Source organism: Dryas octopetala, chromosome 7, assembly GCF_963921425.1.
Source record: "Dryas octopetala chromosome 7, drDryOcto1.1, whole genome shotgun sequence".
Taxonomy (NCBI): domain Eukaryota; kingdom Viridiplantae; phylum Streptophyta; class Magnoliopsida; order Rosales; family Rosaceae; genus Dryas; species Dryas octopetala.
This window is the reverse complement of record NC_141372.1, coordinates 8,752,772-8,889,039: the sequence shown is the minus strand read 5'-3', so window position 1 is coordinate 8,889,039 and position 136,268 is coordinate 8,752,772. Positions and strand designations below refer to the sequence as shown.

The following is a 136,268-nucleotide window of genomic DNA, read 5'->3' as shown; positions in this document are numbered from 1 at the left end:
AAACTTCCTAGTAGATACATACAAATTACAATACCACAACCGGTTCAAATTAAAATTTTAAGAAAATTGTAACCGAACAAGCAAAAACAAAAAAATTGAGCAAAAATTATTCAGTAAGTTTAATACATTGCATCAGACTCTAATATAATATTATAGATAAAATGCACTATTGTATGATAGATTTTATATTAATATATTAGAGTCCGACCGATCCAATGCTATTATTCCATATATATCAAAATTGTTCATCAATATAAGGCATTTAATATGTGCTTATTTGAAAATTAAAAAGAAAATTGAATCTAATATCTACCTTTATCCTACCCTACTCATGCTAGTTGAATTGAAGTTTATGGACATGGTTCCGTAAATTCCATTCGCTACTTTGATTTGACTTATAGCTATTTATTCTTTGGAATGTCAAACTTTAGCCTAACCTTGCTTGGCCTTATAGCTATATATTTTTTTGGTTTGTCAAACTTTAGCCTAACCGTGTTGGTCATCCACTTATTCCTGTCAATTGGAAAACATGGAAGTTTGGGTTCCCATGCTTCTGGGTGTGAGCCTTTGAATGGATCAATGGAATAAGTAGACTTCAAAGAACCTTCTCTTTTGGTCAAAGACTCAAAGCATTTGCTTGTGTTGTACAATTTAATTACAATTAAGTCGCTATCATAATTAGAAAATAAGTGGTTGTTTTCAGTCAAAGGATGTGCATATGCTAAATTTTTTGGGATTAGCTCAAATAGTTAAGGTAGCTATCCAATTTCGATTCCCTCGTATGTAACAAAAGTGAATGAATATACACTACCCAACAATTTTTTATTTATTAAAATTTGGATTGGTTGTGAATTTTATTTATTTTTTGCAAGTAAAGATTAGAGGTATGAAATGAATTATGATTACACAAACACATTATGAAAACAATACGATTAAAACAAATAAAATATAATATGGATACAAAATGACAAAAATATAATACAAATAAATAAGTTAGGCGGAGTTATGAAAACTTTAGTCCTTTAAACATGACAAGACATGCCATTTAACATTAATTTTCTTTTTTAAACAACTTTTAAACAAACAAATTCAAACATTTAAAGAACATGTTAATGCGATTCCAACTAAGGGCCACTAGGCCTTGTTTGAGAACTTCAACGAGCAAATCCCCATCCATCTGTCTAAAGCTGTTGGCATCACAATGTACAAGTTGAAAATAACATGTTATTTATGTCTTAATAGAAAATAGCCCAGATGACGATATAGAATACAAAGTTAGTTACAAACTATATGACAAAATTACTAGCATAATGTTGAAGGGAAAAGCTAGAGTTGTTAATTTGACTGGGCACATGCTTCGTACCTCTGCATTTTGGCCTCAAAAAATTCCATGCTTCAAAATTTGTGATGGAACATGAAAACTTGAAATGTTCTGTCGTGAAGGCCACACAATATGCATTATAGAGTCATAGCCATAAAATCACACTAATAATTGTGTCATACTATTTACTAAATGACTTTCCAAGAACCAGGTATATTTGAAAATATGCTCATTGTAAATTTGTAATTATAATTAAATTAAATAATAATCAAATCCACACTCGATGACCTAAAACTACTAAACTATTTTAAAAATTAGTTCATAAGAAAATACTATTATAATAAGATAATAGTCCCATGTAAGCATGAGTTGGTTGAATTATTACAATTAACTTGGACAATAGGCCAATCTAATACTACACCCAAGTACCCAACACAAGACAGTATTTTAACAAGAAATTCTTCCATGGAGTATGCTTTATCTTTATGGGGTTCTTATGAGTTGGATTCACAAATATAAGTCTCATATCACTGTGAGAAAAACCTAGAGTCATGCCTCATACAAGAGTTAGACCTCTATCTAAAAACAATGAGAGTTTGAACCCTCGTTTTAGAGAGTCAACTAGTTGTGGATGACTCGCTATTGTTTAAACTTTTTAATCATAAAATAATTTTTTTTGAAAAATATAGATTTATATATTCTTGAACATATTTAAAAGATTTAAACATGAAACTTTTTTAATATTGTGAAGATAAATATCATTATATCAATAATTTATAAGCTCCCCATCGGTGTAGTTTAGCATAGGGATGACAACATTTTTCATTCTCGCCCTGGTCGATAACTAATTCAATTTTTTAAAGAAAAATAAATATAGTGTACATATACTTTTTGGGCCAATTACAAAAAAATCAATAAATATTTTCAATATTAAAAATTAGTCAATGAACTTTTTTAAAATACCATGATAGTCACTATTGACCAAAATGAAATTATGTGAATTAACAACCGGACAAAAAACAAAAAGGAATTTATGGATCTTGCCACTATACTGACATGTTGATGACATTATCAATGTCCAAGTTTTAAAATTACATATAAGTTAATAATAACCACATAATTTTTTTAAATGGTAATTGTGTGACAGTTACTGTTTTTTAATTGATAACTGTGTGACATTTACCGTTTTTATGTTTTTTAATTGGTAACTGTCACACAATTACTATTTTTTTAATTAGAAACTGTCACACAATTACTGTTTTTTAATTGAAAACTGTCACACAGTTACCGTTTGTAGACTTGGTAATTGTGTGACAGTCATCATTTTTAAAGTTAAGTCAAAATTTGTTTGAATGACATGATAGTAATTTAACACTAGAAATAGTATAGGGTCACCCAAATTGGGTTAGACTCATTGACTATTATGTAATTAACAAATATATGCATGTGACCATTACGAGAACCCAAATTATATTTTGACTATTATGAAATTTTTAAATGTTTTATTGATTTATTTGTAATTTTCTATATATTTTTTCACTACACTAATCAAATTTGAAGGGTAAATTAAACAAATATTTAGTTTATGAGACATTTGACACCCAAGTCATAATTGGGAGAGCAAAATGGCTATCAAGCTTTAAGGATATGTATTCAATTGAGATTTTAATGGATTTTGAAAGAATTTAAAAGTCCATATAAATTTAGGTGTATTTAATTCAGAATTTTAAAGATTTCATTAAAATTTAGGTGTATTTAATTTCTCATAAATTTTATAGAATTTCATTTAGATACAAACATGACCATACATAAGCATGAAAAATAAGGTGCCGTGCAATTCATGGACTCACATTATTCATGTTTACAAGAAAATTATCATTAAAAGTTGCAATTATTTTAACATTTCATCAATATATTTCAACTTCTCAAACAAGGCCTCGATGGCATGGTCCATTCAATTAAAGTTGTCTTTAATAAGCCAAAACATGGGTCGGGTTTTCACCTGGAGGCATCGCATCCGAATCCAAAAAAACGGATCTTGACAAGTGGCGTAACTGGCGGGATGACGACGGCTCGAAAAGGACGCCATGACCAGCCAACAAGACGTTAAAAAGTCGCGCGTAGACTCCATGCCTAACATTATTACATACATTTTGACGGTCCAAGCTTCAAGTGTCCAATAATCCAACGGACCAAAAACGCCTAAAACCAAAAGAATATTCAAATCCCATACTCTCTCGTTTCATACTTATAAAATCACACCGGTCCTCTCATTCACATCAGCTTCGTTACCAACATCAGCTTCGTTACCACTTCTGTCTCTCTCTCCCTCTCTCTCTCGCTTTCTCTCTCAGAATCGCAGAGAGGATGAAGAACCGGAGCTCCAAGAAGATCTCTGCAAAATGGATACCCATTTTCTGCGTCCCTTCCTTCCTTCTCGGCATGCTCATCACAAGCAGGTCACGCGTTTTTTACTTTCTAATTTCGTTTTAATTTGCATATTAGCGTATTAGGGGTCTCTTTCTCTTTAATACTGAAATTTTGTTTTTTTTTTTTGTCTTCATTTTTTTTATTGCAGAATGTGGGCAGCACCTGAATCCAATAGTCAGCTCATTTCGACTCGTCGCCAGGAGCAAGAGCTTCAAATCGTCTCCGAAGATTGCGCTACTAAGAAGGTAATAATAATTAATTGCACTTCAATTCCAAAACCTGTTTTTTAAATTTGAATGTTTCCTTTTTATTTGGTTAAAACAATCAATTTTTGCAGTTTAATCAGAAGCCTGGACAAGAAAAGGATGTAATGGACGAAATTTACAAAACCCATGAATCAATTCAGTGAGTGCAACCACTTGAGCTCTTGTTGTGATTTTGTTGGACTTGGGTTGCTTTGTTTTTGTTGCAATTGCATAAATTTGTATTGTGTACTGATAATTTGACTGCTTATTGTGATTTTCGCGGAGGCGTACCAGATCTCTAGACAAGCAAATGGCGTCAATTCAGATGGAGTTGGCGGCAGCTCGGAGTTCTCAGGAGATGGGGATCTCCGGTGGCTCCACCGCCACCTCGCTGCCGCATAAGGACAGCCCAACGAGAAAGAAAGCATTTATTGTTATTGGAATTAACACTGCTTTTAGTAGTAGGAAGCGGCGAGATTCAGTTAGAGAGACTTGGATGCCTCAAGGTATTATAGCTATGCTATTCTTCTTTCTTTGTGTACTTAAGATCCTATTGTTTCTATGGGCCTGCTTGCTGAGAATGCCTGAATTGTTTGACCAGGGGAAAAGCTACAACAATTGGAGCGCGAGAAGGGAATTGTTATCCGTTTTATGATTGGCCACAGGTATTTGACTTCCCTGGTTCTTTTCAGAAAGAATTAGCCATGATATTTGTGGAACAGTTACATCTGAATTGTATAACTGCAGCCTATGCATGTTACTTATACTGGATATGCCCCCTGACATTTGTAATATAGTCATTGCTTTAAGTGAAAGCATCTAACATCAGTTACGTAATTAAGTCAATGTATTAGTACAGTCATTATGCGGTAAAGTGTTCCAGCAAGTTGCTTATTTTGTGGGAACATGTTCTGCATCACATGCTCCCCTTACTTTAGTTTTAAGTCAACATTTTAGATATTGAGACTTAGAATTTAGTTCTGACTTTTCTTTTGCTAATGTAAAAGCTTATACTACATGCTGTATGATCTACTGGTAGCTCATTTGGTGGGAAAACGTTATGCATCACATACTCCCCTTACTTTAGTTCTAAGTCTACATTTTAGATATCAAGACTTGCAATTTAGTCCTAACTTTTCTTTGGCTATGTAAAACTTTATACTACATGCAGTATGATGTACTGGTAAAGTTGGGCCTCATGATGTCACTGACCATTCTGATGTAACTATGACCTGCCATTTTTCTTTTTCTGTGAAAAGATTAAGAACGTGGAGAATAGGAAGATATATGTAAATATAAAGGCCACAGCATGGTTATCATTCTGAAACTGACCTGGGTGGTCTCTGCTTCATTTATACAGTGCAACATCCAACAGCATTTTAGATCGAGCCATTGATTCAGAAGATTCGCAACACAATGATTTCCTCAGGCTGGTAAGAGAGAAGACAAAGACATAAAACTTTGTATCTGTGGAACTACTGCTAAGAAAATTCTGTCATGACTTTGGTTTTAATCTTGTTTTACACTGTAGGAACATGTTGAAGGTTATCATGAGTTGTCTGCCAAAACGAAAATATTCTTCACCACTGCAGTTGCAAAATGGGATGCTGATTTCTATGTCAAGGTGGATGATGATGTACATGTCAATTTGGGTATGACCTGCTGCTGCATTGCTCTTATCTTACTTTTGAATAGTAGAAAGAAAAAAAACATAAATATTGTCACCAAGGATGAGTTTTTCACATGTCTTGCTTGCGTAGGTATGCTAGCTACAACTCTTTCCCGCCATCGTTCAAAGCCTAGAGTGTACATCGGGTGTATGAAATCTGGACCTGTTCTTGCTCAAAAGTAATTATCCGAAAGCATTATTATTGATGAGAGATAATTTTGCTCTTCAATTTGCATGTGCCTTCAGGGAGGAGCTATTAATTTTCTAATATTTCTTTATTCTCTAGGAATGTGAAGTACCATGAACCAGAGTACTGGAAATTTGGAGAGGAGGGAAACAAATACTTCCGACATGCAACCGGACAGATTTATGCAATCTCAAAGGATCTAGCTACATACATCTCCATCAACCAGTAAGAATATATTATATTATCTTATCTAACCGCTTTCATTATAGATTTTGAAATTTGGCGTATTTGTGTTGGAGATAAGAAATATATAGTAAGACGTCGAAGTTTTTTTATGTAACTTTTCAAATTATTGTTTTTTCATTGGTTTGAAATTTGCAAAATTATGTGGATTATAGAACTCCGATATGGATCTGAATGAAAATTAATGGCCTGAAATACTGGTATTTTGCCCACCTTGGCCTATACGTCTAAAAGTATTAATTTATGGGTCCATATGTAATAAAATCTGCAACAGTGTTTAACGGTGGTAAGCTTTTATTGCAGGCCCATATTGCATAAGTATGCCAATGAAGATGTGTCCCTTGGTTCGTGGTTTATTGGTCTTGAAGTTGAACACATTGATGAGCGGAATATGTGCTGTGGGACTCCACCAGGTACTTATTTTGGAACAAATATGTGATTGGTGAATGTCTTGCTTCCAAACCTAAAAGAAAAATAAAATTTATTTCAAGTATTAATCTTGGCTGAGGCACTTGAAAATGGATCAAACTCAAGAGTTTATTCCGATAAATTCTTTAAGCAACTTTGCTTTCCTTTCAAAATAATACCTCTTTTTTCGGCCATTACCTATGTGGGTTTTGAATCTTTGATCTCTACTTGCAAGGAACCTCCTTGTCAGGAATACAATGTTTGACTACTCATATGTGAAACTTATAAATTTGATAAATCTGTCTATTGCTGGGTTCTTTTAATCTAATTGAATCCTCTGCAGATTGTGAGTGGAAGGCACAGGCTGGTAATGTGTGCATTGCATCATTTGATTGGAGCTGCAGTGGTATCTGCAAGTCAGTGGAGAAGATTAAATTTGTTCATGAAAAGTGTGGTGAAGGGGATGCAGCTGTTTGGAGTTCGTTATTCTAAATCATTTCCTGTTGTAGGGTCCTTCTTGTAAAAACAAGTGTATACAAATTGTTCAATTGTGATTCACATATATCGAGCTCAGCAAGACTTGAGAGTATAGACAGAGATAGCATTGCATATGGAATACATGAGAGCTGGTGAGCTGGTGTCTCAGATATGTGGAAGCTGTTCGTTCCCAGTGTTGGCAATTGCATGGATGCGAATCTGAAAGTACCGTTTGTGTTCAAGAGATCTTTGGATTGTAATAGGGTGTGGTGGGAGGATACAAGGGTATTTATATAAAATCATTGTTCTAGATATAGTTTTACATAGAATCGGAATGTTTTATTCTGATGTGTGTCACTGGCATTAGGCTCAGTGTGTAACCCCAGCAGCAGGAGTAACTCAATTCCTTGTCATAATATATTCCAGCAAGAATCCATGGTCATATCATTGATTCATTGATGAGTTTCACATTGATTTAATTTCCATGGCCATATCATTGATGAGTTTCACACTTTCACATTGATTTAAAAGACAATTAATAATCCAAAACGATCTATTGTCTTACCAATGCAATTTTCACAACCAAAAACATAAAGAGAAAAGAAAACCATCCTCTCACGCCAGCGAAGTCACTGTTTTTTTTTCATTTTTTCTTTCTGTCCCCATTCTCAATTTCATAGAGATAGAAGATATACGGATCCCAATTCTCTACATTTACTTAGTGTGCAGTTCCGTGCATTTTGGCAAATAATGAGCATTCATTTAATCCATTTACTTAGTCTTTTTTATGGTTTTTTCTTCCTAATTAAACTAAAAGTAACTTTGTTACTCTCCTGTCTTAGGCTCTTAGCGGTTCTTCCTTCTTTCCTAGCTGATGTGGTGCTTCATCTATCATTGGATTAAATGGATGCTCATTATTTGCCAAAATGCACACTAAGTAAACACAAAGAATCGGGATCCAAGATTGTACAGCCTATTTCACACCCGCGTTTTTCCATTCCCCCTTATACAAGGAATACCAAGTTTCTATATATATAAAAACACACTCACAAGTCACAAGTCACAAGTCACAATCACACTCTCAGTCTCTCACTCACACTCCCACACAAATCTTTCCACAGAAATCTTAATTTCCAATATAATGGCTCTAATTCGAGAGCGCCGCCACCTCAATCTGCACCTCCCCTTGCCGGACCTCTCTGTGCGCCGCCCATGTTTCTCTCTGCCCGCTGCCCTCACCACCACCACCACCACCACCAACGCTGTCAAGACTGCCAACAATTCAATCTCCTCCGCGGACCTTGAGAAACTCCAAGTCCTAGGCCACGGCAACGGCGGCACTGTCTACAAAGTCCGCCACAAGCTTACTTCCGCAACTTACGCTCTCAAGCTCGTCCGCGGCGGCGACTCCGACCCCACCGTCCGCCGCCAGATCTTCCGCGAGATGCAAATCCTCCGCCGCACGGACTCCCCCTACGTAGTCCGCTGCCATGCAATATTTGAGAATCAGCCCTCGGGAGACGTGGAAATTCTCATGGAGTACATGGACTCGGGAACCCTAGACAGCTTGCTTAGAGAGCACGGCACTTCTTTTTTCTCCGAACAAAAGCTTGCCCACGTGGCCCGCCAAGTTCTTAACGGCCTCAACTACCTCCACTCCAACAAGATTGTCCACCGTGACATCAAGCCGGCGAATCTTCTGGTCAACAGCAACATGGAAGTGAAGATTGCCGACTTCGGGGTGAGCAAGATTATGTGCCCTACGTTAGACACATGCAACTCCTACGTTGGCACTTGTGCTTACATGAGCCCCGAAAGATTCGACCCGGAAGCCTACGGTGGCAGTTACAACGCTTATGCGGGTGATGTGTGGAGCTTGGGGCTGACCCTCATGGAGCTGTACGTGGGCCACTTCCCTTTGTTGCCTCCGGGTCAGCGACCCGACTGGGCAACCCTTATGTGCGCGATATGCTTTGGAGATCCGCCGAGCTTGCCGGAGGAGGCATCGGTGGAGTTCCGGGGTTTTGTGGATTGCTGCTTGCTGAAGGACTCGGGCAAGAGATGGACGGTCACCCAGCTTTTGACCCACCCATTTGTCTCTGAAGATCTAAGATCCGTTCAGTGAAGCCATATTTTTTTGTAGCTTCATTTTATGTAGCTAGCTAGGTTTCTGAGTTGAACTATTTTGTGTATACTTGGCCGGATTCTTTCTTTTGATTAGTTTATTTGGTTATCAATATATTTATCATCCAAATTAAAAGGTGCTGTAAGCCAATGATTTATCAGAATAAATAAATATAGTTTCCTAAGTACTGCTCAAGGAAAGGGATTTACATATATATATATATATACCACACTCCTAGATTACTCTTGTTTTTGAGGAATTAGTTTGCTTATATATATGCATGAAATCTGGCACCTCTAGTGGTGGTGCCACCATGTCATATGGCATTGGCCACCGCGGTTTTTAAAAATTATTTTCAAGTTCTTAAAACAAAAAATAATTGTGTGGAAATTAAAAAACTAAGGAGAATATTGTAATTTCAGTAAAAAAAATGATGGTATTTACCTTTTCAATTAAATATATATATTTTTTCCAACATGCATAAGTCTTTTAAGCATTGATTGAAGGTTTTTATTCTAACTACATTAATTAAGTTAGAGAGATTTTTTCAAGAGGCATGTCTTTTAAGATACACCACTGCTATTTGCACACCTTTTTTTTTTTTTTTGCACACATTTTTCTCTTACACACCCCTCTCATTACCAAAATACCCCAACCTCATTAATCTCACCAAAATTTCTCACTACACACCCACCTAATCCAAACACTACACACCTCACCCCAAATATGAATTTTTAAATTAAAAAAAAAAAAACAAAGAACAAAAAAAAAATGTTGAAACCAGCCCAACCCCTCCTTCAGCCTATGCCATCCCAGCCCTTCCCCCTCCCTCACCCACCCCGACAACCTCTCTCCCTTCCCCTCCCTCACCGACCACCTTCCTCTCACTCTCATTCCCTCACCCGACCACCTCCATCTCTCACTCACTCACTTTCTCTCTCTCTCTCTCTCTCTCTCTCTCTCTCTCTCTCTCTCTCTCTCTCTCTCTCCTCCCCGCAATGCCGACCCTCGTATTTCTCTCTCCTCCTCGCAGCACCTCCTCCTCCCCCGCAACACCAACTTAAAAAAAAAAAAAATTGCAAGTTCGACAGACCAGTGCCGAACCCGTCGGTTTCGTTCGACAGGTACCCACCGAACGAACCAGGTTTGTTTGGCGGTTACCTGTCGAACGAAACCGACGGGTTTTTGGCACTGGTCTGCCGAACCACCTGCCACCCTTTTTTTTTTTTGCTATTTGCTTGGGCGAAGAGAGAGAGAGAGAGAGAGAGAAGAATGTGGTAGTGGTGGTGGCTGTTTTGGCTTAGGTAGGGGGAAGAAGAAGGTGGTGGTGGTGGCTGTTTTGGTGGTACAGGGGCTGGGGAGGTCGGTGCATGGGCTGATTTGGTGGTGCAGGGGCTGGGGGGTCGGTGCAGGGGCTGAGGGGCTACGTGGGTTGGGTGGAGGGGGGAGACCGGAGGGGGAGGGAGGGAGGGGTGGGTCGGGTGAGGGGGTTGAGGGGCTAGGTGGGTTGGGTGAAGAGGCTGGCTGGGGGAGGGTTGGAGAAGAAGAAGAAGAAGAAAAAAAAAAAAAAACAGGAGAAGGGGGGTGTGAACTAGAGAAAAAAGAGAGGGAAAGAAGGGGGCTGTATAGTCTTTTTTTTTTCTTAGTAGGGGTGTGCAAAAAGAAAAAAGAGGGTGTGCAAATAGCAGCACTCTTAAGATATCATCTCACAATGAGGTGAGACTAATATATGTAAACCTACCTCATGGTGAGATGATACCTCAGTCAGCTTACTTGGGAAATTACACTAAATAACCTTTTTTGAGGCTGGGGTTGAGTGGTTGACTAACTTGCTTAGCCCATGTGGAAAAATTGTAACTTAGAAACCCTTTTGGCATGTAAAATTCCTACAATACTCTTAATATAAAAACTTCACTAACAACTGAAAATCCATGCAACTCCTACATTGGTACTTGCGCTTGCATAAGCCCTGAAAGATTCGACCAGGAAGCCTACGACGACAGTACAACGTTTACGCGGGTGATGTGTGGAGCTTAATTAGGGGTGACCCTTATGGAGCTGTACGTAAGGGTGGAATCGGTTCGGTAACCGACCCAAAACACCTAAGCCGACTACCAAACCGATCGATTCGGAATGCAACAAAAAAGACCCGTCGCCAAACCGATTGATGTCGGTTACTAACTTTTTGGGATTGGTCGACAGTATTGGAGGTGCGGTTCGATGGTTTTGGTGTTCTAAGGAGGATGATTTCCATATTACTTCCAACCCCCGACATAGGCGGTGCAATTTGGTTATGCTACTGAAATTGACGGAGGAAGAACAACCACCGAACGATCGGTTCGGATCGATGGTCGATAAAAATAGTCGATCGAGAAAAAATACCAGCCCTAACTGTACGTGGGGCACTTCCCTTTGTTGCCTCTGAGTCAGCGACTTGATTGGGCGACCCTTATGTGTGCCATCTGTTTTGGAGAGTTGTCGAACTTGCTAGAGGAGGCGTTCGTAAAGTTTTGGAGTTTCGTGGACTATTGCTTGCAGAAAGACTTCGTCAAGAGATGGACGATGGCCCAGCTTTTGACCCACCCTAGCTTTCGTCTTTGAAGATCCAACATCCGTAGCATCTTGATATAGTTTTGTACAAAATATATATTTATACAAAATCATAGTTCTCAATATAGGTTTACATTGGATCTTCTCATGTGCAGAGGCATAACTTAGAAGGGACTACGAGGGGCCATAACCCTTGCCCAAAAAAAAAAAAAAAAAACCTCAATATATATATGTTACAGAATACCAATGTGTTGAACATATTTGTTGCTTGTAGGTACATTTTTTGTTCTATTCTATTTTATTATTCTCATGAATATTACTGTTAAATCAAATACCACCTAACTCTAATCTCACAAATATGTTATATTTGGCCAATTAACAACATAAATATGTTATATGTTATATTGACAAATTATAAATTTAGACTATTGATTAAATAGATTGCTAACTAAGTATCTTATATATGTTGCCTGTCTTACAAGAAAACATTATCTTAGGTCATCTTTACATTTTTTTTTTCTAGGGTCATCTTTAGATATTTATAGTTGTATAATATAATTGTGGAAGAGTTGCATTATTAATTATCCTTGATTTTAGTGTACTTGTTGGATTGAAATTAATATAGCTGTGCATAAATTTACTTGGATTAATATATACTGGACCCAAACGTGGGCCAGCCACATCATTCGAGCCTGCCAAGTGCCTAGTCACAGGGCCCAAAAATAAACAGGCCCTGAAACATCAATAATTACATTTGTTTTTTACTTCAATAGTTACGTTAATTAGTTTCGATGTTTCTGTTGTGTTCTATGTCATAAATTAATCATAATCGTACAAACATCATCGGCTCCATCGCAATTAGCAACTGGGTTTTGAAACTGGTCTGCTCTCTACCTGATCGCCGTTGAGCGGAGCTCAGACTCTGGACGGTGGCGGCGGAGAATGGAGAACGCCGACGTGTTCTTGGGGCTGCACGACTTTCTGGAGCGCATGCGTCAACCGTCGGCCGGCGATTTCGTCAAGTCCATAAAAAGGTGGGTGAAACGAAAACCAAACCAAATTGAATTGAAGATTATTTGGATTGCTTTTGAGAATTTGAGTGTGTGCCTGCCTGATATGTTTTCCATTGTGTCGTTTTGCAGTTTCATAGTGTCGTTTTCGAACAATGCTCCTGATCCAGAGAGGGACAGTGCTACGGTGCAGGACTTCTTTGCCCAAATGGAGATGGATTTCAGGGCTCATCCACTTTGGGCTGGTTGTTCAGAGGAGGAGCTCGACAGTGCTGGCGAAGTGAGTTTGAGTTACCTTTTCATTTTTGTACAAATTCAAGTCTTGGCATTCTAGTTTTGATTGCATTTATGAATGAATATGAATCAGCTATGATGAATGATAAGTGAAAGCACCATTACTTAAGTGGGTTTTGTTGTAAGAGACTCATCTTCTTCTGCTGCCTTCTAAGTTATATTGAGAAAGAAGAAAGATATACTAATGTTCACATTACATATGAATAGAGCATGGAAAGCTAAACATACCCTTCAACCCAAAAAAATACTGCTCCAGTGTAGAATGGAGAATAAGATTAATGGAACACTAAAAGATATTGTACTTCGGACCTTATATAATGTAAGGAGGAGCTCTATTGTTTTCTTCTATCCTCTAGGTACCTATGTTACTTTAACATCTCTCCCTTTCTCGGTTTTTGTTATACTTGCTGTTAATACATGATATTTCTTATTGATGTTGTTGGCTTCTTTTTCTTTTCTTTTTTCTGGGCTTTCTTTTAAATACAGGGACTGGAGAAGTATGTCATGACAAAGTTATTTACTCGTGTATTTGCTTCACTTCCAGATGATGTAAAACTTGATGACCAACTACATGAGAAGATGGCTTTAGTACAACAATTCATTCGACCAGAACATTTGGATATTAAGCCCCCCTTTCAAAATGAAACATCATGGCTGGTGAGTAGAAGAATAACCATATCAAATGTGTGTTTGTGTGTGTGTGTAGAAAGAGAGAGATTTTCTATAAGATGGTAAAATAAAAATATGTTTTCAACTGAGAGGCACTGATATGCTTATGAGCCGTCTATATTTGTTAACAGGTCCTTGTTTAAGCCTTACTACTTACTAGAGAATAGTACACACTCGCACACACACGTTGAGTACTTCTGAACATGGAAGGCTAAATTCAAGGAATCTTGTTGACAATTGAGGAATTTTTATATTTTAAGAGTCCAGTGGATGTTCTGATGCCTAAAATATCTCTTACGAAAAATAGGGGAGAAAAGGATTAAGAATTGTGAATGTTTTAATTGGATTGTGTAGAATCTTTGTTGGATGGATTTTTAGTGTGGGACTCGTCATAAATAATTTGACATAGATAAATGAGGGGAAAAAAAAAGGTTCAATAATAATAACATGCATGGGAATTTACTTCTATATGTTTGAAACCTCTCAAACACTAGATTGAAAGAAGAAAATACACATTATATTTTCTGAGCTTTACTCATTAAAATGAAAATAGCGATCAGGATAGTGCATGATTTCCCAACTTCGGCAGGACTTTTTATATCTCAGACAAAATTCCTAGTTGAATAATTCTAAAATAGAAATCATTTCTCCTTTTCGCTTCCTCCTTGGTGTGTGTGAACTCATTGTCATTTCATATTCGTGGTAATTAATGTGTCTTAATTTCTCTAAAATGTGATTGAACTTTTTTTTCTTGGGTCTTTATTTTTGATGCACACATGAGAATGCACATGGGACATCGTTTGAGTCATAAAATATTTTCTCACTTTTATCTACTTAGACTTAATTATTTGTTGGGTACCCCTCATTAAATCAATATCCTTGCGTTTTTTTGGTTTTATCTTTGCAGCTTGCACAGAAAGAACTGCAAAAGATTAATATGTACAAGGCACCAAGGGACAAGCTTGTGTGTATCCTCAATTGTTGCAAGGTTATCAATAACTTGCTGCTCAATGCTTCTATTGCTTCAAATGAGAATCCCCCTGGAGCTGATGAATTTCTTCCTGTCCTAATTTATGTTACTTTAAAGGTATGACCAACTTTATATCATGGCCTGATTTGTTTGGTTAAAAATATATAGCTGATGCATAACATATGATTTTCTATTCTGCATAAATTATCCAATTATTGTCCCACTGGAGGTGAGTTGTGTTCTTCAGTTGTAGAATGCAACATTTTGATTAAATTATTCAGAATATTCTCATACTAGAGGTGGGTTGTGTTTTGTTTATTATTATGTGGCTACTGCTGGAAAATAATAAACTCAAACAGTCTCCATATATTGTTTTAGATAGACTCTTAGTTGACACCCCCCTTCCCCCCTTTTCCCCCAAAATGAAGAAATATAGTATTTCATGTTTACAAAGTTACTTTATATAATTGATGTGATGCAGGCAAACCCTCCACAACTGCACTCAAATTTGTTGTATATACAGAGGTACAGGCGACAATCTCGATTAGTTGCAGAAGCTGCCTATTTTTTCACAAACATGCTTTCTGTCGAATCCTTCATCTCAAATATTGATGCGAAAGCCCTTTCAATGGATGAAACTGAGTTTGAAAAGAACATGGAATCTGCTCGAGCACTGCTATCAGGACTTTCAACTGATTTGGACAGTCAGTCTAATCAAAGCAGTCAATTTGCAGGGTATGCACAGAGAGCAGAATCTATTGAATCCAGACATCAACCTTTGAATGTCAACAAGGACCCTGCAGCACATTCCAAATCTTCTGAAAGAAAATCCCTAGCTAAGAAGATACCCTATGCAAAAGATGGTTTATCCTTTTCAAAAATTCCATCCCTTTCAGATTTGGAGGATAAGGGTGCGGAAATCCTTGTAAATGATGGTCAGGTGAACCAGGTTTTCCGGGAGTATCCATACTTGTTTGCGCATGTTGGTGAGCTAACAATCAATGATGTAGAAGACCTTCTTAATAATTACAAGCAGCTTGTTTTCAAATATGTTTGTCTTTCCAAAGGGTTAGGCATTTCTGCTCCATCTCTTCCGTCAAGTAGTTCACAAACAGAGTTCCACCAGCATGCTGAAATGGCAAAGCAACAGGACCATACTAGAGATATAGAGCCTAATGATGAGTCATCAAAGGATACTGATGGGAAGGATGATGGTTCAAATACAGAGTCTCTTTTTCATGGGGAAAACTTTGAATCCAAATTGTCACAGGATGAAGCAGTTGAAGCAGTTGCATCTCAGGGTGGTAAACATGAGGAATTCTCTCAATGACAGCTCTCCTAGGACATGTATTTTGCAGGACTATGTTGAATTTCCAATGCAATGGTCACTATCAGGGCCCTTTTTTCTCCTTTTGCCTGGTGTGGATGGAATCTCATAATGACAACTTTTCGTTGGCAATGAGCACTATCATTTATCTGGTCTCTCCACATATTGGTGAAAATTCTGGACAGAAGTGAGGAGTTTATCATTTGATGTGGCAATGCATCAAATAGCATTTGTATGAGATGCCAAAATATACAACTCTCAGCAAACCAGCATGCAACAGTGTATGCTTGTGGGCAGTTGTAATCTCATATGTATAGCAATATAATGATCCTGAGACACGTGCATATTGAGCCTTGAATGGAATGTAATTTGCACCACAGTTGCCACCTTTCTATCCTTCATTAAGGGGCAGAAACATGTCTTCCAAATTTCTTTCCTGTGTTCTTTTCTCTATAATGTATCTCCTGATGTTGATAGTATGCAGTTTCTTTCGTTTTTGTGTTTGACTGCTTTCCTCTTCTAAATTGGCTGCTCTGACAGTTAGTGTATGATGTATCTAACTATGGTTTGAGATTGTAGATTGTTCACATTCCACAATGAGAAGGCAAAAACCAACCATGTTTGTCTATATCAGGCTAGGCTAGCACCCGGTAGTGGGTTTTAAGTGAAACTTTCTTACACCCAATGCTGGTGAAAATAATTGTAATCATGTAGCAGATGCAATCAATATTGCATTTTTTTTTTTCCATGACAGATGTCACTTTAATCTCTGCTTGGCAAGGCTTGATACAATATTATAGTGTGACTGTCTGATATTTTTATATTTGTGGGGCATGAAGTGCCATAGATTGAGGGTCAAGATAACCACTCAAGGACTCTTGCTTAGTACCATTTTTATATCCTCGTGGTTGTGTATGTGGGTCTGGCTTGCTTCTGATCCATCACTGTAGCCCAAAAGTCAAAAATCAAAACTAACACTTTGAAAATTTATACCAAACTGTTATTGTATGCCACATGCTTCCCCCCCTTAAAACTAAACCAACGGCATGAGGAAGTTCAGAACAAATGCTGTGATTTTCTGATGTAATGTATTCATATTTTTCACGTGCTGGGGTACTGGTGTTTGTAAGCTTTGTCAATAAAAGGACAAATTATCACATTGACCTACCACAGGAAATTCCAAGGATTGTGATAATTGGAAAAGAGGTGTGGCATGTGAAGTGAGTATGAATCCTTCTTATATATGTTTTTTATGCTGATATGTATTGTGGCCATGTTTAAAATTGTATCGTTTCAAGCTTCATGTAATTACTTTTCCTATACCTTAAATACGAAACTTTGAATCCAAAGTGTTGCACTCTATATCCCAAAGCAACATCGTTTTGGATACAAGTAAAATATTAACCCAAACGAAACACATCTAAAATGGGTTATTTCATTTTAACAGCCTTTAACATCTAGTATATCAATAAGGTTGATTTAAACACAAACTGTTTAGTTTGGATTAAGGTCTCAATTCCAAACTATTACTTTTGCACATTTAAAATGGATTTGGGTTACTGTTAATTACATATTTGTGAAGAAGCATTTGGTGGGAGTTATGATATTGTGGAATTCATGTTGGAGGGTTGTGAAACCATTGGAAAAAAAAAATGTTGGAAAAGAAATTGAATTCTTTGACATCTTCCTATAAAGAAATATGTGTCATTTCATCATCTATTTTCTCCTTGGGCATTATTGGGGATAACGTACACCATTACTTTGTTGTGGCTTTGTTACTTTCCTCTTGTGTATATGTGCCATGGGCCTCATATATGCCATTCCTTCAATAATGTGAAAAATCATTCAATAGAATGATACTTGGTGGCGATGTTTATAAAGAAATAAATACAAACAAGTTAGTGAAATGTAGGACAAGCTGCAAACACAACAAAACAAAACAAAAGCTTGAGATTTTGGGATCTAGTTCATCATCTCATATCTTTGACTTGTCGTCTGACCTCTCTCTATATTAGCCAGGCAAGGCTAGGCAGGCCAACTGGAGGCAGATCACCCTCTCTTCTTGTGCTTCACACCCACCATATAAATATACATATTTTCAGACAATCTTCAATTATACTGAATATATCAAATAAAGAACACATAGTTTTAGAGATCCACATAATATATCATATATATCATATATCATTATATCTGGGGTCACAGATAAGGTGGTCCAGTGTGGCAACACTTCTCTCAACTTTTATCAATGTGTTACAAGTCTTGCTATGCTATGCCAGTGCACTTGGTCATTAACCTTTTTTTTCTTCTTTATATATTTATACATAGAGAAATGACTCTTTTTGTCAAATTATGAATTTGGATAATTGGTCACATAGATTCTTTCAACATGTGCAACTGCAAAATGTGGAATCCTTGCTAACTAATTTTGTTATTATTATACAAATTTTGAGAAATTTAAGTCTCGATCTGTATATATGATCACATAAAAATGATTAATTGTGTTCTTCATAAATCTATCAAATAGGGAAGGAGAGTTGCATATTGATGGAGTTCTATGACACAATGCTAGATACATGTGTAAACAAATTTGTACCCAAAGTTTCAAGATTTTGCACTGATCTCACATAGAAAAAATTATCTTGAAATCTTTTAATTTTATGATACTTTGGGACACACACAAGTAATGCATGTAATTATTATCTTTTTATGACCAGAAGTTGTTATGACAATTATTATTCGATTGTACTTCAAGTAAACATAATTTTTAATCTCATGGTGGAACGAAAAACATAATTTGGTTAATATTTTTCAAATACGTGTTTTAAAATAACAGATCTCCTAATCAATAGATAAAAAATATTTACTTAACTATAGGAAAATGTTCTCTTACCACAATAGGATATATGTTTTGTTTAGATGTGTAATGATTGATATTAAAGATTGAATTGTTAGACTGTGTGGTTCAATACAAGTTATAAGTTTGGATGAAGTTAATCTCACAACAGAAAGGTGACTCAACGATTTATAATAAGTATGTTAGACGATCAATCCACTACTAATAATACTGAGACATTTTAGATAAAACTTCACACATGGATGGACTTATTAAGATTGCATTCACCATATATGTTGGATATGTTGGATTTGAGTGGATAAGTTGGAAATAATATTTGTGTTACATCAAATTTATAAGTGGATCCATATTGGTTTGTTTTCCAACATGAATAATATAACATGTTAGAGAGTTTGGTATATGAGTATGAGTTCGTGTTATTCCTTAAACCGACCTAAATCTTAGTTGAATATATAACATAAATCAATGTTGCTTTTTCTAAGAAGAAAGTCATTGGTGATAGAAAAACATGATTGATAATTGATGAGATCTTCCCCTTTTAACAAAATTGATGGTCCTACTCCAACACTCCAACACTCATATACTCATACACACCAAACACATTAATTTGATCTTAAGCCAAGTGCCAACCAAAGGCTCTTGTTTGTTAAAAGATATGAAAGGATTAATAGAGTACCAAGTGCACCTTTCATGTGCCTCCCATGTTCTGTAGTACATGCTCTGTCGGCTGAGATGTAAACATCTCTACGTCAATTGCATCTTTCCCCGCACGTGATCTGCATGTGCTTCATTTTTAAATCAAATTTTCAGCCAGCCCAACCAAACTTATACAATTAACACAAGATGAACAAAGGAAAAAAAAAAAAAAAAACAAAGAATATTTTCTTTATGCAATGCCAGTTAAACGAGTTTAGCATTCAATCCAGAAAATAATTGACAATGGGTGAAAAGCAATGTAACGCAAGATTTAACATTTTTAATGTGTTCTATTTTTTCAACATATATGCCGCTTCACTTTTAGCTTAACACGTGAATTTTCTATTTTGATATGATATAAAATTAGAAAATTAAACTCAAAACTAACGGATAGAAAGACCCAAAATATTATATATTTTAATGCAATGTTTAACATTTTCAATATAAGATATTTTTTCAACATTAAGTTACTCATGTTTAATACTAATTCAACTTATTTATCATTTGGACTACTAAGTTGTTTCATTTTCAAATTCGTGTCAAATAATAATCAATAAGAACTCACTAATTTATCCGGTGTTAAAACTATTACACTTTAGTTTAATTTATTTGTTTTTTGTATTTCAGTTAGTTTTATTCTCATTGATCTGGTAGCTAGATTTCTCACAAGTTTTCAATTTAAGTTGAAAGCTCTAAACTTTTGTCGATAACTGTATTTTCTTCAGAAAAATAGATTCTATATATCTATTGTTTATTGTTACTTACTTCATCGATGCTGTTAATGGTTTCTTGAGCTTAACAATAACAGCTATAAAATTAGAAAATAATGCGCCCGAAGATTCCTCCCAAGTCTTGCAGACCAAGTAAAACAAAAACAATATTAAGAGAAAAATTATATTCTTCTATATTTGACATTTGATTTCAAACTATGTCTTTTGACAAGGTAAAAATTGCTTGCTATAAAGAAAGCAGCACATCATATTATTGAACTCATTTCATGAAAAGACATAAATATTATTTAACTCATGAACAAGACCATATAGATGGTTTTTTTTTTTTTTTTTTGGGTTGAAACCCATTAAAGTATTTGATCTTCCAAATGTTAATTTGGTCAAATATGCACCCAAAGAGAAACTAGGATGCAAATCATGCAAGGAGAGGATAGAGTAGACTCGCTTAGTAGGAACCAGGAAGACTGAATTAACATACTTGCTGCCACTAATTGTTGTAAGTTTTACTTTAATTATTTTATTTTTAAAATTTTTTAATAAATATGCATATATTATAGTAAATTGCCTGTGAATTAATTGGTTCTGGCCTTCTGGGTACATGTGGTTCCACCTAATATTATGTGCTGGACATTATTTACTATGAATTTTTTTTTTTTTTTTTTTTTTGAGAATCAAATTTAATTACTATGAAAGTTTGACTCTTTGACTGGCTACAGATTAATATCTCCCATTCAAGTACTGTCCTAAATTTATGCATCAGATTTGATAAGCAACAACATTTGCATGCCTTAGCTGAAGAACAAGCTCAAAAGCAGAAACATAGACAATGATGATCTATATATACAATGATGTGAGAAGAGAAGAATGAGGGAAAAATTGGGCATCAAAACAAGTTCAAAATGTAGCTCTCTTTGAAATTTGAAAATGCTTCAGTTAAACAAGATTAGATGCAGAGCTTATATCCCAAACCCTATGACCGCAGTAGCGTAATTGGATCCTTGAGTTGTCTTGAGTAAATACCCTTTTCTTCAAATATAAGTTATGTGCGATCCAATACTGTATATATATTTGCTAAATTTATTCACTAGAAACTATCAGATTTTGTTTATTAAATAAATTTAATGGTCTTAACATTATTGACATGAAAAATATTTTTTAATCGACAATCAAATATGTTCGTGTTGTCATTTTCAATATATACTTTAAAATTAGACTCAAATAACATAATATGTCAAACTATCTAAAATACAACAACTTTTTCCTTGTAAATTGTAATGAATGTTGCCGAAGAATAACCCATTAATCAAAAGGAGACAAGAAGGAGGTCAGCCTATGGTTTACCAACAATAGCGTGTGGACTAGGCAATTTGGCATGGATTGGTTGCGTAGGAAGGTTTAACTTTAAAGCCGAACCCTTAATAATTAAAGAAAAAGAGCTTTCCTTACACACTTCACAATTACACATACTACCATTTTACCCACAAAAGAGGGCAACATAATGGTCCTCACATACTCCTGTCTTGGTCTCTATTTTCTCCATGTCGTTGTTAATAGGAATGAGTAAACAGAAAAAAACACAATAAGAAAATAAATAAAAATAAAAGGGTAGTCTTGTTTGCAAAAATACACATCACTTTGTTGGGGTTTGATAAACTCAACACCCCTTTTCCTCTTCCCATCACTTAGAACACCAAAAAGACCATGACAAACTTATACTATATATTGCTCTCTTCTTATTAACCCCCCAACCCATTTACCTGCAGATCTCTCTTTCTCTCTCTCTCTCTCTCTCTCTCTCTCTCTCTCTCTCTCTCTCTCTCTCTCTCTCTCTCTCTCTCTCTCTCTCTCTCTCTCTCTCTAAGAATTTGTGTGTGCTGGAAACACCAAGAAGCTAGCCAGGCACAAATAGTACTGAAATGGGGAAGGAATACAATCGCTTCAATCACCATCATCATCAACATCACAATCTTCATATGCATAACAGAAGCACATACTTGCCCATGTTGTGTTCAAGGCCATCCATCAAAGATGTCCATCTTCCAAATGCTAACTCCTTCTCATCATCAGAAGACGACCCTCTGTCCCCAAGAATCAGTTGCATGGGCCAAGTTAAGCGAAACAACAAAGTCAGTGGCTTCCCAACCCCTCACAGACTCCTCACCATCACCAACAACAACAACACCACCACCAGCACCAACCACAACACCAGCAACGTCAAGTACTTCAAGCTCAAAAAACTCTTCTCTAGCAAGAACCTCACTCCCACCACCACTAGTACTGCCGCCACGGCGACAACCACTGGTGCCGCCACCGGAGGCGGCTGTAGAAGAAAAAGACTAGTGAATGTGAATGGTGCAAGTGGGAGACCCAGAATTAATATTGGTCACAACAATGATCAAGATCATGATAATTGTGTTGCAATGATCAACATCCTTGAGTTGGATCCTCCATTGCCAGTGATCAAGAAGGTGCATAAGCCAGCAGCCCAGGAAGAGGAGGTGGGTAGTCTTTGGAAGAGGAGATCTGGTGGGGTTGCATTGCAAGGTTTGCAGCTCAAACAGATTCACCATCCTAAACATCATCTTCAACCCACTACTGTTTGATGCATAGCCAAAAGGAAAGGGGAAAGAAATTAATACTTGTAAATGTTTTTTTTTTTTTGGATCCCAATTTTGGATACTGTTAATTAATTTGATTCCTCTTCCTTTCAATAACAAAATGGATTAAGACTTCTATTTTTATTATTGTGTAATTAATTTAATTATAGTTCATAGATCTATTCTTCAGTACTTATTTGAAATTTTGAATTAATATTGACAAGTCGCACCATTTGATCTTTCTTTCTACTGAATATATATATATAGGTAGCAATTGACTTCCTAGAAATGAATCAACTGAAAGTGACCATGTATTGTAATGAATATATATATATATATAAATGATTACTCGCTCATTATAAAGCGGGAAATTTTCCGCTCACCTAACCACTAAGAAACGAATTTCAATGATCGGAATCGTCTATAATTTAGAACATTATTCAAAGATCACTCTTGCAAACAATCAATCAAAGATTTTGTTATACTATAGAAAATAATTCAAAGATTGACACTATTTTCCAAAAGATTTTGTTGAGTGGCAACTCAACACTATTTTTCAACCGCCAAAGATTTTGTTATACTATTGAAAATAATTCAAAAGATTTTCAATAGTAAAAATCAGCCAAAAAATCATTCAAAGATTCATTATTGTGAGCGAGTGATCATTTATATATATATATATATATATAGTTTCATTAGCTTTAGATTTTCTTATTTTCAAAGACAAAATTGAAGGCCTGAATTGGCCTATTTGAATTTTCTAAAATTAGTGGGGAAGTGTGGTTTGCAACTACACCAGCGACCAAGAAATCAGTGAAATTGATAAGACTTAAGAGTTGCCACTTGATTACTTCTACTATTGAAAATAATTTACAGTGGATTTAAATATGAGTAAATAAAATATTTAGAATTTTGTTGGATATGAGAAAGTTAGATTCAAACTTAGTATCTCTCCAATGTTGTACGAAGAGAAATATCTCTAAATCAATAACTGATCGATAAATATTACTTTTTATTTTTTTTAAGCAAGTGAAACTGCAAATGAGCAACGCTATTACCATCCACCAAAATACTCAGTTCATTCTTTAAAGAAAACATGTTATCTACATTTCACTCTAATATGAAATCACCTTAAAGGGAAAATTTAGAATCTAAGAAAAAAAAAAAAAAAAAAACTAAATTGTCATGCAGCTTCATCTTCCACGGTTGGCAGTGCCCTTAGGTAAGGGGTACTACACATGCACTACTTTCGAAACCCATTTATGCATTGTATGCATCAAATCGAACAATGGTGACTACAGTGTCATTAGCCAGCTTAAAAAGACTCGGTTAGTTCCTTAATCTTTTGTTAACCTTTCAGGTTGGCAGTGCCCTTAGGTAAGGGGTACTACACATGCACTACTTTCGAAACTCATTTATGCATTGTATGCATCAAATTGAACAATGGTGACTACAGTGTCATTAGCCGGCTTAAAAAGACTTAGTTTCTTAATCTTTTGTTAACCTTTCAGGACTCATTTGGTTCACAGAATTGAGTTTTTTAAAAAATCAATTTCTAGGTCTTTTTCTAAGGGGAAGGGAGGGGAAGGAAATGTAAGATTTTAATTACTGTGTTTGGTAATATTAGGAAAGTAAAGAGTTTGGACATGAATAGGAAATAAAAATTATCTAATTTTCCAATTATACCATCATCTATTAAACAAAGAATAAAAAAATTTGAAGAGTTGTTTTAGATAAAATTTGACATTTTCAAATATTAGTAAGGGCATATTTGCCAAAAAAAAGTGCAATAAATGTTTTCCCAAAAGGGAGAAAACAAAACCCAAGCTGCAAGGAGAGATTCATTTTCTCCCTTTGGGTGCAGATTCTCATGGGTCAGGAAACCATTTCCCTTCTCTACACTTACTAACGTGAAAATAAAATTAATTTCTCATTCATAAGCCTCCAAAGCTTGAACCAAACAGACCTTTAATTCTTTGTTAATGAAACTAACCTCCAAAACTTGAACCAAATGAACCTTTAATCCTTTGTTAATGGAACTAATTCTTGGTTCTCTCGTCAATTATCCATTTTTCTTTTCCTCAAACTTAATTTTAAAAATAAAAAACAAATGACCAATGCTCATACCCCTCACAACATTGGCAGGCAGGAAAAGAGTAAAAGAACGATAAGAGGGAACGAGGAATTCAAGATTCTTATTTCTTTGAGGTATATTTTAATTTTCTTAAATAAAATAAATTAGAATTTAGGAATTAAAAAATAATAATATTTAAAGAAAACCATCTTATAATATATTAAAAAGAAGGTGTCCCCTGTCAGACTCGTAGCTTTCCAAAAGAGAGCCAGACTTTTGTTCAATCACCTCCAACAGTCTAAATAAATTAGGCAATCTAACTATCTGAAGTCCCGGTGAGTGAGAAAGCGAATACATAACCAGCAAAAAAAATTGCTTTTCAATCACAACAAGATCTTGGTGGTCTATACCCACCGGCAAAAATCAAAAAATTACAACCACTCTTGCATGTGCACGAAAGTGAAACAAAGTAGAAGCTTCGGAAAATTAAATAAGAAAAACAATAATCAGTAGGTGGCTCCATCCATTACTATACTAGACTACTAGTCAATTTTGTTAATACACATTGTTACAAGTGCCAATGGACAACAGTTCAACTCCTTTTTTGATGATGCCTAGGCCTCTCTATATATTTATACAAGCAGAAGCAAATTTACAAGATTGATTGACCTGGAGTCTGGTCTAGTTATCAATCATCACCCTTGTTCTTTGTATGGCGTCCAGATCAATTTGCTCACATCAACCTCCAGACCCCCGCGACCGGCTGCTTTCAGGTGACGATCTAGGACCTTGGGATCTGCACAGATGACATGCTGCCCTTTCCTGTACTGAATTAATTCTAGACTCTGAAGGGTGGTCAATATGTCTTCTGCCTTGATGGCTGTCATGTCACTAAGCTCCTGCAAGGCCAAACATTATCGAATATGATTAATTTACACATCACCTGAATATGTTCAAAGATACTGAGAAAAAGAACCATATGGCATTCAGATAAATAAAATGATAAGCTTTTTTGTCTCTTTTTACTTTCTTCTCATGAGATGGCATACAGATTTTGTAAGCACCAATGCTCATAAATGCAGGGGGGCACAGAGCAGCACTATTAGGGATCTATAATAGAGGAAAGAACTTTTACAAGCAGAGAAGGGAAAGAATAATGGAAATACACACACACACAATAAAGGGTGTTGAACTGTCCTAAGACAAATCCAGCACATAATTGGGTTTACTTCCTACTGTGTAAATTCCATTTTCAGAAAGTGGATAGTTGGCTCAGTCTCAATACTTTATTACCTATTCATGGAAATAAAACCATTCTAACAGCTTGTAACTGCTATGCCACAAAACATTTGTAGCAACCCCCATAAAATGTCCAAAACACTTCAAACACGCTCAGCTATATTGAAGCAGTTCTACCACGGGTGGATGGTCTATATTTTTGAAGAGTTAAAAACGCTCACCTTGATGGAAATATTTCCCTTGTGCTTCTTCAAGATGTCTAGAAGCACGCGGGTCCAGTATCCTCTGTAGCTCAACAGTCCTAGGTCAGATAGGGGTCTTTCAGGCGTGCCAACTTTGCCTTCTTTCTTTGAAAGCTCATATGCTGCTCGATATCAAATAAAACATTAGCAATCTTTACTGGCAAGAAATATATAATTAAGGAAAAATGACATCATGGCCCAAAAAAAAAAAAGGAAAAATGACACAACCAAAGCATAAAACTAGAGAATAATCAACTTTAATAAATGACAAAAGGTAAAACATTGTCTTTGTAAGGCCTATTACACAACAGAGTCAGCTCCAGTCCATCATAAACATGTGACAATAGGAAGACTATTCAGCAATCAAGGTATGCCTTCAGAGAAGTATCAAGAACGGTCTCTCATATGCCGAACATTTTTCTTCTCGCACTCTTGTCTCAGTGATATTTGAGAATAGATAGTTCTTAGGGAAGTGAAGAGACAGAGCTGACCACATCATGTGGGAATGAGCCTGGGTTTATACCTTGGCACGACCACAGTGACCAAAGTGATCCAATGTCATATAGATGGAGGGTTTGGAGATAAAGTATTGGGTACAGCTGGATAGCATAGCAGGCATTCATAGAGCCCACCAATATAACTAGGGCCCTTTCACAACCAGGTTTATATGGAAAAGTTACCTCAAATATACTAGATATGAAGGGATTCCGAGGTTGGCAGTTCTCATAAGCAATCAATTTCTTATTACATTTACAGGAACAGTTAAGTAATCAGAGAGCTTTGAATAATGATATTCCAATTTTGTTCATATTTATGTATAATGAATTTTGGCTCAATATGGTCTTCTACAATCTGCAACCGCAACATATTGTTGGACTAGAGAAGGATATTTTAAAAAACATAGTATATATCACGCATTAATAAATTCATATTTATGTATAACGAATTTTGGCTCAATATGGTCCTCCGCAATTTCCAAATATTGCAAGGACTAACAATAGTAAAGCCAGAACTCAATCATCGAGAGAGATGGCAATAATGCTTCCATCCAATTCATAATGATCCGAAAGAAAATAAGAAATTAAGTGTGAGAGCTTACAGAAGGCAATCAAAAATTTGCCATAGCCCTTTCTTTGATATGGAGGAAGGGTGAGGATGCACGCCAAGTTATAGGATTCCTCAGAATGCTTTTCCTGCATCATGAGAAATCACATAATTAGCTATATTGAAGTTCAAAATTACCACAAACGGTATCTGATAAGTCGCGTTAAAATCAGAACAAGGGGATATAATCTAACCAAAAATTTCACACGAAAAGTTGATAATTCGTGAAAGGAGATCGGCAATGACAATGAAAATATTACCTTGGAAAAATATCCAACCATATGGCATCCTCGATCATCACATTCACATAAAATGTAAAACAGAAAGAGGTCAACATCATAATACAGGGTCTTGTGATCAAGAAACAACTTCGCCAAATAACAAAGATTCTGCCCATAAACCTTGTTCTTTTTGCCATCAACCTGATTCAAAACATTTAGGCAAAGAAAAGTTATATCAAAAACTCATCTGAAAATAAATCACACAAAATCCCACAACTTGTGGGAAAAAATGAATGAAATCAGGAGTATAGGGGAAGATTAGAGTGAATGAAAGAAAGATTCAAGTTTTCAAAACAAAGTCAATTACATATTCCAATTTTAAACCCACATCAATCTGCCCAGAGTAACTAAGGAAATTAACATTTGGTTTTTTTTCAAAACAATCACCGAGATGTTGTGCAGAAACAATGCAACTAACCTCAAACATAGAAAGTGTACCACTTCGGTATATCTCATCACCAGGGGGATGCTTGAGGTCACATTTCCTCTACATATACAGACAGGAAAAAATTATTATGTCAATAACAAAAACTGTCCACTACAGCATTTGAACTTAATCATGAATTAAATTAACGGCAGGCTCACTACTGCATAAATCTCTAATCACAATCAAGCTATTCTAAGCAAGTAAAGATAATAAAATTGAGGCACAGCTCACCATATGCCTTTGGAGCTGTTCTTTGCGCTTCATGAAATTGAGGCAAAACTCACAAAAGTACAGCTGCAAAGAGTCATTATATTCTGGTGGGAAGGGGGAGAAGTACCATGTCTCAATTTCGTATCTTCCAAGTTCTATAGTTGCTATATTTTTCACTTTTGTAAATTCTTCATGTTCACGCAAGCTGGCAGCATCAAGTTCCTCATGGCCCTATAAAAGTGGAAGGACATCTTCAGATCATAAAATTTACAATATCCGAAACAAATTCAAATGAAGGCATGAATATTTGGGAATCTCACTAATGCCGTTCCTTGCATAAAATCCCGCTGTCACCACCTAGTAATGTAAATAATTTTTACACAAAAATGTATGGAACGTTGTTATGTTTTGTGTGTGTGTGAGTGTGTGTGTGTGTGTGTGTGTGTGAGAGAGAGAGAGAGAGAGAGAGAGAGAGAGAGAGAGAGAGGCATGAGAAACATGAATGGTCTAGATTATTGAATTTAGTTGTTAATCAAAACTGATGCATATAGGTGAATGATTTTTCAACCAAAGAACAACAGAAAAATAATAATAATAATTCTGAATTGTGCATACCTCTACATGTGTCTCGTCAATCTTCCGCTTCTGATGGCGAGTCATTTTCAAGCTTGTAACCTAAGAACACAGATGCGTTAAACATAACCAATGAATATTTTAAGAATAAGAAACTATGGTAAAAGCAACTGACAGGGAAAAAAGAGGTCATCTTCATTAACATAATGATTTTCTTTGAACAAACCCAAACATTATAACAAATAAAACCCTTTAGAAAAACTCTGTCCGTCTTTGGCACAATGCAGGCCAAAATGACTACTACCGACAAGACTCAAGACGAGGAATTCAGAAAGGGGTAAAATGAACATGACAGCGTTACCTTGTCCTCCACTTTCTCATCAACAACAGCCTCTACTGAATCAAGATCAAGTTGATCAAGTTTCACCCACTCATCAAGCCTCCTATTAACTGTCAAAAGGAACAAACAAAACCATATCAGAACCAACACGTCGAAATATGATTATATCACCACCAGTATAGAATGCTAACAACTAAATAAATAGTCATATGAGGGGCACGTGGAAAAAGAATTTTAGTAACAGTTCTGTAATCAGTATGACTCGGCCTATTCTATTACCTATATGATACAAAAGGAAAGATTTCCAATGAAAAATCGACATTCATATTACCCATCAATCTTCTCACTAACACACTATGCTCATCATTGCACATGGCAGTCTACAATGTCTGAATCACTATTATATTGTCTAGTAACCAAGAGAGAATTTAAAAAAATATGGCTCCCTTCAATCAGTATTCTACTCCTTATATTTGCTGCATAAGTTTTCATCCCAAATCCTAGCGGCAAGTTATCAATTTCACCTAAACCTCTACTCTACGTTAATCCCAAATTCGAGTGTTGGCTCAAGTATAACTATTTTTTTTTTCAAACTATCCAGCTGAAAATATTCAATAAGTTCCCAAATTTCAAACAAATAAACCAACAAAACCAGCCAACCAAAACCACATACCAGCAAAACAAACGACTAAACCCAAAACAACATTACGGAATAGCAGTAACTTCAAAACCGAAAACCCTAACCCTAATTTGCAAAATTGAGCAAGCAACGAGGAAATGGATCTTACACTCAGTGTAGTGGACGTAATACTCGTAGTCGTTGGGACCGCCGCAATGCATACGCCGGCGTTCGATGACCTTGACCGGGTGGTACTTCGAGTCCCTCCAACGGCACATGACGCGCGTGCCGACCTCCAGAGGAAGCAAGGACGCCTTCCGCTTCTTCGACGCCTCGGACTCCGGCGTCGTTTCATTGGCCGACAAAGGATATCCATCGACGGCCGGAGGCTTCTTCTCGCCGTCGCACGTGGCAGTGACGGGGATGGGGGTAGCAGAGCCGTTCTCGGCACTCGGCGGTGTTCCTATCGAACCCATTGTCGGTTAGCTAAAGGGCCTATGAAAATGTCGTACCAGATTATTACAACGTGAATTAAGAGAGAGAGCCACTGGGCCGGGTCAAAAGTCATTGGGCTTGGATACAAATAATTATATATATTCGCACCCAAATTTAAAATGAAATAATTAATTACAATTTTTCTTTTTTATTCACACACAAGTACACAACTAGTTATTGGACTACTGATTTTGTAAGTTTTTCTATTATTCTTAAGAGTGTTAAAATGTTACACTTCTTCCCGATTTTGTGCCTAGAATTGGATTGAACTTAGTAAATGACAGAATTCAATTTGTATTCAAAGAAAAAGCTTCTGAGTTGAAAAAAGAAGATTGATTAATTATAAAGATTTAAAATCTAAAACTTATTCCCTACAATTCCACAAAAAATTCACATTGAATATAATTAGTTTACATATTCAATTATAGGAAAAATTATAAGTATAACTGATATACCGCCACATGGTATAACCAATCCAATGTGTAATAATATTATTAGACAATGTGTTTATATTAGTAGGGTATAGTATTAATAACATTCACTCATATTATAACAAATAAATTGGTTATACCACGTGTCAATATATTGGTTATACAGAATAATTTCCCCAATTATAGTATGCATATCAAACTTTTGGGTGTGTTTCTATCCACTTCATATTTTGGTGGCTGGAACATTTGGAAGAGCTTTAATGATTAGAACATTACTTTCAATAAAGGCTTATGATGAAAAAGATGAACCCCAAAACACCGTATGAGTGTATAAACGTTAAAGAGTATAAAGTAGTGTATCAAAATGCAATAGGAGTTAAAAAAGAACATTGAGTTTGTTTGAGAGTAATTTATTGAATTAGGATAAATATGAAATTACCATGTTATCCATAATTTTATTACAATTGTTAAAAGACTTGAGCATTACAGAAACTTAAATGTCACGGCTACACTGCTGAAGTTAAAAAATAGGGACCAAAGAACAATCTGCACAAGCAGCACCACCACCCAAACCCAACAGAGTTAAGTTTTGGAATTCAACCTATACAAACTTGAGTCAATCTGAGAAAACTTGCAGAGAACAAAAATCAGATATTAAACGCTCCATCAATCTGATGCATTTGAGGATTGATATATTGTAAAGATATATACACTAACTTTACAGAGCAGGCACAGTAGGTGATAACGCTTTAATTTTCTTGTACAAGGTTTACAAGCAGAGCTTCTCTTTACTCTAGAACTAGGACAAGCATCACGATATAAAATTCATGCCTTCTTCTGATACATGCGAAAGGAATATAACCCTCACCCACTGTACAGTTAACTCTCACAAGAATATACAACAATGGCGCCAAAACTTCACATCCCAAACCAGAATGTGACTTATTTATGAAGAATACAATGGCGAGAACCTATCCTGCTTTCATTCGGCCATTTCCCCTTTCGACAGATAAAAATGATGGTTTCCAGGGAGAGACATGATGTCCGGGATAATGGGCACAGAATACTTGTCAGTGGTACTTTTCGGGTACACAAGAGGGCAGATAAAAAACACAGCACTAGTTGGCCCACACTACCCATCTCCTTCCAGCGGTTCACCAGAACAAGCATCCTGGTTGATCTGCTTATCATTCGGAATGACACTAGCAGGAACATAAAAATATCCTTTGGGTAATCGCATATTTTTCATAGATGCTTGATCTGAAGTCATCACCATTTCATTTGAAGCGGGCTGTGAGTTGAATATTTAAATTTACAATTAGTCTGGACTACTGTGCTACATTTTCAGAATAAAAAATAAATAAATAAATGAGAATAATGGAAGGGAAAAAAGACATCAGAGTCCAAAGAGCAAATACCTTCCTAGATTTTGACCTACATCCTCCATCGTCCGAAAGATTACATGTTGCAACAGTGGAAGGCCTACAAGGAATCTGTTTCTCAGAAACTTGCATCCTCTCCATAAGCTTTTGAGTAAAATGGTTTTGGGATGTGGAGCTGTCGTCATCTGTCCTTTGGTCGTTGTCAATAGTTATAGGGACTCTGGTCCGCTGCTTAACAGAATTTGTACTATCTACGGTCACATCATCTGATCTTTGAAATGCCTCACTGCATGATCTGTAATCATCCATGTGTCCTTTAAGTGATGTTGTAGCTGATTCGGAACTAACATCAGGTAGCAAGAAAGGACTATGAACAAGCACAGAACGAGCAACATGATCTCTTTTCACAGCAAGAAGGTCATGTGAACAAAGGAGCAATTCCCGCTGCATTCACAACAAAACTTATTCAGCATAAATTACTTAAACAGATTAGAAGAGCACCTTAGAAGTATATGCGAGGGAAATCTATGCATCTGAAGACAAGGAGAGGCATTGGCATCAACAAAACCACCTAAAATATCCTTTTCTATTTTATATCAACCAGCGTAAGATATAAAGTGAGAGGACAAATAATAACCGCATAAACATTGGTAAAGAAAATCTCTGTGCAGGAAAATATGAAACATAAAAAATAAAGAATAAAAACATGAAAACACAACTTGATCCAACATAAATGTATCACGAGAGGAAATTGAACCAAAGCTATTACCAGTTTGCAGTAGAAATCATAAAAATAATCCAGCTCCGTTGGCATTACATATGTTTAGTGTAGATAATGTCTCGCACCCAATGGCACATACAACAGAATCACACAAAACCAATCAAGAATCTAGAATGGAAGAGTTTACAACCTCATTCAGAAAATCTGGTGAAAAAGAATGATGAAACACATTATACAGAGAAGAGGAGAAGTATATCTCCATGAGACACCACCATTCCAAATGAGAAACATTGTCTTACAGTGATTTTCCTAAATCTATTTCAAAAATTCCTTCTACTTCTATAATTGTCCAATGATAATTCTCAAAAAGTGATGCAGGTCCCAAGTTCTAATCCAAAGTCAACGTTTTTAAGATGCACCAGATAGCAAATTAAGAACTTAAATGGGTTATCCTGGTCCATATGTAGGTCAAGGAAGTAATTGCTACAACCTAGCAAAGAGTGAAGAAAGGCCAACAAGGCATGCAATCCTCATACCTAACCAGAAAGTTGCAGCCACATGATAACAGAACAGGGCACTAAATTGAAAACATGAGAAACGGCATACATATATAGCATACACACAACACATGTGCATCACTATCATGTACACAACTCTGAAAATGACTCACCTTTACTTTTTCACGTTTGATGATTCTTTCACAAAGAAGCCGTAACTTCTCTAGTTCAACCTGCAAAAGATAATTCATGTAAGAACTCGATCAGACAATTGAATTCAACAATCAAATCGACAAAACAGAAGAGTTTAAAGATGTTATCGGAAAGAAGAATAAACATGTATCACACGCAGTCTCCTGCATGAACACTATGCATATCTAAATAAAACCAGCCACTTAGCCACTTTACAGAGCCTATTTTAGATGGTACCTCCACTTATAGGTATGATATAAATATCAAAAAGCAAATTGAAAAATTTGATATCACTTTGGTACAAAATGCACTACCTTTCCCTAGATTAGAAAGGGTGGACTTAGCCACAACTAATTTCCAAAAAATTACATGCCTTATGAACCAAATAATTATACACCAAAAATTCAAAACACCTTATTCTTTATTTAGAACGATATAGTAAACTTCAGAAACTTCCTACAAATATATGCAAAGTGTGAACTATACACTATACAACACACTAAAACGTCCAACTAATCTAATCTTATCATCTTTAGCATTCAAGATTTTGGACCGTAGGCTATCTTTCAACCTAAAGGTTTGCATTATGTCAACACGCAGAACAAATTCGTGTTAAAATCCTGGCCACTGGTCACTCAAAACAAAGGGCATTACGGATGCAATGACAGTCAGTTGACTAATTAAAAGATATGATTCCAATCTCTCTCCTACAAGGATATATCAAGAGTAAAATAGCACCAAAGAAATTCAGATCACTCTAACAAATCTCTCTCCTACAAGGATTTCTCAGAGTTGATTCTTACAATAATTTTCTGGACAGACAACTGCATCACTTAGGTAAACAAATTATGCCAAAAGCCAATAGCTGGGACGCAAAGGGTGAAAAAACAGTCTCTAATCAATGGGAAAAAATCCAAAAGTTTTTACTTAACAGGATATATCAAATACAAAAATTCTCATACAAATCACTATATCTGACCCAAAAAAATGTGAAAGGCAGAAAAAGCAGTAATCATGACTGTACAGTAAGCTGAAACATAACAAGGCAGCTTAACAAGAGAATAACCCCTACCCTAACATCCCTGAGGTGCTTTAACTCCTCAATTCCATGTTTTTGTGTTTCAGCCTGCAGAAGTTCAGAAATCCAGGAAATTAAACATAATAAATCATACAGGCCACCAAAAGGATGGACACCACAAAAAGATAAAGAAATAGACCTTCGCCCTCTGCTCAACGCTATGCTTTTCACAGTATGCCTTATGTTGCAGCTTACCACCAAAAGTTTTTACATGAATGTATAAACCAGCACTTCTAGCACAGGAGAGATGAAATGTTGCTTGGCAATGGCCATAGTTACACTGCAGACCAAAAATAAAGTTGCCTGGAAATCAGTGATCCTAATTATAAGAAAAAATAAAGTGAATAGATAAACACCTTACGAGTCAATATGAGATCATAAGAAAAAGATGTCCAACTCTCACCTTGATGCAGACACCACATTTGCGGCGGCAGATATAACAAACATCAAGCCCCTTTGTAACTGTCTCCTGCCATTCCATCACATATGAGGTAAGTGTCATACTTACTGAAATATTAGGTTCAATCCTCATGATAAAGTAAAAAATCTTCGGTAACAAACATGCAAACATTAGTAATGTAAATTAATGAAAATTTTGATTGCCACAGCATTCGATATTACACATACCATTCCTTCAATGGGAGATACCTGTCCCCTTCTGAATGTTTGTTCAAAGAACCACTACATAATGAAACAGTAAAAAAAACATCAATTTCAACTCACAATAACATTTAAAACTATTACAACAAGTGACATAATTTATGTGTAGAACACAAGAAGATTTTACCTCAGCACAGAAGGCATGGACCCATTGAGCATCACAAGATTTCCTGAAAGCACCAGTAGTGCCACCACATAAACCACATTCTGCAGGAAAATGCTGTTTCTCCCAAAAATTGACAGGAGCTCCAGAGCTTCTAGATGACGAAAGTTGTTGCTCTTCACATAACTCACAGTACCATGGACCTGGAGATTCTTTAACGCTACGATAGCAATCCAAGTGGACAGCAACCTGTAAAAAAGGGCCTGATTATAACCCAAGCAGATTAACAAGTTTAATGAAAGTAACCCAAAGGAAAGGAAGAAAACCTTGCAACTGTAACAGACAAAGATCGGGTTTAACAATGTCTCAGAACGTCTGCAGATATCACATGATCTAGGATGTTCTTTAGAGATATCTGAAAACGAATGAACAAAACCAGAGTGCTTTTCTACAGAAATCCTAGGGACAGCCACCCTGGGAAATGTCTCCTTCGCCCGTGGCATCATCTGTGAGGAAAAGTTGGACCTCCCACTAGAAGTATTCAACTTCACATTCTGCAGAGAAAGAAAGATTACATAAATAAATGACAACCATAAAGGGAGAAAATATTAACGAAAAAATAAGAAATCATTAACCTCCTGATGGGCAGATTCATCAAGGACATCTTTCCTAAATGAAGAAGTCCTAGAAGAGGCAGCAGCAGCAGCAGTTGCAGCTGCTAGCACAGCCTGTGCTTCCTTATGTCGTCTTTCCTTCCTACCCTGCTTCTTTGCCTCTCTAAGCTCACAAAGATACTGGTTAACAAGCACAGAATCCCATTTTTGTCTCCGTGTGGCATCAAGCTCCCATGGCAGACTCTTAGCAATATTAGATATTAAAATGTCTGCAAGTGAATGTACAATGCAAGTGAATAGTTAAATTAATGTAACACATCAAAATATGAAGTTTTCCATGCCCCTGGATGAGGCAGGGGACGCTGAAAACAAAACTCCACAGAAGATTGGAGAGTAACGCATATACCAGTAAAATGCTTTCTCACAATTGCATTGTTGAGCAACCTATGCTGGTAATAAATGAGTTGTCCTTCCACTTCATCTTCTGGAGACAGTTCTAGAACTCCCATTTTTCGAGCCTTGGCCAACTGTTCCAAATTTACCTCATCAGATTTACAAATCATATCACAGCATTTTGGATGCTTACTTTGGTGATTACAGCAAACACTGGCATGGGAAGATGCTTCCAAACGAGAAATTTCTCCCACACTTGAACCTGCCAAATAAACTACCTGTCAAACTCACTCATAACAGCATAAAGGAAACAAAAATATAATTACCATCCATACCATATATTGGGTTACTTAATGACACCCCATTCTGCATCTGCAACAATTTCTTTTGGATATATGGGTGGACATAACAACTAGGAACTCCTTCTGTACTGGATTTTCTGCATAACACACATTCACAAGATTCAGAACAGCTCTCATCAGATCACAATACAGAAATGCAAAAGAGTTTCCCGGAGCTTGAGCAAGAACCAAAAACATTTCACATTTTTCCAATTAGAAGGAAAATATAGAAAAAAAAGCTTACCTGAATTCAGGAACAACTGGTTTTGCAACTGAAGAAGATGGACCTACATTAGCAAGCAACGAGGTACTCTGCAAAGGAATAGAAGCCAACTGTTCTTGGCCCCTCTGCAAAAGGCTGAGATCTGAGAGTTTAGCAGAACAACCTGTCCATCATACATTCGTTTATGTCAAAAGAGACAACGAGAACTGTTTTCAGCACGGCAAAGATCATTTATAAATGACACACAGCAGACATAATGAGACCAAAGACAACAAATTTAAACCACTACAAAGACAATTGAATCACTTCAACTTTAATACTTAATTTAGAGGCACTTCGGCAATACAAATTACATGATGTAGGACAATAGTGAAGACTGAAGAGTAAGGAAGATAGAGATCCGGAATAACTTCGGCCTTTGGCATCGCACCAAAAGTGTATTGGAATCACTCCGAAAGAAAATATAAAATTCCAGTTTCACACCGGCCTTTGGCATCTCACCAAAGGTGGCTTGGAATCACTCCAAGTCAACTCGTGCTTCAAACACAAGCAGAAATCTGATTTCTTTCACCATTAACTTAGTTTCAAAGATTCCAAAGTAGCACTTTTATAGAGCCATTGGTACATGGATAATATGACCCACATTAATGCACTTAAGAATTCTAAAAGACACAACTCATAACACTTAATAAATTGATTATAGGACATAAAGAGATTCAAGACACTAAATATACAACTCTAGAAAAATCAAAAATAAATGCATAAATTGCAGGTGTTGCTTGGACTTGGATGGTCTTATTTATTATACTTTGAACTTGGCTCCTGCATTATTACATTTATGAAATATAAGCATAAATCAAAGAACGCTGGTTCGTTTTCTCATGCCCACCCTCCATTACCAAGAAGGTTTTGAGTTTCATAGTTGTGTGAGACAAAACTGAAGGAGCACCACCTCATTACCAAGAAGGTTTTGAGTTTCAGAGTTGTTTGTGACAAAACTGAAGAAGCTCAACCTCATTGCATTCTGACTGCACCTTTTCCAACAGTGGTCCAATGAGCAAAACACATAATTTATGCATAAACTATTCCTACATGAGAAAATGCAGAACCCCAAGCACAAATTGAAAAATCGCAGTCAAAACAGTTACACTGACAATGCCCTATCCAAATTCTTGTACTGGAATACAACTATAGTTTCCAGCACACAACTCCGACAAAATTGAGAGATGGAGCAACTCTCTTTAGCTCAAAGCTGCAACTACAACCTGCCTAAGCGTCACCACCTTCTAACTCCTATTCGAATACAGTCGGAGCCCTCCACATATTATTGAAGCTATATTTTAAGACTTGTAGGACACTTTGATGAAAAAAAATTGGCATGTTGGACACCTAACATGAATTCTCACCAGAAACAGAAATTAATAGCATGCCCAAGTCAATCAACATGCACACAAACAACCACCATCTTCAGTCTTCACAAACTACTGAAAAAGATGGACTGACAACATCTAAACCACAGAAACAACCAAGAGTACCTTCCAATTTAGGGGAGAGTGTCAGCAAAGAATCTTGAAACCCATCAGGCTCCATCAAATTCTGCAAAAACAAGCAGAAACCTTAGAAACAAATACTTGGGTGACTTAGGCATAACACACGAGAGATGAAGGGGGAAGGGGAGGGGGAGAGAGATAGAGAGAGAGAGAGAGAGAGAGAGAGAGAGAGAGACAGCATGCTCCATTTAGTGTTTTCTTCAGAGCCCCACTCAAGCAAATCAGAGTTCCATAATCAGTGAGAAAATCCATTAAAAAAACAAATTTGATAATCCTAATTACTGCAGTAAGCCTACTATAACATCTATAACAGTTGATCCCCAAGTTACCTGAAGCATACTCACTCCAACTAAACCAATAAGCAAACTAAACTGAAGTAATATGCCTAACCATTTGAAAAATAAATCCCAGTCCATATTACAACAGAGAAAGCCCATCATTGCATATGCCTTGGAGTTTGGGCCATTCCTTAACTAAAGTACAAAATTCCTGACACTGTAAATGACAAACTAAAACTAAACTAAATTTAGTGAATCACATAACAACAGAACCGATATTTACACATAAAGCACTTCCATCAAAATTCCTGACAATGTAAATGACAAACTAAAATTAAACTGAATTTAGTGAATCACATAATGACAATGGAACCGATATTTACACATAATGCACTTTCATCATCCAGCAATAAAGAGATTAAAGACACAGGTACTAAAGACCAATAAATCAGCTTATGCACTTACAGACAACTAGTAGTATGTAATCAGAAGGATCACATATCCAACTTCCCTCAAATAATCGAAATTACCTTCTCAACAGCCTCAGGGATGGACGCTTTACTTGAATTTTCTGGTTCATCACTGTTGACTTGATCTACCTTAATCTTGTCCAATACTATCCCATTGTCACCAAATATGTCCTCGGATGAGCTGATTACTTTGTTGTCCTTAAAAATCCTGATACTACTTTTGGTTCTTCTCCGGGGGGGCACTGACTTAACAGCTACAGGATCTGCAGTATCAGACTCGGACAATGATGCAGTATCACAACCATCAGAACCTCCAAACTCAGCCCTTGATGAAATTGTTGATCTTAATTTCATTTTCACATTTTTCTGCATTAAATCCAAATAAGTGTGGTCTTTAACCCATTTAACTATTCTGCATTTCACATCAGGGACCATGCTATCATCCTGCAGGAAGATGGTCAACATGTCACCAGGAGGGAAAAAAAATTTGGGAAAACAATGAATATCTGCTAAAACTATTTCAGAAACTAATTATGAACATAAAAATTAATTATTTAGGTCGCATTACAGCAAGTGATGCAGACAAAGAATCAGGTGAGAGGCCAATCTCCAATGCCACATCCTTCACATTAACTTTTCCACAATCAATCAGCTGCAGAGGAAGAAAATATAAGACTTACAACAAGCTGATGAAGTTCCAAAAATTGTTATGGAATACCATAGACTACAAGTATACATTACCTTCTTTAAAATCAGTGAAAAATTAATGGAGTCAGATGTATTAACTTCCTTGCTGCTTCTCTCTAATGCCCCCGCATCAATCTCTAATGCCCCCGCATCAATCATTGGTTGTGCATCACCACCCTCAGACATAAGTCGAGCATTTAATCTGGAACTAGGAAACACTATCTCCTGTGATTCACTATCACCCGATTTGTCAGAATTGGTTTCTGCAGCCTCAATGGGGACTCCAATATTATCACCATTTCTACAGCCAATCCTTAACTTGTTTAATTTGTTTATTGAAAATGCCACAGGAAGATGGTTGGAGGCATTTGAGTTCCTATCAACAGAGATAGAAGGATCTACTAATTGGATGTTGCTGTTATCTTGCACTTCTGAGTGCTTTGAGCAAAAAGCCCTCAATTCAACCTACAAATTTATCAAAAGTAAGTGGGATTTTTAAGTCAGAAAGCCTAGTCATAATCAGAAGTCTGCTCTTGGAGACTAAAAAACTTAGAAACGCTTGACAGCAGTAACAGCAATCAACATAAGAATTACAATTGTCAAAAACATATAGGGGACTCTTACATTATCGCACCCATATTTTGCCCAAATTTCCATTCTCTGTCTTCCCTCCCTCGCACATAATGGATGGAAAGAAGTTCTGCAAGCTCCTGAGCCACAACCCCCAAAAAAAACATCATCAGAGGAAATGTAATCCCAAAATCAAGAAAACTAATATCCCACTGGTTCAAGAGCAAAATGGTTATTTTATGCTAGACAACTGATATAGCAGCAGTTCTCTGTCATCCCTATATTTATGCTAGAGTTAAAAAGAATAAATGATGGAAGTGAATAAAATTGGAACCTATAATGGCAAAACATGCAAAATGCAGATATGAAGATCAATAAGTACATGAAAACCAACAAATCCACAGAATCATTTTCATGATGAAGTCATTAGCTAACAACATTTTAAATATATTTAAATAAATAAAAATTACTTCCCACTTTATGTGGAAGTTACAAAATCAGTTTGAATTTAAAGATAAACTTCCCACATTCTGTGAATTTATCATATGTGGGGATCAATCTCACAGGCTCGAAGAGTGTGTGTGACTGCTAGACTATGATAACAGCACAATGTTAAGCACATAATATACTAATTACCAGAATAATCCACTGGCAAACCAATCAAAACGGAAATGAATAATTGTATAAGACAGTATAGCAACAAAGAATACCATGGCTGCATCGAACACAAGCACCCCACTTCACCTTGCATATGTTACATATTAACTTTCTGCGTGTTTCCTTTATACCTACAACATTTATGATGGGCTCCATCTTCGCTAAGTCCTCTATATAAACCTCGGGCATCCACTGACAACAAAACAAGTGAGCAAACTCCATAGATCCGCCATTTTCACCACCCTTAAGAACTGGCTTTAAAGCACCACCCTGCTTTGAGCAAAGCACGCAAGGATTTACAGAATTACTAGTATCAGTCTTAATCTTACACCAAGAGCATAACCATGATGCACCTACATCCTCTAGCACTCCATAGCACTTCTGATGAACTCCAACCTTACAAGAACTACAAACAATCAATCGGTTTGATACTTTGCCTGCATCACCCATGCAGCAAAAATGGCATAAAGATGAATTCCCATCACATGGAGATGCAATTAACACTTTCTCCAACCCAGCATCAGCACCCAGAACCTTCCGCTTCTTTGAAGGGCGCTCTGATGTTAAAGAAATCTTATTCCTATAACCTAAAAGCCACTCGAGACCACTAGCTGAATCTGAAGAAAAACAACCCTTTTCGCCCTGAGGCAAACAATCAGCTCCCACGCTATCAATTTCCATGGACTGCTCATCCTCCTCCGTCTTCACCTCATCTTCAACAACAACCCCATTTTCATTTCCACCATTCTCATTGACATTTTTAACAGCAACCGAATTGGCGTTCCCATCATTTGCATTCTCATCCTTGACAACAACCTCATTAGCATTCTCACCGTTTACACTCTCATCCTTGACGACAACCCTATTTGAATTACCACCACTTTCATCCTCCTCATTTCCAACAACCCTATTTGACTTACCACCACTTGCATCCTCCTCATTGCCAACAACCCTAGTTGAATTACCACCACTTGCATCCTCCTCACTGACAACAACCCCATTCGCACTCCCTCCTCCATTTACGTTTTCATTTGCATTCACCCAAGGAACATTTCCCAAAGCCGGAATCAAGAAACACTTATGAGCAGCTAATTTACTGAGCTCAGATACCTTAGACAAGGTGTCAATATCGGGCAATGTCAAAGGTCTAAAGTAGTCCTCAGTCTCAGCCCAAATGCTATACCCCCGAGACCTCTCGCCCTGCCGAGAAGACTTCTTTTCCGCTCCGGAATGCGACTTCTTGTGGCGTTTCCGACTATCCGACTGCCTCAACAAGAAACTAGCCAAAGCCCTGGGCAAGGTGGGCACACTGGAAGCCGAAGCATCCTCAGCACCATCAAACGGAGAGCGCTCGCACAAAGCCTTCGTGGCCTGCGAGTAAAAATCAATGCCTAAAGAATCCAACTTCTTCGGACTTTCAGGTTGGGCCGCCGGAATTTTGGGCGCCGGAACCCTAGAAATCGGGCACGGCCTCTCCTCGGTGCCGCAACCTCCGTCCGCACCCCTACCCATCATCTTCTTCTTCCCGTGACATCGGCCTCCGGTCATCACCAAGAATAACCACCACGCCAACAACCGACACAACAATCCATTAGCCAAATCCTAACCCTAATTTTATGTCCAATCCTAATCGAACCTTGGGTCTCGAAGCCCTCGGATGCACCTAAACGAGAACCGTAACCCTAATTCGAACACTCCTCGTGTTCAGTGAAATTTCACGTGCAGAGTGAGAGAGAGAGAGAGAGAAGGGGGTAAGTCGCGGCTGGGCTAGGGCTAGGGTTTACGGTTATATTCTGGTTCGTATTCTTTTGGATCCGTTTTTGAGTGGTTTCCTTCTTTTTTTGTTTTTTTTCTTCGCAACCAAAAAAAAAAGTTTGATGGAGAGAGAGAGAGATTCGCGTTTTTTGCAGGCAGTGAGTGAGGACGGTACGTTTTGGGAGATATTTTTTATACGTGGGCGCTTTCTAGCATGGAGTGACGCAACACATTTGAACTCGTACAGCGGCAGTCCTTTACACGTGGCTTTCGCTGATAGGAGCCAGTGATGTACATCGTTCACCAAGTCAATTATCTAATTTGGCAAATTATCAGCTTCTAAAAACTCTTTTTCTCAGTGCTTAAGCACTCTTTTAAGTTTCCTAAAACCAAAAACTTTTTTTTTAACTTTCCTTTTTAATATTATTTCTAAAGATGAATAATCTATAAACTCAGAATTGGAAGTATATTGTGAAAAATATCATTCTTCTATAATCTATAATGTAATTTTCGATGTTCAATTCTCTTCATATGAAAAAAAAAATTAGATACACTTTCTTCCGTGATTCATTTCATGTCGACTGTGATTAATTATCAAAATTCCTACTTTACAAAGAGAATGTTGTTTCACGAAAACCTTGAAACCTGTAATCTTCGTCATTGTTAATTTCTGCAATCGAACATTTATTATGATGACTTGTCATTTATTGATTAGTCCAAATAAAAAAATATGAGAACAAATATGGTCACACAATGAAAAAAATCGAAAGCCGATTATTAAGTGTTTGTGTGAAATGCTCAATTGCTTGATTTTAGAGTTTAAACTCAATCATAACCCATGATTATATTAAAAAATAGTCATTTATGTGATTAGTTTCTACATGCTAATATATTACTTCAACAAACTAATACATCAAAATTTCAAATATTCAAAAATTTAAAAATGCAATTGTAATTGTTAGATATAGGAGAGACAGGTCCAAATTGATACATATTTAAGCTTAGTTTGAAATTATAGTGAGAAAAAACAGTTGTGAAGTAAAGCAGCTGTGAAGTAAAGTCAGCTGTGAAGTAAAGCAGTTGAGTGTTTGGTAAACTATATTTTTCAAAAGTGTTGTGATTACAAAAAGCAGTATGAAGGTGTTTGGTAGATTGTAATGTAAAACTGCTGTGGCTATTTATAATTACTAAAATAAGGATATTATGGGTAAAATAAAATTTTCATCGTTGCTGTGATTCACTGCAGCTTTCAAAAGCACTAACAAACTTATTTTCTATTTTTGTTGTAGGGAGTTGAGAATTGTGGGGCAAATAACTTTTTCATTTTTTTACCAAACACGAAAACTGTTGTGGGTGATTGAGGGCCAGTTTGGTATTGCTGTGTGAAAAAACAGCTGTGAGGTAAAACAGCTGTGAAGTAAAATCAGCTGTAAAGTAAAGCAGCTGAGTGTTTGGTAAAGTATGTTTTCAAAAGTGCTGTGAGTGCAAAAAACAGTATCAAAGTGTTTGGTAAATGTTAATGTAAAAGTGATGTGACTGTGTATAATTACTAAAATAGACATGATGCTAAAAGTGTTTTTCACTTATTTGTTTGGTAAAAATAAAATGTTTTTTACTTGTTTTTTAAATTTTTGGCTACAAATTGTTATTAGCATTAATCTTTCTAAGAACAACATTATTAAATAAGCATATGTATTATTTTTTTAGGTATATTATAATTTTAATCGTGTAAATAAAATATCATAATTAATTATTACAATATAAAATATAACTAATAATGGACATATTTTTTAATTTAAAATAAACAAATTAAAAAATATAGAAATCAATGAGGATATTATGGGTAAAATAAAATATTCCATTGTTGCTGTGATTCACTGCAGCTTTCAAAAGCACCTAGAAACCTGCTTTCTGTTTTTATTGTGAGGAGTTGAGAATTGTAGGAAAAAACAGTTTTTAATTTTTTTACCAAACACCAAAACTGCTGTAGGTGATTGAAAATTGTCATCCACAGCAGCTTTTGGGTCTTCCACCGCAATCCCAAACAGGGCCTGAAAATTGTCATCCACAGCAGCTTTTGGGTCCTCCACAACAATTTCAAACGGGGCCTTAAAACAAAAGTTTATTAAACATTGAAATGTTATAACGGACTTTTCAACATTAACTATTAATTTAACTATTGCAAGTGTAAATAATAGCAATATCTCTAACTTTGCCAACAACTATAAAATTGGCAATAAATAAAGGCAGATGAAACAAAAATAATCATTGCATATAAAATTGGAAGTGTTAATGTCTAGCATGACTCGACCAAAAGAGGTTTCAATAGTTTTATCGTGACTCCGTTATATGACGTTCTAACTATTCGTGATAATTTTTGACATGACACAATAACATAAGTTGAATCTAACAAAAAATTCGAGTTTGGGTTACATGATTTGGATTGACATAAATACGAATTGTAGGTTTGGCTTGACACGAATACAAATTGCAAGTTTGGCTTAACACGAACACAAACTGCTAAACACAATTAATAAACGAGTTAAATTAGTATACAATATATGTAACTCAATTATGATACAATAAACACATTTAACTAGTATTAAGAAAATTAGTAATTTTTATTATGTGTCATACATATATATTTCATGTGTCATTGTATAATTATTGATTTTTTTAATGATTTTGTTATTAAAATGATTAAAAATATTTTTGTTTATAAGTTATGATATATTTGTTTTATAAATTATATTTAATTTTTCAATTCACAAGATATATGGGTCAATTCGAGCAAGACATAATTATAAACATATTGAATTAAGATTGAGTCATTCAATATAATTAATTAAACAAATTGTGCTAAATTTAACAAATAGTTAACACGAATACGAAATAACATAACCCACTAATACAAATTACAACCCCACTTCCAACAAGCTCCATTGTGGCTAGGATTGGCCATTTGACCCATGGGTGTGGTACCCGCAACACCTATTCCATTAGCGATGGGTTTGGGCTAGGTATGAGGATTTTTATAAAACTCATATAGAGATAAAGTGGGTTTGGGTAATACCCATGGGTATTCAAATATACAAAACAAAAAATCTTAACACAGAGCCACATAGGTATGCTATATTTCAAATGGAGATTACAAAGTAGGGATTATTTGTGAGCTCTCTCTCTCTCTCTCGCTTGCTCAACATTGGTATTCATGTTCTACTGGTGGCAGTGGCACATTCACATTGGATGGGTATATAGGTGTCTTTGTGGTTTGCAGCGTTTTGGGTGCTTGGTGATTGCTTTTGGGGTAATTTTTAATTATGAGAATCATTTTTCATTCTTGTTGATGTGGATTAATACTGAATTGGGTTTGTTAGAGCTCATTGATTAACTTTTGATTCTTTAGGATTTGATAAATTTAAAATCTAATAGTTGAAAGCCATGGAGTTATGTATAATTATAATTTGATTCATTGAACTCTGAGTTTAGGATGAGTTAGTTATTGTTTGAGATGACAACAAAGATGGCAATTAAGTTTGATAAGTATTGGAACACAATTCATGGGATAATGGCAATTGATACTGTTTCGGATCCAAGGTTCAAGATGAAATTGATTGAGTTTTATTTCCCTATAATTTATGTACATAATGCTTCATTGGAAATTGAGAGGATTCGAAAACTAACTTATGATTTGGTCAAACAATATCAATTAAGGGCTCGATCCAATAATGAATCTTCTTCGGTTCTTTCATCTTCATCAAGTTCACATCATTTTGGAGTTGTACTTACAAATTTTTAGTTGATTGGATATATGAACACAAAATTGCTAATGACCTTGATTAGGTTCATCGTGACTTTGACCAAATGAGGTTCTACCAAGCTCCATCGTGACTTTGACCAAATGAGGTTCAAGCATCTGCATTGTGGTTTGACAAATAGCTTCACTTGGTATAAATGACGGGCGAAACTGCACTAGTTGTAGTGTTGTACATGATTTGCATTTAATCAAAAAATGTTAGAGGCATACATTTCCAGCGAGGCTGGACTTAAAAGAAGGTCCAATAGGCTCCAAATGAGGTTTTTTTTGTTACTTCAGAGAAAAATCGAATCATAATTATAACTTTTTTTTTACCTAATTGGCTAACTCTTTTACAGTTTTACCTAATCTAAAACATTTAGTATAATTTTATTTTAAGTGGCCAAAAAAAAAAAAAAGTATAATTTTATTTTATTTTATTTGTTTTAAAGGAGAAAACAAAAGAAAAAAAAAGAGGGACAGAAAGGAAGTATCCGGCAGGAAGAGTGTGGAGCAAATAACAGTTGACAAAAGCAGAGATAACAGTTCAAAACACTCCGGTGGCTCGGAATCGGCATCGGCTTCGTCTTCGTCTTCGCGAACAACAACCATTAAAAGTATCGAAGTCGCTGAATCCGAGGCACCCACATATGGATTTGCACGAGCTTTGGGCAATCTTCGGGCCAGGCGTGGCCGGCGCTATCTTCGGCGCCGGATGGTGGTTCTGGGTCGACGCCGTCGTTTGCAGCGCCGTGAAGGTCTCCTTCGTCCACTACCTCCCTGGTCCGACCCGACCCAACTCAACCCCTCACACTCTCTGTGTAATTCTTAGGTTTTTAGGGTTTTTGATTTGGGGTCCGTGATTGGTGGTTTTGCAGGCATATTTGCGTCTCTGGCGGCGGTGATGTTCAATTGCGTTAAGAAGGAAGACATTGATTACTCTCCATACGAAGAGGGCGAGTGGAGGTGAGCAATTTATCACTTTTTGTGCAACAGCTTAAAATAATGGCCAAATTGAACTTATTAGCTGCTTCATGTAGAAGCATTTGTTCAATGTTTCAACAAAAATCATGCTCTTTATTATTTTTTTTATTTTTTATAGTTTGATTTGTGTGTTTGATTGGTGTTCTTAATGTTATAGTTCAATATACTTGTTAGATGATTTAACCTTTGTAAATCAAGCAATTAGCCACAGATATGAAAAATTAGATGATTCAATATTTGACCAATCGAATAGTGATGCAAACATATTCTTATGCCTATCTGTGACCTTGAATTTCTTGAGTACCCATTTGATAATTTCGTGCTCTAGCTTATTAGAGTTAGATGTTTTTGCTGTTTGCTTGTTCCCGAAATTGGTTCTAATGCTTCTCTGAATTGCAACAGGTTGAAGCTTTGGCTGTTCATTGCTTATGTTGTATCCTTTGTATCTCTAGCGGCATCAGTGGGTTTGCTAATACAGGATTCACTTGAGACAACTGGCCCTTCAGTATGGACAGGAACTGCTGGTGTCTTGCAATCTGTTTTGGTGTTGATCAGGTAAAGCTGTCTTTCATGAAGCCCCACCTCATCTTTCTTTGAGATCTGTATACAAGGGCACACCTTGTTGATAAGCATGCAGTTCTATATTTGCTCTATGTGTTTGTCCAAAAGAAATATTTACTCCTATGTATGTGTATATGTCTCATGAATATTTCTAAGTCATGCAGTCAAATATTTTGCCAAAAGCAGTCATTTCCCCTTGAAATTTATTTGCTGTTATGCATCTCAATAACTTTAATTTAAGCTATTGACTAACTAGGGTTGCTGGGTTGTTTTTTAGAACAAAATAAATTGATGTAAGATGTATGCTATGTTCCGGTCTTAAACATGTTCAAAAAATGCTATTTTCTGCCACATTACTTACTCCTGGCCGTCTGAGGTGAACCCTAGACCTATGAACAACATCCCTCTAATGGAATGCATAACCAGACATGAACATGCTTGTGCACATATACAATTCTTTTGATACTTAAAAATACATTACATACTGTTACCAGCTAGCTTAACCAAAATTTGGCTTTGCAGTGGGCTTATTTATTGGACTGCTCACCCGGAGTAAGGTGGAATGTACCAGCAGTACTTTTCCTTTGGAAACTGCATTTCACAAGTGAGGGAATCGCCTGTGCATGTGCGCGTGTATCAATTTACTTCTTCAAGTTGGACCAGTGAGATGGAAAAAATGAATCATAAATAGTCCTCCAATTTGAATTCCATGGATAACATGGAAGGTATTGTTAACCTTTTGTAAATGATTATATTGTGCCAACAGTCTTGCTTAATTTGCTAAAACTAAGGCAATGCCTTTTCAGAACTTGAGTTTAGTTCGTGTTATGTCTTTTTCACATTAGTTCACAATCTGTCGAAACGAGAATTATATGTATCCAATGACTTGGTCATGGCACCAATTTTTTTCTTTTTTCTGCAACCATTGTCCATGTATTGGAATGAGTTCATTTTGTTGGGCAAGTAATGACATGCCCGAATGACATCAAAGAAAGTAAAGTATTGTTTGCTAGATCCTGTAGGTCGAAATTCGGGCAACAATCTCTATGAATTTGATGTGTTAATTCCTGGTAGGCTAGGGATAAAACACCAAAACTTGTCGTATGAGAGCTGCATGAATGATTCTCGCTGGAGGAAGCCATATACCGCACGTTTCTAGTGCAGCAAGTGCATGGACATTCCTGATGATGATGACCCAGATCCAACTTTTGATGATGTGATTGTTAGAGAACCCACATTCAGTAAGAAGACAATTTTCCATCTGCAATGTCCTATAACTAAAGAAATTAAGATACTCATTATACCCCTTATTATCCCCCAAACTATGCTTTTCCGTTCCCCTAGTTCTAGCCCTAAGCTGTGCATCACTTACTAATGACTAAAGGCGTTTTTGCCAATTCTAAAAACAGTGTCAAACGAGCCCTTAATCATTTATTAAGAGATCAAGCATAAACAAACAACTTTATTAAATAATTAATGGTAAAATATAATGTTATATTATCTGACGTTGTCTGACATATTATATTTTTTACCATGAGCAATCGCAAACATTACAAGTGTTTCTCTAATTCTAAAAAAAAAAAAAAAAAACCACATTTGATTATTTGAAGATTTCGAATATAATTGCAAAAGGACAGTACAAAAGCAATTGATGCTTATACTATATGACATTTATAGTAACAACTATTAGATTAAGGCCCCGTTTTGGATTGCGGTGAAAGATCCAAAAGCTGCTGTGGATGACAATTCTCAATCACGTACAGCAGTTTTGGTGTTTGGTAAAAAAATTTAAAACTGTTTTTTCCTACAATTCTCAACTCCCTACAACAAAAACAGAAAGCAGGTTTCTAGGTGCTTTTGAAAGCTGCAGTGAATCACAGCAACAATGAATATTTTATTTTACCCATAATATCCTCATTTATTTCTATATTTTTTAATTTGTTTATTTTAAATTAAAAAAATATGTCCATTGTTAGTTATATTTTATATTGTGATAATTAATTATGATATTTTATTTGCACGATTAAAATTATAATATACCTAAAAAAATAATACACATACTTATTTAATAATGTTGTTCTTAGAAAAATTAATGCTAATAAAAATTTGTAGCCAAAAATTTAAAAAACAAGTAAAAAACATTTTATTTTTAACAAACAAATAACTGAAAAATACTTTTAGCATCATATCTATTTTAGTAATTATACACAGTCACAGCACTTTTACATTAACATTTACCAAACACTTTGATACTGTTTTTTGCACTCACAGCACTTTTGAAAACATACTTTACCAAACACTCAGCTGTTTTACTTTACAGCTGACTTTACTTCACAGTTGTTTTACCTCACAGCTGTTTTTTCACACAGCAATACCAAACTGGCCCTAAGAGATCAAGTACAAGGAAACAACTTTATTAATTAGTTATCAGTACATGATAGTATAAGCATATTATATTAGTTAACGGTCATAAAATCTAACATATTATATTTTTTATAATGCTCAAGCATTACAAGTGGCAGAAGCCTTTAATTATTTGAAACCAGCATTGTTCTAAGAGTATGTACAAAAGCAATATTTTCCACTACATATAGTAAAAAATATAGCAAATATTATTGTGAATGCCAAGAAACTTGTGGTCTTACATAAAAAAAAACATGTGAGGAAAGCTTGGTGGGAGCTGATTGGTTAGGAGGAAAGAGAAGAGAGAGATTGTTGAAGATGCGGTCCCATAAGAGAGAAATAATGCTTCATGTGGGTGTTGAAATCAATGTTTTATACACTGGCTTGTCGATATAGTTTTTGTACCATGGAAGTAAAAACCACAAAACCTGTAACAAAAAATTAAAAATCATGCTAAATATTGCATTTAGCATAGTTTTGAGCTCCTCCATAGCATAGTTTTTTTAGCTTTTTACCATTGTACATGATCTAAACAAACCCTAATTCTTCTAGGCTTGAGAATTCTTGGTACTTATAAAATTCAACCTCAGCACGCAAAACCTAATTGTTTGCAGTTTTTTTTCCAATAGTGTATCAAATTGTGATTTGTGATTCAAGTAAATTAGAAGTCATTGGGGTAAATGTTGGTACTTGAGACTTGGAGTGTTTGTTTTGCAGTCAATTGTTGGAGTTGGCCAATCTTGATTCTCAACAGAGATTGCGTTGGCAAGTGCAAGACTTGATCATTGCTCGAACACATATGCTCACTTTTATAATTAAACCTCAGATGGTGTGGAACAGGAAAAACAAATTCTGGATTCAATTCTTCTATTTCATTATTCATACGTGATTAGGGCCATCAAATATAACAAGAACTCATCTAACCAAAATATTAATGAATGATTGCAAGAACATTCATACTAATATGAACTAAGCTAAAAATAAACCCCTTTTGATTTCTTCTTTTCCGTAAAATTGACCAAAAACATCATAAGCTTTTTCTTGTAGAATTGAAACCCTCCTGAAAGAGAAAAAAAAGAAAAAAAAAAAAAAGGAAGAAAAAGGACCAAAATACACCAAAATATCAATTTCTCATCATCTTCCACTGCAGACAAAATAGCCCCTAGCCTACCCCCTCTCCCAATAAAATTTAAAACCTAAACAAAAACCATTTTAGGCAGACAGGATTGGGGCACCTGTAACTTATTGCACTATTTGCAGAATGCAGGATTGGGACCCGGAACCCATTCTCTTGTTTCATACCAAACTCATCAGTTTTCCCATTTTCTTTTTTCCAAAACAAAAGAGAAAAGAGACTAACCATCTGCCATCAAAAAATTGAAAATTCTTGGATCTATGTGTGAGGAAAACGTAAATCAAGCTTCAGACCCAGAGTCAGACGAGCTCAATTCAGACGAAGCTCCACCCAAATTAGTTGCACGAGATTCAGACAGCATTGAAAGCTTTGGCTGCATGCCTCGGCACAGTTTCAAAGATGGTCTTGATTTCATCAACTGCAAAAGAAAGAGCATAAACACATAGTTTAGTAACAGACTAGGTTCAACTGCAGAACCCTATTTGGCATACCAAATAGAGACATTTACTTTAATAACTACAAACTGGCATAGATAAATATATACATATCTACAATTAGAATTCAAACAAGGTTAAATAGCAAAATAATAATAAAATATTTTATCAAGAAATTTAATATAAAAAATAATAATACAATACAAAAATCCAATTAGTTTCTTGAAAACAATGAGTTAAACAAATATTTAAATTTAGTTCTGCTGCCAATTCAATTCATAGTTAGTTCTCAACAAAGTAATTTGAAATGTGACTGATCCAAATCTTGGAGCCATCTAGATCAAAACTCTACTGGAGCAAAGAAGAGTTCTTTACCTGGTCATAAAATGCATTAATCTCTTCTTCTGTAAGACCATCATCATCACCAGAATTTTCCTCCCATCCAAGAGATCGAAGGAAACGAGCCTCTTCCTCATCCGGATAAACTGCTGCACTGGGACCAGTATCAGAAAACCTCTGAACCTCGTCACAGCTATCACCATTGGCAGTCACCTCTGCACCATTTTCAATAGTGTGAGGGCTTGCAGGATCACTGAATACTTCCCTAGTTATTTCACCAGATTTCTCCATAGCGGGAGATGAAATAATAGTGCCTGCATCTGGGAGAGTAATTGAACTGTTCATTGAGGTTTTCTTCTTTATGAGATTGAAGAAATCATTCCGGCTCTGGACTTGAGACAAAGAAGGTCTCTTTTCCAAACTGGAACCCGATTTCAGATCCAAGGCAGCTACCTTACGCTCCAGAGATGAAAGCTTCGGGTTATTGGGGCTCCTTAAAGGAGCAGCTGCAACTGGAGGAGCAACAGCAAGTGAGCTATTTGCTGCTCTGCTGCTGGCATTATTTGTTGGGCTAGTAACATCCTTTGAAGAAGAGGAGACACCATTTTCCCATACCGGTTTGAGAACAAGGAACTTCCCATGAGATGTTTTAGGTGTATCAGGCTTGACAGGCCCACCACGAAGAGATTGATTGGCAAGGTGCAATTGAGAGGGCTGCTGCTGCCCACTCTTGACAGCTACATTCATTTCACCAGGTCTGGCTGTAGTTTTGGGCTTTGATTTATCAGAAGAATTGAGAACCTGAAAAGATATTAGAAGATTGTTACAAGTAAATAAAAGATAAGGCTTCTAAAAAATGGTAAGTTAGAAAATAAGAAGTGTTTTGTGTGCATGTATTTGTCTGTATGCAAGTACATATACATTTCTCATGTGTGTATTGTATCACAGAGAGTTTGGGTTACATTCCTTTGAAGCAGGTACTGCATTAGCCAATTCCTTTCAAACTAGACAATTTCTTTTTTTACTACTTCTCAAACTTGACCATTTAAAAATGAGCATGGGATAGTGATAACTGATACTCAATCACCAGTGTAAATCACAAAACTTGACATAATTACCAAACAATGTTCATTAATTTCAAACCAATATGGTGCACAATCAGCAACATAGCATAAGTAAGAAGTATGTTTCTACCGAAGATACAAACACTACGATCATCTTCATTGTATGAAAAAGTTGTAGGTTTTGTTATTAGAAAAATTGATAATCCTCAGATGGAAGAATTTTCATTACTTTCCCTTTTTGGGAGGAAACATCCAAGGAGCAGTATGCTGTTCATGTACCATCTCTTACCAGGAAAATTAAACAAGTATCCCATCTTTCATTCAATTCCTAATTTATCAGGAGTAAATGGTATACTGTAACAAATAGATGGAAACAGGCACAATCTCCAATCGCCCTAGTCAAGTAATCTCTCTCTCTCTCTCTCTCTCTCTCTCTCTCTCTCTAGATGATCAAACATATTGTGCTCCACCACCTACTCCAAAAGAAGCCCCTTCATACATGGACCAATGACGAGAGAGGAAGGGAGAAAAGCAGAGGGAGCAAGAAGGGGAGTAGAAAATCTTAAAAAATAAAAAAAAATTAATACTAAAAACCAAAGACTGTCTCTTATTTATAGACAACTGATTATCTTTCACTTCTCTGAACCATCTATCTATCACTCCTTATGAAAGGCATTGTATTTATCGATCAACAATTAAGTAAACCAACCAAAACAAACACCAAATAAAAAGGTGGAGATTATATTACAAGAAGTAATTATGGATAGCAAAAATCAAGTGATAAAGTAAGGTCTTCCTCCCATATATAGATCTATGCAATACCAAGTAAGACCCCTTTCTTTCGTGTATTCCTTCTGTACAAAAAGTTTGAATCTATACCCATTGTCGGCCAAGCTGACCTGGCATGCAAGGTAAATGCCAGCTTCCAGAATATAAGTAGATCCCACCCAAACTAAGCTACAAGATCACTTAATTGCTTAATCTGTATCAGCGAGTTTCCTTCCTATATAAATTTACAATGTAAGTAACTGAAAAGTTACATTGTTTTAAAATAAAATTAGACCGCTCAACTAGTCATTGTCAACAAATCTGAAATATCTGTCCATTACTTTAGTTCAGACTAAGAAGAGTAGCCCAAGTAAAAAGTTAGCTGAATCTGCTACTAGGCCAAACATACACCTCTAAACATATATGACTAGCAAGGTTGGTTCCATGATCACAAGTTACTCGTCTTAAATAGAGCATCAATCCAACAAATTTCAGTCTTGACCTCTTCCATACACCTCTGTGCAAAAGTTGAGATCATGAAGTTTGATGTCAACAATGGTGAAAGCAACAATAGTTACAACCACTAACCTATATTATTGAAATAAGATTAAAAACCTACAAGAATAAAAGGATCCAAAAATCTCATACAACCTCCTACAAAGACATGCACTTTAGCTCACTTGAAATATCGTTAATTGAATTTGTTTGTTGATCTCACAATTTGGTTATTTAACTAAACTATATATATACTAAAGAAGAGTAAGCAAATAATCTTTGGTTATAAAAATGACACACTAAATATTTATTGCTAACACCTGCCTAATAAGTTACAAGTCATAAGTTTAACTGCCATCAAACAAGCTCACGCAATTATCAGCAGAATTTCCACTTACTGAAGCTTTGGGCATTGAAGGTGTCACCGGTATTAATTGCCTTGATTGCTTGATAGCCAATTCCTCAAGCCTTTGTGTCTTGATAGACAACTACACAAGAAAATGTTTCGTTAGATCAGCCACAGGTACACATTGTTCAAATACCATGAGGCAAAAACAACCTCTCAGTTACCTGGGGAGCAGTGCGAGCTCGTGCTGGAGCTTGAGCTAATGCTTCAGCCATGTTAAGACCAGCCGTTGCAACTGAGGCCCCAGAAGATGAAGTAGCAGCAGGAGCTGATTGAACAGAAATAGATCCTGAGCTACTGTTTCCAATTACAGAAGGCACCTCTACCAGCGCGGATGTCCATCCTTCCCCACCAATTAAAGCTGAATTGCCAACAGGCAGGCTCTGAACAGCTGTGCTAAATCCAGGAGATGGAACTCTTCCAATATCAGGCACAACTTGCCTTTCTTCAGTCCCAAGTGAGGGAAAATCCTTATCAAACCCAACCTTCTGAATACCAACTCCAACTCCAACCCCAGAAAGGACACCATTGCCATTGTTATGATTGCTGTTGCTACAACTTTTTGAGTCAATAGCAGATCTTCGGGTCAAAAGCTCACTCTGCTTCCTGGACACCAAAGACTGAGAACGTCGCAAAGTATCCTTCTCAACCCTACTGGTAAAAATGTTTCCCAGAGGGTCAGAACAATCACGGTCCCAATGGTCTCCAAAATTTAATCTCTCTTTTTCCTTTTCACGGTCCTTATCACGGTGGCTTCTGTTAAAACTACTGTAAGCATGCTTTGCAGAACCATTACTAGAACTCCTCCGGGAATTGGAGGACGAAGACCGGTCTAGAAAAGCAGAACGAGGTGTATCAAAATCAGTTAAGCCCTTTGATGGTCTATTTCTCATAGCCAAGGAAGGAACATCTACATAAGAATTACAAAGCAGTCATGACACTTGCGTAACATTAAAACATAATCTAAATCAATGGATATACCCACAAATTTCATTGCAATAGGTGCCTCCACAATATGTATGTGTGTGCATGTATGCATGTGTTAAAATCAATGGAAAATATTGCGTATATAAAACTTAAAAAGCAAGAGGTACCTGAGTGAGAAGAAGGTGATGCAAAATGGTGGGCAGAACTGCCACCCCCAGTAACACTTCCTGTACTTCTCAACCATTCTGGAACTAAGGTGGGCTCACTTCTTTCCATAAGGAGCACTGAACATGATCAGCTATAATAACAGAAACACTTCTCACCTTCTTCACCGCCTCTGCCCTTTCACCAAAATTTATTATACTTCGACAAAGAGAAACTAAGTTTCAGCTATAATAGTCCTACCTTTCTCCTAAACAATCAATCTTGCTTCGCAATCAACCCCGATAAGAAACTCACTGCCACTACTCCAAATGCAATCACCAATACAATTACAGCTAGATGGGTTATCCTATATATCAGAACTATGGTTTGCCTCTGCCAAAATTATCAAAGAAAATATCCACACAGTTGCGTACCCGTAGTCGTCTATATAGAATCTCCAAAGTCCGATTCAGGTCCAAGTTTTCTTCCCCTTAAACAACCAATCTTGCTTCACAATCACTGCCAATTAATCAAGTAAACACTCTCCGATATTATTACGAACCAAATGGGTTATTCTCTATCTACCAGAACTACCACTTAGAAACAGAAACAGATTTTCACCAAAGTGTGAACCCAGAGCACGAAGACAAGGCTAATGGCAAGGACAAGGTGCATGACTTTGATTACAACACAATGGTATTGAGAAAAAAGAAAAAGAGAAAATAAAAGGAAAATCTGTCTACGCCTCCATCTCCAATTAAAAGATGGATTTGCAGAAGAAAATTTGCACACTCAGAAGACCCTCATCTTCAAGCCCAACATACGAAGAAGCAATAGGGGTGTGTAACTATGGCAACAATGAAAAATGACCCACGATTCTCGCACAAGAATTCACACCCATCAAACAGTTCAATCAGAACAGAAAAAACCCTAGGCGACGGCAAAAATCAGGGAGTGAACGCCGAGTAAATGCGCTAAAATAGAAACCCTAGCACATGTGTCTATGTAACTCCCAAGACCTAGGATTTGCAGAGAGGCCAAAATTATCAGACCACAACGATAAGAGAGAGAAAGAAAACGAGGGAGGGAGAGAGAGAGAACTAACCCTAGCCCGCAGTGATTGTGACGATTAAGCCAAAACGTAACCGTTTTGATAACCGCCGCCCCAGTATATTCTCTTGTATCGAAAACAATGCGTTTCAGAGACAGAGAGAGTTTTCAAAGTCTCTCACAGAGAGAGAGAGAGAGAGCGAAACACAGAGAGAGAGAGAGACACACACAGAGACAAGGGATTGGAAACGAAGAATGGGGTTAGACTCTCAGAGTCTGAGTCTGAAATAGGGTTTTGTTTGTGTTTGTGCGAGGAGACGAGACTGCAAGACGAGAGAGATAGAATTTGGGTTTGGGTGTGAGAGGAAGAGAGGGTGTGTGTAATTTGTTTTAGTTTTAGACACTGGGGAATGAAACGTATGAAGAACAAGCTCTTCTTCTTTAGGTAAAATCAAAATTATATTTCATAAATTTATATTTTCATTATCAAAATCAAAATTAATATTTTATTTAATATTCTTGGCCTCCCAAAATTGAAACTATATATATATATATTTTTTTTTTCATATTATATATGGTATGTCATTTGTGTTGCATCTATGGACTATAATCCTGACCTGTATAAGTCTCTGGTATAGTGGTATGCTGTGTGGAAGCTACCTGGTACTACTGGTAAATTGGTAATAGTACCTATCCTTATAATCTAGATGGATGTGTGGGTCTATGAACGTCTTTAATAATAAATTAATGACCTTGTGTTAATCCAATTAACCTTACCATTAGGGAATGAAATTAAAAGATAACAAATTGCAATTGCCATAATTCCATTTCTAGACAAAAATAACAAGTTTCTATACATCCTTTTAAGTCATTTTATTTTATTTTTCATATATATATATATATATGTATATATATATCTATAACAATATAAATAAATAACTTTCATGTTTCGTGATATTTTTGTTAATTCAAAAATGTTTTATTTATAATTTATAATAATGTGATACTTATATTAAATAAAGATAAAACGGTAAAGTAAAAAATATGTAAACTTTTTTAGCGAAAAAAATACATTTGTACTTCATTAACTAAGCCGTTATCATTAACTCCAACTACTATTTATGTCCACATGTTTACTGCTAATTACCTTCTCCCTTCGTATTATAACTTTATAAGTGTATAACTTTTATTATATTACACGTGCATGCGTGTGTCTGTGTGAAAGAGAATAATCTCTTCTTGTGTATCTTCACCATATGTTGTTGTTACGCTTTGAACAAGAACAACACATCTTTGTACCAAAAATAAATATATATATATATATAATTTGCATCTAGATGTGAATATGTGATTCTACTTATTACAAAAATAAATTTGCAATTTAGAATTGTCCTTGCAAGTTCCTCAGCTGTTAATTTTCATATGAGGGTACAATTCTACTTTTCACGACTTCATGTAACCCACATATGCATTTTATTCAACAATCATTTAATATAATTATGATTTTTGAACAATATTAAAACATTTTAAACCACGATGATATTTAACCTTAAAATTAAAACATGAGGCAAATCATAAGAACTATTTGTGACATTTGACCTTAAAATCAGTTATCTCTTTGATTTTGCCCCCCTTTTCTTTTTTGTGAGAAAGGATCTTGCGCCTCTTGGCCTCCCAAAATTGGAATTATATTGTTTTTAATTTTTTTTGTCGTATGTATGGTCTATTATCTACTTTATATTAACAGTAGTACTAGATATTTCATATTTTTTTCCAAATTTTTCTTTCTCAACTTACATGATATTCATACATTAAATACTACAAAATAAAACCTAAAAAAGAAAAGAAAATACTTTATCTAGTAAAGTAATAACACATAAGATGAGATGCAAATGTTGAGAAAAAAAGTTGGGACAATTTTAAACAAGTATACAATAGTTAAAAAAAAAAAAACTTTATACATTTCCTTAACGAGAAAAAATATATTTCCACTCATTACCTTTTTTTTGGGCAAAATTTCCACTCATTACCTAAACAGTTAGTATTAATTACAACTTTTGTTTCTTTCTATCCGTTACCTGAAGTGTCTCTTGTATATCCGACATGATATGGTATTTTATCGTAAAACACATCTTAATACCAAAAGAAAAAATTTCACATATTAAATAAGGGAATTTTGAAAAATTAGCCACAATGTTATATTTAGAGATTTTTTGCTCTTTGTTCTAGAATTTATAAATTTAACTCTTGAATAGTATTCGAGCTCTCATCGGATAAGTGCTCGAAACCATCGAGTAATGCTCGTAGGGGGTTCAAACTAGAACTTTTAAATAGGAGCTTGAGCACCACTCGAGATCAGTTAGATTTCTAAATTCTTTAAATTTTCGATTAAAAAACGATTATGATTCATTGCTTAAGAACAGAGCATGGTAACTTGATTTATAAGAGAGCATGGTAACTTGGTTATAATTATATGGTTGTATATGCTTTTCTGCCTTCTTCTCTCCATCTTTGGGATTAATAATTTGTTTACATTGTTTTTAACACTAATACAATGACATTTCAACCATTTTTTTCTAAACAGTTTTCTCTATCTACTTGCCATTATTTAGTTTTCCATATCAAATACACAATTGAATTTGTTAATTTTTTTATTAAGTGACAAAGTTACAGAAAATTAGGTATTTGCTATTATAAACTAAATAATAATATATGTTAAGGATGCCAAATTTGTATGGTTGAGCAACTCGAATCTGTCAGCTACATTCTAATCACTTATGGCATAAATAGTTTTGTTTCCAATGATGGGATTATGAAGTTTTTTTTTTTGGTCGAAATGGGATTATGAAGTTTATGCAGAGTCATGTCAGTCTCTTCTTCTAAGGAAAAGGTAACAAAGTCATAGCACGTTCGCTTTTTGTTGTTATATTTCATGATGAGAAGGTACGTGGAAGGCCATTTCGTAAAGGATATTATGTTGATAAAGAATTTATTTTCAGTAACCTCTTCATCAAGATTATTCAAGTAAACGTTTTGGTCTTGAAATGTTGTCCCCTCTACCTCCCAACTTCCCTTTTAGTAGTTGATCCTTGAGAAAAGTGTGGTTTAAAAGACAAAGGCCATGGATGTATGATGGTACTCCTCATATATATTAATGTGATAAACCACCTTCACAGCAGGTATTAGATCCTTCTTTGTGACCTCTATGTCAACATCACATATATATATATATTGTAAATTTCTCTAATCTTTGGCTTGCTTCAATTTATGGGTAGTGACAGAGTGAGCGATTGGTTCGGTCTAAATTTGATTGAGAAAACATAAGCTCAATTCATGCATGTTTCCCTAACCAGTCCATATACGTTCAAATTTTGAGTTAGATTGTTTATGTATAAAATGCTCCCCTTCACTGTTGTTGGCAATTTTCCATGTAATATTTTTATCCAATTTTAATTTACAAGTATCTATTCGGTTGTTGCTGATATATATTGGTTTTATCATTAGCTTACGTAAATATCTTATTCAAAATATAAGATAGCAATCTCTGTGACCAATCCAGCTAGCGGCTATTAATTACACACGTGTTGAATAATAAAAAAATAATAATTAGGTTTGGTTTTTTTTTAAAAATAATTTTTAGATGGAGACTGAGAGTGTTTTAAAATTTATAAGAAAATCATTTTAATTCATAATAAAGTCCTCCTCCAATTTGAAGGCTATTTCTCCCGATTTGAAGAGTATGTCTTTTTCTAGGGTGTAGAGTGGGTTTTGTAGAGGCTGCATATTACGTTTTAGTTAAAATCTAACATAAATCCATCAAGGAAGAAAAATAAAAAAACTTAATTAAAAATCCTAAATTATTACCGGTCTTAATCTAAGAAAGATTCATAAAATAGACTAAACTCTAAGTCTCTTTAAGAAAAATTTATTTCCCTAATGGCGTTGAGGATCTGTTGGTGGTATACATTAGCAATAAAGAGAGAATTGGAGTTATCTTTGTACCGTTCTCTTTCCTATATATTAAAGTAATAAATGTTTCAATGGCAAAAAGAGTTGCAGAAAGTCTAACATTAAAAATAAATAAAATATATATACAAATAATAAGAGAAGTGCGTAAAACCAAAATTGGAGTGCGAATATCAGCTTCCTATATAATTCTTAACTAATAGTAGGAGAGGAGCGTTGTTATGAATCATGAATGCAATCGACTCCGAAGCCTTATTATTTAATATTTTAGATATTCGATAGTATTGCGAACAATAAAAATAGTTCATTACTCAATGTTAGTTTCTTCCTATATCTCACTTTCTTATAGTTGATAAATTGTTGGAGCATCTTTTGAGTTTAGTCTCCCATTATACTTAAAAAAGAGAAAATTGCTAAAGAATAGTAGTATTATTCAAACAATTCATCACATATTTAATGTGTTTAAGTGTTGGTACTTTTAGATATTTTATTCTTATTTTCATCCTAAAGATGTGCTAATGATCATTCAATTCTTATCTATATATGGCCATGATGTAAATGTGACAACAAAACGATGTAGTTGAATGATGTAGTTGAATGATTCAAATCGTAAATTATTTATACTTACACCCTTTGAGGTTTACCGTCTTTTCACATACACCTCTTGAGGTTTTGAAAATTACACATATACCCCCTGAGGTTTTAAAACTATTGCATATAACCCCCTACAAGAGAAAACAATAAATAAACAAAGAAAATGATATTTGTATTGAGGTTGGACCTTATACCTTGAGTAATCTTATTAGGTCATTTCACCCCTTAGCATGTATTTTTCATCATTTTTCATCTCACTGTATGAGGTTATATGCAATAGTTTTAAAATTTCAAGGGTGTATATGTAATTTTTGAAACCCTAGGAGTGTATGTGAAAAGACGATAAACCTCAAGGGGTGTAAGTGTAAATAACTCTTCAAATTGTCTATTTTCTAATTTTCAATTCAAGGATCTTTCAAATTTGAAATTTTTGAAGTTATAAAATCTTACGTCGTATATTTCAAGCCTCTTTCAAATCTCATAATGTATATTAGTGTAGTAATATTTATCTTCACAATGTTACTTTTATCTAATTGCCACACTTACTCAGTATTCATTCATAGTGTGTGCCCAAATTCATGTGCCAATTGTCAACCCTTGCTATTTACAAAAAAAAGTCAAATAATAAGGCTTAATAGCCATTTGGCCCTCACAACTATAACATGGTGTCAAATTACCTCACAAATTAAAAAATTGGTTAGTTTACCCCTTAAACTTTTAAAATTAGGTCAATGTGGCAAATTTCGTCAATTTCTTAAGATTTCATCCATATTTTAGTCCAAATACATGTCACGTGACATGCGCGTGAAGGTAAATGAACAAGCCTACACTCAGGGTAAAATGGCTATTATACCTAAAACAAAAATAAAATAAAATATGTATTAGATTTTTTAGTGTCTTATTTTATATATATTAGGTATAAGGAAAAAACTTATATATCCTCATATTGTAGTGATGTGACATCTCTTGAAGAGAGAGAGATAGAGACAAAAGATGAGAGAAAGAGAGTGAGAAAAGAGATAAAGCCAATGAGAGAGAGGGGAGGATATCATGTGGTATCACATGAGGGGATAGATAAGTTATTCTCTAGATATAATAGTCATTTTACCCCAAGTTTAGAATGAATTGCCCATTTTACTCTCACTTGCTTGGTAAGTAACATGTGTTTGGACAGAAATATGGATGAATGCTTAAGAAATTGATATTATGAGCTACATAGATTTATTTTTAAAAGCTCGTGGGATAAATTAATCAAATTTTTACTTTAGAAGACAATTTGACACTCGAATCATTGTTAAGGGGGTCAAATCAAGAGTGGAACCGGGTTAGGGCTACCATGGGCAGTAGCCTAGGTAGCTTTTTCAGAAAAAACATCTTATTATGTATGTTTGTAGCCTAAAAGTACATATATAGCCCACCCAATTAAAAGTTTGTTAGCCTAATGTACGGATTCTTAGCCCAATTTTTAGTCCTTTACTTCTTAAAATTAATATTTCATTGAAAAATGGGCTAAAACTCAATAGGTAGGCTATATATATACTTTTGGGCCGCAACATAAATAAAAAATAATCAAATGGTTTGCGTGATTTTTTTTTTAAGTTAACCGGTAATTATGATGTTTTTTAAAAAAAGAAAAACTACCAACATAATAGTTAACCGGTAATTATGATGTTTTGTGTAAGAAAAGTTAATACTACAAGACTAATAGTTAATCGAAAATTAAGAAATTTCCCTCCGAATCTATCCCCAAAAACACAAAGCCAGCTGACAAATATAGCAATATTGAAAGCTAAATATAGATGAAGCATCTCCTTGACCTCTATTTTGTTTTGACAGCATCAATATCTCTTCTAGAAATGTAGTGTACATATGTAGCAGACATTAATATTTATGGTCGGGAAAGGGGAGCCCCTCAGCTTTCATCATGATGTTTTCTTTCAAACAATGTACAAGATTTAATCCACCATTGCCCACAACTTAATCCAACTAATGGTTCAATTGCCGGCTATAGCTAGATCTTCCACTTATATATGGACTCTAAATGCGAACGAATTAGTAAATTAATAAGTAATTAATTCAAATGATGTGGTTGTGAGTAGAATTTACATTGATAACAATATAACATAGTGAGAGCATTTTTGCTCACCTTCTTTAACTCAGATGTAGACTCACTTTCCATCTAAAATGTTGTCATGTGTTTAAAAAAATTAACTATGAGTTAATCTATTGTATTAATTATTTCTGATGTTATAATGATGAGAGAGAAAAATAATTTCACAACTATTTTATACTTTTATCTTTATCTTTTATTACTCAACTCTTTTCCACTTCTTTATTACTTATTAATTTCTCTTTTCTCTTTTATTTAATTATTTCTAATAATTTTTACTTATTTTGTTTTTTTGCTCTTCTCCAGTACGCCTTAAGTACTCAAAAAACCACATTCATTTTTTTGGGTCTTCTCCTGTATACATCTTTATCTATTTTTTTAATTAATTAAAAAATAAAATATTCCAACAACACATTTGCAATTCGAACAAAAAACTCATTTGCAAAGTTTAATCTAAAATGTTGGCCAAACAAAAATCTAAAACAACTCATTTGCATACATAGAAAATCCAATAAAAAAGTTACATGAGTTAAAAAAAAAAAAATTATGTCGTTGCAACTATTCTTCTCTCTTCAAATGCTGCAACACCTTGGATTGATTTAAGAATTTGTTTGATCTGAAAAGGTCATGTATGAGACAAGAGAGAAGAATTCTTAGGCCAAAAAATAATGTGTTGTTGGAATATTTTTTAATTAATTAAAAAATAGATAAAAGGTGTATACAGGAGAAGACCCAAAAAAAATAGATGTGGTTTTTTGGGTACTAGAGGCATACTGGAGAAGAGCAAGAAAAAAAAAGAAGCAAAAATTATTAAATGGATGTTGTTTTTTGGATACTAGAGGCGTACTGGAGAATAGCAAAAAAAAAAAAAAAAGCAAAAATTATTAGAAATAATTAAATAAAAGAGAAAAGAGAAATTAATAGGTAATAAAAAAGTAGAAAAAAGTTGAGTAATAAAAGATAAGGATAATAGTAGAAAAGAGTTGTCAAATTATTTTTCTCTCTCATCATTATAACATCAAAAATAATTAAATACAATAGATTAACTCATGTTTAATTTTTTAAACATATGACAGCATTTTAAATGGGAGATGAGCATACACCTGAATTAAAGAAAATGAGCAAAACTACTCTCTAACATAGTTCAATTAAAATTGAAAAGGTTGCAAACTGTGCAGTACGCTTTGAATATATATATAATGTAATATAATTTTAATATTTTTCTTGTTTACATTAGACGGAATGAATTCTTAACCTTTTATTGTTATAACTAATTTCTCCACCTAATTTTAGTATTTTTCTTTGAATGATCATAAGATAAGTAGTATGAAGTATGAACATATCGAGTCTTTATATAAGTGGTAGTGATAGTTACAGTGTTAAACAAAAGTCCCATAATTACACTTTTAAAACTTTAAAGTTATCCCGTGAACTTCTCCAAAAAAAAAAAAATCATGTGCACATTAAAACAATAAATATCACATAATTAGAGATTAGTTATATATATCCTTTTATAGTGGGTTTTTTTTTTTTTGGGTATATTAAAGGGAACTCTGAATTTAACTTAATCTTAATTCTTCTTTCATCTAATCTCATCACTTAAACTAACCCCAAAAGCTTAGTGGGTTTGTATTTGATATAATGGTAAATTAATAATCACATTTAATAGGATAAATCCATACTTTTTCTTATAATCGAAATTATTGAAAAATCAACTTAATTATAGTACGTGCACTTTAGCTATTTACTCTACGATTTAGCAGCGCCAAAATATCTACTGTTAAATGATTAAATCTTGATGATTTGTATTGCATGGACGTGGGGCATACGCTTAAGAATCTGCGCGCCTCCACAGACAAACACAAAAGTACTAGATGTCCTTATCAAAAGTGGGCCCCACTCATTGACCCCATACATAGTCCACGTGGCACCGCGTTTTCCTTTCCTCTCTCCTCGTCCGACGGCGTTTACCAGTCTCAAAAGTCCCGCACTCTTCCTCTCTTCTCTTCCCGGTTCAATCATTTCGCCTCTCCTCTCTCGGTCAGCGTCTTTTCCCAAACCGCCAACCCCAAACCAAACCTCTTCATTTTCTCGCTCAATTTTCTTGGCAACCATACAGAAAAAACAACGCAGACCACGCATACTGTTCGGATTGAATCGTATGCAGAGGTTAAAAATTTAGATGGATTTTGCTCTCTATGCATCACCTACCTCGATTGTTCTCTCATAGAAAGGGAACTAAGGCCATGGATCCCAAGAAAGGAAGGAAGCCGAGGCTGGATCGCCGCAATGCGGTGAAGCACATTGAGTACGATGCCGCTTCGTCGTCGTCGACTTATTCCTCGCTCAACGACTCGTCGTCCTCGGCGTCGGCGTCGCTCCACACGCGCTCGTTGGATTTGTCGGACCGGACGAGCTTCCGAGTCGAGGGAATCGAGGGCGAGTTCGAGCGGATATACAAGACTCTGGGCCTGTCGGGCCCAGACGACTTCGCAATCCCCGAGGCGGCCTGGGAGGCCCGGAAGATCCGGTCGTCCTCGGATCTTCTCCCCATGCCCAGATTGTACCGGTTGGATAGTCCGAGACCCGAGGAGAGTAAATTGGTGGCCGAATTGTGCGATAGAGTTAGGGATGTTACTGTTACTGTAACTGAGTTGACTCGAGCTGACTCGGCCGGGCCGAGGGGGTCTTGTACTGCTACTACTAGCGGTGCTACTGTTGGAATTAAGGGTGTACGGCCACCCGTGCTGAAGCCGCCGCCGTCGATGAGGCTTCCAGTGATTGACCATGCGAGCTCGACTTGGGACATTCTGAGGGACTTCGCGCCCGAAGGAGAGAAAAGCTCGTCGGAAATGGTCCACAGAAAGTTTGGTTCTTCTTCGTATGCTTCTTCTTCTTCTGATGAAGAAGAAGAAGCTGGAGAGGAGGAGAGTTATGTGGAGGTGAGGATTAGAGGAGGGAGTGTGGCGACGATGTCGGAGGAGTGTCCCTTTACGACGTCGAATGATGATGACTCTTCAAGCACCACCACGGAGCCCTCCTCGAACATTTCTCCGAATGGGAGGTTTTCGCCGAATGGTAGGCTTAAGCTTATTATCAATACCTGGATTAAGGGTGAGCTTCTTGGAAGCGGGTCTTTCGGGTCTGTCTATGAAGGAATTTCTGGGTAAGTACTCAAAACCCCTTTAATCATATTTTCAGTAAGCATGATCGTGTTATTTGTTAGAAACTTAAATCTTTGTTTTGGAGAAAAATCGTATTTCGGGTTCTTTTTCACTTGCTTTATTATTAGGAGAAAAATGTTTTCTAGCAGGGGGATTGAATAGCTTAGAGGAATAGATAATGATACAATAAGCTAGCTTAGTGATGATAAATCAGCATTTAAAAGATAATTAGGTATTCTTGGGACTTGGGAAGTATTTACATGAAGGTTGAGTTTAAAGTGATATAACCGGTAGGTGTTAAGTGGCCATGGTTAGAGAAACAATGCTACTTAGTGATGGAAGAGAAAATAGATGACCTCAACATTTAGTGATATTAGTGATGGAAAGACCAGCTTGACTTGATGGAGTATTCTATGGATAGGAACTTAGGAAGTTTGTAAGACAGTATTTTGTTTTGATTGGAAGAATTACTATTAGCCTGAAGATCTTAAGATGGCATTCTTTCAAGATTGCTGGAATATCATGAAAGTTTTTATTTGAGACCTTGCTTTGTTACTCATATATTGAAAGCCAAAGGCTTGTTGATGAAAGGATTTTAGGCTTCTTTGTTTTTTTATGTTTCTAAATGACTATGTTTAAAGTTTTGAGGCATATCTGGATTTCCTACTTAAATGGGTTATTATGGTGTTTCTCAGAACTATAAGCCAAAATATCATGCCATCCTGGTGGTTTTCAACTGTACGTCATTTCTCCATTTTTCTTTGTAGCTTTTCCAAATTCTTATTTAAAACTTGAGAAGGTGTCTTGTGGTTCCTTTCGAACCTTTCGTTTACTACCTAACTGAACCAAGCCTTCAGGCAGCAACTGGAGCTGAAATGAACCAAGCTCAGCCAATATTTTGGCTAGTTAGTCTGAGCTGCCTAAACTTTTGCTGAGCTTAAGCCTGATATGAGCTTGAACCTTCAGGCTTGAGCTTGGCTTGCAAGGAACTTATTGAGGTTTGGTGGTATCTTCTTTTCTTTTAATATGGGAATGGGGATGATATTCCCTTTTTTTTTTTTTACATGATAAAATCATTGTTCCTATATGAAGAATTTATAATTGCATAGTAAAATGAACTAATTTTTGCTACAAATGATACTCATATACAAATGTTTATTAGAAGAGTGGTTCTATCTTTCATCTTCCCTTAGTTCTAATGCGTTATTACAACTTTGTTGATTATGATTTTTCTTTCCTGCAGTGGCGGAGCCTTCTTTGCTGTGAAGGAAGTTTCCTTGCTTGATCAAGGAAGTCAAGGGAAACAAAGAGTTCATCAACTTGAACAGGTGACAGAGGCTTGTGTTGTGTCTGGTCTTATGTCCCGATTTTTCTTTGTATTGCTATTTTTAAGTAATTGGTTCAGTAATTGTATATGAGTAGAGCCTGCTTTGATAGTGTGAGATCTTTTTCTTATCATTCTGTGTTTGTTTGTTTGTTCTTTTTTTCTTCCAGGAGATTGCTCTTTTGAGTCAGTTTGAACATGAGAACATAGTTCAATATTATGGCACAGATAAGGTACCCCTATTTATTTTATTGTGGTTTTCGAGCTTGAATTTATAGTCCCTGAAAATTGTTTTATTCATGCCCTTACCTACCATAGTAGGTATGCATGTCAAAATCATCTGTGCAGTATATAAAATTACTACAAATTCATGTCATGATGCATAGAAACTTAATTTTTGACACTTTTTGACGTGACACTGATGTTTACAGAAAAGTGTGCCTTATTGTACACACAAGTGGATGAAATATCCTCATACACTGATATATTTTGCCTTTCTGACACGGAATTTATTGTATGCTATTACTATCATTTATTTAATTTTCTTAATTTTGTTCAAATACAAATTCACTGTGGATAAAAGTAAACAGACTAACTACAGTGTTCGCATATATTTGAGGGATTACCCTTTCACTCTGACAGTCACTTTGTCCATGCTATTGATGCTCTTGTTTGTGTTCAAAAGTATTAGGGTCTTGTAGTATCAACACTAGTCAACGTATTGGTTGTGAAGCAGTTAGGCCATTTACGGCCCTCTTCTTATATTGGTTTTATATTTTTATCTGATTAAGATTTACTCTTGCATGGCCAAAAAAAAAAAAGATTTACTCTTGAACATAAATTTTCCCATAGCATGCATTTACTAATTAAGCATTAGATCTTTATATAGCGCTTGTAGTCTTGTACTTATCGATTACTCATTTGTGAGCACCATTATCTTATCTATATATTGCTGAATGGTCTTTGCAGGACGAATCAAAGCTTTATATCTTTCTGGAGCTTGTAACCAAAGGCTCCCTTCAAAGACTCTATCAGACATATCATCTTATAGATTCTCATGTCTCTGTATACACAAGACAGATCCTGCATGGTCTGAAGTATCTTCATGACAGAAAAGTGGTTCACAGGTGATTCATGTCACATGATGTATATTTATGTGAAAGTTATGGTTTTAGGCTGCATTGATCTCAGAAGATTTTGTATTTCCTTTGAGCATTTTGTTACATGGAATACGCTTTCCTTTGCCACCAATGAGCCATGTCATTGTTGTCATGTCAAAGTCATCCCAAAAAAGAATGAAAGTAGAAGAAAAGTGGATGTGCCATCACAATGCCCATGCTCGTGCTTTGCTTGTGTAATTTCTCTACATTTATTCTCATCTCTTTGTTTCTTGTATCAAGGGACATTAAATGCGCAAATATTTTGGTGGATGCAAATGGATATGTGAAGCTTGCCGATTTTGGATTGGCAAAGGTTTGTCTTCCATTACTCAAATCTATTCTATTTTATTGTTTTAATCATTTCTACAATGACTGTGAATTGTTTTACTCCTAATATTGTTTGCTGTGTCCTTTTTCCAGACTATCCAAATGAACGACATTAAATCTTGCCAAGGGACTGCATTCTGGATGGCCCCTGAGGTTTGCCTTTACGCTGTGTTTTAATTATGGTTATCTTTTTTTCGGCCTGAATATCAGTTATTGCAAGTTATAAATATTAAATTATTTTGAGTGCTTATGAGCTCTCTTTTCTGTTATTGGAGCCTTTGGAGGACATACCTAACTACTTCAATTGGATACCAATGGAGACTTGTTGTACAGTCAAGATTGCAGGATGACTTTCTCAAACTATAACTTCTTGCTACCTGAACTCTGATAAAATTGTTAATGTGTTTTGGTTAATATTGGTAAACAAATATTGGACTAATAGTAAAAGCCTTGGGAATCAGTAATGTGTTATTTTTAAAACTTCTACCTTGACATAAAGACAAAGGTAAAAGACAAGAAGATAGGAATTTTAAACTGTGCAATGGAATAGCTTTTATTACAGTGAACAAAAATCTGGTCTGCCAGACTTGCTCTATATAACTTGGTTTATTGTTCTAATTTAAACTATACAACCATTGATTTCTATGATACAGCATATGCATTTGCACTGGCCAACGGCTCATGCCTGGCTGGTGGAATGGATCTATTGCTGTTCTTTAAAAGCATGGTTAGCCTTTGAAAATTATTGAGTATTTCTAAGTCAAGCTATGCTTGTTCAGGTTGTTAATAGGAAGAGCATAGGAGGTTATGGGCTTCCAGCTGATATATGGAGCCTTGGATGCACGGTGTTGGAGTTGCTGACCGGGCAGCTTCCATACGCTAATCTTGAATGGGTTTGTGCCCTTTTCATTAGAATTTTGGCTCATAATAATGATGATGGTAGATGATGGATCTCTTTGATCTCTATTTTTGACAGCATAGTCCCTTCTTGTGTCTCAACAGATGCAGGCATTATTTAAGATTGGAAAGGGGGAGCCCCCTCAGGTTCCAGTTTCTCTTTCAAAGGATGCACAAGATTTCATCCATCAATGCCTACAAGTTAATCCAAACGATCGTCCCACTGCTGCTCAGCTCTTAAATCATCCATTTGTAAAGAGGCCCCTTCCCACGTCTTCTGGATCAGCATCTCCTTACTATCGCAGAGGGCAGAGTTGAAAACCTTTTTCTTCAGCTATAAGCTGTGATGGTAATAAGGTAAACTTCACTGTTTCACATTGCTCCTCTCCACCCATGACTTTCACGAAAGTGAACTAAAAACAATGCTGAAAACAATACTTTCACTGTTTAATATCTTTGCTTTTGGAAACAGCTCTGTTCAACACTAAGGATGCAGGACAATATATCCATGTTCTGTAACTTGATCTGGTATCCAGTGTTCAGCCATCAAATCTCGGCGTAAGCTTGTAGAGTGCGTGTCTGTCATAACTTCATCAATTTTTGAGCACTGTGAAGGATCTGAAAATGGGATCTATGACTTTAGAAGAACAAGCTTCCTTCGGTCCGCAGGGGCTCTGAAAATCTTGCACTGTGGAGCAGTCTGGTCTTAAGTTATTCCACTGTTGGTCACTCGCATTTGTCTATTGTAGGAAAAAGATTTGTTGAAGTTAGTTTAGTGTTTGATGTCTGACGTCCTTTCCCCCCTCGGTTCCAAATTAAATTAGTTAGTGGGTCATTATCCGGAAAAAAAAAAGAAAAAAAAAAAGGAAAAAGTTAGTGGGTGAAAGATTGTATGACGAATTGTGGTAGTTATTTTTGTAAACGTTGGAAAGCAATAGGGAAATAGTATATAATTGGCCGTATGTATATTCTTTTCAATTTTTTCAATTGAAGGGTGGTGGTTAATAATTGCTGTATGGGAAGTTTTATTTGAGCGTCTGTTTGTGCGAGATGTGAGTGCTGCTGTGATTCTTTATCCCTTGTTGTGCACGTAGGTCTTCCTATATTTTTTGTTACATCGAAAAATTACATAGAAGGGAATCAAATCTTGGACGTATTCTAATCCTAATATATTTTCACACTCTTTCTCATTCTTAATCCTGATCGAACATGTTCAGAAACACATGTCTGAAAAGAAGTAACCAACCATTAGGGAATCATTTTATGAATTAATTCAATTTGTTTTTGAACTTGGAAAAACACAGGTCGTATATATGGATTATTATAGAGTGGACTGTGGACCCAGCAGTCACACACTGTAAATGGGCTTTCGCTCATTTATTTTGGGCCGAAAATATGGGCTTTCTCGAAATCCCATCTGTAATGGACCCAACCCACAGTCCTCGGGTCTCTCCCAGCGACTTGAAGCTCCATCAACCGTGATGCAGACTCAAAAATGACAACACTATGGTACCACGTAATGAATCCATCGGATAAAAGAAATAAGAGAGAGCAGAGAATAATCCGCACTTGAAGCTCCGCACGCAACTCTCTCTTTACCTCTCTCCCCACGTGAGCGCCAAGATCGGGGCGCTCTCTCACCTTCTCCGCCCTTCCACTCCACCAAAAGGTTCACTCTCTCTCCCCCCCCCCCTGTCTCTCTCTCTCTCTCTGTGTAATCGCCGTCAGACAATTTTCTCTCCGAGGCTTCCTTTCAGGTACGAAATCCCTCTCGATCTCAATTTTCGCCTTTTCTCCGATTCCAATTTTCTAGGGTTTCACTCTTCGCGTTCCTATTACGTCCGCATTGCTCTGTGTCAATCGCGTGATGTCTCGGCCGAGTGATTTACCGTGTTTGTTTATAGAGATTTATCACTGATCGGTTTGCATTTCTTTTTTTTGCTCTTTCAATTTTTCAAATTTTCACTGTTCGATCAATTTAGCGTCCTTACAATTGATCTCAGTACAGATTTCGTCCGGTTAAATTAGGTTTTTAGTTTCTGTAAATACTTAATTACACCAGCCCATTTGTTTATGCTTTGCTTTTAATCATGGAACTTTTTTTTTGAGATTTTATTTTTTTTGGGTAAATGCATGCATGACCCTTTTCGTTCTCCCCCCACATCCCTTTTGATATATGGTTGAGGGTCTTGAGTGCAACTGTTTCTTTTCTGAAGCAAAAGTTGCTTCTTTGAAAGTCAATCAGAGTTCAGTGCTTATTTTAGAGTAATCTATTTACAAGATATAATATTTTTAAGTTGTGTACCACTAAGAGATAAATCTGTGTGATGTCCATACTATGTATCCAATACCTTGTATACATATTCGGAAGTACAGCTTTAAGGGCTAATACTATTAGCTTCTTGTACCCTGAAATGACTATTTTTTAATTTTACTATACTCAAAGAGTGGAGTTCAGTAACACTGGCCTTCTTAAAGCATACACACTATGGCATTTTTTTATTTTTGATTATGATATCTCTTCAATACTACTGATGCACACATAACCTTCGAATGCTGGTATGTAATCACTTTTTACATAGACTCATAGAGAAGGCTATAAATTTTAAAAGTGAAAACATAGGAAATGTTTGTGATTTATGTTTGAATAGGAATTCTTTTTGTGGTTAAATTATTATGAGTTGCAACTATTAATTGACCTACATATTATCTATTAGATGATCTGCAATTTGTAATATTGGAGTTTTAGTATTGTTTTATTGGTGAATATATGGCATTGCATCTGCATGCTTTAAATGATCATTCTCACTTGTACCCAAAAAAAAAAACATAATCATTCTTTCATTGTTGACTGTTGTCTACCTGTTATCATATTCTAATATATTTACTAGAAGGATATGCACATGCTATGCGTGCACAATGTGAAGAGGTTCAGATAGGAAGGGAGAAGGTGCGGTATATGGAATTAGGGTGTGTTTTTTGGATTTGGAATGGAGTATAAGATCCCGGGTAGTAATTTCTGTGGTATTCAGTCATTTTGAGATCCCTATTTGAGGCTCAGGCTGACCTTTTGTAGGATTTTTATGAATTTGTAGATGTTTCTGTTTCTTAAGTTCATGAAGCTAGCTCAACCAGGCCTTTACACAGATCTATGTTCGTTTTTTAAAACTTTATATTAGATATATATCAAAATTCCATTTGATTGAAATATCCCCCCCCCCCCCCCCCCCCCCTCTCCTCTCCTTATTGAACGAGATTCATTATTGTGGACCTGGGGCATTTTTCAAGTGTGCTAAATGGTTCATTTAGCATGCTATGGAAAATTCTGTTTGTTTGATTTCACAAATCACAATCCCATGGTGTTCTTCAGTTTGCTTTCACTAGTTCTGGCTTATATTTTTATAACCTTTTCTGTCTTCTTTTTTTTGGTTAATTTTCTGAAATAAAATGACGAATTCTGTTTTGTAAATGGTAGCATGAATAAATTGTATATCAAAATAAATCGTGCAATTTGAAGGCGTTGTAATAACAACAGTAAGTACACAAATTGTCTTCATTACAATGTTCTTTCCTAGAATTTTCAGTAAATTCCTTACGCTTTTGAAATGAATAATGTTAGTGCAGTTGTACTCTAGATTTGGTAGATCAGGTCTTTGTGTGGATAGGATTTTGGTTGTAATCAGTTCTTTTGTTTAGTTCAGGGGTTCTGGATAGGGGGTTGTGGTCTTGTAACTTGTTGTAATTTTGTTGATGTTTCCTAGCTGTTGTAGTATCCTTGTTGTACTGTGGTGGACTCCTTGTCCACTGTTTTGTTCTCTTTCTTCTGTTTACTGAAAGCTTTGTTTCTCATTATATAAAAAAAGAAGAAGATTAGCTGTGTTAAATGGACTTGGGTTCTCAAGCTGGGTGTCTAAAGACTTTTAGTTCTAAGTAGTAGGAGAAAATGATACCACTCAGCATGTTGGCCTGGAATTGGACATACAACTCTAGGAAATATTCAGAGAATTGGAAGCGCAAATTCTTCTTCTCTTTCATTTTTCTATGGATATGTGTTTGATAATAAAGTCATTAGATAGATCTAAGCAACAATTGCACTTGTGTTATGTTATGTATGAAATGTATGGTAAGCAACCTAGTTGATGCTGCTCATCTAATTATTGTTACAATCATTTTATACATATACTGAAAAATTTGTAGAAATAATCTTCTCTCTCTCTTGATGAGTTTCAGGTTCAGTTTAAAAATGGCCAAAGTTAACAAGTTGCAACGTAAATCTGACTCGCGAGCTTTGAGGACAACCCCGTGTCCATTAAAGGTTCTTAAAGATTCAAAAAAAAAATCTCGCAAGGCATCGGAGAAGAAGGATTGGGAAGATGTGACCTGTTCAGTATGTATGGAGTTCCCCCACAATGCTGTTCTCCTCCTGTGTTCTTCTTATAATAAGGGTTGTCGTCCTTATATGTGTGCCACTGGCCATCGCTATTCCAACTGTCTTGAGCAATACAAGAAAGCGTACACAAAAGTATGTTCAATTGAAAATTCACAACAATGGAGTGGATCAATGGATAATTTAGGCTTCAATTCAAGTGAAGGGGAGCCCAATGAAAAGATGGAGGTACCAGAGCTCTTATGCCCACTTTGTCGGGGGCAGGTAAAGGGTTGGACAGTGGTGGAACCAGCACGGAAATATCTTAATTCCAAGAAGAGAACTTGCTTGCAGGATAATTGCTCGTTCGTTGGAACTTTTAAAGAGCTCAGGAGACATGTTAAGTCAAAGCACCCATTGGCACGACCCCGAGCAGTGGATCCTAAACTTGAAGAAAAATGGAAGAGGCTTGAGTGTGAGAGAGAGCGGAATGATGTTATCAGCACAATAATGTCATCTACGCCAGGGGCAGTGGTCCTGGGGGATTATGTGCTGGAGCCAAACCATGGTGGTGTTTACAGTGAATCTGATTCTGAGCTAGATGATTACATTGATGATTTCCCATTCAGGTCATTTGATTTTGGATATGCTGGTGGTCTTTTCCCGCGGAGTAGGTATCAAAGGGACTATGACTCATTGGATGACGATGATTTTTCACGTGCTACAGCTTCTAATTCTGCCGCTGCACCGCGACGTAACTTTTCCAGAAACAGGATAATCTTAGGAAGGACAAGAAGGCAGCGTAGAAATAGAGAACCTGGACGATTTGTGTGATGAGAACTTGCCTAAAAGTTGGGGAAGACTGCCTTCTACTTTTACAATTCTTTACATTATTCATCTCATTGCTGCACCTTGTTGTATTGATATTCCGGAGAAACTATCATCATTTTCATTGGAAACTGAGGCAGTTGACCCCAGCTTTTGGTTTAGTAGCATTGCTTCTGTGGCCTGTTGTTGCCCACTGTGATTAGTGACAGGTTACTGATTAACAGATTGTAGAAAAAGCAAGTCGCAGTGCCCCTGGCAATTCTAGGGCATAGTCGCCCTCAAGTTCCCTCGTAGGTTGTATGAATTGATTATTGTTTGGTTATGCTTAGTTGACATTTGAACAGGGAAAAAATTGTGCTTTTCATTGTTTCTTTTTTTTTTTTTCTCAATTCCAAAGTCAGTGCCTTACTGTGTTGATTCTTTGGATAATTTATACAGCTTGTGAAGGATTTCTATTCTGATATCTGTCTCTATTTGGATGGCCTGGGCTTTGTTTTGTTGGCCACCTCTTGTTAAGCTTCGCACTGCACATGGCCCATATTTGTTATGTTCAGGCCCATCTAATTCTATCGAAACAAAACTTATTTATGGAAGGACAATATTTGGGTCACTCTCAGGGGGTATTCTAAGGTCACACCATCCTTCCAAATTTCGATTTCGGCAATGTCGGTGCATGATCGGAACCGTTCATTTTTTAGATAATCAATGAAAAATTATTTCTGTGAAAATCCAAATCAATCGGAAATCGTTTGGTTATATAATTGATGATTTTCGATTGAGTTGATTTTTTACAGAGATAATTCATAATAGGTGATCTAAAAAGTGAACGATTTTGATCATGCGCCGGTATTATCGAAATTATGATTTTGGAGGAAGAGGTGACCCTGGGGTACCCTCCAGGGGTGACCCAAGTAGTGTCTTTAATGGAATGAGGACTGCTAGTGCTAGGAATATAAAACTTTGTTTAGCGTTTACCAAATATTGACACATTATTTGTGAGTAAAACTTTCCTGTAATGGTATTTGTGATTGATAAGTTTTTCTCTCATCTTTTAGGTTTAAATTTGGCACACAAATTTAGTTTTCTTAGCATTATTGTTCCATATATGATTTGAGAAAATAACTTACCTGCCCCCGTGTTAGGGGGACAGGTGGTATCACAAGAGAGAAAAAAAAGAAGAGAGAGAGAGAGAAAGAAAGAGAGAGAGAAAGAGAGAGAGGAGAGAGATAGAGAGAGATGGTGGGATGGGGATGCCAGCTGGTGTCATTGGGGGGTGCAGGCAAGTTCTTCTCATGATTTGAAGTAAGACTTTATTGTTCCATATATGATTTGAAGTAAAACTTTTATGTAACGACTATACATTCATTGTATTTATTTATTTATTTTTTATGGAATTTCTTTGATTTGGTATCTTTCTGTAAGTTTCTTGTTTTGAGTCTTTTTGACTTGTGGAGATGTTTAATGCAATTTCTACACGTGGACTTATTTGATTTGACAATAGTTCCACAAATGGAGTAGAAAATGGACATTGTTCTCCTGTAACAAACACAGCAGGATAAGTGGATCTTGTAGTTCAAGACCCATTCAAGCAAATTTATATGCAATGCAGTACTTTCATCTAAATTAAGCACATGAATAACTTCATATCTTCCACACAGAGATCATATCAAACAACATGACATTCTTTCACATCAACTTTGGACCCTTTGTTGCTGCGCCACCCACTACATGATATTCCTCTCAGCATGTACCTAAACTTCCTCTGCACACACTCACACACACACACACACCAACAAATACATACTATAAATACCGTGAAAAACCAATTTGCATAGGTAGAAAAGAAAAAAAAAAAAAAAAAAAAAAAGGTAAAAAGGAAATAATTTAATTACAATGCAAGCCATTAACTTACCAAAATGTTAGAATTGGTTTCTGGTCCGGTGGCCTTTTTCTTCCAGGCATTAGTGCATTTGGGACTGCATGATATGTCTACTTCTGGCACCAAGCGCTGATATCTGCATCTGCCTTTTGTTCTTCGAATTCTCACTGGAGTTGTTAACCTTTTGCCACCCACCTGTGCTCGGGTCGACCCACATATATTTCAGTTTGATGATTAACATTTCAGTTCTACTATACAAATTAATGTTCTTTTATCAAATATCTGAAATGAAATGTTATGTTTACAAATTCTGAGTTTTAATATCGGTTGTTCACATTAACAGTTTGACAAAATAATATTCAATATAAAGATGCATGAAAACTACTCACCCTGATGAGCCTAGGCCTTGAACCATTCTTGGGCCACTGCACCTGTTGGGAATTACCCGCTCTGAGCTCTTGAGAATAAGCAAGGAGTTGGGCCCTGCGATCATAGATTCGTGTTTTGCCAGACTGATGAGGCTTTCTGGGGAGGTTGTTGGGCTTGATCTTCTTAATGGGATCAGTTTTCTTCTGATGGGAATCAGAAGGTGTTGGTGGTGATTCCACATAGACTGTGATGATGACATCCTTCTTGTTAGGCCTGTTTTTTGTCTCCTTTTCCATCATCTTTTTGTTGATCTCTTCCTCCCCTAACTCTTGCTTAGCCATGGTTCTGGGATGTGGTTTTGCTTTTGCTTTTGCTTTTGAGTGCATTTCCTTTGTTGTGTTTCCTGTTGAAAACACAATGGGACAAGTGTTACTCTGAAAGCAACAAAAACAAAATTACTATGCAAATAAAATTAAAATATAAAAAAAAACCCAAGAGTTACCCTATTGACACCTTTCATTCTTATCATTTCACCATCTAGTTTTGCTATTCCTATTAAACCATACTAAAAAGGAATTGAATTACTCATACTATTCACTTATATTCCAAAAATGTCCTAAACTCTTACCTTAATCCTCATATTATTTTTTCTTCTAAAATACTTTTAACAAAAACTTTTTGTTGGGCTTAAACCACTTGAGAGTTTGTTGGCTCAGGACTCAAGGTAGCACAAGACTTTGACGACTTTGGTGTGGATTCAAGCAGACTCTAAATGTTTTGGGCCAACTGGATGAGTAGGACAGCTAAGACCCATTTGCAGTCCAAAGTTTAGGCCCAATAGAAATTGGGCATTCATGAAATGACCTGGGCTTTTGACTCCTAGTCTCCTTAGCCTGATTCAGACAAAAAAACAAGTCTCCTTAGCTTGATCCTAGTATACCATTACCAGAGAACCAGTCTACCAGATTAACAAATAACAATCTATAATGCAGGAATGTTGCATTATAAAATTACACATAAACTATCAAATATGGCTAAACTCCAAGACTAATGCCAATAGACCAAGCGGTCATGAACGAATTCAATCATTTGAACATTTATAAAGACCATTCACACCAAGGATTTGCCTTATTATATATATATATATATGGGAATATACCTAACCAATTAGGCTTTTATTCTCTTTAGATGTGACCTATATCCCCTACCCTAACCCATCTCTTACCACTTGCCCATCCTACAACATGTAAAAAATGTGGCCTCTGTTCAAGCTCTTTTTATCTCTCTGTATTTGGATTTTAGTTGATCTCATAAATCTTTGTAGGGTTTGTGATGTTTTGCATAAAAATAGCTCTAAAAAAGAAGTTTCCCTAAGATATGAAAATGCCATGGTTTAGAGAAACTTATGTTGTCAAACAAAAGAAAAGCATCAAAGTTTTGATCTTTACCAACTTCTGATCCACTCTATCTTTGAAGCCAATGGGTCCTACCGTCCTACACACAATCTCACTAATTATGATCAATGAGATTGATTAACTTTTAATTTATACTAATTAATTAAGACAAAAGATTAGCATATGCACCATGTGGGACAAGTTGGTGAATGTGTGGGTTGCTGCAACCAAAAATCTCATTCCACGAGCAAAAATGTGGCCTCTTTGCCATTCACTTTTTGAACTCACAAGCCAACCAAATTTTATAATAGTCACATCAAGAATTGTGAGTATTAGATTTGTCTTCCAATACACTGTGTTGGCAACTTAAGATATGCTAGCGAGAGCGACTATCTGTTAGCCATAAGCATTTAGATATTGGTCACGTATACATGAACAACTGTTTTAAGCAAATTAAACTCATACGTGGACCTTACAAGTCTCTACCTATATGGGGGGACCCTATTCATCTTTGACAATCATTTTGTCAGGCAGTGCAGATAGAGAGAGAAAAAGAGAGACAAGAGAGAGAAATGAGCCCCTAAATAGGAAGGTGACTCCAGGCTTCACCAAAGGGCAGGCCAATTCCATGCTTAGCCTCCTCAGTAATCTATTGGCCGCCCCAAGTTGTGATGCTGTGACCCTTTCCATTTTTGTTACCACTTCATGACCACCCATCTCTCTCCATCTCTCTTGATTTCTGCTCATACAACCATTGGCCATTGGGAGCTCCCATGCGCCACTTCACAGGCACAACACGTACTGCCCCTCACTTGCTAAGCTTGACTTGTTCGCTCCACCCTTTTTAACTTGGCTTAATTATCGATTTACCACCCAAAACTGTAACTCATTCCCACTTTACCACCTGAAAATTTTTTTGTCCTAGATTACCACCTGTAACTTACATCCATGTCCCATTTTACCTTGTTCCGTCAACAATTCCGTTAATGCTGACGATCTGGCCGTTAATACTGACGTGGCGCGCTAGATGTGCGCCACGTGTCACATCTTTTTTTTATTTTTTCGCATTTTTTTATTTTTTTATTTTTATAAACTTTGAAAATTCATTAAAAATAGCTCCAAACTCAGAAAAATGCACGAAAAATTCCTACGGACTCGTCTTGACTAGCACTAATTTTATATAAGGTTAAATTACCAATTTGCCCTCTAAAAATTTTAAAAAAAAAATTAGAAAGTCCAAATTTATTTCTAAAAAATTAAAATAAATTTTCCTCTATTAAATAAATTCTAGAATTTTCGTAAACTCTTGGACAAATTCTCAAAAATATTTTGAAAAATTACCAAAAGCTTGTTTTAGAGAATTATTTCGAGACTTTACAGAAATTTTAGAATTTTTCTAGAATTTATTTTATAGGGAATTTTATTTTTCTCTAAGACCGAGAGGTCTTTTGGGTAGCAAGTGTTCACGAGAAAGGTAATGTTAGTTTTTAGAAGACTAACGGTGCAGACCTCATATTTTTTGGAGTTCGGGAGATTATTCTATGAATTTTCAAAGAGTCTAGAGTATTTTAATTTTCTAGAAATAAATTTGGACTTTCCAAATTTTTTGGAAATTTTTAGAGGGAAAATTGGCATTTTGACCCCATAGTAAATTAGTACTAGTTAAGACAAGTCGGTAGGAATTTTCCGTGTATTTTTCTAAGTTCGGAGCTATTTTTAATTAATTTTCAAAGTTTATAAAAATAGAAAAATCAAAAAAATCAAAAAATACAAAAAAGATGTGACACGTGGCGCACATCCAGCGCGCCACGTCAGCATTAACGGAATTGTTGACGGAACAAGGTAAAATGGGACACGGATGTAAGTTACAGGTGGTAATCTGGGACAAAAAAACTTTTAGGTGGTAAAGTGGGAATGAGTTACAATTTTGGGTGGTAAATCGATAATTAAGCCTTTTAACTTTTACCATTTATATTTGGCTTAATTATCGATTTATCACCTAAAACTATAACTTATTCTCATATTACTATCTAAAAGTTTTTTTGTCATAAATTACTATTTATAACTTATATTCGTGTCCTATTTTACCTTGTTCTGTCAACAATTCTGTTAAAAATGCTAATTTAGCCGTTATTGCTGATGTGGTGCGCTGGATGTGCGCCACGTGTCATATATATATTTTTTTTTTGTATTTTCTTATTTTTTTATTTTTTTATTTTTATAAACTTTGAAAATTAATTAAAAATAGCTCTGAACTCAAAAAAATACACAAAAAATTCCTACAAACTCGTCTTGACTAATACTAATTTACTATGGGGTCAAAATACCAATTTTCCCTTTAAAAATTTTCAAAAAATTTGGGAAGTCCAAATTTATTTCTAGAAAATTAATTTTTCTGGGTTCGGAGCTAGTAACTTTGAAGCTACTCAGAATCTTCAACTTTTTTTTTTTTTAATCTAATTTACTTATATTAAACGAAGTTGTTCAAGGTACGAAAACTTGTTCACAAAACTTTTCGCCACAAGCATTGCTATAGAATAACACCTTTCACAAAACTTCTTCACACCTATATATCCTTGCACAGTGCACTTTTACAAAATTTGACTTCAACCAAAAGCATTAGTTTAAAAAATTAATTCCAAAATTAATAATCCAGGGTTATTAGAGTTGGGACTGAAATTTTAAACCCCATTAATTTGTTGAGAGATCATCTTTCATAGTGGATGAGTACATATCGATCCTTTCATAGCTAAACATGATGTTTTATTTTTTCTTTTACTTTTGCCTTGATAGAATCTCAACATAAATAAAACCTAAGCTCTCTAACCCGAACTCACTTACCATCCATTCCTAACCAACAGCATAAACAAAAATAAATGGATTTCTTTTGTGGGCTTTTGGGGTATGAAAAGTTGGAGATGATCAATTAGCAAACACATGATGTACCTCTTTTCTTTCTATGCATGATTTTAATTTGTGTACTTGGAAAATAGAAAATGACTAATTAAAAAGCATATATTTATACGATTTACCACAATATTTGAACCAAAGCACTTAATTTTAATCATAATTGTTCCAATGCATAGAAAATTTTGGTGTAATTGCAAACAATAATATACACACATATATATATATATATATATGATATGAAAAGAGAATACCGTGAGATGAATTTAGAAATTGTTCATCCAAAAGCTGATCACTCTCTTGATTGAAGACAATAAGATTGTTGTTTGCTGGAGTATATATATGGTTGATGAGTGAAAAATCCAACATCCTAATCCACTGAAATAAAATTTCTATGGATTAATAGTAATAAATAAAGATTTGGGGTTAGGCAGAAAACTTAATTTATTGAAGCGTTTAACAAGGGTAATTAAACATATTATTTATAAAACAACTGTGTCTTTTCATAATGTGAAAGTATATATATATATTTACTTGTAATTTATTAGTGTCTCTTTTACATATATAGGTACTTTTAAACTTGTATATGTAGACAATTTCATCATACATTTAAAAAGGGTGCCTCGGTCCTATGCAAATGCATATCCAAATTAATCAGCAAAGATCAAATGTCAGCTAATTTGATCACTCTAGTCTGTTGAGTTTATGGATGAGAAACCCTCAATATATATGTAGCTCATGATAGGCCCTCTAGGACTCCAAGGGACACAAAATTTGTTCAGATTCAAATCGATCAATGACATAGTCATAGGAATTATATATAAGATCATGGGAGGAAGATGATGTTATTGCTGTTGAAACATGCAAGAGTACTATTGGATAATATCAATCTGTATATATACATCATTCATAAGGTGCATGTAAAGCTCTGTATTAATTTATACAAGAATATGGTGGAGAAGATGGAGGAAATAAAGAAGAGAAATGGGGATGATATAATCAATCGGGGAAACAATTAGGGACAAATAAGGAATACAAATGAGAGATAATTAAGTGTAATCATAATCAAATATACCAATCCAATTAAGGGTACAACTAACAATTGCAAGCATGTCTAGAGGTTAGAACATGTGTGTGCTACTATAAACCAATAGGTCATTTGCAACTTTTTTATATAATTTTTTTATTTAGTTAGTTGATGGGTATTGACTACACAATTGTCTCATATTTCCTTCATATATTGTTCAGAATCAAATCTAGGACCTATGAACTATCAAATCAGAAGGATGGAGTACGTGTCAACAGACCAACATGCATGCCATTAATAGAAACTTTCAATATATATGCATCTAGACGTACGTACAAAGCAAAAACAATTATAATGGCATGGCATGAAACATTTATAAAAGGAAAAGAAATAATTTTATATTGCAAATATTCTTCACCCACCTATTACTTATTTATTTAAATTTTTTTGTTTTGAAAATATAGTTTAAATCTTAATTAAGAAATAGATGTACGTGTAACGTATACCATATAATATGAGGTTTCATGCATTGAATATCTCTATACCTTTACATTCGTCAGTAAACCATTTCCCCTGTTATATATCCACCCGGCCCCCCCAAAAAAAAAGTTATATATCCACAAATATCAATTATCATCCCCCATAAATAATAAGAAGATCAACTAAAATCAGACTTTTTTTATTTGGCAAGAAAAGATTCAAACTTAGACCTCTCTAATTAAATTATATAAAACAGAATTTTAAATTATATAAACATTAAGTTAAATTGAATATACAAAAAAAAATTGTTTATCACCATTCGAAAATACCACTTGAATATTTGTACCAAAAAAAGAAAATACCACTTGAATATCTTGATGTAACCGACAGTTTTTTTTTTTTTAATTTCATTCCCAATATAGTTGATTACGAAATAGGATCGCTATTTTTTTTGTCCAAAACTTCATGGTTAAACTCTAATTTTTAAACAATATGAGTTCATTTGTCCAAAGAAATGTCTACTTAATTAACCAATTGATCAACAAGGAGTATCGACCAATCCATAATTATATTCCCAACTAACGTAGTGCAAACTTTGAGAACCGAAGCAGCATGTTTATCTTAATTGTTTGTGAGTGGGCACAAAACTATATCATCAGTAATGTTTACTCGGTCACTATAGAACAAATAATTTATAGTCACTTATGGTTACAAGTGAAGATTCGTTTTGAGTTCAACACAATTTTTATTATAATTTACCACAAAATAATACCAACTAGTTATAAATTTAGTAGACTAGTATCTCTCTATAAGTTGGAATATTTCCTTCCCTATTAGAGAAAAAAAAAAACACATTAATTTTGAATTTTAATAAGATGGAATAGTAAAATGAAAAAATTACAGTTTAGTCCTTCTAATATTTCTTATTTGGAAAAAAAAACCTTGTGACTTTTTTTTTTTCAAATAAAGTCTTTTGATCATTGGCTTGTCAAAGAAATATGTCATTATTTTTTTATTTTTTGAGGGTATAGAGTACGGTTAACCTCATACCTTTTAAGGGTATATAATGAGATTTGTGCCCAAAATTTCAGAGTTAAAATTTAATATAAAGCCGACAAATCAGGACTTGAAAAAAAAGTAAAAATGCATTGCCGAATAATCGAAAATAGCCGCCGACCGCTCGTCGCCTGATATGTGTGAAAAAAATAAAAAATAATAAACCAATATCATGTAACATAAAATAGTTATAATATTATTGGACTTTAGTTAAAATTTTAAAAATTATAAGACTTTATTCAATATATTATAAAACTAAAAAATTTAAATGAAAGTTTCCTAGAATGGTCCGAACCACAAGCACGTACAATTTAGGCTCAAAATTATGAACAAAATATATGTGGCTTTAAACCTAGTGAGCCGGAGCCACAACAAGCATTCAATGGAGCAAATGCTTCACCTAGGGGTTGGCAATGGGCCAGCCCAACCCAAATTTTTCAGGTTCGGACTTGAATTATAGAAGCCTAATAGGGCTTTCAGGCCGGGCCGGGCTAGGCTTGGGCTTTAATACACAAGCCCAAGGCCCGCCCATCGGGCTTTGGCTTGCATGCTTGGAGGGCCGGGCCGGGTTAGGTCAGAATGGGCGGCCCAAAATGGGCCCTAAGCCTGTTTAGACACATATATATCTTTAAAAAAAAAAAAAAGGATTTTGGCTATGTTGTGATTTGAACATGAGATCTCACATAACAAGCTCAACTCTCAACCAATTGAGCTGAGTAGTTTATTTGTCAAGTTTGTGAATCATAACATATTTAATAGCTTTTTCGTTTGTTTACTTCAATAAATTATTAATATGCTTATTAAGTTATTATATAATACTATTATGTTAGTAATAGTGCAATACAATAAATAATAAACTTTTAAAATTATATACAATATTACAACTATAATAAAACATAAATGTACATATGTTTTATTATATATTTTATTACATATTTTTATAAACAAACGATGCAATTGTGTTGTCAACGATCTGAAATGTTCAAATTTTAGTTCATCACTCAAAGATAATTCGTGCAAAAAATTAACTCAATCGGAGATGTAAAAGTGACATAATGGTGGTCGAATTAATGAACGATTGTGGTTTTTCTAATGATGATCGAATGGGTAGATAAATTTTGATTTAGCCGATTTTTTGTACGGATGATCTTTGACTATGAACGTAGAAAATGAACGGGTCAAATTATTGAAATCACGTTGTGGTCTTCATAATTATAGAAACAATAAGGTTTCAACGGGAAAGTTATTAGAATTATACTCTTCAAGTGTATTTATATGTAGAAGCTCACATATCAATCGTGTTTTCAACGATTCGAACCGTTCAAGTTTTAGTTCCCCACTCAAAGATAATTCTTGCAAAAAATTAGCTTAATCGGAGATGTAAAAGTGACGTAATGGTGGTCGAATTAATGAACGATCATGGTTTTTCTAATGATAATCGAATGGGTAGATGAATTCTGATTTAGCCGATTTTTTGTAAGGATTATCTTTGACTATGAAAATAGAAAATGAATGGTTCAGATCGTTGAATTAATGAATTGACGATCGTGGTTTAATAACTTTAATTATACTTGTATATACATATACATTTATGTTTTATTATAGTTGTAATGTTATATATAATTTTAAAAGTTTATTACTTTATTATTTATGGAACTACATAGTTTACACTATTACTATTTACTAACATTATAGTATTATATAATAACTTAATAAGCATATTAATAATTTATTAGAGTAAACAAACGAAAAACCTATTAATATGTTATGATTTCCAAATTAGGCTTTGGGGGGCCTAAATAGGCCGAGCTTCGAGCGGCCTATGGGCTTCAAGGGGATGGCCCAAGCCTAACCCAAGAGACTTTTGGGCCAGGTCGGGCCGGCCCATGGGCTCCCTCTGTCTCATCAAGTGGGACCCCCTGTTCTTGTGTGATACGTGTACACCCCAAAAAGTCCTATATAAGTCTCCCATGTGCTCTCTCATTTTCTTCGTTCAATCCCACGCTGAGATGCCAAAAACAGTCTCCCCTTAGTACACACAAAAGTGAAGTCGATCCCTGACTGACGCGTGTCCCCCATGGCGGCCTCCGTCCACAACCGCCAGTTCGTCCCCATAAACGGCGTCGTCCACTCCTTCAAATTCCAGGAAATCTCGCCTTCTAAGAACTCGGTTTTTGCGGAGCACCGCGACGACTCCTCGTCTTCCAGCGACGACGAGAATGAGACCTCGGACGGTTACAAAGATTTGATCAAGAGAGTTAACATCGAACTGGAGCCGTCGATCCTGGACCCCAGGGACGAATCAACAGCTGACAGCTGGATAGAGCGCAACCCCACCATGCTCCGCCTCACAGGGAAACACCCCTTCAACTCCGAGCCGCCCCTAACCCGGCTCATGCACCACGGCTTCATCACCCCAGTCCCACTCCACTACGTCCGCAACCACGGCGTGGTCCCCAAGGCCACGTGGCAAGACTGGACGGTTGAGGTCACCGGTCTGGTCCACCGGCCGGCTCGGTTCACCATGGACCAGCTCATCCGGGATTTTGAAAGCCGCGAGTTCCCGGTCACACTGGTCTGCGCCGGAAACCGTCGCAAGGAGCAGAACATGGTGAAGCAGACCAAAGGCTTCAACTGGGGCGCCGCCGGGGTCTCCACTTCGGTGTGGCGCGGTGTACGGTTGCCCGACGTGCTCAAGCGGTGCGGGATTTACAAAAGCAAAGGTGGGGCCCTCAACATTTGCTTTGAAGGGGCCGAAGACCTGCCAGGTGGTGGCGGGTCAAAGTACGGCACGAGCTTAAAAAGTTCGGTGGCCATGGACCCGTCGAGGGACATCATACTGGCGTACATGCAAAACGGCGAGCGTTTGGCGCCAGACCATGGGTTCCCGGTTCGGGTTATAATACCCGGATTCATTGGGGGCCGCATGGTCAAGTGGCTGAAACGCATCGTCGTAACGACCGAGGAATCCAATAACTATTACCACTACAAGGACAACAGAGTACTTCCCTCGCACGTTGATGAAGAGCTCGCCAACGTTGAAGGTACTTTCGTTTTTTTTGGCCATTAAACGTTGAAGGTACTTTAAAAGTTAGAACTCTCATCGATCGGTCAAATCAGAAAAATGCAAAAACTAGTTTTGATCGATTTGTCACTCTTTTTGTTGGTCATACACTCATATGAAAGTGAAAGTAGTATTAACGACGTCACTGATGTTTTTACTGTGTTGGGTGGTGTACCATGTATGTTGTTAACTTGTCGTTGTTGTGCAGCGTGGTGGTACAAGCCAGAGTGTATAATAAACGAGCTCAACATAAACTCGGTCATAACGACGCCGTGTCACGATGAGATATTGCCGATAAACTCGTGGACATCTGAGCGGCCGTACACCCTCAGAGGCTACGCATACTCCGGTGAGCTAGTTAGCTAGCATCACTCTCTTCAGAGTTTTTTTTTTTTTTTTAATTTGTTTTGATTTTGTTCTCGATCGAAATAGAATCTTTTATATGGAATGGAGTGAAACACGTGGAATCGACATAATTGAGTGCATCGAAAACTACACTAACATAAGAAAATGAATCTTATCGAAGCACATGTGCGCATTCAAAATTTGGTTTTGCGACAAGAATTGCGTATGGTGCTGAGCTCTTTTCTATTGTTTGTTTCGTCGAGAAAGTACTTATCAATTCGATTCTTTTGGAAGTTCTCACAGATGGCAGTGATATTTTAATATAGACGTCATAATGTCTTTAATAGAAATTATAAACGAAAAAGGGTTTTGTCTGTTTTGATGTAATATTTGAGTGTTGTTTTACATCTGCATAATCTTATATTTCTATTTACGCTTCTTGTTTAACAGGAGGTGGGAAGAAAGTGACAAGAGTGGAGGTAACGACGGACGGTGGAGAGACGTGGCGTGTGTGTACGTTGGACCTTCCTGAGAAGCCAAACAAGTACGGAAAATACTGGTGCTGGTGCTTTTGGTCGCTGGAAGTGGAGGTGCTGGACCTGCTAGTAGCCAAAGAGATAGCGGTGCGAGCCTGGGACGAGACCCACAATACTCAGCCCGAGAAACTCATCTGGAATGTGATGGTAAAGTAGTCAATCCTTTGCTGGAACCAACTACGTCCCTACATGTGTGGTTGTGAATTGTGATTGTTATCATTCAGTGGACTTTTCTAAGTTATTAATTGCTGAATAAAACTTAACTATCCCTGGATACCACCTGTGGTATCACCAGAGAAAGAGAAAGAGAGAGAGAGAGGAGGATGGGGATACCACCTATTGGTATCCCCGGTGCAGGTAAGTCCTCCTCTTAATTGCTAGACCAACTTAGCAATATGTGATTGGTTTTTGGGAGTCTCCAAATCACTGTCTTTCTGTCATGTACTGAAAGTCAGGTTATAACAATTTAGACCAATAGTGTCCTGTCACAAAGACCATAAAAATGAGTCTCATTGGTGCACTCAACGTTGGATCCTTAAGCTTTGGAAGCCCACAATGTTGGGTGGTATCAATCTCTGGCCTCTCTTATTGATAGAAGAACAATATTTGCATAATTGAAAGCGTTCCATTATTGTGGTGTACGAACAGTGCATTAGGTAATTAATTGACTGTGGGAAAATTTAATTTATAGTGCAAATTCGTACCTTTTTTAATATTTGGGTATGGTGAGTTTGATTTAGCATACTAAAATTTCACTTGGGGAACCATGAAATTTATTTATGTGACATACAAATCTATATTAAGTTGAACTCTTGTATATATCATTAATTATGAGCTTTATTCGATCTTCACAATATAGTTGATTTGTGCTTACGGGTAAAATTGATGTGCAGGGAATGATGAACAACTGTTGGTTTCGGGTCAAAACCAATGTGTGCAAGGGCCACAAGGGAGAGATAGGAATCGTGTTCGAGCACCCAACTCAACCCGGAAACAAATCGGGCGGGTGGATGGCCAAAGATAAATACTTAGAGTCCGAAGCCAACTTATTAACTGTGAAGAAGAGTGTTTCTTCACCCTTGATGAACACTTCGGCCAAGACATACTCAATGTCCGAGGTGAAGAAACACAACTCTCCTAACTCGGCTTGGATCGTCATCCACGGCCACATCTACGATTGCACTCACTTCCTCAATGATCATCCTGGAGGCGTTGACAGCATTTTGATCAATGCCGGCACAGATTGCACTGAAGAGTTTGATGCCATCCACTCCGACAAGGCTAAGAAAATGGTTGAGGATTACAGAATAGGGGAGTTGATACCCACAGGTTATGACTCTTCCACCTCCAATTCGCCTAATAACTCCGTGCACGGGCCACAAAAACCATCATCAGAGAATGCTATTTCTTCCATCATCACGCACTTAACTCCTATTAAAGAAGTCACCCCCTTGAGAAACATCACGCTTAACCCACGTGAGAGAATGCCATGCCGACTTGTGAACAAGATCTCAATTTCCCACGATGTGAGGCTTTTTAGGTTTGCATTGCTTTCCGAGGACCAAGTCCTCGGGTTGCCGGTGGGTAAACACATTTTTTTATGTGCTACCATACAAGGCAAGCTTTGCATGAGGGCTTACACTCCAACTAGCTCCATTGATGAAGTTGGGTATTTTGATCTGCTGGTCAAGATCTATTTCAAAAACGTGCACCCTGGGTTCCCCAATGGTGGCGTCATGTCACAGTACTTGGACTCACTTCCAATTGGGTCATCCTTGGAAGTGAAGGGCCCACTAGGCCACATAGAGTACACTGGCCGCGGTAACTTTTTGGTCCACGGTAAACCCAAATTTGCAAAGAGGCTTGCCATGCTGGCAGGTGGGACCGGGATCACACCCATTTACCAAGTGGCCCAAGCCATCTTGAAGGACCCAGAGGACCGGACTGAAATGCACGTGGTGTATGCGAACCGGACAGAAGAGGACATTTTGCTGAGGGAGGAGCTTGATACTTGGGCCAAAAAGGACGAGAGGTTCAAGGTGTGGTATGTGGTGGGGATTGCCAAGGAAGGGTGGGAATACAGTGTGGGACGCATCACGGAGACTATCCTGAGGGAGCACGTCCCAGATGGATCGGACGGTTCTCTCGCTTTGGCTTGTGGGCCTCCACCTATGATCCAGTGTGCTGTGCAGCCCAATTTGGAGAAGATGAACTATGATATCAAAAATTCGTTGCTGTTGTTTTGAAGGTGGTGGTCGTACTTGTTACACTTAATCGTATATGTACAGATTAGTCATGTTCCTAAATTATGTATGTTCATTATTTGTATTTTTTTTTCCACTTTAGAACCAAAAAAGGGGCTTCTCTTTTTGGCTGGATTATAAAAATGAAGTCAATTGTACGTTGATATTTCTCATGCTGAGAAATATGTAGTTTTGTATCAAAGTCTTAGGGCCTGTTTGGTATTCTATTTAAAAATTATTTTTTGTTTTCAAAAACAAAAAAACAAGTTTTAGTCAAGAAAACGTGTTTGGTAGACCATTTTTAAAAACAATTTTTAGAAAAAAAATTTAAAAACATGCCTCTTTTAAAAATGATAAAACATTGTTTTTCTCAATTTTTTTTTACACTTCCTTTTTTCTTAGATGTCATCATTTTTTAAATTTAAAAATTGTTTTCAAATTTCATACCAAACACGTTTTCAAATTTTAAAAATTGATTTTGAAAACTCACATTTAAAAAAAAATTCTTAATTTTTTTTAAAAAAATTTGAGTAGGATACCAAACGGGCCCTTAATTTGCCCGGTTAATTAATGAGCTTGAGAAAGTGGATTGTGTGTTTGTCTCAATATTGCCTAATTTTAAATATAAGTTGTTGTGTATAACAACTTTTTTTTGTAACCGAGGATATCTTGCGTCAGCTTTCACACACCAGATTAATTTTTTGAGCCGGTCAAAAACAAACAATCTAATAATTCATGTCGAGCGTAGGGGTTTCACAAAAAATTTTATCTCTCTTGCTGTCTGGCTCCAAGATTTGAACTGGAGACTCTCGAACTTGGATGTATAAGTTTACAGCTACATCTCCAAACCAACTCCTACAACACTTTGGAGTTTGTGTATAACAACTTTTTAATATCAATAATCATGTATTACAAATTTAAGAAAGATATTTAGGCACTGCCGCGTATCTTATGGCTTTTTACCCCCTCTTCTTTGGTATGCTGAAAGGTCAGCCTAACTTAGTTTCCGCATCCAACTAACATGGCCCTTCCTAGTTCCTTGTAAGGTTCGGTTGTATATTGCAATTTACATGCCTTTGACCCAAAAAACCAAAAACAAATTAATTGTTTATGGTGGAATAAACAATCAAGCAAGAGAATCGTCCTATGTACTTGTTTCCCACCTGATGAGGTTGAGTGACGAACTTAATTTGTTTCTATACTCCTTACCACCATGCATGAAAGTATGAAACTTGCCCATTGTTTGTGGGAAACTTGGCTTGAGCAATTTGTGTGCCTCAAAGCATATATAAAATAGAATTGACCCAATAAAACAACATATTATAAAATAGAAAAGCCCTCGTCATTGTTCTATTCTTTTTTCTTTTTGGCCATATCATTAATTGTTCTATTCTTAACTACAAGTCAAGGGTAGCAGTTAAATAACATTTTTGATCTTGAAATGGTACACAGGTTAAGGTGTAGTACTGTGTTTGTTGGTGTGATACTATCAAGTACATATATATAATATTAGGAGTCCACAACTTTGAAACGGCTCCAAAGTCATTGGATGTTTGGAATATGGAAGGGTCAATTAGTGACAGTGCAAACAGCTGACTTTTAGCAATCAAGTTCGACAAAGTGATGATTAAGCTATTATCTTCCTTTTTCAATAATGATTTTGAGCAATAATTCTTACACAATTTAAGGGAGACCATCATTATAAACTACTATGTTAATCTTTTAGGCAACATTATTGGTAAACAATCACCCACTCCCCTAATAAAGTCCAAATGAGAGAGTCTATATGCATAAAATAGTTTACTTTTAAAAACAAGCAATTCAATCTACTTTGTAGTGTCTGATTCAATTTTTATTAATTGGTTGAATGTTTATAAGTAAAGTTCGTTTTGAAATAAGGATGTAACTGACTAACAATTGCACAACTATTTAAATGCTTATAAGCATAATTTGTTCTGCTTGTTTTTCCTTAAGTTTTTAATCCTAATTATGCATATATGTGTCAATTTGTTGAATGCATGCAGTGCATATATGTGTCTTTGTTCAATTCATGTAAGACGACACTAGAAGAAGTTAAAGTTGTGCTTCTTACTTGGGTTCCAAGTTTCAAGACCGTTGTAATTGCCTGCCTTCTGAATCGACCGGTGGAATGGATCAAAACCCAGAAGCACATCCACATCGACATTCACATGTGACGAAATTAAGATCTGGAAAAGCAGGTGACTTAGCTTCGTTGGTTTCTACTTTGTATAAATACAATTCATGTTTTGTGTTGGCGCACGTGTTCAACTCTGGGCCTCAGGCCTCTCTGCTACTCAGTCTGGTTGCCCAATAAACTCTGTTATTCTGATCCTGATCCATCAGAACGTGGGCAACAAAAACTTAATGGCCAAGCAATGTTTTAAGAAGCCCAAAGTCGACCATTTATTTTTGTATATTTTATTTCTTTTTTCTGATAAAGAATTCAAGGGTTTAGAGGCGAGATTACTTAGCTACGTACGTAAGTTTCATTAATGTCGTTTCTTGATGAACTCTCACGCACCCACTTGGTATAGTAGTTTGTGATGTGTCGTTTGCTTCATTTCGACAGATTTAGTAGATTTTTTATCAAGGTCATTGGATGAAACGTATTTGTGACAGTGCGCATTGCGCTTTGCGCAAGCACAGCACTTTCGGCAAACAAGGTCGTCAAAGTGAGGATTAAGCTATTTTTGTTTTTGTTTTTTTTGTTTTTTTTCCAATAATAATGATTTGAAGCAATAATTCGGTCTTACACAATTTAAGGTATATTGTGTCAAACGTATTTGAGGAGGAGAATTGTGAAAGCCTCAGTTGAGTACAATTCAATATATATATATATATATATCAGGCTCCTTCTGTTGAGGTATACCTCAACTTATTTATGTTGAGGTATACCCTGTTGGGGCCCACACGAGTCGTTTTGTGTCAATCCGAACCGTTCAATTTTTACATCTCCGTAGATAGATCATCCTTGCAAAAAATTAGCCAAATCGGAAATCATTTGCCTATCTAACTTTGATCAAATAAATGGACGAACCAAATATTTTCGATAAAACCGTCCATTTGTTTTATCAAAGTTAGATAGGCAAATGATTTCCGATTTGGCTAATTTTTTGCAAGGATGATCTATCAATGAAGATGATCATTGCGAACGGTTCAGATCGACACAAAACGACTTGTGTGGGCCCCAATAAGGTCATACCTCAACATAAATAAGTTGAGGTATACCTCAACAGAAGGAACCTGATATATATATATATATATATACACATGAATGTATCCGGTGCATAATTGTGTGTTTGTTCAGCATGAGTTGACGTGAGACATACGACGTAACTGGGGATCCATCTGGCAAAAGCGTGGTAAACCCTCCTTGCAGTTGCAGTGAGCTTTTGATCCCAATTCCCATGGCGTTTCTTGATCCATTCTGTGGGCACCGAAAGTGGCAAAACAACACTTACAAGAATAGTGCTTTTCTAGAGACGTGGAGCATAGTGCTTTCTAATTTGCTGGTTCAAATTTGGGCCGTCCTTTATATATTATCCAGCATCTACTTCAGGCCATACATCCAAAAACAAATAAGCCCATTACATAGCCACAAAAGTCCAGCCTTTTTATTAGAATCACACATTAAGACATAATTTCATCTAATCACAATCACAATCACAATTGACACCAACAACATATAACACATCTTACAAAACATCATTCTGTAGTTTCTTGTAACAATGCTTGTAAGTGGGTATCACTTTCTTGAAAGAATCAAACAGAGCAACTTGTGGAAGCTAATTCCTTGAGCACTCAATGTGACATTAAAGGGATTCTCACATGCTTTATTTCATGAATTTTTCATATATTGATTTCTAATTACTGCTCATAGTTTGTTCTTTCTAATTTAATAATTGAAACCAAAAATTACTGAGGTACATTTTGAATAAGCTTCACTATTATGGAGACTGTCATAATCAGCCAGAATAAGCTTATCCCAACAAATTGGGATAACACTAAATAATTCACAAGCATAAGAATCCACTCTAGCTTTTGTTCCCTTCCAACTTCGATGGGAATCCCCTTTTGCACAATATATATACAGTTAGGAATGTGCCAACAAAAATGCAAAAAGAACACAAGTCCCACTCCCACACAAACTTGAACCTACTCCCATGGCTCAGTTGAGCTCTCTCTCAGCAGAAACTGAGACACTGAGCCAGGTCTTAAGTCTAGTCGAAGCATTTCGAGCTTTTGATGCAGACAATGATGGGAAAATTGCTGCTGCAGAGCTTGGTGGGATTCTGGGGTCACTTGGTTACAACCCAAGTGAGCAAGATGTGAGAGCAATGATGCAGCAAGGGGACACAAACAAGGATGGGTTGCTGAGCATAGAGGAGTTCTTGGAGTTGAACACAAAGAACATGGAACTTGGGGGTCTTGAAAATGTGCTTAAGAATGCTTTTGAGGCCTTGGATGTTGATGGGGATGAGGTAGTGACTGCAGAGGAGCTGTATGAGGTTATGGGAGATGATCTGGGATTTGAATTGTCTCTGGAGGATTGTCAAGGGATAATTGCTTCCATAGATATAGATGGGGATGGAGCTGTTAGCTATGAGGATTTCAAACTTATAGTTAACTCCCTCTAAGATTCCTTAGTTTTGTATGGTCAATCTTATAAGCAACTACATATATAAGCTTAATGGGTCAAATATAGGGTTAGTGTTCTTAGCCACATATCAGTCATGTTATGTTGTTAGACTACCATCTGACACCATAATTTACAAAAGTTCATCTAATTGATGATCCAAATTAGTAATTTGACACATTTCCCATTAGATATATATATGAACTTTATGTACACCATATGCCATGCTAATGTCCAATCCTTTCTGAAATAAACTCTACTATTTCTTTAACTACAGCTGCTTTATTTCTAGCACTCTGTCATTCAATCTGTTCCACATAACGAAAGAAATAATGAACAATTTCATAATGATACACTAAAATATTGATTGTTATAGGCTTATATCAACACAAAAAAACAGTGATTGTTACATTTTTTTATATATAAAATCATATACAAAACAAGTATACACTTGGGAGTGCACTGTTTCAAATTTAAGAGAGCCTAGACACACTCCTAATAAGATTTCATGAGCATCTATATACAAACTTTTTACCACAATTTCACCTATTAAAGAAAAGGGTTTATTTCATATTTAGTATCTAAACTTTGATCATTGTATTAATGTGGTACCTATACTTTTATTTGTCCCAATTGAGTACCTAAACTATTATTTTGTGTCTAATAGGTACTAAAATGAATTTTTGTTAAAATTGTCAATAAAAATTAGGGGCAATATAGTCAAAGTATATTTTAATTATTTTCTTTATATGTTTAAAATTATTAAAAAAAAACACACAACAAACAAAAAAAAGTTAAAAATTAAAATTAAAATATAAATTTTTTGAAGTGACTATATTGCCCCTAACTTTTGTTGATAATTTTAACAGAAATTCATTTTGGTACCTATTAGACACAAAATAAAAGTTTAGGTACTCAATTGGGACAAATAAAAATTTAGGTACCACATTAAGATAATGGTCAAAGTTCAGGTACTAAATATGAAAAAAAACCCTAAAGAAAAGTAACAACTCAACTCAGGGTCGGCCCTGAGTTATTTTGAGGTCCGGGATGAAAACTTAAAGTGGGCCCCCGATTTGTACACATAAGTAATTGCTACAAGAAAAAAGTAGAATATTAAATTAAAAAAAATTAGGGGAGGCTATACAGACCACTCAAAAATGCTGAATTGACCACTATTCTTATTTATTTTACAAATATTCCTAATATACCCTTAATGTAAATAAAAAAATTTATTAAAAAAAAACCACAAAACCCCATCCCTCCCACCCACCCGACCAGTCACTCTCTCTATTCAGTGTGTCGCCGTCCGGCGATCAGTGGGGGCAAGACCACCACCAATCAACTCGCCTGCCTCTCCTCTCTTTCCTCATGGTAGCCTTCAAACTATGAAAGCCCAGAAAACTCGAACCCAGGCAAAGACCCGATCGGGCCCTTCACTGGCGATCTTCCTTTTCTGGCGGAGTTGAGACGTTGGACCACTTGGGTTTTGTTCCCCAGGTCACGGCGAGTCCAACCCTGGTCTTCCCTTGCTTATCGGACCACCGTGCGCGGCTAATCGACTTCGTGAAGCTCTGCGGCTTTCGTTGCCGATTCCGACAAATTCCGGCGACGAATTGGGTCGATCCATGTATGGTTTTCGATCCTCTCGTTGTGTTCTTGCTGTTAGTTAGATTGGTTTGAACCAATTATGGGGAGGGGTGGTGGTGGCAGTGGTGAGGTCTGATGGTGGCAATGGGTGAGTTGTTAATGGGGATGTGTTTTTTTTTCTTTAATGCAAGGGTAAAATAGGAAAAAATGGGAAAAAAATCTTAGGGTGGTCAATTCAGTATTTTAAGGTGGTCGAAATAGCCTCCCCAAAAAAATTATATAAGAGGTTTCTCAAGTTGATGGAAAATTAGATATATCAAATAGTAAAATTTTCTCATTGTTTGACACTGCCTTGACTCCCTCGTTAGCTTCTTTGAATTCGAAACCAAACCCAAATTCAAACGATCAATTGAAACCCTCCCCACCCACCCACTACCAAAACTTTATTATTGTTTAGTTAAAATGAGAAAACAAAAAAAAATCAACGTATATAGATATGTTCAAGATCTTTGGATTTCAATATTTTATGATCCTTAGTTAGATTAAGATAGAATTCATTTAATTTAAGACTTGCAATAAAAAATAAATAATGAAAATGTAAAAATTGAATCTTAACTCTACATAAATTTAAATTAAAACATTTGAATATGAGCAAAAAGTAGAAAAAAAAAAAAAAATTCCGTTTGGACTGGCACTTTTGTTCTCACTTCTCACTAATAAAATCAGTTTGTACCAAAAAAAAGAAAAAAAAAAAAGAAAAGGAAAGTGACCTCAGCACAGCCACTTCCGTGATTTGAATTTGGGTTGCTAAGGGGAAAAGCAATGACCTAAGCAATGACTTAGCCAACAGCCACAGCCACAGCCACACACTTGTTGTTTACATGTCTGCGGTCATTGGAATAAATCTTCTATGGGGCATGCCCCAGTAAGGCATGTCTCACATGAGATGGGACCCACAATTATTGCTTAGGTCATTGCTTTTCCCCTTAGCCTCATTGAAGACTCACTCCGGTCATTGCAACAATGAAAGAGACGTGTTATAAATTATAATTGAATAAAACTGAAAAAATAAATCGCTTTCTTATTCAATTATTCAACAAAAATAAACGCCGATTTATTTTTTCAGTTTTATTAAAACAACAGCAACACATACAGGCAGAGTTGCAAGAGCAAAGAGGGAGTGATCTGAACAAAGGAATGGAGAAAGAAAAAGAAAGAGCCCTTGAAGTCCATGTACTTGTAATTCCTCTTCCTATCCAAGGCCACATAAACCCAATGCTCCAATTCTCTAAACGCCTTGCATCTAAAGGTCTGAGAGTGACATTGGTCACCACCTGCTCTAACACTGAGGCCATACAATCCCAAGTGAGCATGGTCAGGGTTGAGCCAATTTATGATGGATCTGAGTCTGATCATCATGACCCTGGTAAAGTAGACAACAAGCTGGATCGGTTCAAAAGCATTCTGTCACAGAGATTGCCAGAGCTTATTCAGCAAGAGAGGAGTACTGGCTACCCCATTAGCTGCCTTGTGTATGACTCTGCCATGCCATGGGCCTTAGACATAGCCAAAGGTCTGGGCCTTTCTGGGGCATCATTTTTCACTCACTCTTGTGCTGTTGCAACTGTGTACTGTAATGTGCACCAAGGAGTGCTTAGTGTTCCCCTTAAAGACCCTGCAGTTTCATTACCTGGGCTCCCACCACTTGAACCACATGACCTGCCCTCTTTCATCTATGATCCAGGGTCCTATCCACACTTTCTGCAGTTGGTGATTAGCCGGTTTTCAAACATTTCTGAAGCTGATTGGATCTTCTTCAACACTTTTGATTCCTTGGAAAAAGAGGTACATAATCCACAAACTCTCTTATAGGCTTAAAAAGTTTGGTACAATTTCAATAACTCATTTACGATGTTGTTTTGACAGTTTGAAGAGAACTTGAATTTTTAGTTGATTCACATATGGGGCTTGAGGCTTGTGGTAATACCCAATTGACTTTCACTCTATAAACTAAACTATAATTGAGCAATAGATTCCTTTGCGTTTTTGCTCAATAATGTGAATAGTTTTTCTGTGTATTTTGAGTTTATGGCAGAGACTAGGATCCATTTGAATGGAAGTGATAATATTACCTAGCTATGAATATGACTGAACTGACAGCAACCAACCAGTCTTCTTTTGGATTATATATATTAGGTTTTTGTACTATAACCCTACAATACATGTTAGCTTGACAACAATGCTCCTTTGAAAGTGACTAATATAACCACATCTTTCACAGAGTCGGATCCACTTATAGGTAAGTCTCACTCATGTGAGAGACATGGTCTCACATAAGTGAATCTCACATTATAAGATATGCGGTCAGTAAATATAGTACAAATAGTTTTATTTGAAGCTTAAATAAGTGACACACTAAACTTCATCAGGTGGTGAATTGGATGAGAACTCAATGGCCAATCAAGACAATAGGACCAACCATTCCATCTATGTACTTGGACAAAAGCTTAGAACATGACAAAGATTATGGCCTCAGCATCTCAAAACCAAGCGTCGACACTTGCATCATGAAGTGGCTAGAATCAAAAGCAACAGGCACAGTCGTCTATGTATCATTTGGAAGCATTGCTAATGTAGGAGAGAAGCAGATGGAGGAACTAGCATGTGGCCTAAAAATGAGCAACACCAACTTCTTGTGGGTAGTCAGAGACCCAGAAATCAAAAAGCTTCCTAGCAATTTTGCAGAGGATGTGACATCTTCAGAGAAGGGTTTAATTGTGGCTTGGTGCCCTCAGCTCCAAGTTTTGAGTCACAGGGCCATAGGCTGCTTCATGACACATTGTGGGTGGAACTCTATACTTGAGGCATTGAGCTTGGGAGTCCCAATGGTGGCAGTGCCACAGTGGACCGACCAAACAATGAATGCCAAGTTTGTAGCAGATGAATGGGAAGTGGGAGTGAGGGCCAAGGTTGATGATCAAATGGGAATTGTGAGTAAAGAAGAAATAGAAAGATGCATAAAAGAAGTCATGGAAGGAGAGAGAGGGAAGGAGTTTAGAAGGAATTCAATGAGGTGGAAAGAATTGGCTAAGGAGGCTGTAGGTGAAGGTGGGAGCTCTGATAAGAACATTGAGGAATTTATAGCAACTCTATGCAAGTAAATTAATTTCTTGTAGCAAAATGAAATCTGTTTGTGACTTTGTGTATGTTCAAATGTTGTTTTTAGAGCATTATGCCAAAGATGTTGATGTAAGCAAACATTCCTTCATAGATTTCCAGGAAGTGTTCTAACCAAAGTGATCAAATTTCGTGCAAGTAACAACTCCCTAAAGTTAGCGACTCACCTATTTTGTGTTCCTATATCCTCTAGGCTACTACAACTTCTTGGCTTAAGATAATCCCAACTGCCAAAGCAAAAAAGATCACCAAAACTTCAGTTTTAAACAACACATCCATGTGATCATGTCAAATGTGTGGGTTTCCTTTAGTCTAATTAATAAGTCCATCTCCACAAGTTGTCTCTTTCCATTCAACAAACATATTTGACAAATTAAGAAAATGATACTAAAGATGAGCAGGTGGGTGGTGTTGTTAGTGCTTACAATGTACCCACCTCTCACCCTCTCTGGTAGCTCAAAAAACTCACCTCCAAAGGAGCCAACCATGGCAAACCAACAACAGCCACAAGCAAGTACTGGCTGTTCTGGTTCGACCCAGAACGGAGGGTGGCACTTCCGGAGCGGGTGTGGGTCGTCCCCTAATGGGCGTTGGAATTGGGGTGTGGGTTCGGATCCTGGAGGCACCACTTTCAGCTATGGCTCGGGTGAGGGTCGAAGCCCCGATGGTGGTGGGTTTGGATTTGGGTGGGGCAGCTCATCTTCAACTGGGGGTGGTGCAAGCGGAGGCAGCGGCAGCAGCTTTGGATTTGGCGGTGGCTCTGGTGATGCCAATTACAACAACAATCACCATAACGATCACCACAAAAACCACCACAACGATCACCACAAAGATCACCACAACAATCCCCACAAAAACCACCTCAAAAATCACCACAACAATCACCACTCTGTGCATGGAGCTGGAGGAAGTCACTAGCTAATGTATGTTACAAAAAGAAATGTATGGTCATACAACAATTCTCCATTGCACAAAGGCAAGGCATAATGGAGAATTGGTGATAAATAATCTTATTGTTATCCAAAAAGAAAAATACTCTTATTGTAAGTTTATAAATGTGTAAGTTAGCATAATCAAGTTCATTGTGTGACTTCAATTTTATTTGTTTTGTTATTGGGACTATATAGAGGTATAAACGTGATCTATATACCTAGTGTTCAAACAAAATTTGCTAAATCACCAATTTCATCCTTATGAAATATTCGCTAGAGTGGTTATTTGAAACTCGCTAATCAATTTGTAAAAGTGGTGGATCGATCATACTCTGGTATTTCAACTTTCACATGTAAGGATGCTTCGATTGACAATATTTTATTAGCATTTTTTTCATTTTTTATTAATCTCATTTCCAATAAAATTGTTTATTTTAAGGTGTAGAATCACCATTTGAAGCTTAAATTTTATACTTTAATTCTCAAAAACCCCAAACTCAAGAGTTAAATTTTAAAATCCAAACAATGAATGAGTCTTGATTGTTTTGCACCTGAATAACATACAAAATTTGGACTGGCCAACCAAGTGGCGTTATTCACAGTGTGGTTAACCGCTTAAGAGAAGGTATGGCTAAATTCTTTTCCTTTTCTTATCTTTTCTTTTTCGGTACAATTTTTTTTATTAACTTAATAACCTAGAGAGCAAAGTTGGTTTTTTTTTTTTTTAGTTATGTTGGAAGAAATTAAACTCTAGACTGATAATAAGGGATTAAAGTTATCTGTGATTAAAAATTTTAATTATATATAGAAACTCTTTGTTATTTTTTCATAAAAAATACCAAATTCAAGTGAATGACCCTTATTGGAGTGGGCCAAGCCCATATGAAAAATTGAAAATAGGCCCGGTTCAGTAATTCGCCGGACAAAATCCCTAATTCTTGCCTGAGTGGAAGATTTGCCCGAGCAACTTACTTCAGAACCAAAAACGACAGAAATGTTTGGGTTACATGGTGCAGTAGCAATCGCTTCTAATGTTAGTCGTCGACTTCTTCAATCCGTACCGGTGAGTTTCATCAAACTAATTGCTTTTGTGAATTCAAAGGCATTGGCTTTAGGGTTTTTAGGGATTGAGGTTTATGAATGTGGATCATTTCAAATCTTTCCAATTCAATGCTTTCAAACAAAACCGCTGATTTAGGGCTTTTTCTGGGTTTTGAATGAATATTTAGGTTCAGTTCTCATGGGATTGTTTAGTTAGCTTTCTAACTTATGCACCCAATTGGGCATAGGTTTATTTACTGTGATTTCATTTGAACTTGTAGTTTACTTACACATCTTGACTAAAATGGTGGGCATTGTGGTTTTGATTCTTTGCTTTCCATTGTAAGCATTAATTCAGATTCTAAGATCCCAGAATTGTGAAAAAAAAAAAAATAAAAAAAATCTCATTCCCAATTGTTTTCTAAGCATTTAAAATTGGGAAGGTTACAGATTTCTATGTTGGTGGCATCTAAGCCTCCTGTGTTTACTTGCAGTTTCATGGGCTACGCGCCCAATGCATCCATATAAAAGCAGGAATGGAGATTCCAGACAATAAATCCCTCGAGTTTGCGCTTCCGTACATACAGGGGATTGGCAAAGCCAGGGCTCGCCAAATCCTATCCGAGCTCAACATGGAGAACAAGCGTGCCAAGGAGTTGACTAAGAGAGAAGTTGTTGCTCTGGGGGATGAACTCTCCAAGTACATAGTTGGAAGGGAATTGGTATAACTCTGGCTTTCTCTCCCTCCCTCTCTTTAAGCACTACTTGGATGCGAATCACTAACATATTTGATTCTGGGTCTTTCAGACGGCTCTTGTTGAGAAAGACGTAAGGAGAATGATAGACATTCAGTGCTATAGAGGGATAAGGCATAGTGATGGATTGCCGTGCAGAGGGCAACGCACCAAGACCAATGCCAGGACCAGAAAAGGTGGTAAGGTGGTTCCTTATGCAGCAAAGAGGAAGTAGCCACTTCTTTCTGTGTAATTAGTGAACTGCTATCTGGGTTTCTCAAAGGTACTCAGTTTGGAGTAACAAAATTGTGCTACTTTTGCAATTTTTGATATTTGAAGTCTTTCTTGTTGGTGTTTTACAAATTATGTGCAATAAAGCCTCCTGTTGCTCTTTCTACGATTTTGGTTCTTAATATCATATGAGATTCCTTTTAAGTCTTCTTATCAACAAGAATTATGCTTCTGCTTTAGTTTCTTGTAATTTGAAAATTGTTGACATCTGAGCTTCTTGGGTTTGGATTTGAGCGCCACACCTCTACTTAATGGAGCCTTGGTCATAGCTCATAAGGAAGCATGTTAGTGGTCGTATCTCTGTGTCTTGTGGTGTTGTCTGAATTGTTAAACCTACTTCTGGGGGGTGATATTATAGGCAGTAGCATGCATATGCCAGAAAAAGACCTTGTGCATTCTTATATGAGATTCAACAGGGACACATTCATCACATTATGCGCGAAATTTAACACACTTTTAAAAGTGGTTTGAGATGCAGACACAGCATCATTCTAAAGCTAATCTTCTATTTATGTGCGAAATTCTTCCCAAGACACTACAAACTATCATCTTTTTCGCAAGACTGTTAATGATATATGATTTAGTTGATAATATTTTCACTTTTACGCATAGCTTTTGTTAGACTGAGTTTGATAAACAGTGATCCTGATTTCATGGAATCTAAGGTTTATGGAATTGGTTGAAGGGATTTTGACCAATACTGATTTCATTCACCTACATTTTGGAATCACAGGCATAAATCGCGGGGTAGAAATAGAATACAGGAAAAGTAACAAAAGGGATTTACTTTGTTACCTGATTGACTACTCTCTCTCTTTTTCATTGGCCATACACCCCATGTCTCTTCACCTTTTATGTAAAACCAACCTTTTTAATATTATTCCATAATCAAGCATGAGATCACTTGGGATAAATAATAATTAAATTCACTAAAATCAAATTCCCAGTACATTTCAAACAAACAGTATATCATAAATTTATATTAAACTTAACAACAGATCTTGACCAACTATACCCATAAACCAATCATCATCGGCCCATGGATGATGCAGCCAATGCCTTGCTTTGGTTTTTGTATGCAAAAGATTAAAACTTAAAAAGAAACAGAGCTATGAAGATCATTGAACATGGAACAATCAAGACAAAGTGACAAAAGGCAAAGCCTTTCTTTTCCAATTTCCACATGGCTTGAAAAGTAAATCACAAATGCAGTGTTTTGTATTCAAGGTAAGATGAAAGCAGAACAAAACAAAGAAAGAAACTAGAACCATCTTTCTTGTCTAGAGCTTTTTGGGCCCATTATATAACATTTTCTGTATGGGCCAACCTTGGGCTTGGGCTTTTAAGTTAGGAAAGAAAAAGAAATGCATCCAGAAGGATAAGCCGACCTCGACCCCTTCGTCTTCATCCACACACAAACTCTCCCTCTCACACACGCAGTGTTCACAAAAATGGCGCAGACACTGGCAATGCCTCTGGCACCCTCGCTCTCTGTAATCTGCAACGGACGAAACCCTAATCCCCTCTGCAACACTCTCTCCTTCCCAATTCGAAACCCCACTAAGGTAATTTCACTTCAAATCCACATTTCAAATACTGGGTCAAGCTCAAGCTCAAGAATTGAGGCTTATGGTTATTGGGTTTCTTCGATTTTTTACAGGTTGGTGGTCTAAGAGTGACATGTGTGCGTGTTGGTGGAGTTGAAATCCCAAACAACAAGAGGGTCGAGTACTCTCTTCAGTACGTTCATGGAATTGGGCGTACCAGAGCACGCCAAATCCTAGTTGACCTCAACATGCAGAACAAAATCACCAAAGACTTGTCTGAGGAAGAACTCACCACCATTCGAGACGAAGTCTCCAAGTACATGATCGAAGGAGACTTGGTAAACCTCAAAGTTCAAACTCGCTTTCTTAGATTCTCTCTGTTTTTGTTTTAGGACTTTGGGTCTCACGGTTATGGCTTTTTTGGGTGTTTTAGAGGCGATTCAATGCACTGAATATAAGGAGACTGAAGGAGATTCAGTGCTACAGAGGGGTTCGACACATTCAGGGCCTGCCTTGTAGAGGACAGAGGACCAAGAACAACACCAGGACTTTGAAGGGTAAGAGGGTCACTGTTGCTGGAAAGAAAAAGGCCCGTTAATTTGAATAATCATCTGGGTTTCAATTCTTTTTTCGTGTAATTGATGATAAAAATTCCATTGGCTGGATCTGTGTATTGGGTTAGTGTTTAGTAGAATCGCTTTACTTGCTTAATGAAGTTGTGTTCTGATCTTTGGAAGTGCATTTGGGATCGTTGTATATTCAGCCTTCTGTCATGCCTTTTTGTATCTTTCTGCACTGATTTGAGCTCAATTTTCTTCAAAGTAGTGTTGAAAAAATTGAGAAGGAAATGTTGTCTAATGTCTTGGCCACGCCATGAAATTAGGATGTTCTTGAACTTTTCAAATGCTATGAATTTGAATCAAAAGTCATGACGAAATTGTTTCAAAATTCAGAACCATAATTCCTATCTATACGTGTGAAAGTTTTCTCAAGTGTTGTCACACTTATCACTTTGTTCTGATAATCCTTGTCTTCTTACCAGTACATCTAATATGTTGCATGCTTCATTGTGTTCTGCTGCCAATTCTGGAATTTTTACTGCTAGCATTGTCCAGTATGTATGTATGATTGTTATAATTTGAGTGTGCAACATCTATTAGATAGTTGATAGCACTAGAATTTTGTGAAATCACCACTTCCATTTTGTATGCATCAGTCAATTACCACTTCCATTTGATATGCATCGGTCAATCGGTGCTTCCATTTGATATGCATAGGTCAATCACCACTCCGTTACAAACTTCTTTCTTGATTCTTTTTACTCTTTGATATCTCCATCCTCTTCACAGCTAGATAACAAATATGTCTTAGCCATTAGTCAGTCATAACTGAAAGTTACTTCCTTCTCTAATAATCAGAATGCTTTCCATACATGATATCACTAAAACATGTGAATTTTGACTGTAGTTTGGTTTATTTTGAACTTGAAATATGAGTATGCTGTTCTGTGGCTATTACTTTGCATCTCTACCTACTCAACTCAAGCCTTGATTTTTATGTTTTATGTAGCTGTTACTCTGATAATAGTGTTCAAATTAGCAAGATTTATAGAAAATATGTTGTTTATCTTGATTTGTTATATATTTCAAATGCTCCCTCACTCCCTCCCTGCCTTTAAGTTGCAGTCCCTTGACTTATCTTTAAGTATTTGCATGTAATTGATAATTGTGAAATTTCAGATTTCACAACAATGTTCATGGGTTGGATGAATATGCCAATAATGAAAATTATTGGTTGTCAAGGCTCAAATTTTTGGTTGCTTCAAAAAATAAGGCTCTACATTTTGGGGATTTTGAACCAGAAATTCTACTCAATTGCTTATTCTCCAGTATAGATATCCACCCCTCCTCAAAACCATATTCTGCAACAAACTTGAGTTAGGAGAACTTGCTTGCACTTGAACAGTTGTAGAATCAACCGGATTTTATCAACTAATAAGGATCTCCTATCCATTTTTCCTACCATGCTTTGTACAAGGCTAAAGTCTTAGCCATTGAAGAGAGTAGAGAGTGAGAGTAGGGAGAGAGAGGAGTTCAATGGCTAAGATTTTAGCCTTTTACAAAGCATGATAGGAAAATGGGTAGGGGATCCTTGTCCGTGTGTGGCGTATATAACTTCTTTGAATTTCTGTAATCAGTCTTTTACTAAATGTTCTCGTACACTTAACTAGCTTGGGTTGCTATTCAAAGCAGCAAATAAGCGCAATGTTGGAGGAAGATGGTTTAAACACAACAGAACATATATATTCTGTACTGGATGACAGTGCAGTTCACACTCAAAGTCACAAAAGGAGGACAAGAATGGTTATAAAATCCAACTCCTTCCAAACAAAATATAAGATAAAAAGAATAAAATGAGAAAGCCAAGCAAAGTTTCGAGATTGTAGACCTAAGCGATTTGTCCTTTTGAAGATATAAGCTCAGACCAAAGCCTAAGAATTTATTTGACCAAAAAAAAAAAAAAGCCTAAGAATTTGGTCTTCCCTCCATTGGGGAGTCCGAATCACCACTGGACATGGTCCAAAATCCCCATTAGAGTATCTCTTTCTTCACATGCATCAGCCTCACGTACGATTTTAAGGTCTGACTCATGAAAAAGAATCTCATATTTAAAGCTTGGGTTTGAATCCTCCGGTGGAATTGGCTCCACTTCCTCAAGCCGAGTGCTGAATGCGACCAAATATGGGTTTTGGAACTTGGATTTTTAGACAAACAGGAGATGCTTACATGAGAGATTTTTGGCATTGTCGTTTGGCACAAAACATATAGGCCAAATTGCTAGGGCATGAGGACATCCATTCGATAAAGTAATTAACACGAATAAGACTAACCTCACTTGCATGCTTAATATCCTGAACAACTTTTAGTAAGAAGTAAACAAAATATATACTTCTCAAGAAAGAAAAAATAAACCAAATCATGAAAAATGAATGCTTAAAAACAATTAGTAGTTTATATGCACAACACATGAATAGATCTCCAAGGAAGCTCCATATAATGCGGAACAAAGTAATGCTACACGAACCATATATTTAGACCAAATATTTCGACATTAACTGGTTTAATGTGAAGTTGGTCTGAAAATATAATGAGTTTAGCATCACCAATCACCATTGTCTTGTGAAATGATAGAGTCGATCCTTTTCTTAGCTATGGGGTTTGTTGGCGCATTTGCCCACCGGAATGACTTTCGGGCGGGTCGACCCGTCACAGGCTGGAGCTACCACCACCGGCAGGTACTCTTCTGTATGGCACCAGAAGATCTTGCGTTGGAAATTGGCCCTCAAAGCATCCGTGCCCTAATAATAAAACTAAAAATGTATGTCTCAAGGCTTAAAAAATAAAAACCCAGATAATTAAAATTTAAAATTCAAGTACCTGGATTTTGGCACAGGTAACTTGACAGATTTTGTTGTTCCGGTTGACAGGCCACTCCCAGTTATGAAATCGCTGGTAGAACTTGAATGCTGCAAGAGCAGTGCTCAAATTCACAATCCGATTCTTGTACCAGAACTGGTTCAAGTCCATGGGCAAGTAGACAAAATCGAACCGGGATATCTCGGACCGGTCCAACTGCAACGCACCCAATTGGTTCTGGTTCTCTTCCAGGCAGTGGTTCCGCAGAAACCTCAACAAATCACTCCTCCTGCAGTAAGTGTCAAGTAAACATTGGGATCGATGTCGTTTTTACACTCAAAAATGTATTATGGTGACAAAACGGCCAAAGAACAAACGACAACAGAGCCAGGACAAGTCCCACTTTTATATGGTTTGAAGTCAAAGATTGCAGAAAATTAAAACAGAGCATGTCTGGTTTACTTGAACTGGTTGGGGATGTTCTTGATCATCACCGTGGTTGTGGTGGAGCTCTGTAATTGGTCAATACTTGAAGGCAAGGGAATAACTCCACCGCCAGAACCCAGAACAGACTGCTTCTTGGGCTTCCTTGAGCTCCGAAACCGAATCGGAGCCCCGAACCTGCTGTGGCTCCTGCCCATGTTCTGCCTACGTGGCAGCACCACCCTTTTCACGGCCATTGTTGATGGATAGTGATGATTTTGGTAGATACAAAACCGCAAAATGTGGTGCTGACCGTACGACGGAGAGAAGGGTTGGGCGTTTGGATTCAGTTGTTTATTATAGCCATTTTTTGAGTAAGCCATGGAGAAGGACAAGGGTTTGGGGTGTGCTCTGAAAATGGAGAGTGGGGGTACCCTTTTAAGCACTCTGTTGTGAATCAGACGGTGGGGATTCAAAGATGAGGAGGCTACTACTGGCTGAAAGGGTACAAGAGCTAGGCTTTTTCAGAGCAGAGTGGGTTTTGGTTTTGTTTCACATTTGTGGGATAAGAAATCCCTGTAATCCCTGTAATCACAGTTGTTCTCACTCCATTCATTACAAGACAAATCTGATTTAACATGACGGCGTCAAATACAGAGACACAGAGAGGAGGGAGAGAGGGAGTCTCTCGTGCTGGCACACGTCGATACTCAGACTTGTTCTCTCCAAATGTCAATTGGTTTCAACTCTGAAGATCATTAATAACACTCGAACAAAAGAGCCATTGGAAAGATGAAAGATATTTTCAAATTATTATTAGAAGATCAATTTTGGATTAGAGGTCTTTAATTTGAACCGATTAAGTTCAAAATTGTTTTAGTGGGAGGATGTGATAGTTGAGGTGTATTTATTATATTTATTATTTTCTTACAATGCATTATATATTTATCTATATCAATATGTTGTCAAACTCATGTCAATTTACCTCAAGGATATAGTACGATATTATTTTTTTATTCAAAAGTAGTGATATAGTAAGATTTGTTGTTCATAATATGGTATGGAGGATTGATAGTTGATGCATATTTATTATATCTTTGTTCTTTTACTAGGCATTATAACATCTACTAGTGTGATTTGAGAACAATGTTCAATTAACACATTAAATATAATACGAAATTTAATCCTTTTTAGCATTACTCCTAAATTTTGTACATAAATTATGGGTTAGGATTATCAAAATTAATTTTATTATTTTTTGTTTTTGATAATGTGTCAAATGGGTGTGAAAACCAAACCTGTTCCTCATTCTGCTAACTTGTCCATTACATATATTTTGCTCAAAATGTCAAGGACATGAATTGCAGTTTATTCCCTGTGTTGTTTGATTTCTATTTTCTACTGCTAATCAAGGTTGGTGTAGTCGGTTTCATCAATTTAAAACTGCATTTGACTCTCCCAATAATTGGTTCACCGAGGATGAAGTTGGTAAAATAATTATGACCTTCAAGATGGGAAACATGTTATCATTGGCTTAATTCAAACTTGACATATTTGGGAGGCTTTGGTTGGTACTTGTTACATTCATTCATTGCAACCCTGGATTTAATAAATTCGCCCTCTTCTTCTCTTTTATCTCATGTTGTTTGTTACTTTGTTTCATATTCCTTTTATATGTATAAATTATAATCAATCAAAAGTTAAGTACACCACTATGGCAACTGACTCTTCTTTGTTATCTATTTATTTTATAAGCCAACTTCGAGAAATAATTAAAATGAGTGAAATGAATTAGGATTAAAAATTTTAAATAAGTTAAAAATTCGATTTCTTTCAATATAACACAAAGAATAGTTAAATATAGAGTAGTTGATTTACCCTTTCATTTATATGTGGTTGATAAGTGTGAAATTTAGATTTCACTAAAATGTTCATAGCTTGAATGAAGATACTAAAATGTTCATAGCTTGAATGAATATGCCAAATTGCCAATAATCAATATTACGAGTTTACCAAGACTCTAATTTTTAGTGATTTTGAACCAGAAATTGTACTGTATTGCTTATTTCACAATATCGGTGATTTATTTTCAAGCACGTTTTATCTTACGTTCAAATAGTGTTTTTGAATCTCTTACTCTTTCGCTCGCACACGCTTTCCAACATATATAAAGGATGGTCAAAGCTTGCCTACTTAGGTGAGATGATGATTCCGTTTGTTTTAACAAAAATCATTTTCCAAAACCTGAGTTTCATATTTTCTGATTACTTTTGGTAAATGGAAAATCACCCTATTTGGTGGGAAGAAAAAAAAGTTCATATCCAAAATACTTTTTATAGTCTAGATTACTAATCTATATGTTTATTATCTTGTTAGAAAATTTCTTGGCATGTCAAAGCACAAAAATAACATATGTGTAATGACTGATAATAATATTAATATTTCTTGACGCCAATAATCTATTTGATTTAGTAAATTACACTCCTTCTTTTTTTTTTGTTGAAATAGGTCTTGAGTAAAAAAAACTCAAGACAGATTATAAATATCAATATCTTGTCATACCTACATAATTTCTTTGAATTTCTCTAATCAGCTTCTTTTGCTAAATGCTCTCATATCATGTCTTTTTAGCACTTAGTTTTAAATATTCCGAAGTACTAAATACTTCAAAGATTGTAAACCCCAAAAACATTATTATGAAGAAGGGTTTCGAGCTCTACAAAAATGCCACACTACAAGACTTTTTTTTTTCTTTTCTGTGATCACATGAATGAATTAACCAAAACGGTGCATTGACTAAAAACAAGAACAAACCAAAACGGTGCAAGCCTAAGAGTACAAACGAAGACACAATGAGCCAAAAGCCAAAACAAATCAAACAACTGTCAAGAAAGTCAACCCAAATACAAAACAAGCCAAGTTTCGAGATTCCACAACTAAGCGACTTGTCCTTTCACAGTTTCACGAATTAAGCTAAGAGGCTAACTGGCTAAGACCACACCCGAGCATCACAAGTTTACGAATAACATCATGATAAGGGCACTCAACAACAGATGATAGATCAACGGATTCGATCAGGACATCCATGGCAATCAGGAGTGCTCAATTTGTTTCTTATTGCCAACAACAAAATTCGGGTTATTATAAGAATAATGCTAGACTAGATATACCATATTTTTCAGAGAAATAATATGCATGTAATACTAATAATATAACAAAACTGCTAATGCTAAACTATGGGATAATATTTTTAAGAGTTAGATTTATTTTCTTGTTTATTAATTTTAACCATTATGTTAAATTCAAAAGCTTGATGTATTATTTCTTAACTTGTTTCTCAATTTAAGTTCTTTAAATAAGCACTTCTGAATACCATCCCTATCAAAACAGAAGGATAATATGTACTTTGCCTAGGACATGCACTTAAAAAAGAAGGATGGTGGCCTCGCAAAACTTGCCAATAAATCGTTTAGAAAATAGCAACCATACCCTAACGTTTCAAGAGCTTTCTCCAATTCCTACAGCAAGTTTAGGAGTTGAATAAAATGAAGCTTAATCCATAAAGTCTCCAGGAACTTAATACCCATTAGGTAACAACAAAAACTGGCAGCCATTTTGGTGCGGGTGAAGGTGAAAAAGCAGTTGTGGGATTGCAGCGATTGCTAAAACTGTACGAGGATTCATCGAAAACGACTTGGCGTTGTCGTTTGGTACAAAACAAAACAGATAAGCCAAATTGCTAAACCTAACTTGCATCGTTAATCTCAACAACTTCGTAAGAAATACATAAAACTTCTGAAGGAAAAAAAAAAAAACAAGAACAAACTTAAGATATCTAGATATTTACCGCAAAATTAAGCGGCAATTAGTAAAAAGGTCCAAAACCTCTTGCAGGCAAGGCTTTAATTCTCTAATATAGTACAGCACTATACGTTATTAAGCAACTAAATCATAAAATAACCAAACTACTAATGCTTAAACACATATATGCACTAATGCTTAAACACATATATGCGACAACAAATAATCAAAGATATTTTGAATCATTTGTCGCGTACTAGACTAATTTCTTAAACTGATTAAATACAGGCAAAGGAACAACAAATTTTGACACAAGTATCTGAACAACTTTTCATGCCTACATTACCTTGAACGAAAGCTCACTAACGTGCTTGTGATTTAATGATTGTGCTCGTGTAAAATCAATTGGTAATAGGTAGAGAGGCTCAAGACTTTTAAGCACATATGCTAAGCTCTAATTTTCCGATGTGGGACATTGCTCCACATTACTCTCAACACGCACCCGCACGTGTGGCGATATTTTGAGCCTTACACGTGAACAAATTGTATTGGGTGACGTGGGAGCACGTGTGACCGTTGGGCCTTACACGCGGATAACCAAGCTCTGATACCATGATATAATTAGAGCATCCAACCCAAAACCAATTGATAATAGGTGGAGAGGCTCAAGACTTATAAGCATATATGCTAAGCTCTAGTTTTCCGATGTGGAGCAATATTTCCGATGTGGGACATTGCTCCACATTACTCTCAACAAGACAATGGGAGTTCATGATCACTTGATGGTGATAAAAATATAGAGCATACGACTTGGAGCCCAACATATCTTCATTTCGAGGTATGAAGATGTTATTTGCAATTTTAAACCCTCCTTAAAACATAAACTAACTTAACCACCGGAGTGATTTCTTTATTTTGTAGGTACCTCCTCTCCACTGTCATTGTCGGCAACCAAAAATAGTTTTATGCTTCACAATTTTAACAAATGAAGATCACTCATTGGAGCCATTTCAACCGGAGATTCAATACTCTTAACAAGTAACAACATCAAGTAAGAGTATAGAATATAGACCGAATGAAGCTCCCCAATATATTAAAAGAAATATTTTTTTTATTTTAAACAGTTCACAGCACATACTAATCATACTACACTCATAAGTCATAACACATCACACACCTATGTAACTATGTTGTTTCCATTTCACCCCAGAGACTAGCTACCACTACTGCCGGGGAGACAAATACAAAGAAAACACATAAAACTCATCCAAGCTACACCTATACATTAACAAGGACAGACAAGGAAAATGAAACCAAATCAACCCCAAGTTAACCCCTCCGATGTTGTTTTTCATCAGATGAAATGAGTAAGGCTAGAGAGCACGCCACACCAACTTCACACCCTATTAGCTGTGATATGAAGGTGTGGAGGTGTGGTACCTTTACTGCGTTGTCAAATTAAAGACCCATCCCATTTCTCAAAATCGAGCTTTCTTGCTGCCCCGTTTGCCCACCGGGTTCACTATTGGGTAGACCGACCCGTCACAGGGAGGCGACACCATCACCGGCAAGTACTCTTCGGTGTGGCACCAGAAAATCTTGCTCTGGAAATTGGCTTTCAGAGCGTCCATACCCTACACACCGAACTCAGAAATTAAAAATTAAAAATTAAAAAATCAACGCAATACTCAAAAGAACCCAGATCATTACAATTAAAAACAAAATGTTTAAATTTAATTGATTGATTTAACAAACCTGTATCTTAGCACAAGTTATTTCACAAATTTTATTGTTGTTGTTGACGTTCCACTTGGTGTTGTGAAACTTGCGGTAGAACCTGAACGCTCCAACGGGAGTGGTGAAGTTGACGAACGCGTAGCCGAGATTGGCAACACGCTTCTTCAACCAGAACTTGTTGAAATCCATGGGCAGGTACACAAAATCAAACTCGGATGGATCGTGATCGTCGGACTTGGACGCACCGTTTTGATTCACTTCCCGGCAGTGTTTCTTGAGAATACAAAGCAAATCACGCCTCCTGCAGTGTATCGCATTATTATTATTATTATTATTATTTTGCAGATGGACGAAAAGCCCAAAGAACAAACGACAGATTAAGTGAAGTCAAAAACACAGAGCTAACGTGAACTGGTTGGGGATGTTCTTGATCATGACTGTGGTTGGGGTGGAGCTCTGAAGTTGGTCAACACTTGAAGGGAATGGAATCACACCGCCGCCGCCGCCGCCGTTACTGGTGACCTTGTTCAGCTGCAGCTGCTCCGAGGGCTCGATCTTTTCGGGTCGGTTCTGGGTCTTTTGAACCCATTTTTGAGCCCCTTTGCCACAGCCCAGAATAGGAAGCTTGTTGGGCTGCCATGGGGTCCTCCTCCGCAACCGCATCGGAGGAACCGCCCGGACTCTGCTGAAGCTCTTGGGCTTACTTAGGTGGCTGTTACGCAGCACCAGCCTTCCAGAAAGACCTGGAACCATGTTTTGTTTCATCATCTTCAAATCATTACCCACCACTGTTATTGGGTAAATGGGTTGACCCGGACAGTAATATCCGGGTTGATAATGACTTTGGTGGAGAGAAAAGGGAAGAGGGAAAATTTGGTGGTGCTGAGCGTACGGAGGAGGAGGAGGAGAAGGAGGAAGAGGAAGAAGCCTATCTACCATTAATGGTGGGTACGGCTCAGCATTGGGGTTCAGTTTTTTACAGCCCTTTTCTGAGGAAACCATGGGAGCAGAGGAAGAGGAGAAGAAGAAAAGAAGGGGTTGATGTTGATCATACCGCTCTGGGGGTACCCTTTTAAGCATGGCTGGCTGTGTGATCGGACGGTTGGGATTCAATGATCAGGAAGCTACTACTGGCTGAGGGTAGCTAGGTTTTTCAGTATTCAGAGTATGGTTTTGTTTCACATTTGTGGATATGAAATCCCTGTAATCATGAAAATTGGGACTGGAGCTTTACTCACCATGTCTTTCGCATTTAATGCAGTCTCTGCCCACTACTCCATTACCAGACAAATCCCATATACATTGGCGGCGTGAGATACAGAATTACACAGAGAGAGAGAGAGAGAGAGAGAGAGAGAGAGAGAGAGAGAGGGGGGGGGAGAGTCTTTCATGGTTCAATGCTTGCACACGTTAACACTCATTTTACTCTCTCCGCGTTCCTAAACACCCAAATGGCACTTGCTTTGAACTCTGCAGATGAATAATAGTGAGAAACAAAGAGTCTTCGCCAATCTCTAGGATATAGTGAATTGTGATAATGGTGCTAATTAGCGACTCCTCAGTAAAAGTTTGCATACTGATATATTAATTTGGATATAAGAAAAAAACTTATTTGAAATTTGATTTGGGAAGTGAAATCTTACTAAATTTATACCTAATTAATTTAAACTCATTTATTTCTATCAAGTAAGATAATGAAACAATGATACATGTATTAACATATTATTTGATGAGTTTAGCATTATTATTACACTTTTTTTAATTAAAGATATGGAATTTGAGCTGATAAAATTCAAACTGATTTTAACTTAATTGGAGGATGTGACAATTAATGTGTTATTTATTAGGTTTATTATTTTTCTTTCTAGATTATTACATCTATATGGTGCGATAGGTTTATTACATAAGCAAAGCAATAATTAATTTATTTTAATTTAGCTAAAAGGTGAGATAGGTTTTCTTTTTCTTATTATAGAATATTTATTAGGGTTGGAATCAGTACGGTTATAGAAACAAAAACACATAACTGATCTCCGACTAGTAGCGATCGAAATGTCATTTTTTATATCCATATCAATCCGATGAGTGTCGGTATTTTGACGGTCGGTTGTTCGACTACTCTAGTTGATATCAGTTCTAAGTTGGCTTACGTACTGACCTACAACAAAGGGAGGAAGCTCGAAGGTCGAGCTCGGCGGTAGAGAACAAAATGCACGGAGAACTGGCTCTGCATTGCGAAGATGTTTGGGCACTGGGCGAGCTGTGGTGGTGAGCTTGGTGTTGTTGCACGTGGGCTGCTAGTTGAGGCAAACTTAGTCTTAGCGCGAAGAAGGTGTGAGCTCAAGGTGGCGCCATGCACAGAGAGAGAGAGAGAGATATATATATATATATACACACACCATAAGTGGTGGTTGAATCAAAACAGTGAAACACTGCCAGCAAAGGACCGGTCAGAGGAGGATCAGTCGGTATCGATGTGCCAACGGTTCGGAATTTTCCAAACTACCACTGCCACCGACAAGGTTGATATCGGTAAAGAACCACCGGCCGGTGGATCAATTTCCCTCCCATTCGATTTTTTCAATTTTGCTTCGGGAGGTTTGTCGGTCAATTGCGGTTTTTTGGATGAATTTCTCAGCCCTAAGATTGATAGTTAATTAATCTATTAATTTTTTATTAGGCACTAGTAAATATACTAGTGTGATTTGAGAGCAATGGTAATACATCTATCATATTGTCAATGCGATAGAACAAAATAACTATCATTTTTTCAATTAATATAGTAGAAACTATAATCATTTCAGCATTACTCATAATGTGTACACATTTTTTGGATTATGATTATCAAATTTAAATTAATTAATTTTTTATATAAATTTAAGATTTAAAATTTTATATAATTAATAATTATACACATATTATATATAATTTAATAAATTAGTCATACTAAGTTACTAACAACACATGGTCTTACAGTTAAATATACAATTTCTCGTGAAAGCTGAACCTTTCTCAACCTTTATCGTGAAGCTTACCTAATCCAACAACTAACTTAAGCATACCATATTTCACTTAACTATTTATATCTTGTCTCGTAAAAAACAAAGGAGCTAGTTACAACTTGGAAACATTATACTTTTTTTTCTGAAAATGTCAAGGACATTAATTGCAGTTTTATACCTATTTTCTACTGCTAATCAATGTTGTTAACTTGTTGTGTAGGTTTGGTCGATTTAAAACTGCATTTTAACTCTCCCAATGATTAGTTAAAGTTAGTAAAATAATTCTGACCTTCGAGATGGGAAAATTGTTATCATTGCCTTGATTCAAACTTGACATATTTGGGAGACTTTGGTAGGTAATATCCATTCATTGCGATTTGCGCACAACCCTGGATTTCATTAATTTCACTCTCTTCTATACTTATTCTCTTTTATTTCGTGTTGTTTGTTCCTTTTTCCTTTTATAGGTAATCAATCAAAAGTTAAGTCCACCACTATGACAATTGACTCTAATTTTATAATCTATTATTTTATAAGCCACATCGTTATATTATTCCAAATGAACCTTCTATTTGATATGTTAGGCTCTAGGTCCCTTGGAATATGAATTAAAACAATTAGGATTAATGAAATGAATTTAGACTAGAATATGTGAAAGATTTCGATATTTTCCCATGTAACACAAAGAAAAATCAAATAGTCATATTTGAATATATAATTATAATTCACAATTTACAACGTAAAATATAAGAAAATAAAATGCAAAGTTATCAAGGGTAACTATAACTTTGTAATTTGTATTATTTAAAGGGAATATTGTTGTTATTTGATGAATTAAATCTCTTATTTAAGGGTATTTAAATCTTATAACTATCGGTACAAATGAGATCAAAAGGAGCAGGAGAAGTTCCAACTCAATCTGACTTATACTTTTTCTCTAGTATGAGTTAAATATTCACTATCACTAGAGTTAAAAATCTTCACCTCCTCTCTTGAATTTAAAGTTGCAATCTATGCCATGTTATTGCATACATGCTGGCAGGCTGGCAGCTACCAATCATAAAGTTAGGAACAAACAGATTTTCTCTATATATAGTTGTATCTTACTTTATGTATGAAAAATGTAACACAAATTTAAATATAGAATTTGATCCAACCAAGAAATTAATATTATTTTTATAAATTCATCAACTTAGAAAGTTAGATAATAGTTCAACTCATGGCCTTGAGCTGTTTGGTAAATCTAATTCAAGTAACTACATTTGCATCTTCTTGTTTTGTTCGATATTATTTTCTCATCTTTCTAAGTTATTCTTATCCATCAGGACCATCACCAATATTAATTAATTTGCTTCGTCTAGTCCTCTATTCCTCTGTATTACACTATTACTCATTAAGCACTTTTGGGATGGAGAGAGATGGATGGGTTTTGGATTTAATGCATGTGTACGAGGGAATAGACCTTTCATAAATACATGGCTTTTGACTGCCTTAGGGTTTCAAGCTTGGCACTATCAGTTTCCCTATTGGGTGCAACAAGGATATGCCTATTAGTTTTTCTATTTTTTAACACACAAACAGGCTCTGCTCCAACAAAGCATATCACAAACTCCACAGCCTGCAGGCATTGTTTTGTAAAGTTTTACTTGGTACATGCAAAACTAGAATACTAGAACCAAACCTAGTCGATCTCCTTGTCTTTCCATGGCCTTTTTGGAATATGTTGCATTTGTAAATTTCGTATAAATATATGCATTCTCCCAGTTGACATTTCATATATGGCTTCCTATACATAGGTGGAAGATATATAAGAACTTTTGATTTTTGGGTATGAGTGTGTCATAATTTTATGCAAAATTTTAAGCTGGATTGGAAATCCTTGGCCCATTAGCCTAAGGAGTGAGAATTGTAATATCATTTTTATTGGAGCATGAAAACAAAATATTCTAATATTGGGATATTAGCCCTTAAAACTAATTTTTTATAGTCTAATACAATTTTTTTTAATAGCTAAATTTTATATTTAAAATTCTATGCCACGTAAAATAATAATAATCTATGAGTTGATAACAATAATTTACAAGTTTCTTATTATTTACAAGTTTTGCCATTACGTAATTAACTAATTAATATTAAGATGAAATCATTAAATTACTAAAATACTCATACAACATAAAACTCATATATCTCCAATAAAAAAACTCACATATCTCTTATAAAAAAAATAATAACATATAAATTGTGCAAACGTAGAAAGGCAATTATACCCACTAAGATTAAGACAATATTTAAGGCCCCTACCATTACATGGTACCATCACCAGTACTGTATGCTCTGAAAATGGAGGGAAAGAAGAAGAGGTTGGTGTTGATCTCCAGTGGATCAGACGGTTGGGATTCGAAGTTCAGAAGGCTACATGGCTAGGCTAGGAATGGGCAAGAAAGACGTGGGTTTTGTTTCACATTTTGGGATATAAAATCCCTGTAATGATAAAAATTGAAACTGCAGATTACTCATCGATCATGTCTTTGCATTCAATGCTCTTTTTCCTCTCTGCCATTACAAGACGACGAATTCCATTGGACCATTTACACTGACGGCGTATAACATGAAATACAGAGAGGAGAGGACTAACACAGAGGGGGAGAGAGGGACGGTCTTTCATGGTTTAATGCTTCCACACAGTAAACTGATTTCCTTCTCTCTACATTCCCAAACACACAAATGGAAAATGATTTCAACTTTGAATATGAATAATAATAATTATAAGAAAAAAATTTAAAGTTAGTGTGGATCCCGTAAATCTCATATACTGATATATCTTTTTTTCTAAGTTCAATATTTATTTGAAATTCAAACCGATTAAATTCACACTTGTTTTAATTTAATTGAAGGATAGTCGATTTGCATTTCTTTTTTTAAGAACACTTGATGTGTATTTATTAGGTCTATTATTTTATTTATTAAGCATCATTATATCTATTAGTGTGATTTGACAATAAGGAGACAAGCAGAGATACAATATGTATGAAAATAATGGTCAATTAACACATCAAAAGTCAAATGGTTAAATTTATTTTAACTTAGCTAGAAAATGCATGTTTCTTTTTAATTACTAGGCGTTATTACATCAATTAATGTGATTTGAGAGCTATGGTCAATTAACACATTAAGTGTCATTTTGTTTATTAATAATAGAAAATATGATTTTTTTTTTTTTTAACACTACTCATCATTTTTATACATAATTTTGGATTACAAATTTACAAGTTTAGATAAATTAACCTTTTTTTTTTTTTTTTCACAATGGGTCGGATGGGTGTGGAAGGCAAAATTGTTCATCATTTTTATATTTGCATCATGTGTAGTCATCAGCTTAAGAATCCTATAATATCATTTCATCACCTACTTGTATCTTGGAAACTTTATAGTATGCTCAAAATGTCAATGACATGAATTGCGTGTTTATTTCCTGTGTTGTTTGGTTTCTATTTTCTACTGCTAATCAATGTTGGTGTGTAGATTTGTTAATTTAAAACTGCATTTATTCCCCCAATGATTGGTTCACTAGGACTAAAGTTGGTACAATAATTATGACCTTCAAGAATGGAAAAAAATTTATTATTGGATAAATTCAAAATTGACATATTTGGGACACTTTGGTAGGTATATTCATTCATTGCAAGTTTGCAACCCTCAATTTAATCGGCCCTCCTATTCTCTCTTATTTCTGTCCTTTTATAGTAATTTTGTTTGTTTTTCTACCCGAAAAACAAAGTAATGTTTGTTTGGTTCCATTTTCCTTTTATAGTCAACTTAATGGATCCAAACAATACCGATGGCATAACATTCTATGGTATTAAGAACAAGAGTACCAATGCAACCAAATCCATTCAACTCAGCTAAAAAAGTTACATAAAGCACTAAAGATAACTGATAATAGAAAGATTCAAAAGACAAACCTCAAAGCTCAGTCCAAGAGATGAAGCTGACCAGCAAAGACCCCAAACAAAACAGAATGGTTGACACAAGGAAAAGTTAAGTTTTTTTAGCCTAATCCAAGTGGTGATGAATTTTAGGAAGTAGGATTAGAATAAGTCAAGTACATATAACAAGAAAAATAAATAAAGTTAAATTAAATATACGATCATAATTCACAGTTGGCTAAATAATATATCAGAAAAAACAAATTATTACTCCACCCTTCTCAATAGACAATAGCAAAGCAAAGTTCTCAAGGGTAACTCTTAATTTGTTAATTGACATTCTTTAAAGGAATATTGTTGTTCTTTAATGCATTAAATCATTTGTCAAGGACGTTTGAATCCTATATTTTCTAGTACAAATGAGGTCCAAAGGAGTGAGAGAAGGTTTTTTTTTTTTTTGGGTCAAAAGGAATGGGAGAAGTTGTTAAACCACTTTTCCATAGCAAAGCAAAATTAGTAATATACCAATTTTTTCTTGTTGTATTTCATTTAATTTTTTGTATGAAAAATGTTAGTCATTTAACTCACGAATTTGAAATTCAACCAAGAATATTTGTCCAACTCATTAACTTAGAAAGTTGCAGAATGATTCAACTTATGGCTTTGAAAATGTGAAAAAGGTAATCCCCACTTCTTTTTAAAGCAAATTGAACTGTTATTAGGCCAGACATTTTAGTTAATAAAATTCAAATGATTATATTTTCAATTTTAGTGATTTACTCTTATCTACCACGGTACCACACTACCACCCATTATCTAATTTTTTCCTTTGTAACCCAAAAAGCATTTCGGTGTGGGTGATTGAGAGATTGAAAGAGACTGAAAGAGATGAATTTGGACTTCCATTTAATGCCATGTGTACGAAGGAATGGACTTTTCGTAAATGCATGGCTTTTGAGTGTCACTAGGGTTTCAAGTGTGGCGGTATGACTGTATGAGTTTCCCTATTGGGTGCAACAAAGGACGATTTGCTTTGCCCATCAGTTTTTCTATTTATTAACACACAAACAGGCTCTGCTCCAAGATATCATATCACAAACTCCACATTTGTAAATTTTTGCTTGAAACATGCAAAACCAAAAGCTGAGAAACCAACCTATTCTTCTTGTCTTTCCGTGGCCTTTTTGGTTTTGGATCATTTTTGACATATTATTATATCAGTTATAACTTGAAGCTTCACATCTATTCAGAACTGCATGCATTGTCCCTGTTGATATTTCACTGCTTACCACATAGCTGGAAGATGTTAACCTTTGATTTGTGGGCATGCCGGCATGGGTAGTCTTGTAACATAAACTATCATTTTATGCAAACTTTTCAGCTAGCTGGAATGGAAATCCTTTGCCTATTAGCCTAAAAAGTAGGTGAGAAGTGTAAGATAATTCCCTAGTGCTCTAAGTTAATAAGCACATAAATACAAAGGAAAATAATATTTAAAATCCAAAATATGATTACAGAATTTTTTTAACATTAGCTGTTTATAACTTTATATTGTATTAAATTATTAATCCAACAAAACCAGATATTAATTTAATTTTTTTTTTTTTAAAGATACCAATTTTAAGGATGAGAATAAGGCAATAAGCAAGGGGTCCAACTTCCAATATATCAGTGCTGGCGTGCTAAGGCTTGTACATAGGCAATTATACCCACTAGGGTTTTTATGGCCTACCATTACATTTACATGGAACCATCACCCTCGCTCTGACTAGGCCTAATAGACTACTTGTACACTGTTAACTGTGGACTATGTCCAGATCGAAATATCTGTCATGTCAGGTGTATTTTGCAGACAACAGTGTACTTAAAGCTGAAACATAGGTCAAGGTGTTTCCCGAATTTTGCTTCACGCCAATTTGTCTCACTTCCACTTTGCTTCCCATTATAAAGGAATCGATAGCTACTATTATATTATTAATTCATGGGAAATATCAAATATTCAAGCCGTAAGTGTGCTCACTTCCTAATTTATCCAAAAAAAAAAGAATTCCCTTACCTTTAGGCAGGGAAGGGAGTGTAATTTCGATTTCGATGAAATTTTCGATGGAAATTTCGACGGAAATTTTCGCGAAAATTTCGATTTCGATAAAATTAGATAAAAACGACGGAAATTACTATCAAAATACGAAAATTTTGAATGAAACTTGACCATATGTTTATTTAACATATTATCTACTACATAGATAAAAAATATTGAATAAACCAAATTATATAGTAGGTTTCATGTGATATAAGGTGAATATAATGTGCGCTGGATGCAAATACTATTAGAAAAATAGGTCACTGATTAATAATTATATAAATAACACATCATACCCTAAACCCTAAACTATATACCCTCTATATATCATATATCATGTAAGACTATAACCCTCCATATACCCTATACCATGTAAGGCTATACCCTCTATATACCCTATTCCGTATATTATTAAATTTACTCAACCCTACCTCTTAAACCATAAACCATCAATAATAAACCACTCCCTAAACCCTAAATTATATTAAACTTATATACTTACAAACTTATATAAAATTATAAACTTAAATACTCCATAGTGATATTTAGTTTATAAACTTATATAAAATTACTAAACCCATATTATAGTTTTTCTAAAAAAAAAACCATATTATAGTTTATATTGTTTTAAACTTTTAATTAGGTTTTATTACATTTTTAATACCCTAATGTCTGACAAAAAACCATATTTAAATATGTAATGTATATAGTTTTAGTACAAAGTTTTTAATTAAACTAGTTAATACCCATAAATTATGTAATTATGTTTTTGGTACAAAAATTATATAATTATGTTTATATAGTTGTTTAGTTTATATATATTTTTTTTATTATTAAATTTTTTATACTCGATATTCCTAAAACTCTAGAACTCTAAAAAATTATAAAACCTATTAGGCTATTACTTCCACCAATTTGTAATACACTAATACTCAATATGCTAATGGCCAAAAAAAAAAAAAGTAATATACGCACCCACTTAAAGGCTTACAGCTAAAGCCTTTCCTAAAATAAAAAAGCTAAAGCAGTAAAGCACTAAAGCCTTTGAACAAGTGAATAACCACTTAACCCTAGTCTGCTAGTCATAAGTTCATAACTCATACTTGTGTCGCCGCTCCTCTCTCTCTCTCTCTCTCTCTCTCTCTCTCTCTCTCTCTCTATATCTCTCTCTCTCTCTCTCCCTCTTCCTCATCTTTGTTTCTCAGTTCTCTCTCTCCCCTCTCTCTCTCTTGCATCTCCGTCACCTCACTCTCTTTCGCCGTCAATCTCTGTTCTGGGGTCACAGGGGGAAGCCGGTCGGGATGGGAGGGCTAGGAAATGCAGAGAAGTCACCGGAAGAGGGTTGAAAACTGTAGTAAAGTCACCGGGGGGGCTGGGAAGTGTAGATAAATCACTGGGAAGGGTTGGGAAATGTTTAAAATGGATGGATTCGAAATTTCGATGAAATTTGAGTGAAATTTCACAAAAATACACGTGTGGCAGCTTCAAAATTTCGCCCAAAAGATATCGAAAATTAATGGGTATGTTATAAAATTTCGGGGCTCCCCAAAAACGAAAATTTCGCCGAAATTTTCGAAATTTCATTCCTTGCGTGTTATCAGCTTCATATTCTCCTTTGAGTTATGACCCAATAAACTTGAACACTGAACCAATTTAAAAAAACATAAGGTTAAATACAAAAATGGTATACGAACTTTCTTGTAATGATCAATTTGGTCCACTAACTATAAAAGGTGTCAATTTAGTCCACAAATTTTTCAAGTTGTACCAAAGCAGTACGAACGTTAACTTTCATTGAAAAAGTTAACGGAAACTGGTCATGTGCACAACATGTGACCACATTTTCAGGGACATTTCAGTCCGTTCATCACATTTTCATGTGACCAGATCTGTCAATTTTTTTATGAAAGTTAACGTTTATACTATTTTGGTACAACTTAGAAAATTTATTGACCAAATTTACACATTTTATAGTTAGTCGACTAAATTGAGAATCAGTGTAAACTTCGTGGATCATTTTTGTATTTAACCCAAAAACATAAATTACTTACAAGTTAGTTACAAAATGCAAGAACTCATTTAGTAAACACACTAACCCAAAATCAACAAAAATCAAGATCAAGACTTAATTGTAAATCAATGCTAAGCCAAAATTGCAAAAACACAAACTCACGGGAAAAAGCACAAAGGGCTCTTGCTTAGCAAAGTAAAAGCCACCACCACATCCATATCCACGTTTGCGTCCACGCCCTATATATGCCATCAACCTTCACACACAAAATGCAAACATGAATACTCAACAAATAATAATTTAAAACATAAAAATTGCACCTCAAAATATTAAAAATAAGTAAAAAAATAATTATTAGAACCTTTTTTTCCTTTTTACATGCTGAACACCCTCTTATTGGTTATGAAATGAGTGCCATACAAAAACTAACTAAATTAATATTAGCAATTTAAGCTAATTTTAAGAAAAATTACAGCAATGATATGAGATGGCCCTTGATATGTGGAAGAAACTCAGTACTCACTGATCACCAGTCTTGAAGTGTGTGTGTGACGACGGAGATGAAAACTTTGGCTGAGTCTGAGAAGCTCTATTGCGTTGCGGGAAGAATTTGAAAAGGCCAATGATTTTTATTCTGATGACCCGAACCCAGAACCAGCTCCAGAAAGTCTCATCAAACTTAAGTCCGAAGTACTTTTGGGCCCATGCGCATTCAAGGTTGACTTGTCCCCCAACTAATACTAGACCCACTACTCCTCTCTTAAGCCCAACCACTTCAAACCTTAAGGCCCCATTTGGTTTCCGGAATAGGTTGCTTGGGGGATGTCAATGAAAAATTCTCGCTTAAGTGTTTTGGGAATGGTAACGAGGGGATGTTACAAGGTCCAATTTGAAATGCACTAAGTGTAGAAACATTTAAAATATCTCAATGTAGGACCTAGAATTTTCAAGAAACGATTTGAGATGCCTAAAGGAACCACTTAAGAAACTCTAGAATGCCCTAAAGAAACACTTGAGAAACTTTAGGGTATGACTTAGGAATCGTTAAAACATGACTTGAAATGTCATTAAATAGAATTTGAAATGCACCAACGGTATAAACATTCAAAATCTCTCGAGGTACGAACTGAACTTCTCAAGGAACGACTTGGGATGCCCTAAGCAACGACTTGAGATACCTTTAGGAATGACTTAAGAAATTATATGATATGACTTGGGAAGCGTCAAAACATGACTTGGAATGTCACTAGATACAATTTAAAATGCACCAAGAGTTTAAGCATTTAAAATCTCTCAAGGTACGATATGAAATTCTCAAGTAACGACTTAGAATGCCCTGAAGAACAACATGAGATGCCTTAAGGAAAAACTTGAGAAACTCTAGGGTATGAAATGAAAAATGTCAAAACATGATTTGGAATGCCACTAGGTACAATTTAAAATGAACCAAGGGTATAAACATTTAAAATATTTAGAGTTACCAACTGAAATTCTCACGGAACGACTTGGGATGCCATAAGGAACCACTTGAGATGCCTTAAGGAACAATTTGAGAAACTATAGGGTATGACTTGGGAAGCGTTAAAACATGACTTGAAATGTCACTAGATACAATTTGAAAATGCAATAAGGGTTTAATTATTTAAAATTCCTCGAAGTACGAACTGAAATTCTCAACAAAAGAATTGAGATGTCTTAAGGAACGACTTGAGATGCCTTAAGGAACGACTTGAGAAACTATAGGCTATGACTTGGGAAGCATTAAAACCTGACTTGGAATGTCACTAGATAAAATTTGAAATTCACCAAGGGTTTAAGCATTTAAAATCCCTCGAGATACGAACTGAAATGCTAAATGAATGACTTAGAATGTCCTTAGGTACGACTTGAGAAGCCTTAAGGAACGAATGGAGAAACTTTATGGTATGAATTGGGAAGTGTTAAAACAAGACTTGAAATGCCACTAGGTAATTTGAAATACACAACGGGTATAAACATTTAAAATATCTCGAGTTACTAACTGAAATTCTTACGGAACGACTTGAAAAACATTAGGGTATGACTTAAACTCATCAAAACATGACTTGGAATGTCATTTAATACAATTTGAAATGCACCAAGGGTATAAAAAATCAAAATCTCTTTAGGTACGAACTGAAATTATCAAGTAATGACTTGAGATGCCATAAGTAACGACTTAAGAAACTCTAGGGTATGACGTAGCAATCGTTAAAACATGACTTGGAATGTCACTTAGTACAATTTGAAATGCACCAGGGGTATAAACATTCATAATCTCTCAAGTCGTTCTTTAGAGCATTCAAAGTCGTTTCGTGAGAATTTCAATTGGTAACTCGATATATTTTAAATGTTTATACACTTGGTGCATTTCAAATTGTATCTAGTGGAATTCCAAGTCATGTTTTAACGCTTTCCAGGTAATACCCTAGAAATTCTTAAGTCGTTCCGTGAAAATTTCAGTTGGTAACTCGAGGTATTTAAAATATTTATACCCTTGGTGCATTTCAAATTGTCCCTAATAGCATTCCAAATTGTACCTAATGGCAATCCAAGTTATGTTTTGACACTTCCCAATTCATATCCTAGAGTCTCTCAGATCGATCCTTAAGGCTTCTCAAGTCATTTCTTAAGGCATCACAAGTCATTTCGTGAGAACTTCAATTGGTAACTCGAGGTATTTTAAATTTTTATACCCTCCATGCATTTCAAATTGTATTTAGTGACATTTCCAGTCATGTTTTGATGTTTCCCAAGTCATACCCTTAAGACATCTCAAGTCGTTCCTTAGGGCATCCCAAGTCGTTCTCTGAGAATTTTAGTTAACAACCCGAGGTATTTTAAATGTTTATACCATTGCTACATTTGAAATTGTACATACTGGTATTCCAAATAATGTTTTGACAATTGCTAATTCATACTCTAGAGTTTCTCAAGTTGTTCATTAAGAATTTTAAAGTCGTTACTTAGGGCATCCTAAATCGTTCCTTGAGAATTTCAGTTCGTACCTCGAGGGATTTTAAAGGCTTAAACCGTTGGTGCATTTCAAAGTGTAACTAGTGCCATTTCAAGTCATGTTTTGACATTTTCCAATTCATACCCTAGAGTTTCTCAACTCGTTTCTTAAGGTTTTTCAAGTCGTTCCTAAGGGCATCCTGAGTCGTTTCTAAGGGCATCATAAGTCGTTCCTTGAGAAATTCAGCTCGTATCTTGAGGGATTTAAATGCTTAAACTGTTGGTGCATTTCAAATTGTATCTAGTGACATTCCAAGTCATGATTTGACGCTTCCCAAGTCATACCATATATTTTCTTAAGTCGTTTCTTAAGGCATCTAAAGTTGTTCCTTAGGGCATCTTAAGTCATTCCGTGAGAATTACAGTTGATAGCTCGAGGTATTTTAACTGTTTATACCCTTGGTGCATTTCAAATTGTACCTAGTTGCAATTCAACTCATGTTTTGACATTTCTCAATTCATATCTTGAAGTTTCTTAAGTCGTTCTTTAAGGCATCTTAAGTCGTTTCTTAAGGCATCCTAAATCATTTCTTGGGAATTTCAGTTCGTATCTCGAGGGATTTTAAATGCTTAAACCTTGGTGCATTTCAAATTGTATATAACGACATTCCAAGTCATGTTTTGACACTTCTCAATTCATACCCTAGAGTTTCTTAAGTCGTTTTTTAAGACATCTCAAGTTGTTTCTTAGAGCATCCTAAGTCGTTTTTTGATAATTTCAGTTCGTATCTCGAGGGATTTTAAATGCTTACACCCTTTGTGCATTTCAAATTGTATCTAGTGACATTCCAAGTTATGTTTTGACGCTTCTCAAGTCATACCCTATAGTTTCTCAAGTCGTTTCTTAAGGTATCTCAAGTCTTTACTTAGGGCATCCCAAGTCGTTCCTTAGGGCACCCCAAGTCGTTCCTTGAGAATTTCAGTTCATATATTGAGAAATTTTGAAGGTGTATACCTTTGGTGCATTTCAAATTGTACTAAGTGACATTTAAAGTCAGGTGTTGACGATTCCTAAGTGATACCCTAAAGTTTTTCATGTCGTTCCTTAGGGCGTCTTAAGTCGTTTCTTGAAAATTTCAGTTCGTACATCGAGGTATTTTAAATGTTTATACATTTGGTGCCTTTCAAATTGTACATAATAACATCCTAAGTCATGTTTTGACACTACCCAAGTCATAACTTAGAGTCTCAATTTGTTACTTAGGGCATCTCCAATCATTTCTTAGGACATCTCAACTCGTTTGTTTAAAATTTTAATTTGTAACTCGAGAGATTTTAAATTTTTATACCCTTGATGTATTTCAAATCGTATTTAGTGACATTCCAATTCATATTTTGACGATTCCTAAGTCATTTCCTATAGTTTCTCAAGTCATTGCTTAGGGCATCTTAAGTCGTTTCTTGAAAATTTTAGTTCGTACATCGAGGTATTTAAAATGTTTATACTCTTGGTGCATTTGAAATTGTACCTAATAACATCTCAAATCATGTTTTGACGCAACCCAAGTCATACCTTAGAGTTTCTCAAGTTTTTCCTTAAGACATCTCCAATCGTTCCTTAGGACATCCTAAATCGTTCATTGAAAATTTCAATTCGTAACTCGAGCAATTTTAAATGTCTATACCACTAGTGCATTTCAAATTGTACCTACTAACATTCTAAGTCATATTTTGACGCTTCCCAAGTAACATTATAGAATTTCTAAAGTCATACCCTAGAGTTTCTCTAGTCGTTTCTTAGGGCATCCCAAGTCGTTTCGTAAGAATTTGAATTAGTAACTCAAGGTATTTTAAATGTTTGTATCCATGGTGCATTTCAAATTATGCCTAATGTCATTCTAAGTCCTGTTTTGATGCTTCTCAAGTTATATCTTAAAGTTTCTTAAGACGTTGCTTTGGGCATCTCAAGGCATTCCTTATGTCATTCTAAGTCGTGCCGCGAGAATTTGAGTTGGTAACTAGAGATATTTTAAATATTTATACTTTTGGTGCATTTCAAATTGTACCTAGTGGCATTCCAAGTCATGTTTTGACACTTCCTAATGCATACCCTAGAGTTTCTTAAGTTGTTCATTAGAGCTTCTCAAGTCGTTCTTTAGGGCATCCCTAGTCGTTCCGTAAGAATTTCAGTTGATAACTCGAGGTATTTTAAATGCTTAAACCCTTGGTGCATTTCAAATTGTACCTAGTGGCATTCCAAGTCATGTTTTGTCGCTTCTCAATTCATACCCTAGAGTTTCTTATGTCGTTCCTTAAGGCATCTCAAGTCGTTCCTTAGGGCATCCAAAGTCGTTCATTGAGAATTTCAGTTCGAGCCTCGAGGGATTTCAAATGTTTATACTATTGGTGCATTTCAGATTGTATCTAGTGACATTTCAAGTCATGGTTTGACGCTTCCCATGTAATACTACAGAGTTTCTCAAGGTACATCCTAGAGTTTTTCAAATCGTTTCTTAGAGCATCTCAAGTCGTTCCTTAAGGCAACCCTAGTCGTTCTATGAGAATTTCAGTAGGTAACTCGAGGTATTTTAATTGTTTATACCCTTGGTGCATTTCAAATTGTACCTAGTGACAATTCAACTCATGTTTTGACACTTCTCTCAATTCATACCCTAGAGTTTCTTAAGTTGTTCCTTAAGATATCTCAAGTAGTTTCTTAGGGCATCCCAAGTCGTTTCTTAGGACATTCTAAGTCGTTTATTGATAATTTCAGTTCGTATCTCGAGGGATTTTAAATGCTTAAACCTTGGTGCATTTCAAATTGTATATAGTGACATTTCAAGTCATGTTTTGACACTTCTCAATTCATACCCTAGAGTTTCTCAAGTCATACTCTAGAGTTTCTAAAGTCGTTTCTTAGGGCATCCCAAGTCGTTCCGTAAGAATTTGAATTAGTAACTCAAGGTACTTTAAATGTTTGTACCCATGGTGCATTTCAAATTATGACTAGTGTCATTCTAAATCATGTTTTGACGTTTCTAAAGTTATACCTTAGAGAGTCTCAAGATGTTGTTTTGGGCATCTTAATTCGTTCCTTAGGGCATCCTAAATCGTGTAGCAAGAATTTAAGTTGGTAACTAGAGGTATTTTAAATGTTTATACTCTTGGTGCATTTCAAATTATACCTAGTGGCATTCCAAGTCAAGTTTTGTCACTTCCTAATTCAAACCCTAGAGTTTCTCAAGTCATTCTTAAGGCATCTCATGTCGTTCCTTAGGGCATTCTATGTCGTTCCATGAGAATTTCAATTCGTACCTCGAAGGATTTTAAATGCTTAAATTCTTGGTGCATTTTAAATTATACATAGTGACATTCCAAGTCATGTTTTAACACTTTCCAATTCATACCCTATTGTTTCTCAGTTCATTCCTTAGGACATCATAAGTCGTTCATTGAGAATTTCAGTTCGTACCTCGAGGGATTTTAAATGCTTAAACCCTTGGTGCATTTCAAATTGTATCTAGTGACATTCCAAGTTATGTTTTGACGCTTCCCAAGTCATACTCTATAGTTTCTCAAGTCGTTACTTAAGTCATCTCAAGTCGTTCCTTAGAGCATTTCAAGTCGTTCCTTAAAGCATCCCAAGTTGGTCCTTGAGAATTTCAATTCGTACATGGATGTATGTTGATTGTTTATGCCCTTGGTGTATTTCAAATTGTAGTAAGTGACATTCCAAGTCATGTTTTGACGATTCCTAAGTTATACCCTTGATTTTCCCATGTCGTTCCATAGAGCATCTCAAGTCGTTTCTTGAAAATTTCAGTTCGTACATCGATGTATTTTAAATGTTCATACCCTTGGTGCATTTCAAATTGTACCTAGTAAAATTTCAAGTCATGTTTTGACGCTACCCAAGTCATACCTTAGAGTTTCTCAAGTTGTTACTTTGGGCATCTCCAATCGTTTATTTTGACATACTAAGTCGTTCGTTGAAAATTTTAATTCGTAACTCGATAGATTTTAAATGTTTATAGCATTAGTGCATTTCAAATTGTATCCAGTGACATTGCAAGTCTTGATTTGACGCTTCTCAAGTAATACTATAGAGTTTCTCAAGTCATACCCTAGAGTTTCTCAAGTTGTTCATTAAGACATCTTCAATCGTTCCTTAAGACATCCCAAGTCGTTTGTTGAAAATTTCAATTCGTAACTCGAGGGATTTTAAATGTTTATACCATTGATGTATTTCAAATTGTACCTAGTGACATTTGAAGTCATCATTTCACGCTTCCCAAGTAATACTATAGAGTTTCTCAAGTCATACCCTTAAGTTTCTCAAGTTGTTCCTTAGGGCATCCCAAGTCGTTCAATGAGAATTTCAGTTGGTAACTCGATATATTTTAAATTTTTATACACTTGGTGCATTTCAAATTGTATCTAGTGGCATTCCAAGTCGTGTTTTGACGCTTCCCAAGTAATACCCTAGAGTTTCTCAAGTTTTTTCTTAGGGCATTCCAAGTCGTTTCGTGAGAATTTCAGTTGGTAACTCGTGGTATTTTAAATGTTTATACCCTTGGTGCATTTTAAATTGTATCTAGTGACATTGCAAGTCATGTTTTGATACTTTTCAATTCATACCCTATTGTTTCTCAAGTCGTTCCTTAGGGCATCCTAAGTCGTTTCTTGAGAATTTCAGTTCGTAATTCGAAGGATTTTAAATGCTTAAACCCTTGGTGCATTTCAAATTGTATCCAGTGATAAGGGGAAATACCTTTCAAATCGGGAAGAACTTTCTTATAAATTAAAAGGATTGTCTTATAAATTAAAAGGATTGTCTTATAAATTAAAATAACTTTATTATGAATTAAAAAGATTTCTTTATAATTTATTATGAATAAAAAAAATTTTCTTATAAATTTTAAAACACTCCCAGTTTCCATTTAAAAACTATTTTTCTAAGGAATTTAAGTCTTATTATCTCTTATTACAATTCTAATATTTGATTTGTACAATAATAGAAATCAAAACTTGTTTTCAAATAATACTCTTATTTATATGTTTAATTTTTAATTTAAAAGTGAGAGTGATTTGGTAATAAAAATCTCAATAAATGTTTTCTCAAATATGAGAAAAGCAAATTGAAGGGTCCAGTGTTTCGAATTCCCCTTTTTATGAGCATGTGATACTCATGTAAAAAGTAATACATTCCTAATTTACATGTTTCCCAAATAATAAAATTAAACTTAATATTCATTCCAAAACTTCAAATTGATGAAACAAACAGGCTCTAGAATAAGTTTGACATAATTTTGCTCGTTTTTATGATTTGTTCATATTTCGATAAAAAATGCACCATAACGCTAATTTCGTTATAAAAATTACCCTATATCTTTTTAGTTCTTTTTTCAATATGTATTTTTTCCGATAGATAAGGCCCAAGGTATAAAATTTCGATTGTTGGGGTCATATAAATTTTATCACCTATTCGTTGATATTTCGTCAATATTTCACCGAAATTATCGAAATTTTGGAAATTTCGGCAAAATTTGACGACATTTCGCTCACTTACAACAGCTCTTCCTCTGCCTTCTCCTGTCTATTTCTTAGGTCCCCTTCATTTTTTTCAAGCTCAAGCTCGGTAATTATGTTTTGTGGTCTTGAAAGAGATCCAAAGTTTGTGTAAGAGTCATGAGAAAGAGAAGAGATCTGAGAGGGAGAGGAGGAAGAGAATGAGAGATCAAGGATGGAGTGGGAGGATTGAGGAGAGAGGAGGAAGAGAAGGATTCGTATTTTGATAGTAATTTTCGTCTTTTCTATCTAATTTTTGTTGAAATTTAAAATTTATCAAAATTTTCATCGAAATTTTATTCTTTTCTAAGGCCTAAAGGCAAGGAGTGTAATTTCGAAAATTTCGGTGAAATTTTCGTTTTTAGAGAGCTCTGAAATTTTATAACATACCCATTAATTTTCAATAATTTTTCGGCGAAATTTTTGAAATTTCGCGAAATTTCGAAGCTGCCACACGTGTATTTTTGTAAACTTTCGGCGAAATTTGGCGAAATTTCACCCAAATTTCGTCGAAATTTCGAACCCATCTGGCATTTTCAATATTTCCCAACCCTCCCAAGTGATTTATCTACACTTCCCAGCCCCCCCCGGCGACTTTTCTACATTTCTCAGCTCTCCTCCGGCGACTTCTCTGCATTTCCTAGCCCCCCTCCCGACCGGCTTCTCCCCGTGACCGAGATCGACGGCGAAAGAGACTGAGGTGACGGAGATGCAAGAGAGAGAGAGGGGAGAGGAAGAGGGAGAGGGAGAGGGAGAGGAAGAGGGAGAGGGAGAGGGAGAGGGAGAGGGAGGGGGAGGGGGAAGGAGGGAGAGGGAGAGGGAGAGGGAGAGAGGAGAGGCGGCACAACAGGATGACTAGGGTTAAGATATACTCAAAAGCTTATAAGCTTATTCAAAGGCTTTAGCCTTTAGCTTTTTTATTTTGGGAAAGGCTTTAGCTGTAAGCCTTTAAACGGGTGGGTTTTACTTTTTTTTTTTTTTTTGGCCATCAGCATATTGGGTATTAGTCTATTACTATTAGTATTACAAATTGGTGGAACCAAGGAATTATATAAATGCGCAACCACCCAAATATCTTTGGCTGGGGATGACCAAAAAATAAATATCTTTGTCTAGCTTTTAAGAGTTGTGGCACTGGCACCAATAAGTTAAAGTTACGAGAAGAACTTGGCATGCAAAAGCATTTAGTAGTGGGAGTGAAAAGTTGGAAACTTGGAATTAATGTTGAGAGTTTCAGTTTTGCTTTGCTTTGTTCTTAATACTAAGATAATATAATAGCCTAATAGGTTTTATAATTTTTTAGAGTTCTAGAGTTTTAGAAATATCCGGTATGAAAAATTTAATAATAAAATATATATAAACTAAACAACTATATAAACATAATTATATAATTTTTGTACCAAAAAAAACATAATTACATAATTTATGGGTATTAACTAATTTAATTAAAAACTTTGTACTAAAACTATATACATTACATATTTCAATATATTTTTTTGTCAGACATTAGGGTATTGAAAATGTAATAAAACCTAATTAAAAGTTTAAAACAATATAAACTATAATATGTTTTTTTTTTTTTTTTATAGAAAAACTATAATATGGGTTTAGTAATTTTATATAAGTTTATAAACTAAATATCACTATGAAGTATTTAAGTTTACAATTTTATATAAGTTTGTAAGTATATAAGTTTAATATAATTTAGGGTTTAGGGAGTGGTTTATGGTTTAGGAGATAGGGTTGAGTAAATTTAATAATATACGGTATAGGGTATATAGAGAGTAGAGCCTTATAAGGTATATATA

The 136,268-nt window shown here is 35.8% G+C and overlaps 16 protein-coding genes and 1 pseudogene across 22 annotated transcripts; 12 read left to right on the top strand and 5 right to left on the bottom strand.

Moving 5' to 3' along the window:
• The first annotated feature begins 3,596 nt into the window (after window positions 1-3,596).
• On the top strand, window positions 3,597-7,422 carry LOC147279377 (Galactosyltransferase family protein). Of its 2 annotated transcripts, none has more exons than XM_086249501.1 (11): window positions 3,597-3,780; window positions 3,900-3,996; window positions 4,089-4,156; window positions 4,291-4,502; window positions 4,598-4,661; window positions 5,357-5,429; window positions 5,528-5,648; window positions 5,757-5,844; window positions 5,952-6,077; window positions 6,399-6,508; window positions 6,847-7,422. In XM_086249501.1, the coding sequence occupies exons 1-11, from the start codon at window positions 3,689-3,691 to the stop codon at window positions 6,993-6,995; spliced, it is 1,200 nt and encodes a 399-aa protein (XP_086105627.1). In that variant the 5' UTR covers window positions 3,597-3,688; the 3' UTR covers window positions 6,996-7,422. The 2 variants fall into 2 exon arrangements, with proteins under 2 accessions (XP_086105627.1, XP_086105626.1); XM_086249500.1 differs by having other exon boundaries at window positions 4,282-4,502.
• Window positions 7,423-8,121: 699 nt separating this feature from the next.
• Window positions 8,122-9,105, top strand: LOC147279376 (mitogen-activated protein kinase kinase 9 pseudogene; annotated as a pseudogene).
• A 3,393-nt stretch (window positions 9,106-12,498) lies between these two features.
• Window positions 12,499-16,362, top strand: LOC147279375 (vacuolar protein sorting-associated protein 9A-like). Its single transcript, XM_086250990.1, has 5 exons — window positions 12,499-12,689; window positions 12,798-12,945; window positions 13,446-13,616; window positions 14,536-14,715; window positions 15,080-16,362. The coding sequence occupies exons 1-5, from the start codon at window positions 12,598-12,600 to the stop codon at window positions 15,926-15,928; spliced, it is 1,440 nt and encodes a 479-aa protein (XP_086107116.1). The 5' UTR covers window positions 12,499-12,597; the 3' UTR covers window positions 15,929-16,362.
• A 5,685-nt stretch (window positions 16,363-22,047) lies between these two features.
• On the top strand, window positions 22,048-22,948 carry LOC147279374 (myotubularin-like protein). The gene has a single exon (XM_086251901.1). It carries the CDS (start codon window positions 22,126-22,128, stop codon window positions 22,810-22,812), a length of 687 nt encoding a protein of 228 aa, XP_086108027.1. The 5' UTR covers window positions 22,048-22,125; the 3' UTR covers window positions 22,813-22,948.
• A 2,382-nt stretch (window positions 22,949-25,330) lies between these two features.
• Window positions 25,331-30,414, bottom strand: LOC147279373 (histone acetyltransferase of the MYST family 1-like). Its single transcript, XM_086250539.1, has 9 exons — window positions 30,085-30,414; window positions 29,318-29,406; window positions 28,999-29,058; window positions 28,405-28,614; window positions 28,165-28,233; window positions 27,726-27,887; window positions 27,461-27,554; window positions 26,341-26,483; window positions 25,331-25,779 (listed from the first exon to the last, which is right to left on the bottom strand). The coding sequence occupies exons 1-9, from the start codon at window positions 30,389-30,391 to the stop codon at window positions 25,576-25,578; spliced, it is 1,338 nt and encodes a 445-aa protein (XP_086106665.1). The 5' UTR covers window positions 30,392-30,414; the 3' UTR covers window positions 25,331-25,575.
• Window positions 30,415-31,493: 1,079 nt separating this feature from the next.
• LOC147279372 (PHD finger family protein) lies at window positions 31,494-43,157 on the bottom strand. 2 transcript variants are annotated; one of them, XM_086249970.1, is made up of 19 exons: window positions 41,311-43,157; window positions 40,655-40,740; window positions 40,085-40,495; window positions 39,912-39,995; window positions 39,404-39,787; window positions 38,581-38,641; window positions 37,067-37,208; window positions 36,817-36,920; window positions 36,495-36,743; window positions 36,110-36,357; window positions 35,801-36,028; window positions 35,499-35,723; window positions 35,339-35,392; window positions 35,115-35,180; window positions 34,851-34,991; window positions 34,706-34,759; window positions 33,615-33,674; window positions 32,260-32,667; window positions 31,494-32,132 (listed from the first exon to the last, which is right to left on the bottom strand). In XM_086249970.1, the coding sequence occupies exons 1-19, from the start codon at window positions 42,803-42,805 to the stop codon at window positions 31,974-31,976; spliced, it is 4,659 nt and encodes a 1,552-aa protein (XP_086106096.1). In that variant the 5' UTR covers window positions 42,806-43,157; the 3' UTR covers window positions 31,494-31,973. The 2 variants fall into 2 exon arrangements, with proteins under 2 accessions (XP_086106096.1, XP_086106097.1); XM_086249971.1 differs by having other exon boundaries at window positions 32,038-32,177.
• Window positions 43,158-47,267: 4,110 nt separating this feature from the next.
• On the top strand, window positions 47,268-49,263 carry LOC147279371 (transmembrane 50A-like protein). Its single transcript, XM_086251524.1, has 4 exons — window positions 47,268-47,591; window positions 47,687-47,774; window positions 48,195-48,347; window positions 48,876-49,263. The coding sequence occupies exons 1-4, from the start codon at window positions 47,459-47,461 to the stop codon at window positions 48,907-48,909; spliced, it is 408 nt and encodes a 135-aa protein (XP_086107650.1). The 5' UTR covers window positions 47,268-47,458; the 3' UTR covers window positions 48,910-49,263.
• Window positions 49,264-51,728: 2,465 nt separating this feature from the next.
• On the bottom strand, window positions 51,729-57,932 carry LOC147279370 (C-jun-amino-terminal kinase-interacting protein). Of its 3 annotated transcripts, none has more exons than XM_086252451.1 (6): window positions 57,574-57,932; window positions 56,492-57,487; window positions 55,562-56,307; window positions 55,390-55,479; window positions 52,701-53,465; window positions 51,729-52,309 (listed from the first exon to the last, which is right to left on the bottom strand). In XM_086252451.1, exons 2-6 carry the CDS (start codon window positions 56,598-56,600, stop codon window positions 52,172-52,174), a joined length of 1,848 nt encoding a protein of 615 aa, XP_086108577.1. In that variant the 5' UTR covers window positions 56,601-57,487; window positions 57,574-57,932; the 3' UTR covers window positions 51,729-52,171. The 3 variants fall into 3 exon arrangements, with proteins under 3 accessions (XP_086108577.1, XP_086108578.1, XP_086108579.1); XM_086252452.1 differs by having other exon boundaries at window positions 56,492-56,987; XM_086252453.1 differs by having other exon boundaries at window positions 55,562-56,229; window positions 56,492-57,932.
• Window positions 57,933-66,181: 8,249 nt separating this feature from the next.
• LOC147279369 (mitogen-activated protein kinase kinase kinase 1-like) lies at window positions 66,182-72,076 on the top strand. Its single transcript, XM_086251133.1, has 9 exons — window positions 66,182-67,354; window positions 68,596-68,680; window positions 68,847-68,909; window positions 69,646-69,803; window positions 70,077-70,149; window positions 70,257-70,316; window positions 70,943-71,056; window positions 71,166-71,417; window positions 71,533-72,076. The coding sequence occupies exons 1-8, from the start codon at window positions 66,387-66,389 to the stop codon at window positions 71,376-71,378; spliced, it is 1,734 nt and encodes a 577-aa protein (XP_086107259.1). The 5' UTR covers window positions 66,182-66,386; the 3' UTR covers window positions 71,379-71,417; window positions 71,533-72,076.
• Window positions 72,077-72,643: 567 nt separating this feature from the next.
• On the top strand, window positions 72,644-76,712 carry LOC147279368 (forkhead box protein, putative (DUF1644)). 2 transcript variants are annotated; one of them, XM_086250798.1, is made up of 2 exons: window positions 72,644-72,729; window positions 75,291-76,712. In XM_086250798.1, the coding sequence occupies exon 2, from the start codon at window positions 75,304-75,306 to the stop codon at window positions 76,258-76,260; it is 957 nt and encodes a 318-aa protein (XP_086106924.1). In that variant the 5' UTR covers window positions 72,644-72,729; window positions 75,291-75,303; the 3' UTR covers window positions 76,261-76,712. The 2 variants fall into 2 exon arrangements, with proteins under 2 accessions (XP_086106924.1, XP_086106923.1); XM_086250797.1 differs by having other exon boundaries at window positions 72,661-72,817.
• A 1,119-nt stretch (window positions 76,713-77,831) lies between these two features.
• On the bottom strand, window positions 77,832-79,142 carry LOC147279367 (uncharacterized). The gene is made up of 5 exons (XM_086252023.1): window positions 79,131-79,142; window positions 79,005-79,067; window positions 78,523-78,936; window positions 78,167-78,328; window positions 77,832-78,016 (listed from the first exon to the last, which is right to left on the bottom strand). The coding sequence occupies exons 1-5, from the start codon at window positions 79,140-79,142 to the stop codon at window positions 77,921-77,923; spliced, it is 747 nt and encodes a 248-aa protein (XP_086108149.1). The 3' UTR covers window positions 77,832-77,920.
• An 8,232-nt stretch (window positions 79,143-87,374) lies between these two features.
• Window positions 87,375-91,756, top strand: LOC147279366 (nitrate reductase [NADH]-like). Of its 2 annotated transcripts, XM_086250784.1 has the most exons (4): window positions 87,375-88,410; window positions 88,639-88,779; window positions 89,226-89,458; window positions 90,205-91,756. In XM_086250784.1, the coding sequence occupies exons 1-4, from the start codon at window positions 87,444-87,446 to the stop codon at window positions 91,555-91,557; spliced, it is 2,694 nt and encodes an 897-aa protein (XP_086106910.1). In that variant the 5' UTR covers window positions 87,375-87,443; the 3' UTR covers window positions 91,558-91,756. The 2 variants fall into 2 exon arrangements, with proteins under 2 accessions (XP_086106910.1, XP_086106911.1); XM_086250785.1 differs by lacking the exon at window positions 88,639-88,779.
• Window positions 91,757-95,682: 3,926 nt separating this feature from the next.
• Window positions 95,683-96,482, top strand: LOC147279365 (putative calcium-binding protein CML29). Its single transcript, XM_086251598.1, has one exon. The coding sequence runs from the start codon at window positions 95,739-95,741 to the stop codon at window positions 96,210-96,212; it is 474 nt and encodes a 157-aa protein (XP_086107724.1). The 5' UTR covers window positions 95,683-95,738; the 3' UTR covers window positions 96,213-96,482.
• Window positions 96,483-98,956: 2,474 nt separating this feature from the next.
• Window positions 98,957-101,083, top strand: LOC147279364 (mogroside I-E synthase-like). The gene is made up of 2 exons (XM_086250205.1): window positions 98,957-99,646; window positions 100,231-101,083. Exons 1-2 carry the CDS (start codon window positions 98,999-99,001, stop codon window positions 100,960-100,962), a joined length of 1,380 nt encoding a protein of 459 aa, XP_086106331.1. The 5' UTR covers window positions 98,957-98,998; the 3' UTR covers window positions 100,963-101,083.
• A 1,750-nt stretch (window positions 101,084-102,833) lies between these two features.
• Window positions 102,834-104,085, top strand: LOC147279363 (small ribosomal subunit protein uS13m-like). The gene is made up of 3 exons (XM_086250207.1): window positions 102,834-102,973; window positions 103,446-103,673; window positions 103,759-104,085. Exons 1-3 carry the CDS (start codon window positions 102,905-102,907, stop codon window positions 103,918-103,920), a joined length of 459 nt encoding a protein of 152 aa, XP_086106333.1. The 5' UTR covers window positions 102,834-102,904; the 3' UTR covers window positions 103,921-104,085.
• Window positions 104,086-105,361: 1,276 nt separating this feature from the next.
• LOC147279362 (small ribosomal subunit protein uS13c-like) lies at window positions 105,362-106,252 on the top strand. The gene is made up of 3 exons (XM_086250206.1): window positions 105,362-105,541; window positions 105,637-105,861; window positions 105,957-106,252. Exons 1-3 carry the CDS (start codon window positions 105,428-105,430, stop codon window positions 106,119-106,121), a joined length of 504 nt encoding a protein of 167 aa, XP_086106332.1. The 5' UTR covers window positions 105,362-105,427; the 3' UTR covers window positions 106,122-106,252.
• Window positions 106,253-108,575: 2,323 nt separating this feature from the next.
• On the bottom strand, window positions 108,576-109,940 carry MCT1 (MEI2 C-terminal RRM only like 1). The gene is made up of 3 exons (XM_086252532.1): window positions 109,402-109,940; window positions 108,961-109,228; window positions 108,576-108,881 (listed from the first exon to the last, which is right to left on the bottom strand). Exons 1-3 carry the CDS (start codon window positions 109,743-109,745, stop codon window positions 108,729-108,731), a joined length of 765 nt encoding a protein of 254 aa, XP_086108658.1. The 5' UTR covers window positions 109,746-109,940; the 3' UTR covers window positions 108,576-108,728.
• Window positions 109,941-136,268: the final 26,328 nt, after the last annotated feature.

What these genes read in the sequence shown, in the direction of transcription:
- LOC147279371 (XM_086251524.1), top strand. Translation starts at nt 47,459, where the DNA reads ATGGATTTGCACGAGCTTTGGGCAATCTTCGGGCCAGGCGTGGCCGGC. An exon ending in TACGAAGAGGGCGAGTGGAG is followed by an intron (nt 47,775 to 48,194) that starts GTGAGCAATTTA and finishes GAATTGCAACAG; the next exon opens with GTTGAAGCTTTGGCTGTTCA. An exon ending in TCTGTTTTGGTGTTGATCAG is followed by an intron (nt 48,348 to 48,875) that starts GTAAAGCTGTCT and finishes TTGGCTTTGCAG; the next exon opens with TGGGCTTATTTATTGGACTG.
- LOC147279364 (XM_086250205.1), top strand. Translation starts at nt 98,999, where the DNA reads ATGGAGAAAGAAAAAGAAAGAGCCCTTGAAGTCCATGTACTTGTAATT. An exon ending in TTGATTCCTTGGAAAAAGAG is followed by an intron (nt 99,647 to 100,230) that starts GTACATAATCCA and finishes AAACTTCATCAG; the next exon opens with GTGGTGAATTGGATGAGAAC.
- LOC147279363 (XM_086250207.1), top strand. Translation starts at nt 102,905, where the DNA reads ATGTTTGGGTTACATGGTGCAGTAGCAATCGCTTCTAATGTTAGTCGT. An exon ending in GACTTCTTCAATCCGTACCG is followed by an intron (nt 102,974 to 103,445) that starts GTGAGTTTCATC and finishes GTTTACTTGCAG; the next exon opens with TTTCATGGGCTACGCGCCCA. An exon ending in ACATAGTTGGAAGGGAATTG is followed by an intron (nt 103,674 to 103,758) that starts GTATAACTCTGG and finishes TGGGTCTTTCAG; the next exon opens with ACGGCTCTTGTTGAGAAAGA.
- LOC147279372 (XM_086249970.1), bottom strand. Translation starts at nt 42,805, where the DNA reads ATGACCGGAGGCCGATGTCACGGGAAGAAGAAGATGATGGGTAGGGGT. An exon ending in TTGTCTGTTACAGTTGCAAG is followed by an intron (nt 35,724 to 35,800) that starts GTTTTCTTCCTT and finishes CCTTTTTTACAG; the next exon opens with GTTGCTGTCCACTTGGATTG. An exon ending in GCGTTGAGCAGAGGGCGAAG is followed by an intron (nt 34,760 to 34,850) that starts GTCTATTTCTTT and finishes GAACTTCTGCAG; the next exon opens with GCTGAAACACAAAAACATGG.
- MCT1 (XM_086252532.1), bottom strand. Translation starts at nt 109,745, where the DNA reads ATGGCTTACTCAAAAAATGGCTATAATAAACAACTGAATCCAAACGCC. An exon ending in AACATCCCCAACCAGTTCAA is followed by an intron (nt 109,229 to 109,401) that starts GTAAACCAGACA and finishes CACTTACTGCAG; the next exon opens with GAGGAGTGATTTGTTGAGGT. An exon ending in TTACCTGTGCCAAAATCCAG is followed by an intron (nt 108,882 to 108,960) that starts GTACTTGAATTT and finishes TTTTATTATTAG; the next exon opens with GGCACGGATGCTTTGAGGGC.
- LOC147279368 (XM_086250798.1), top strand. Translation starts at nt 75,304, where the DNA reads ATGGCCAAAGTTAACAAGTTGCAACGTAAATCTGACTCGCGAGCTTTG.
- LOC147279374 (XM_086251901.1), top strand. Translation starts at nt 22,126, where the DNA reads ATGGGGAAGGAATACAATCGCTTCAATCACCATCATCATCAACATCAC.
- LOC147279366 (XM_086250784.1), top strand. Translation starts at nt 87,444, where the DNA reads ATGGCGGCCTCCGTCCACAACCGCCAGTTCGTCCCCATAAACGGCGTC. An exon ending in AGAGCTCGCCAACGTTGAAG is followed by an intron (nt 88,411 to 88,638) that starts GTACTTTCGTTT and finishes GTTGTTGTGCAG; the next exon opens with CGTGGTGGTACAAGCCAGAG. An exon ending in CAGAGGCTACGCATACTCCG is followed by an intron (nt 88,780 to 89,225) that starts GTGAGCTAGTTA and finishes CTTGTTTAACAG; the next exon opens with GAGGTGGGAAGAAAGTGACA.
- LOC147279377 (XM_086249500.1), top strand. Translation starts at nt 3,689, where the DNA reads ATGAAGAACCGGAGCTCCAAGAAGATCTCTGCAAAATGGATACCCATT. An exon ending in CGTTTTATGATTGGCCACAG is followed by an intron (nt 4,662 to 5,356) that starts GTATTTGACTTC and finishes TCATTTATACAG; the next exon opens with TGCAACATCCAACAGCATTT. An exon ending in TGATGTACATGTCAATTTGG is followed by an intron (nt 5,649 to 5,756) that starts GTATGACCTGCT and finishes TTGCTTGCGTAG; the next exon opens with GTATGCTAGCTACAACTCTT.
- LOC147279362 (XM_086250206.1), top strand. Translation starts at nt 105,428, where the DNA reads ATGGCGCAGACACTGGCAATGCCTCTGGCACCCTCGCTCTCTGTAATC. An exon ending in CAATTCGAAACCCCACTAAG is followed by an intron (nt 105,542 to 105,636) that starts GTAATTTCACTT and finishes GATTTTTTACAG; the next exon opens with GTTGGTGGTCTAAGAGTGAC. An exon ending in ACATGATCGAAGGAGACTTG is followed by an intron (nt 105,862 to 105,956) that starts GTAAACCTCAAA and finishes TGGGTGTTTTAG; the next exon opens with AGGCGATTCAATGCACTGAA.
- LOC147279370 (XM_086252451.1), bottom strand. Translation starts at nt 56,600, where the DNA reads ATGGAAAGAAGTGAGCCCACCTTAGTTCCAGAATGGTTGAGAAGTACA. An exon ending in ATCACCTTCTTCTCACTCAG is followed by an intron (nt 56,308 to 56,491) that starts GTACCTCTTGCT and finishes ATTCTTATGTAG; the next exon opens with ATGTTCCTTCCTTGGCTATG. An exon ending in CTTCAATGCCCAAAGCTTCA is followed by an intron (nt 53,466 to 55,389) that starts GTAAGTGGAAAT and finishes ATATCTTTTCAG; the next exon opens with GTTCTCAATTCTTCTGATAA.
- LOC147279365 (XM_086251598.1), top strand. Translation starts at nt 95,739, where the DNA reads ATGGCTCAGTTGAGCTCTCTCTCAGCAGAAACTGAGACACTGAGCCAG.
- LOC147279369 (XM_086251133.1), top strand. Translation starts at nt 66,387, where the DNA reads ATGCATCACCTACCTCGATTGTTCTCTCATAGAAAGGGAACTAAGGCC. An exon ending in GAGTTCATCAACTTGAACAG is followed by an intron (nt 68,681 to 68,846) that starts GTGACAGAGGCT and finishes TTTTTCTTCCAG; the next exon opens with GAGATTGCTCTTTTGAGTCA. An exon ending in CCGATTTTGGATTGGCAAAG is followed by an intron (nt 70,150 to 70,256) that starts GTTTGTCTTCCA and finishes TCCTTTTTCCAG; the next exon opens with ACTATCCAAATGAACGACAT.
- LOC147279375 (XM_086250990.1), top strand. Translation starts at nt 12,598, where the DNA reads ATGGAGAACGCCGACGTGTTCTTGGGGCTGCACGACTTTCTGGAGCGC. An exon ending in AGCTCGACAGTGCTGGCGAA is followed by an intron (nt 12,946 to 13,445) that starts GTGAGTTTGAGT and finishes TTTTAAATACAG; the next exon opens with GGACTGGAGAAGTATGTCAT. An exon ending in TAATTTATGTTACTTTAAAG is followed by an intron (nt 14,716 to 15,079) that starts GTATGACCAACT and finishes GATGTGATGCAG; the next exon opens with GCAAACCCTCCACAACTGCA.
- LOC147279367 (XM_086252023.1), bottom strand. An exon ending in GAATGAAAGGTGTCAATAGG is followed by an intron (nt 78,937 to 79,004) that starts GTAACTCTTGGG and finishes TGTTGCTTTCAG; the next exon opens with AGTAACACTTGTCCCATTGT. An exon ending in CAAGGCCTAGGCTCATCAGG is followed by an intron (nt 78,329 to 78,522) that starts GTGAGTAGTTTT and finishes ACCCGAGCACAG; the next exon opens with GTGGGTGGCAAAAGGTTAAC.
- LOC147279373 (XM_086250539.1), bottom strand. Translation starts at nt 30,391, where the DNA reads ATGGGTTCGATAGGAACACCGCCGAGTGCCGAGAACGGCTCTGCTACC. An exon ending in GTACACTTTCTATGTTTGAG is followed by an intron (nt 27,888 to 28,164) that starts GTTAGTTGCATT and finishes GTTTTGAATCAG; the next exon opens with GTTGATGGCAAAAAGAACAA. An exon ending in TGGTTGGATATTTTTCCAAG is followed by an intron (nt 27,555 to 27,725) that starts GTAATATTTTCA and finishes CTCATGATGCAG; the next exon opens with GAAAAGCATTCTGAGGAATC.